Source organism: Accipiter gentilis, chromosome 9, assembly GCF_929443795.1.
Source record: "Accipiter gentilis chromosome 9, bAccGen1.1, whole genome shotgun sequence".
NCBI lineage: Eukaryota > Metazoa > Chordata > Aves > Accipitriformes > Accipitridae > Astur > Astur gentilis.
Genome location: NC_064888.1, coordinates 23220360 through 23364538, shown reverse-complemented (window position 1 = coordinate 23364538; position 144179 = coordinate 23220360). Strand labels below are relative to the sequence as shown.

Genomic DNA, 144179 nt, shown 5'->3' with positions numbered 1-144179 from the left:
TCGTTATTACTGCCCAACTTTTAACCTCACCTAACATAAGAAATCAGACAGCTCCCTGTAATTCAATCCCTACCAACTCTGAATGGATTGGAAAGGCCCTAGAATAGGAAAGTTGCATGCACTTTAGTGAAGCCTGTTGCCATGAGAAGATTTTGGAATCATAGACGAAAATAAAGCTTAATAGTACTTTTAAGGATAAAATTGTACAGTGTATTAGATAGCATATGATCTAACAACATAACAATAGACAAAGACAGCTGAAGTCTAGCTACCCATTTGTTTGCTTATCTAAGGCAGTGTACAACTATCTCTGAAATATTTTTATATTTCAACAAATAAAAAGGGAAGTTAAGACTAGGATGTTGTTGTGATAATTTGGTTACTGAATCTGATTTTCTTGTCTTTGAAATTTGCCATCACTTTAATTTGCCTAAAATGCAAGCAACTGGGGGGTGGGGCGTGGGGGGGAGCACTACTGCTGTGAAGATGGTGCCAGATGTGAACTCTAGGTTCCCACAGGCAAAACTCTGACCTTAATGAAATAATGCCTTTAAATATAGCTCACTCACACTGCAATGGGTGGCAGTGGACAGTCCCGCCCATTCATTAACCCTACCTTAAAAGAAGAAAAGCTCAATTCTCCTTAGAGCTATGAACTCAGCAAAGTTACTATTGATAGCACACTGTGGTAAAAGCCTAGTAACTGTTTCACTCAATATTCATTTTAAAAGCAATTTTTCTTTAGGACACTGGAAAGCGATAGCAAAAATGATTTCAAAGTTTCAAAATATTTCAATCACCACTGCAATCTAGAGGGGTCCAAAATAAATTTAAATAGGAATTACATTTACCAAATTCTGTTCTTAACAGCACTTACAGGCATCAGAAGTTGATTTTGTCAGTCTTAACTTCATTACACTCAGTTGACCTGACTATCATTTGACCCTATATAACAATGGAGTACTGTTGTATGACCAAAAATTTTGGCTTAATTCACAGCTTAAACTTTGATAAAAAAATTACAAAATAGACTGTTCTGTTGGTCTCTGTTCAACTTGAGCAGATTTTCTATGTTCCGGTGCTAGATGAATCCAAACATGCCCTGCCTATTCTGAGGTAATATACAATTTGACAAGATCCTGTAAAAAGAATTGCCTTAACAAATGTGGTTTAGAAAGGCAATATTGAAATATTAGATATAAGTGAGGAAAGCAAAATTATATGCACATAACACTTACCAGCAGTCTAGCCAGGCCAGGAAAACAACTGCAGTTATCAATTTAGTCATCTTTGAGACATTACCATTCCTTGTAACCCTGTATGTTTTTTAAAAAGACATGTTAGATATTGAAAGCATTACTATCACTTCTATTTTCCTGAAACTTACTACAAAGACAAATTTTCTTCTTTCAATTAGAACTTCAAAAAGATACCTATTTAACCCAACAAGCAGAAGGAACCACACTGAAGAGTATCAGTCATTCCTGGATGACCTCTGTAGCCAGTTATATTATTTGCTTATGCTCTCTGCCTGGCAAGACTTCTGCATTTTCAAAGGCTCATTTTTGTGAGCATTACTAATTTAAATTCCTCTTCACATTCTAATTCACTACACAAAATATGCATCTACACAAGGCAATCAATTATACAGCCTAGCTTCACTAAAAATCTGCATTTTCCAAAGGAATAAATTGTGAATGATTGTTTAACTCATACATAAACTTAAGTCAGTTATACATAAATCATTCTGTAAATATAAAATGTAAACAGTTAAAATACTTCTGTGAGGAGCAGCACCATTTTACATAACTATTTAGTAACTGTTCTATATATTTCAATATATCTTTTGTTTAAAAAGCGTATTGAAACCTGGAGCTTCAGTGTTGAAAACTACTGAATATTTATGACTTAAAATGAAGCATTATTAAGATTTCTGCTACACTGGTCTCATGGTGAAATGAAAGAGATAAATATTAATTTATACAGCACTACTTCTCCCTCCTTTGGATGGCATATATTGCTCACTTAATGCATTAGCTACAGAAATCCTGAGGTTCTCCTACCACTTAATGGTTTTTAGCAATCAGTTACTTTTGGTGGAGAAAGAATAGCTGAAGTTTTGCCCCTACTGCATTCATATCATTCCCTCTTCTACCCCAAAATCACTCACCTTAGTAGAGAAAACTAGTAAGAAACAAAACTCCCACAAATCACATATTACATGGAAGTATAGCTACAGCATATTAGTTTTCCCTCTCGGCAGTCTAGACATCCCGGATACACTTCGTTTTGTGTGTACAAAAACAGGCTACAAGCTAGAAGTAAACAGTTTATTTGCATTGCAATGTATTATTCATGAAGTATCCTCGTGTTTTATGGTGATCACAAGATTTGGCATGCCACAAGTCTGCAGAAAACATCACATTACTTTGTTAGGCTAGATATTTCTGCAGCTTTGAAGATATGCTTTGCTTTCTTAAGTTCATAAAACCATTCAGATGAGGTTACTTTGCAAAGGATTGTATACTGTTTCTCTAAAAAAATTCATAAATTGTTGCTTTTGCTGAAGTATTATAGGCAAGTGGCCAAAATAAAAGAGGATTTTGTTCACTGCCAGCACCACAACAGTATGCCCAAAACTACAGCTGGCTGCACTGAATTCTCTCCCCCTCCACCTGGACACAGACATATGACCAAGCATAAAACTTTGAAGGATATCATGAACAAAACATCTGGAATAAATTCTAATTAAAAAATTGAAAACCTATAAAATCTTAAATAATTCATTATATGGTAATGACCACAACATTAATATGTGCTTTGATAAAACAAATCTTACAAATTCAGTAAAAAAAGATCAGCAGCATAATAGTAAAGCAAATATGCAGATTTTAAAACCACAATAAAAATTATGAGGTTTAATATCTTACAGTTAATTACAGCAAAAAAAGTGGCTGCTTTTAACACAACTTACAGTTTAAAATTACAGCACTTTATGATGAATTCTACGATTATTTTTGAAAAAACACTCAAAAATACGACCAAATTTTAAAGGTGCCCTATTAATGACTAAAAGGACCCCCCTCCCACCCCCCAAAAGACCAAGTAGTCATCTACAGCAACCCAGAGGTCCAGCTGAGGTTTCTAGACTGCTGTCTGTATCAGAGGCCAATGTTGGATCTGTTGACATTGAAGACACATCATTGACAGATGACGATGAAGATGGATGTTGAGAGCCATTGATCATTGCTGCACCTGTGCTATGAGAAACAAAACAGCAAATCAGTTGCAGATACAGTTGCACGGTTCAGTACTTGCATTAGTCTGTCTCTTCCTAGTAGTCATTACTTTCCCCTGTTCCGGCAAGTTTGAAGAGATGCGTCTTAATCCATTGTCAAAGTAAATAAAACCCGCAAGTCTTTAATGTGGGGCTTAATGAATGGTATGTCAAGAACCACAGAACTGACATGGCATGACACCTGTCAAATTACAGTAAATGCCAATGGCTGAAGGTTAAAAATCACAAACAGAGATAGTACTGCGTAAAGCCAGAGCCAAGATACCCTACAAAATGTTGAGACCCAAAGCTAGAATATATCTATGTATTGTGATAAAGAAAGAAGAAGGGTTTTTTGCCCATCAGATCCCTGCTTCAAGCTGGGAAATAGCTGGTGTCCAGCCACATCACATACTTTCAATCTCAGATATGCAATGGTTTTTCAGAGTCTGGACTTCAGTGAACTCTGAGCAGAATCAGCAATGGCTGCCCAACTTTTGCCATCATTTTTCAACAGTGCAAATGGAGTCCTATCAACAGTCAGTTAACGGGCACATTTTGCTCCAAAATTCAGCAACAGTTTCTGAAAGCATTCTACAATTTTCCAACCTAGAAATCCTGTTTCATTACTTAATAGATGTAAGTAGTGGTTGTCGCTTTATTTGAAACTGTACCAGCTACACATCTAACCAGATTATGGCAACAGAGTACCAGTACATACCAAGGTGTTTCTTGAGGACTGTAATGAATGAAGCATCAGTTACATGGGGACAGTAATAGAGGAGTTTACCAGATTAATAAAAAAAGAGAGATGTCAACCCCATACATTTCATTCTAATAAGCAATATCTCAAAGAGAATTCAAGATGTTATTGGTCATTTAAGAGCCATATTTTTGAGTTAGGTTACTCTTGGATGTCTTGAACAGCTTTACTCCCTCCTGATCTACAACTTAATGCACTGTGCTTTTATTGTAACCAACCTAAAGGGGCTGGTTGTCCACGTATAACCCCATTCTTGGTTCTCTCCTCCAAGTCCATGACTTCCTTGTATATCAACTCTGAAAACACAGAGAAGGGAAGGCAAAAAATGAATTTGCAAACCCAAGACCGGATCGATAATATATCTCCTATTAAAATGTGCATTTAAATTTCATAGTCTTATTACTTTTCAGAATTAGTTTTGAACAATAGGTTGTAGGCTACAGAACAACTGGCAAGTGATATAAAAACATAAAATTCTTTCCTGTTTGACCTACAATGGCCTGGCACTCTCGAGAACACATTGACATTGCTCTAAGACTTTTGGTCCAGGCTGCTTGGGGATCTGAGGTTAAACCAAGTCTTAACGACCACTCATTTTTTATCAATGGCTTCTTTGGTACAGATAAAACTCAATCAGCAGTCTTCAAAGAAACAGGTAGGAACAAGCCCAAACAGCATTGCCATCCCCCCAACGCACATTTTGCCACTAAATTTCCTCAGCAACAACATATAAAGGTCCAGATCACCATGAAATGGAATACAATATTGGCATATAAGTAGCCACTTCAAATGAAAGCAGCAAATTAATCTTCCAGTTAAAGAAGTTCCTCATCCTTTAACAGGCCAGAAGTGCTTGTAACATGAATCAATCATATACCCTGTGTACTGGCCAGAAGGCTTCTAGGCTAATGGCACTTATTACCCAGAAAAGATTTCAGCTGTGTATCTACAGAAGTAACAATAGAAGAAGAGGACTAAACATGTTAAATGCAACTCATAAGAGCTGACTGTCAGAATACTACTTATCTGTCACTGGCAAACTAATGCACCATACAAACAGTTTGGAAGCAAAAAAACATTTAAAAATTATAATTTCAAGGAATGTGGGAGTATCAAAAGTAAACTCCATATTGTTTGAAATATCCTCAAGCACACCCGCTTCAAAAGGGAAGTAACTTTGCTTGGAAGGAGGATGGTAAGAGAATTTCCACAATTCTTCCTATCTCTGCCTGCACAATTAAAACACAAGTTTCTAATGGAAAGCGACTTAAAAGCATAGTAGTACTAGATTTTACAGACTTGTGTCCATTACCAGCCAACACAATGAACTGTCAATAATGATTCATGAAACATTTTCTGTGTTTTTTTCCCCTCGGGGGATAAAATTTATACAGGTATAATATCCCTTCCTAGACCTTTTCAATACAAAGTATTAGATTGCTCAATGCACTCAATTCTTGCTTAAATGCAACATTTATAGCCTGCAGAGCAATCCGGATCTGCATTTTTTCTTAGCACTAGAACCTCTGCAATAATACCACACCTTTTAGAAGCAATTTCAAAACAACGCCCAAGCTTTACAAGTAACAAAGATATTCCCCTTATACTTTATCATTTTGCACCACATATATGACCAGGAAATGTAGATACTAAACCAGTACTGAACACTAAAGATTATGCTCTTGAAGGTACAAGTCTTATGTCACACTACAGTCTGTCCCACACCTCAACCCCAGCTACTTTCTCAGGATGCCACAGCTGATAACCATCAGCATCTCCCACACCAGCTGTAACCTCACTATCTCACCCATTACTAACAATCCCTATGGCTTCTTCTTTTAAATCCTCTGCTTGATTTAGAAGAGTACAGTTACAGCTAATACCCTCTTCACTTGAAGACTAGTGCTTCTGCTTCAGACTTACATTGCTCAAACTCCTCCATCTTTATCAACTGTAGCAGTTTGTCCAGAAGAGATACCCTCCCTAAAAATGCTGCCTTACGGTTTGCAAAAGGTGACTGAAATGAACAGGTCTAAATCAGCACCTTTGCAGGAAAATTTTTAGTGTCCCAACAATTAAGATGTTGTGAAGCAATGATCTATTTCCTTGCCATTCCAAGCAGTTTAAGTAAATACTATTAAGTTGCTCAGAAGAACCTTAATAACAGTAATTGTTGGGGCCCAGCCTACTCCTAAAAGCCTTAATATACTTAAAATGCCCTTCTTACCTTTCCATTCTTCTATTGTGTGCTCCCTCTCATCTAACTGCTTATCTGGTATCTTTGGTGGAGGCTGAAAAACAAAACTAACTCATGATAAAGCAATCAAAGGGGATACAAAACCAGAATAAATGAAAAATTAAAGTAAGCATTCAATATGAACCTGATTTAACGAGACTGTATTTACACGGTCACATATTCTCTCATACTTGGACTTGGCCTACTTTCTAGATGCTGCTACGTGTTTTCAAGTTCTTCTGATTAACAGATTTGCTTACATTACTGTAATAATTAAAATAGAAACTGAACAGTCTGGTAAAAGAGCTCCTAAGTGAAGCAGTCTCCTCCCCAAGCAGCCCTTTTTATCTACTTACTGTTAACTACTAAGTTTTCCCTCTAGCTATTACAGATCAGCAGAATTCTAATTGCACCATTTACATCAAGCATCTTTTTCTATTCTTAGTGGGCCATCACCAACCACCTTTCGTTTAAAAAACTGACACTTCTCATAAGCTGAAACTGTCCCAAAATTAATTTTTTAAGAAAACTTTTCCATTAATCCCTATGTTCATTATTGTTAATAATTGAAAGCTCAAGGTCTTGTACTCAAGATTTTGGTGAAACACTTATTTTCTAGTTTAAGAGTACTATCAATTGCTACAACTAATGAAAATATTTCTCTTGCCCAGGAGTAAATACCTCAGAATCCTATCAAGGGCAATCAAACCACACTGAAACAACTGAAACTCAATAAATTAGAACCCCATAGAAAAGATTTTAGATACACTACTATATGTCCAGGAGATTACATGCAATTATATATGAACACACACATACACAGACATATAGTACTTCAGTTTGTGCCCCCTCCTAATACCGTTTCTAATAAATATGTCTATCAATGTCAATAAAAATGATTACGGCTCAGTTAAGCTTCTAGTGAAATATGTAGATCATGCAATAATCCTCTTTCAGCAGTTATATCAAGCATCACAACACATTTGCTTTAGTACAGTACCTTCCTAATCAGAGACCTAAACCAAGAACTTACAGCTTCTGCTTCTGATGGATCATACCAAACATTGATGTACGGGTGCTGCAAGGCTTCATCCACAGAAATTCTTTTAGAAGCATCTATAACCAGCATTTTTGATAACAAATCCCTTGCTTGACTGGCTGCAAAAGTGAAATTTTCCATTTAGACTAGTTCCATATATAGGGCACATAATACAGTATTTCAAAGCTCATAAGAAGAGAAGAGCTGGAGTAAACAAATTCCAGTTTAATATCTGTGCAATCCTCACATAATTTGGGGTTTAGGAAAGTGGTCCATTTGATGCGGGGGGGTGAAGGGGGCGGGAATTGAAGAGAGTTAACACAGGTGGGAAAGGGGTTGCACATATTTCACTATACATTTTTCAGCCCCTTGGTGTGACATCCTGATGTGACATATAACTCAGTTGGCAGTACAGCCTTGTCTGGAATAGCAGTGGGCAAACACCTACTACCCCCCCTCTTACAGTTTAGGGGGGAAAAACTGCCACAAACTGTTAGCCACAGAAAATATAAGTCTGCGACTTCACTGAGTAGGTGACACTTAGAACCAGTAAGTTACTCAGTAACTACAGGATATATATGTTTTATGAATATAAAACCTTCATTTTCACCCCTGGAGAAAGAAGATCTGCTCTGTCCACATAACTTCTATTCCACTGTCCCCCCACTCTTCTCTAAATCATGCTGGCATCTGTGATTGAGAGGTGTGTGTGTGTGTATATATATATATATATATATTTATTCACTTTTCTTTATAAAGATATCCCCAGAATAGGAGCAGTTTCAGAGAAGTGAGAAAGTGGAGGTAGGCACACACCAGCACGTTCATCCACTCCCATGATAGAAATACTGTAATACTTAAATCCTTAGTGGGATGATTTTATAGTGAACAAAACCAAGATACATTTCTGTTCAATATATCACAGTTTTAAAACTTTTAAAGTATACAGCACACAGAAGATAGACCTTACCTTTAAGCTTATTGTGTTCAGAGTCAGCTGGGAAAAGGACATCTGGAAAGAGTTTTTCAAAACTATATCCAGCATATTTAGGTCTGTTCTCCACATACGTTCGGACTGTAGGCTGTAATTTCTTCATAAATTCAGGGCATGGTGTTCCTAGCTGCTCTATAACTTTATTCCATTGATCAATATCTAAGGTTATGTAGCTAAGAAAAACACTGTGTCTAATTTTCAGCTAGAAATTTATGTTAAAACCACATGAAATAACCAACAGAGAGAAAACATAGAAAATATAATTAAATATCAAGTTCATCATTAATTCGGACTACCTTCTTAGAGAAAACAGTGAAACAAAGCAAGACTTTGATGATAGCATAGTCAAGGCAACACATATTTTACTCAAAATCATAATTAATTAGCAAAAGATATAATTCTGAGAAACAAGAGAAAGACTCACAAAATGTATTAAATGAATTTAAATAAAGGTATTGTTTGGGTTCTGGAGAAGAACTCGCTTCCTGATCTGAACACGTATTTCACAGTAGTCAAGCTACTACACATCACCAAGGCACTTGTGAGGATTACCCTGTGTAGGTGCTTTGTCCTTCGTTCTCATCTTGATACCTCAGCCCAGTCCCGGACCGTCCCAAGTTAGTGATCTCTCACTAACGACATGCAACACTGAGCACCAGTGGGCACACGCAGGATGAAATCTTAGCCCACACAGGTCAATGACAACTTTGTCAGAGACTTGAATGCAGAAGTTAAAGAGTTTCAAGGACACTTGAGAAACTTAAGGTTTACATAAGGTAAAGGGGAGATTGACCAATTCACAGCAGAATAATTTAGTACATTTTACTGAATAAAAAAAAGCAACGTTTGGCTCAGGAATTCCTAGCTGAAGATGGTTAGATACTAGGAGAGACCTCAGATAAAAAATTTTATATATGCTTATCTCATTCATGTATCCTCCCCAACTTTTTTTTTTCGGCTACCACCAAAGACTGGATACTGGGCTACCTAAACCTTCACTCAGATGTAGCAGGCCCCCTCTTATGTTCTTACAACTTAACAGCAGACCTCTATTTAAGGATTTGCAAGCTCTACAGTGCTTTAGTAGAGGCCTTGGAAAAAAAAGTATTTACACATATGGCACTGAGCCTAAATTGAAAAGCCATACTATCAAACCAGATGTATAAAGCTAAGCATGGCGCAGCTCATGCAATGACAGAGCTGCGTGAAAGTAAGGATGCCCTGGATCTCCTCACTGTGCCTCAAAATCTTCACCCAATCTGCACCCCTAAATGGTACTGTATCAATTATTAAACAGTTAACCTGCAGCAAAAGCAGGAAAGATTTCTGATGGCATCTAAAAAACCAGAGTGTAACTACTAGTAAAAGAAATAAGATGCCAAGCTCCAATTCGATCTACTAATTTCAGCAATGATCCAGAGGTTTCAGTTCTATTTGCATGGAGCAGACCCTTTGTCTAAAGTATTGCTCACAGGACAATCCATACAGATACCACTGAGCCATTCATGGAATAGAAAGACAGAAGTGCCAGATGTTTCTGAAAGCTGTTTGCAGGATCATTTCTGCATACAAAAATATAAAACCCCAGAGTGTAACTAATGAAGCCGGTTAGGAATTTTTTCTAAACATTTCCTACAAAACATAAAGACTAATAACTGCTAACATGCTCAGGTACTAAAAAAGATTAGTAAGTTATTATATAAAAATGATCTCCAAAGCAAAAATCAATGCATGTGAACCAGTAAAACACCATCTAAAGAAAACAAAACAAATCTGTCTTAAACGTGACAACATCCAAAAGCAATGGATAGACACTTTATTAAATTGGAAACAGAAAAAAGAGGAAAAAAAGGAAAAAGGAAAAAAGAAGCCTGTTTGCCCAAGTGGTATTTTGTTCATCTTGCTTAGTATTAATCTCTAGAGGCAGTCATACACATTAATGCTGTGTTGTGGTTTTGCTTTAAATGGTATAACTCTAGACATTTTTGCAGCTTCCTGGAACCAAAATAACGAACTTACAAATTGTATTTTGAAAAGGCAGTTTAAAACCAGTAGTTTAAAGATTAGAACCACCTTAATCTGGAACTATATTGCTGCAGTATCTTTTGACCTTTTACAACTACATCCTAGGCCAAAGGTAAGGATACGATCTGTACCAGGAAATAAAACACCACCTTTGATCATTTCTCCCATGATGCACCCAACTGACCAAATGTCAACTGAAAACAAAATGCAATGATATTAACATAAAAGATAGTTATTAAAATAAAGTAAATAAAAATATCTAGACACACACACACATGAAGTGACTATAAAAAGCGTGTGTAATGAAAATGAGTGAAGGTGAATGTGTGCTAACTACAGGACCAGCAGAGACTATGTCCTACTGCTAGGTGCAGCCTGAATATAAATGAAGTTCTTAATTTTTTTTTATCACAAGAAAAATCCATGTTCATTTAATAAAAAAAACCCAAACTTGTACAATATGCATTTGCATGACACAACATCAATAAAAAGGTTAATCACTTCCTAACTAATTCAACCTGCTGCAGCAGCACAAGGATACAGTCCCTTCCTGGAAAGAGGATTTTGTGGCAAACCATTTCGCCCATAATGCACCCCACAGACCATAAATCCACTATGTTTGTAGCACAAAAAGAAGGAAAAGCAAAGCAAACGGTCATTTAAAATTAAAAGAAGCATAACATGACTGCATCCTATAAACTGCAGAGACAGCACAGGAAGAAGAGCAAGTCTTTACAGTAATCAATGAAAACACTTTAAAATACACCGTATATAAGGATTAGCTTTTAACTGTCTCAAATACAAGGCAGAAAAACATCCTTTTGTTTAACAAAGGGCTAGAGCAAGAGCTAGAGCAGAGAGAGACACACGAATCAAGCAGAGTAAAGCCCTTCTGCAAGCTCTGAGGCTTGCAAAGCTACCTCTGGCAATAGACTAGATCAGAGCACCAAAGATCACTTTATTTCTTGAAAGTAATTCCATTGTAGTTGTAGGAATAACTTTAAAAGTAGCAAAATAAACTGACCTTTAAACAGATTGTGTATCTAAATAGTTTGCACTTTTAGGAGGAGAATTGGTTATTACATAGGAATTAAAATGTGCCATCAAGTATTTCTTATAAATCAGATTACCATGCATCTCTCTCTCGTTAAATAAAAAGCAAACACAATCAGTAGAAGATCACTTAGAATTTTAGAGGATCAGTTAATGACAATATCAGTATGCTCCTAAAAGATTTTCAGTTAAAATTATTTGTTTAAAAATATTTCTTCAGTTATGCTGAAATAACATCTCACACAGAAGAAAAACTCAAAAGCAAATTGTTTTTGTATGAAATACACATTTTCTACATAGCCTTAAAATAAATTGCTCAGAAGACGTACTCAAAGATGCACAAGTTTACTTTTTTTACAGGTATGCCGATTTCTTTAATGGTTGCTTACAGAGATACTGTTAACTCTGTCTGCAAAAGTTTTCTCGAAGTCATAATAATGTAACTGTATTATTATGAATACTTTTATGTCAAACATGACACTGGAATTTCAATTAAGCAGACAAGAAGTGGATTTAAATGAGAACAATTGCATACTAAAAATCACATGTAAAGGTTCTGAAGGAGCTCAACAATGTCAAGCAAACAATATTGCTGCTTACTGAAAATATTCCTTCCCCCTTATCTACAGGTTCCTCTAAAATAGTATCTAAATCATATGATAGGAGATCATAGTTGTACATATTAATAGGTCAAAATTAAGGGCCTGGTTCATTTAAAAAATGATTGTCAACATTTCATGATTAGTGGTGGTTTTTCTTTAAAAACTCTTTTTAAATACTTAAGAAAAGTATATATTCTTTGGCTTAAAGACCCAAAGATTTGAAGCCAAGTTTTGCATTTGACATTTAAAATAAAATTCTGAATGCTGACTTTTTTCACCTGCAAAACAATCTGCTGCCATCACAAACTAAAATATACCCAAATCTGTTGTAATTAGTTTGTGTCCAACATGATAAAAACGACACCTATAACTTGATGGAGAAGTCTGGGAATAGAAATAACACAAGTCAGTGACTTACCTTCACGCCTCAGCCGACAAATTACATCAGAGGCAAAGAAAAACATTGGAAACCATTCTCCTGGTCACCCTACAAAACCAAACTTGTGACTTTTGGGGGTGTTTTGGTTTGCTGCTTTCATTAATCAAACAAAACCTGTATTTTACAGGTCTCTAACTTTTTTATGAAGCTAGACTAACTTGTACACTGAGGACTGCTCCTGTGAATACTTCTATAGAAGCCTGAGTAAAATCTCATTGCAGATTTAAAAAAAAATCTTTTTAAAAATCTACTGCTTGTCATACAGAATGTATTTGATTCTCGAAAACCCCGTTTGGAGTGAACTTACTATTTTCCATAATTCTAAGAGAAAAAATACCAAGTGAAAATGAAGTTCAAACCCACTGTACATACTAGGAAAGTTAAAAGTAGTTTTTTCAGATGGTCTGGGGCTTTCCTTGCTTTTCAGTGCTTCCTTCCTGATAATCATGCACCTAACTGCACATAAATCTCAATATGTTAAGCTATGTGTGCACAAACAGTTTTGGTGTCCTTCAGTTCTGAGTTTGCAACACCTGGTTTCTTAATGTAGTATACTCAAATGTGCTTCATCTCCTTCCGTATTAAAACCTATGTAATAGTTAACTCTATAATCAGTTTGTCTGGGATCTTTGCTAGTTTAAAACAATTAAAGATTTCATATGTGCGTAGTATAGTACCAAAAGAATACTACTCTGCAGTACATATCTCAGTCATCAAAAGATATTGCAATCCTCCCACATTAAGTTCAGCAGGGCACCGAAATGACATAAAGCTGCCAGATGACTCTTCAATTAAAATAAATGTTGATGTTAACCATTAGTTAGCTGCCAATTTTCAATATTTAACTCAAAACTAAGTAAGGTAACTTTTAATTTAACTATGTGTTTAAAAGTCTAAAATAGGCATCAATGCTAACAAGGTGAGGATCCTAGACAGCCCATGGTTCTTACTGCAAGCACATTCTTGATAACTGCCTCCCCGTCAGGGGAGCTCCACAATGAAGAACTCATCAGGCAGTGATTGAGAAGAGTAACAGTTTATGTAAATAGCTTTTTAATGACAACAGTACATATGGAAATGCAAATTGTCTTCTGACCCAGCCCACAGATTTACTTTTACATTCTCCAGAAGTGTCATTTTCAACTCAATGACTATATATTTGACTTTGGGAAGACGCGATAGTTTTTCATATGAAAATAATTTTTTATTCATATTCTGCCGCACAACACAATTCATGCTTGCTTAAGGAACCGGATTGTCATTAGCACAACAGGGTGCTCTAGAACACAATCTATTTAACTCCAGTAATAACCTAAGCAACATTTTCGTGGAAAGAATGTTTCCCACTTCTGCAATTCAAAATTACTTAGTATTTAAGAGAAAAATGTAAACTGGGCAAGCAAAGTCAGAAAACTTGTGATTTCCATTGTATCAATTCCTTCTGTGAAGCAGCTGCACAACTAAGACTACAGCTTTAGGTTCCTTTATCTAGTGTCTCTTAACTGGCCAATGTAAAGTCTTGGGGAAAAAAAGAGAATGACAAACTTATATATATGCTTTCTACAAAACTTTAGCAATTAAAAAAAAATAACTTTAACCTTGCTCCACTCAATCTCTGACTTCTACGTTATGGGAAAAATAGCCAACCATGGAGGCCTTTTGAAGGAACGTACATCCTCTCATGTACAGTAATGATCCAAACAGAAATAAAAACCACAGCCTTGCAAAAAAGATCTATCCTCATTCCTTTGAGCGGGCTTCTTTCATTGTCAACACCGATAGAAGCTATTCTTCCCGGCTTGTATAAACGACAACAAAATCAACTCTCTTGAGTTCCTACCTTCACAGAACCTGAAGTCACTTGCTGTAATGGTATGCAGTTGCCAGGCAAGTTTGCAGACTATACTAAGAACCCTGAAAAGCAGAGCAAGCCCCAGTTGTGTCAGTAACCTGAGAAGCCATGCCTCACGCCACCAGGAGACAGCTACCAAAGCCTCAAGAATCACAGCATCTCATGGGCCTTACTGGAGGACTAATCAATAGAGGGTTCAAAACATCTTCAGCAAACGGTGACCTCTGTGCATTGTGCCTGCCTGAAGTGGAAACACCAAGTGAGCTGAACTGACCACTGCGACAGCGGATCAATGAAATGGCAGCAGAATTGGGGCCTCTACAATGAATTTCAGGAATGACATGTTACTGTGCTTTCCTAAAGGATACTAGCTGTTTCATTCAGAAGATGCAATGTACTTCATTGTGTTTCCTACAAATGCTGTATCCTTTCCTTTTCTTCTTGTAGAAGATACTGAGGGAATGGCCACAGAGCAAATATAAAAGAAGGGAAACGTATGCAAGCAGAGGGACAAAGTAAACAAATTTCCTTAGAATTCGTCATGAACCTCAAAGAATCTGTGATGCTTCCTGACAGTACTCTCTGCATTCTCGTCTCAAGTATATTGCTGAATTTTTCTTCAGCAACATTAATTAAGAACTTAGTGTGACAGGTTTAAAATAGGCTGGTTTTAATAAAAAGTAATGCCATGGTAGGTAGTTCTAGCTTGTTTGTTCCTCAGCAGCCTTTAAGTTCCCTGCAACCCGAAAGGCTATATTGAATAGTTATTTAAATATTAAATTTAGGACACACATTTACTGATGAATTACAATTTACATCCTCATCAGGAATAAAGTCAGGTGAAGGTATATCAAGGTACATACCACATATTAAGAAAACATATTTTCAGTTCTTCTGGAATGAAACTTAATCTACCAAGCAAGTTATTTAAATTTTTAAACAAACGAGGCCCCCAATTTCTTCTCCTATTAAATGCAAACATTTCTAATGGGTTGAGTTGAACAAACAAATTGGCGTATCCAGAATCTACATTTTGGTCACAAGGCTAATTTATAAAATTTTTACAGCTTGAAAAAAACCATTAACACGTAAAATGTGGTGTGCCAAACAAAAAAAAATAAAGCTATGCCAAAGAAAGACTATATTTGCTGACCGTTTTCTTTGTATCCCATCCCTAGGATGACCTCTGGTGCTCTGTAGTAACGAGTCACTACATAAGGCGTCATCATAAAACTAGTTCCTGCAGTTCTGGCCAGTCCAAAGTCAAGAATCTTCAAAGTGCAGTCTGATTTTACTACTATATTACTGGGCTTTAAATCCTTTAAAAAGAAACATCATATATGACTGCTAAGACAAGCACAAAGTACTCTGTGGTTCACATTTTTAAAAGAGAATACTGCTAACATTAATCCCCACATATACAACTAAGTTATGGCTATAACTGCAGTTTCTTTTCCCCTTGCATTAATTCATGTGCATTCAGCAGACTACAGAATTAATTTCCTTATTGTGCTCACAGATTTATATAGCAATTAAAGAAGGAAAACACAACCAGTGTTACAAGATATGATAGCAATGTCTGAAATAAATTGAGGTTAGTAAGAAATGTTAGCTCTGAGGAAAGGTCTAGAAACTACTCACTGGAACAATGGTTATTACTATGATGCAGAACACAAGTAACATGACAATTGCTGAAATAATTTGATGCAATAATCACCTTGATACAAGAATTATTAAAATTATAATATGAATGTAAAAAGTAAAAGATTTCTTTGCTAGTTGAGGGTGCATTACCTCTTTTGAACCAATGCAGATGTTTCCCTGAACAGGAAGGAAAGAAATCCCCTTGCTCACACAGATTTAGTTTCCCATTTGGATTTGGTTTTATACTGATTTTGGCGACCAAACCCAAGTGGGCACCACTTAAAAACTGCCAGAAATTAACATAATCATTAAATTGGAGTGAAAAATGCTCTGATACAGCTTCAGATCATCTTAGAAATATGGCAACTGTATTCTCTTCACTCGAACCCTAAAACCACATTGGCAGTACTGGCTTTACAACATCTATACGGACACTACACAGGCATACTTGGTCATTATCTCAGGAGGATCTTACACACCTCTGAATGTCACAGAGCAAATATTACAAACAGAGTAACTTCAGTATAACTTTGCCATCATAAAATGATTCATAGCAGACAGGCTGACATAGATAAGGCTTGGATCCTTTCTGCCTACAATCTACTAAGACGAGAGAAAAACCTGATATGTGGCAGAAGATGCCAGCACTGGAGCTGCAGGCATTTGATAAGTAGCCCTATCTTTCACTGTTTCATAAAGACTTAAAAGTGGCTATCTGCAAGATATATGTAGTTTTCATTAGTACTTGTATGGCTTTCAGGAAACTCTTCAGAAAGCTAAGAAAGCTGCCTTAAAGACAGAGAGGAAACCACAAAAACCAGTTCCAGAACAACAGAATTTTAATGGGTAATTAAAAGTCTTCATACTTAACATATTCACACATGCACTTCCAAATCACACACACAAAGACTACGCAGACAACTTTGGCTTAAAAGATTCTCAAATGCCATGAATGAATTCAAGTATTATAAGGCATTCCAGCTATTTAATATGCATGTTTCAGATTCTGCTACAATCCTGTTCATTATCAGCTTTATTTTTGCTCACTTCTATTATTTGGAGGATGTTCATTGCAGAATCCCAGGTGCATGCTCATAGTATTAACTATACTCATCCTCCACAAAGCTGCAGGATTAACACTGAAAATGTTAAGAGATCCTCCCTTTGCAAGAGAAAAATCACTACGAGGACAAAAAGCAAAAGCTTACAAAGTACTGTCCATCCTTAATTTCTGAATGTCATGTAGTTGTCATGAAGCCTAGGAATGTGTTGTAATTTGGAATACAGAACTGTCCTTCAAAATGATGGAGGCAAGAGTTGACTTACACTGCATTGAAATTTATGCAGAACCAATACCTGTTATGTATTAAATAAACATAAACATTAAAGGACTCAAAAGCTCCTATAAGAGTGATCAAGGTAGTTAGACTCTATATATTCAGAACCTATAGCAGAAGATATCTCACCTAGCCTTAAAAATGTAAAGTGTCAATGCCTAAAAATCAGAGATTATTCATGGCTGTCTCTCCATTAACCAGACAGGAAGAGAAGGGCATCTCTGGAGGATAATTCATGGCTTCTATGGGCTTTTCCCTTTCTAAAGAAAGATTTGTGTGATGGGCTTCCATAATTAGGCAACTTTGTTAAGTGCTCAAAATCAGGCAGAATACAATGTTTCATAACCTCCATGCAAGACTAATGAGACACTTTGTGTCCTTCAGCAAGTCAGTGAGGCACAACTCTGCAACACTGATCGTTCATCCTCCTCAGACTGTGAAATATAAATGAATATGTGATTGTGAAATATAAATGTATGTGTACTTCTACACTTGCTGCAAACTCCATTTCTGCAAAATGCTTTGAGCACAGTAATGTTCATTTGCCAACATCTGTTAGAGCCTGTGTAAAGCTATAGTCAGTTCTTTACCAGGATCAAATCTTTATTCACTGATGTGGCAGCTAAGCATGCACTCTACAGCTTCCAGGTGAAATTGTCTGAAACTCTGTGTGTTTGATCTCTGCCTTGTTCTGTGCCTCTAGTTTGCTATGAAAAACCCACTTATTTCTATGGCAGCTAGTATCCAGTGCTACAGGCACATTGTAATTTCAGTCATTCAGCAAGCTTTGAAAAAGTTACTGAGATGCTGACATTATCGCAGCTGTGTTAGAAGCTGAAGAACTTGGTTAAAAACCATGTTAAACTACCAACACCAAAAAAAGCTTAAAGCTCTAGAGGACACTAAAGAAGTACACTAGATTCATAGTGTGAATGCTTCACAGGCAGCCACAGTCATGCAGACTATATTTAAGGAGTAACTAATTTCAACAAAATAATTAGCTTTAGACATTAAGGACAATGGTGCTGAAAGCCCAGAACAGTTACTATTGTAGCCACATGGTCTATATGAAATAAGTCCCTTTTCAAGCATGCCATCCTTGTCTTCTGAGATTTTGTTTAACTTGTTCCACAGAGAAACAGGATTTTGATACTTTACACCTTGAAATATAAAGGCATAATGCATGCAGCAGGTAGGTAATGCAAATGTTTTGCCTGAACACACTTAATCTTCTAACAAGGTCTGAGAAGCTGTCAGCTGGAAATCTACCATGAAGACATGCAAGTGAAATGCATCTGCCCATGTCCTTCAAAAGCATTCATGCATACATATGTTACTATTTACATAGCAATTGTATCTATAGTCTCTTTGGAATAGGTTATCCCTGTACTTAATATTACTGCACAATATGAAGCATTTCAAAGACTTCACCATATTTACAGAGGCAGGAATTCTATCCTCAAAGCTGTCTTTACTCCTGCCCAACAACTATCCAAGTAGTTACTTTTTTTCTATAAATGTATGAATGTTTACATTTATCCATCACTTCTACGGGCTCAACTGTTTGATGCCTGCTTTATAGGAGTACAAACCACCCTTAAAGCAAGTGAAGTTTTAGAAGCTCCCTTCTGCCTGTGCTGACATCCACAGAATGAAATGCTTTTACATTACCTACTCTAGCACATCCATACAATATACACTTTTCCAAAAATATAAAAGACCTAGGAAAACCCACAGCATTAAACTTGCATACCTAAGTACTGAAAAGACCGGAAAATGTGAAGCTGCATACAAAACCATTATTTCAATCCCACAGGTGCATGCATTAGGACACAAATGGCTGCATAATATCAGTCATATGCAATGTAATACCACGACTGTGGTAAGTGAAGTAACCTAGTTTTGCCTAGCATTCCCAGAATAACACAAGAAGTCCCTCGACCTGTCTCAGTGCCCCCATACAGACCAAGAAGCACAGGGTGCAAGGTCTGGTTGCAGGCCATGCTTCTGCCTATCTTCCCTGACCCATCTCTTTCAAACACAGCAGTTCAGGGCAAACTGCATGCAAGAAGGAAGCCTTCACCTTCCCTCCCTGAGCTCCCCACTGGAATGACACAGCTGAGGAGTACTAGAACTAGCTGACCAAAAGGAAGCAGTGTTTGGCCATTCAAACCTATTCTCTAGTCAAACAATTGTCCCAGTTCCCTTGAGGGAAAAAACCCCAGCATACTGAACAGGAGTGTCATATTGCCAGATCCAGCTTGCAGGCCATTCAACACCCCAGTCACTATGAGGTGGATTACTGAACTGGACAAGCATCCTAACATAGAAATTCCTGCCATAGCACTCAGAATTGCCATTCGTGATTTGTTTTGCTGGGTACATCATCCGTAAGGAAGACTATGTACTAATGACTGAAAGTATCACACATGAATAATCATACCTTCTGCATCATTTCAGAAATGAAAACTTTTAAAACTCTCTAAAAAAAATTACAATGAAAAATGTAGCACTGTACAAGCTTACAATTTCCCAAAATAGCAGAGATTATATCTGAAAAGTTACAACTAGACAATCTCAAGCAATCTTTACGCTACATACAAATATACATATGTTATGTTCAACTTGAACAGGCAACCTTAAATTCTGAATTTCTTGACTAGACTGCAACACACATGCCATTTAAAAAGCAGTAGTCAGTTTTGCCTGTGGGCAGTCTGAGTGAATGCTTTGTGACACACAGGTGTATGAAAGTTCCACTTGCAGGTCTTTATCATCATCTGTTTATCTGGAGGCTTCAGGTATTTATTCATTACTCTTCTAGTAAAAGAGCAGAAATAAAATGGGCAGTTCTTTCAAAAGATGCGATTTCAGGTTTGGTTACCAAAACAATAAAGGCAGAGGCACTTTCAGATATTCTTTCCTGTCATGACTACTAAAGTAGAATATTAATAGAATTAGAGGAGGTAATGTAGCTCACTGCAGAAATCTTTATTTGGTCTGTGCAGATTATTATGAAATCATTCAAATATTGAAAAGATTCATTCCAGAATTACAGTGGGAAAAGGTAAGTGTGGTGATTTCCTTTCAGCTTTCTCTCTCTACCTGTGGGACAGAGGCTATGAATGACCCTTTGTGCTCCTATTTCTGAATTTTTTGTGTCTTTTAAATACTCAAGGCAAAACCAGGTGCAATGCAAAATATACACAGTGAAGTTCACTTACCCTATGTATAATTCCAGCTGAATGAAGATGTTTGATACCACACAGCATTTGATAAAGAAGATAGGACATTCGTTCATGGTCTAGCTCCATCTGAATCACTTGGCAGAGATTTGCATCCATAAGCTCCATCACTATGTAGCTTATGTGGAAAAAAAAAAGAATAATAATCAGATAATACTGCCATTTTATTGTATTCTTTCCCTTGTTCATCTTTCTGTGTGAGTATTTTTGAAATTAATTTTCAGCTTTAGTTCAAATCAGACTTACACATCTTGAAATTCTTCCAGGGATTTTTGTGGTGTGAACACATTCAGTAGGCCGATTATCTGTAGGAAGGGGGAGAGGAAGTATAATTGCACCACAGCAATAGCAAAGTTGCAAAGTCAACATTTCAAAACCAATGCCCAGTATTCTGATGCAAACCTCCTGGTGCACATTGAAGCTCAAGATGCTCAGTGGCTCAACCAGGCCTAACATAATGTAACAGATGCTAATGATATTAGGAGTAGTATTTTTCCTCCACAAATCACATAATCTAAAGACACACTGTGTGCATTAACAAGATAATATTCAAAGCCTAAAACCTAAGGCAGTTAATCAGTCTTCCCCTGCCTCCTACTTTCAGTTTGAAGAGAACTGGTAAGACTTTTATTGCATATGAGGAAAAATAAAATTAAAAACTGACAAAGACTACCTAAGAGATACCACTTTGCCATTGACAGAGGTAAAGCAACAATTCTGCCCAAAGAGAAAAACAGATTCTTGGAGCTGCTTTAGGACATTTCCCAGTTGCTAAGAATAGATGGGATGTGCAGAAATAGGTCAAGCTACTACTCATCAAGAGTCAGGCATGCTTGCAATAGTTTATCATCATACAAATTATGCTTAGGTAAAACATCCTTCAGAGACTCCACAGATAAACCATCTCTGTCTTAGAAAAAATACAAAATTTTCCCAAGTAGCTAAAAGACAGAGTAAGTCTTCTATGGTTCCCTTCTTCCCTAGCAGCCAGGGGGAATTTTATCTTGCTGAAGGGGGATTAAGAGGGAAAGTGAGGAAGACTGCACAAAGCTGTCTCTGAAGGAAGAAAATGGCCAATACCAGTCTTCTGTAGTTCAATGCTGATAAATTTATCACTTATTCTCTCCCCATTTCTGTGGTCTGGTCTACTCCACAGCTTCTTAAGCATCAGACAGTTCCTGTTGTCACAACACAAGATTCCTAACTCATTCATGCACCAGGAGAAGGAAAAAAAAAACCACAAAAAACCCCCAGCCTTTTTTCTCCTCTTTGTCTAGCAGTAGCAACAGAAACAAGGATGCACTTACCACTCGTGGCATTTTTATTTGCCAGCTGCTTGTAAAACATAGCAATGTAACACCAACTCCCTTCCTGAGTTTGAAAGGGGCATTTAAAGATTGGGCAGGTATTAAAACTAGTCAATAATAGCTCTTCTGAAAGATCCTTCTGTACTTATCACAGAGATACAACCATGCAATGAAAATCTTTATAATCTACAAAGGATGCCATCCTCTGAAGTCACTTTTAAGACTTTAAAAAAGAATAACCTTCTAGTTATTTCTTTAACATTTAAAGCAGGACACTGCACTCACATTTTTGTGATTAACGCACTTCATAAGAACAAGCTCTCTGTAGGCTCTTTTAGCATGGGTTTGGTTCTGAAACGGTCGGCTTAACTTCTTGATTGCAACATTTCGTTCAAGGATGGCATCATAAGCGGCACTGTAATTAAAAATAACATTATTACATCTCAGTGTCAAGGTCCTTTAATCTGTGGCAGTTGCCACCTTTTCCAAATACCTTGTATTATGTTTGCAGATAAACCAAATTTCCAGTACTATTCAGCTTTAGGGAGTGTAATAGCAAAATGCTCTGGTATGCCGAGCGATTCAAAATTTAATATGTTTCCCAGCTTCAAAGTATTAACACATGACAATCTCCACAAAATAATGCAGGATCTCTGCTTCCTAAAGTGTCTCACTAAAGATACTGACTTCTTGCCATTCATTGGCACTCAAGAACAGACTGCCTAAAAAGATCCAAAACACTTCAAACATAAAAAGCGTATCAATTTTATGTAAAATCTTCACACTGAAAGGTAGGGAGGAGAGAGCAAAAGTAGGTTATATAAAGGTCCCATGCTTTCACGTATCAGTTGCTTAATATCCTCATGACAATGAGAACATCAGTGTCAAGATAAAATGAAAAAAAAAGTTAGGAAAGCTTTAACAACTTGATGTCACTGGCTTTTACTTGGTAAAAAGAAAGAATAACATTTTGTTGCACGCTAATGCCAAGATTGTCATATGATTCAGTGACACAGGCTGTTTAACTGATGAAGACCGTTACTGGGGACAACTCCCATATCACATTTCCATGACAGGAAGGCACAGATTTTTTTTCCTGTAAGAGGTAATACAATAGCTGACTACCATGCAGACTTAGGAAACATTTATCAGTTACTAAGAAAGCCTCAGCATGGAAAATACTGTTTTCTTGTCTCTTATCAAGAATGGTACACAAACCTAATTAAGAACATCTGCCAGTAAATGGTCAGCACCTACTAAATCCAACTAGCTACTTTAAAAAGCATGTTGTCTGCATAGTATATAGGCTTGAACGATTAATTTTTTTTTACGTCATTAAAACCTCTAGTCACTATCGAAGAAAGAAAAAATGGGAACATCATCTACTGGTAACTTTCCTTGCTTTACACTTTCAACTATCTGGAATTTCCCCCACCTACTCCCAAGATAAGGAATATCTTATGAAAGAGCAGCAAAGAGGTGGCCAAGCAAGACTGCCAACTTGGGACTCCTGTACCAGTATTTAAACTTCGGCATCCCCAGTACATAATGGTAGCCTTAGAGTCTGTTGCAGTAAGAGATACGGTTGAGCCTTTAGGCCATCTACTTAATATTCCTCCAAATCAAGTTGGATCAGGTTTTTAAAAAACAAAACAAAACCAAAACAACAACAACAACAAAAAAAACCCCAAACCCCAACTCAAATCACAGGAATTACACCCCACCTCCTCCAGACATGGGCAAGATTTAACCATATGAGCACTCCAGTCCTCCTCAGGGTAACCAGAGCAGTTTAACTAAAAAGGTTTCAATTACCACTAGCAGCAATTACAGAATGACACTAGAGTAATTACATGGTCAGTTTTTTGATTTCAGCTCTAGAAGGGGCAGTAAATTTGGAAAACGGGCAGTAACATATGAGTGGAAATCAGAAGGACAATAATAACATCTAAAGCTTTTGCAGGCATTTGTGTAGCACGTAAACAAACTCTAGTCAAACAACTGTCTGTCCTCATTATATTAACACTCATGCAAACAAAATTCAGATTAGTTTTTCTGCTGCTGCTACTTACAGACCAAATAATCTTAATTCCAGACGTTACCGTTTCAAAAACAACTCTTTCTAGAGTACTGGCCTTCAAGATTTCATTTGCACTACGCACACTTTTTTATTACTAACCCAGCTAAAACACAAATATGAAACAAACCCAGACCCATACCACACATTCTCTAAACACTGATCAAGACAAGAGCAAGGTAGTAAAGAGGTTACAGGGAAAAGTACTTGAGAAGATTATGCTTTTCCCTACCTTTCTCTTCCTTGATGTTTCTTTTGTATTTTTATGCCCCTGGTTAGCCTCTTAAGAGTAACAATAAATTGGAAAACCTGCAAATTCCTGTGCTATCTACATCCTTCTCTTGAACATTCAAAAAACTCGCAGGAAGCGTATTTATCTTTGGGACAGCATCACTGCACAGGAAACAGTGCCTACAAGCTGCTAGTTGCCACCAATCTTAAATCGTTCAGACAATCTTCAGTCCACACAGCAGAGCTCTTATTCAAAGAAATATTTTCAAGTCATTTTCCTAAACTGCATCAGGTATTTACATTACAATGAGAGTCAGCACCACAAATGCTCACTAACCAGTATCAAGACTACTTAGATTATGAAACTAAGTAGAACAGGCCCCCAACAAACCATTTCAAGAAGTAAAAGCATTTACAAGCAGCAAATATTATATAGAGTATTTCTGGCTTTTGTTTCACTGTAAACAGTGTGGCTTAGGATTAGGATTAGTTTCTTTATCCAGGTTTTTTTCCCTCCATTAATTTATGGGACTCAGCACAGCTGGATGAATTTGCACAGAAGGGCATCAGTTCAGAAGCAGGAAAGGACACGGGTCAAAAAGCAACAGCTACAGCCCTGGCTGAGGAAAAACAGCCAACAATTACTATTGCTGTTTTGCACGTAACAGGTAGTTCTCCACACTCCTACTCAATAATATAAACCAGTTAAAGGACTCAGAAAATTCTATTAAAGGAACGTAAAAGTACATTTAAATTTTAAAGAAACTTTACCATACTATCCCTTGTGCTCCTGATCCTATCGGTTTTAAGTTTTGATACCGTTTCAATACAGTGAAAGTAGAGTCTCCAATTTCAACACTGTAGAAATTGTTGTCACGCTTGCTTCTACTCATGACGGCAGCTTAGTTAGATCGCTTCATCCAAATTTTACTTCTGGCCTGTAAAGAAATAAAATTTGAAAAACTAAGATTTTACAACTGTATGTAATTTGACAAAAGGCAAAATTCTTTGATACACAGAAGACACTTCCCAAGTAAGACCCATATGCAAATGTATGCTATTTTTAATGTCTACAGGAATGAGATGGCATGTGTCTGAAATGTTTTATTTTTAGGAATGTTCCTAAGATAGGATTCTAGAAGGGAAAAAATAATGGAAAAACAAAAATGAATGGATGGTAGGAAAAATCTTAAAACAGCAATGAGAGAAGATCAAAAGGCAGGAAGCTATATGTCATCCAGAAAGCTCCAAGAGTGCTGCCATCCCTTCACACACACACATGCAGCAAGGGAGCAGGGTTTGGACCAGACATTCTCCAGAGGTCCCTTCCAACCTAAGTTGTTGCACGACTCTGTAAATACAAGAGTGACAAAACATCAACAAGTCTTCCAGACATTGCAATCATCAAAGTACTCTTGGTCACAACAGCTAGGAATACCTGTCACTGATATGGAAAAATACAGTCAATCTAGGCGAGAAAAGGAAAACTGGCCTTGTCAGAGATCTCACATACTAGCTTCTATGAATAAAAGTAATTATCATGGAAATCGAGAATAAGAATAGGAAAAGAGTTTGTATATTCCACCAAACCCCCCCCTCATATTAAAAAAAGAAAGGCGCCATCTCAATGCACACGTCCACAGGAGAAAAAAAAAACCTGCATGGTGGCTTTTACTGTATCATTTCCTTTTTCTTTGATGTTAACTGTGCACTTTTGATTTTCTCTTTACATGGGTTTTGGGTGTAGCTGTAATAGATACCTAGTAGTGCAAATTCCTGTTTGACTAGAAGAAGGAATTCCTTAATTTCTTCAAGAGCAACAGCATGCTGTCTCCTTTGTTACTAACTTAAGGAATACATTCCCATATCATTATTCGACAGCCCCAAACAGATTCTTAGCTTCTGTACACCATGACACTATACATTTGTTAAATTTTAAACGAGCTTTGAAAATGCAGACAGTGCAAATGTAGCCTCCACAAATAATCACAAATGTTGTACAAGTAGAATTCTTTTTAAGAATCTGTAAATTTACCAAATTCCACTTTCAACTAGCTGACCTGTATTCATTCCAGCCACAATGGTGCAATAAAAAGCACTCTGAAGTTCTAAAAAGGATGGATATTTATATATTACAAATTTAAAACGCACTGCCTTAATTGGCATTTATCTCAAAAGAGATGTCTAATAAACAAGCCCCTTTTCCAAAACACTGTCAAAAAAATAAGTTTCTGTCACAAAGACTTAACTAAATACCAAAGGAACTTGTATCAGCGCATTAGCAGTATTGTTAAAGGCTTCCTTCGCCAGTTTATAAGGGAGTCATAAATGGACAAGAACTGTTGCTTAGCACAAGAAAAACTGTATACAAGCTGGGGATCCAGACTGTAAATGGTAGCTCTATGGGGTGGAGGTAGGCTTACTGGAGGGAGACGAAAAGCCCAACTTCGTCACAATACATGACACCATCCCCAGCTCTTTCTTCCCTATCCCTTTTATTACTACATCTTGGGACACTGCCTCTTTCTTGACACTTACTTCACAGATGTACTCACACAAAGTTTTGGGATAAAGATGCCCAAAAAATACATAATGGCACACACCCCCTCCCCGAAACAGGAGAGAGAAAATTTGTTGTGGAAGGTACGAAATCAGCCAAAAAAAATTTGAAAACGGAAAACAAAGAATGAAGACAGTAATTCACACAATCTTACATCTGTTCATCATCAGCTGAGAAAAAGGACTAATGAGTTTATCCACTAAAACTGTATTAAGATGTAGTGACATTGAAAAATGTAGGATTAGCCAGAACGGCTTAGTAGATAGAGCTCTGCTGTTTGGTATCAGCATCAAGATAATGAAAGTTTAATACTTCACTTTAGGTAATTCCTCAGAAACAAATGCAGGAAGGACTGCTACTTTCCAGGCAAGGTCTTCAGATGAATGTTGACACCTTCCCATTTAAAGGTCAATACTTTGAAGAGCCAAAGCTAAGTGTTTAATTGAATTTTCTTTCAATTTGGTAAACTTCATAGGATCAAAGGGTGAAACAAAGCAAGTACAGTTTAAGAAAAGGATCTGGAGAAACTATTCTCTCAGAAGAGAATTCCTTTATATTAACAGATTTTACATGTATACTGTACATGGTATTATTACCAAGCAAATTTTATTGCCTTAAAGCTTTTTCATTTGCTCCATGTTCAATACTGTAAAATGTGCTTGGCAATACGTACTGGGAAACTTGTATTTACTAAAAATTTTATAATTCATAGTAGTACTTTAGCACATATCAGCACATAAAAGAAATCCTTGCTTATTTTTACTAAGGTAAAAAAAAGAATTCTGTGTGTAATCGTTCTGTAATACAGCTTTCACTCCTTTCTGATTATATTAGCTTTGCATTCACCTAGGTACTGCCTATAACCAATCAGTCTACCCCTCTCTGCTCCAAAGATAACTGAAAAAAAATAAACCATTTGTACACTAAGTCTAAGCTTCATAATTGAAAAGCCCATACTCTGGACTATTAGAGTAGCTATGCTGATCCTAAAAAAAAAAAAAAAAAAATCAACTTTGTGATAAGGTTTGGTATGTAAATTCTGTCTTTCACTTTAGCCCGTGATTGTATCATGGATAGAGAAGATCACCATGAAACGTTATGCTCTCATGGTCTGTGCCCCTGCATTCTGCAAGGTATCTCCCAAAGCAAAGCCTCCAGGGAAGATGGGGAATCTATCCACTGGCCAAAGAGAAAGCACGAAGAATAGTTTTGCCTATACATGAGCATTGGTGCCAAAATATTTGGCTGATAGACAGCTTCGGTCTGGACTGCAACATGCAGGAGCCCAGCCTGGCATCAGCCCACCATCTCACTCATTCTAGGCTGAGTCTCCCCTCCTTCAACACTCTTTGGTTTTGCCACTTCCATTCTCTGCTGTGCACGAGGCACAGCAAGCTCACCTCTCTCAAAAAGCTGTGTCCTCACCTGGCTTTCCATACCCATAGAAAAAAATCAGGCTTATCCAAAGAAGATATACCTAACTAGGCTTTTTCAAGCCTCAGAGTAAGTACGTGATGGTTTTGTTCCCCTATCTTGAAATCAGTTAGATACAAAGTTTCTTTCATTTGACTGCCTAAATAAAGGAAACATCTATAACATCTACCTCAACAATAAAAAAAATTTACATTCAAAAATTAAAATATTTTAAATCCATTTAAGTAGCTATTAAAAAATTTTTGAAAGAGGAACTATTCCAACATAGATTCTTAAAGCAAAATACTGTAGATAAAATGCCCTGAATTGTGATACAATGTAAGAGTTACATTTAGAAAATTAAAAAAACCCCAAATCTGCTAAAGTTTCTAGTCCCAAGAATTATTACATTCCTATTTTAATTCCACACAAATTACAAACTCCTGCTGTCAATGGTTTAATTATAATCGGTTACTTAAAAAAGAATGAGCTAAGTATTTGAGGCTCATGATTCAGTGACAGTCTAATATAGGTAAACGTGCCTCTACCCTGTTGAAGAATTCACCAACTGATGTCAGCCATGACACTTAGAATTTTATATTAAAAAAAACAAAAACAAACCAAACAAAAGCCCCAATTAGTAAAGAATAAAGAAATAAAATGGAAAAACCCATAACTTTCTATAAAAGCACTATCAGATTACGATTTAAAAGGTTTTCCCTGCTACTGGAGTCTTCAAAATGTTGTTAAAAAACACACCATACATTGCATGAGAATAATACTGAACAGCCTACAATGCACTGTACCTTTCTACTGACAGTTGCAAAACCTCAGTCTTCTAGTTGCCAATGCATTGTTAACTCTTTACAAAATAAATTACCAGAAAGTTTCAGTGAATGCTTCCCCTTAGTCATGAAACTTGAGTAACTCCTCCTTATAACAGATGTGCTTTATAATAGCTGTGGGTAAGAGATCTGACCTACCTGAACCATGTCTCAAACACCCCACTGCTACCTTGACCCATACATATATCACTAGGCTTGCAAAACTGTGAAGACTGAAAGTTTCTCAGACCACTATTTGGCAATATTTCCAAGTCCTAGGAAATGAGTAAAGAGCAAGACTGAGGAGATGGGTTTTGCAGTACAAAGATTGCTTTCGTGGGAACTATTTACAGGAGGAAACGAGTAAAAACAGACAGCCCTGCTCTTCCATACATCAAAACCAAACTACTTCTGCACTTTCAGTAAGGCACTCTTTCAGGGAAGGGACTGCTTTCTGAAAAAATAGTTTAAAGAACTCCTGAGAAACTTCAAGTCAAGGTGTAAAACACAAGTAAAAGCAGTCAAAACACAGAAGAAAAACAAATACTGAGATACAACTGGGAAGTTTTCATACTTCAATATACATTTGCATACAGCATCTCTGGAGCACCACTCCAAATTCAATGTCATATTTTTAAAAGACTAATAGATGTAATGTCTTGCATCCCAGTGTGCACACCCCCCCCCCCCCCCAAAAAACAAGTCTATTTTAGATTAGGATATTCTTGTTTACTATTCCTCAGAGTATTTATTGACAGTTAGCACAGTTCAAGACATGAGAAGGATGAAGATACCAAACAGATTAGCTGAACACATACATTAGCCTGTTGCCCAACTGACTTAGAAACAAGCCTGAAAAATCTTCATGTAGCTAAACATATGCTCGAGCACATGCAACCAGAATCATAGTAGTTGGTTCCTTTCCCATTATCCATGAGGTTTGTTCCCATAAGCTTCACAGGAGATTGAAGTATAGGCTTATAATAATGGCTGAAGCGGAGAAAGAATTCAAAGCACCCCACACCGATGGATAGAATAGAGAAATGACATCAGTTAAACAGTGATAGCAAGAGAGAGGGGTTGAATAAATGAGGAAGGAGGGAGAGGTATCCTGGAGTGAGGAAGTAGGACTATCTCCACTTGCATCTAAATTATCATTCCTTTTTCTGCAGCCCCATGTGCTGTTCATCAAAAATTATCAGCCTCTACTGTGTTAGCAAGAGGTATAGTCTACCTCTTCATTTTTAAATGCATGCCCTTCTAGCATAAAACTGACTTATTCAGCTTGAGAAGAAATGGAGTCAATTCTCAGAAAAGCCATTTCTTGCACATTTTGTATGCCAAGCTATTGTGGGATGTAAATAAGCCACTTGGATGTAACGTGCTCAGATCAGCACAGATGACAGAGGTCTCAGAACTTACATACTCTTTGCCCTCGCCTCCAACTCTCCAGCATTTCATCCAGCCATTACAGCTTCCTCAGCCTGAACCAGCCCTGACATCCATCTCCTCTGGGCCCATCGCCTCAAAGTCTCTTATAACTTCCACACAGTTTTGTCCATCAACCGTGGAAAGTGTAAGCCTCTCATTTTACAAGTAAGTTTACTTCCACCCCATGTTTTGCACCCACTTGGCTCAGAACCCATTGTGCTCCCTGTCTCTTTACCTCTCACAAAAGCATCCTCAGAAGTGCCTGGTATTGCCCAGCTCTGTAAATACAGCTCCCAGAAGAAAGCCAAAGACTTCATTTTTTCCTATCTGCTAATTTACTGGTGACTAGTCTTATGAAGTCTAGCTTCAAAGATCCACAACACTAAAAGTCTTAAGTCTTTAAATATTAAACTAAGTCTAAATTCAGAAACCATCAGAGTTTCAAGATTCTTACACAATGTATGCCTGCAATGTCTTTCATTAAAATATGATTAAGCTATACGAGATAAACTTGCCCGCCTGAAATCTGACATTTTGTTCCATTTTCTAGAAATTCTGCAGAAACACATATGGGAAGAAAGGCAGGATGCAGACTCCAGATTTCTATTATTAATGAGGAAACTAATAATACATTTGTCCCATTAACTGTCAACTTGCTAGAACACTGTAAACTGTTGGCACGGGAAGAATCCTGCAGAACACTTCAGTTTCCTTTCACACATCAACTATTGTGCTTTTCCTTGAAAATACCTTGCCTATACACATTTCAATACATGGCAACCTTTTAGTGGCAGCCTGCAACTACTCAAGATAAGGATATTCCAAATCTGAACCCTAAAATGGTAAGGTTTGGTTTGGCATATTAACTTACTAATTCTTCAGATTGCTATAAGTAGTATTTACCCAAGGAAGCACAACAAAAATGTTGGAAATGGAAATAACCATAACCATGTATATCCATACAGTGAAAGTCCCCTAGGGAACCCCCAAGGCTGTGCATAAGTCTTAATCTGATTCCACTAAAAGCAACTAGAATTCAATAGTCCTGCAGGAGACTTAAGATGGTCAACAATTTCCACTCATCACTTCCTTTATATAGCCTGATAAAGTTTAAGTTGCAAAAGCTTGAACATGGATGCGTTGAACTTGTAGCTCCTTTAAAAGACAAGTAGCATATATCTATGAAAGTAAATATTATGGCTAACCTTAAGAAGTATGGACATTTATAAAAGTGTTTCACTGACACCCCATTCTCCTCCTCCTCCACAAGTGAATAATACTGATAATGAAGATTGACCAAATTTCTTCACCCAGCTTTAAAATAAGCACATTTAAAACAACAGTAAGATTTTAGAATGAAAGAAACTATGTATAGCAATGTTTATACACAAATACGCAAACATCTGCCATTTACTTCTGTTTAAAGAAAGGCATGGACATTAGCATTTCTCAAAAAGACTGTTCTATATAAACTTCAAGGTATCTGGAAGATAACATAATGCTGTATTTTAGTACTAATATCAAACCTTGTCTCTAATACAGAAAGCATTCTATTTATTAATCCAGGTGCAGGACAATGTATGTACAGCATACATTAAAATATTTTTGTACTACAGCCTAAATATATTGGAGAAACAGAAGGTTTGGGGATAGAAAGGTGAGGTGGGAAAGAGATGAGCTAATCCTTTGCTCACAAAGCTTTCACTTAAGAAGTCCTACTGCAGGTACATTAGAAACCTTAGAAATGGCCAGATGGACTTAGATATAGATAAAACAAAAAACTCGCAATGCAAAATCATATAAACAATAGCAATACATTTGGTAAACTTGCTTTTGCAGAGTGTGTAAACTGATTTCTTTAGAAGGCAGAGAGAGATGACTTGATGCTCATTCCAGACACCATTTTATTTAATGCTTTTTATGCCCATGATCTATACCACTGGACAGTGCTATAAAGGGGCCTCCAAAGTAACAGAGCTTCAACCCTAAACAGCATACTTCCAAACTGTAAATGAACTTAATGTGTTCAAACTAGAGCTGGCACCAGCGTGGCTCAGTCAAGGATTATGGCTATGTGGAGCTTATGGTACAGACAAGGTTATCAAACCTGTACCCACCATGTCATTATGGCTGGATTTGGGCAATCTCACATTTTGCTTTTAACATCAATCCAGGCTCAGCTGCGTGAGGACTCAGAGAAGTTTAGCTGAAACAGCAGGCAATTACAAGAATTTGTCCAGCTCACATGGGCCCTAAATGTTGTACACCTGAGTTAACCACAGCAAGTTTATGCATCCACAATTAGACTTTAATTGGAAAACCATGTGCTTTCAACTAGACATCTGAGTATTTACACCTTCAGCGCAGCACTACCATCAAGTAATATTTTCTTGGCTATCACACCTGCTAGCCTTCACATCAACTAGATACCAAGTCTATGCTTTTTAAATTAGAGATCGCTTCAAAAACAACACATAATTATGCATAATGTTACCTCTCTCACGCAGTGACCTGAATGCATGCATTCCAGGCATACAGAGGAACAGAAATGGAACAGGTTTTGTGGAAGAAAGGATCTCTCAGTTTACATTAGAGCACAAAATATTTTATGACCTCTTCTGCACTTTTCCCTCACTAGAGATAGTAACAATTAACAGGAAAGCTTCAAAGGTTGCATTGCAAACTGACAAAAAGCATACATTTGAGAGATGTCTCTTCTTTTCAGGCAAAGAAATGGAACCCAAGAGATAATTTTCCCACTAGGTACATGGAAATAGAATTGGCTAGAATACTACCAACTTAAAGGGTGGAGAAACATATGCTCCGTTCCGCTAAGTCTCTAAGACTGCTCGTTAATTGCTTTTTTCCTACCTTTACTAGACAACATGAAATGAAAATCCACGATTCATCCCATGCTACAGCGCACAATACCTTACCCTAAGTATCCTTTTATGTAAGAAATTATACATATTCAGTTTGTTCCTACTGCAGTGAAGAAGTAGAGCTGAGAAGGTATTTTCATACCCTAATAGCTAGAAATGTAATATAAGAAATGAGAAAAACCATAGGATGCAAGAACCATCATTAGTTACAAGTTTTGCGTGGAATCAGACTTGGGCTTCATGTTCATGGTTTCTAAAGCAATCCTTTCCTCAGAGCAAGCATAAATGGGCTTAGTCTTAGAAGAAAATTAGGATGCTAAGCCAGCAGTCTTTGGGGCAAGACATGCGTTAGGTGCAACACAAATACCAGCTAAGACAGCGATCTACCTACATGTGCTGAAGACTGGGGGCTCCTAGGCAAAACTGCTTTATAATTATGGAAGGAGATTACTACAGTAGCTGCTCAGAAGCAGGGTGACAAAAGACGAAAATCATGACAATTAAGAGATACAGAAATGGAAAAAGACAATTTTAAAATAAAACAATTGCATACATTAGCATATTAATTAGTAATACAATCACCATTACAATGACATAAGCTACCTATCAACGTCGATTCAGTAACTCCATTTAGAAGGGGATCTAACACTATTGAAATGAATATTCTATAGGAATCTGTGGTTGACCTAGAGAAAGCCAACAGTATTTCAAGTATATACCACATTGCTACTGAAAGCACAACTGCACAGTGTATATAAAGCTCTTGCAAGAATGAATTTTATTTAATTTCATTGTGAAAATACACAAAGCTGATTTGTATGCATCATGTCTGTGAATGCTTGTCTAATTTTCAGCTGTCATACTTAAAGGCTTCTGGACATCTGCTAAATGGATATTGCAAACAGAGCCCAGTTTTCAGATACTTAATAAAACAAATGCTTCAAAGGCTCAAATTTAGGAAATGAAAGAACAAAAACATTCTGTTTCTTGAAGTTACTTTAAGAACTATTCATATAACTATTATATAATATATAATAAATATATATAAAATATATACTATAATAACTATTCGTAATTATTCACAAAAGTAATCGTGGTTTCATTATGCTGTTACCTGCATAAACACAACAAGGGCACATTTAGATTTCTATGTTATGACTTGCCTACTGCTTTCAAGTTCAAACAGAGAAGGGTAAGTCACTTTGGTTTGCATAAAAACAAGAGATTTAAGATGCATTTGGTTTTTTTTAAACTTGAGGACTGTCATGTTTTCTTTTTAATACTCATTTTTTACAGAAAATTCAAAGCCAATTTCTTGATTTCCAAGAACCTGTTGAATATTTAACAATAAATAGACAGCTTTCTCCACTAAAGATGGTAATTTCAGAAAAGATGGCAGGTTTGGTATAGAAAAATAAACACTTTTGAGTATGTAACAGCAAAATGAAACTTAAGAGACTATAATATAGAATGTTTGTACCAAAGAATTACCTCAGTGGTTCAGCAAACATCATTGCCAGATTGATAAATCTCTTGGGAAGACTTAGAGCCCTTTCTGTTAAACTAACTCTGTTCTCGGTACATTGTACAGGAAACAGCTACGCAGAGTCCTAAATTAACAATGCATGAAATCCATTAATACTAATGCAATCTTTCCAGTGATTTAATGTTGCAGTTTACAAGTTCATATAGTGGCTCTAACCTCATGCTCCAGCCAGATCACATGATGACTTTTTCTAATCATCTAGAAAACTAGGTATAGCTTTCTTCATATTCCTGTCGTCTCATCTGAATATTAAGACAGTAACTGTAATCTGAGGAACCTACTAAGGGGAGGACAGGCAAGGAAGTAAACCACCCCCTTCTGCACTCCAGCAGCCTTTTCTTGGCCAATATTCACCTTATTACAGTTCCTATAAAAAGATCACCTAATTGAAGGCAATTGCAATGAAAACTTAATTCTGTATTCCAAAAATCACTTGAAGCCCCAGTCAGTATCAAGGAGCTGTCTACCACTTAAACAGCACAGGCTCGCACAACAGCACCCACACTCCATACTGAATTTCAATTCAAATCTGCACAGGGACCCATCTCCCATCTATAGAAAAGTAAAATAAAGACATTCATAAAATTAAAACGAACATTGGCTTTACTATTAAATACAACACAATCTATATGTGGGATGGTTGGGAGCAGAAAAGGCTCTAAGGAAAGGACGAAGCATGTCTTCCTTTTGACAAGGAAGATCAACAAATTACATTGCTTGCAAAAGAATATTTACATAAAAATAGTTTCGTAAGCTACTCATAAAATATCTAAAATTCAACTTTTTGTTCTAAGTTCTTAACATGGTAAATAAAAAGTCTATACTTATTTACCAGTTGTCAATAAAAATTCCCTTAGTAAAATCTAAAACTGCTAAATTCAACATTTCATGTTGTCTATACAAGAACATTCCAAGGACCTGCTATCACATCTGGAACAAGGCACTCACAAAACAAATCTGATTTTAATCTCCACAACTAATGTCTTTCCCCAAATCCCAGTTTTGTTTGGAACAGACAAATAATCCTAATACCTCGCATACAGGGAGCTTTCTTACAGCCACCAGCTCCAGATGTAAGTATAAAAGAAGTATAAAGGACCTCAAGAATCGTGAGGTGCTTTGAGTCTTCACCCAGATTAGTAGTGACTGAAGGTAGGAACTCAAACGGAGAAAACTAAGCATTTTTAAGACTTTACATGCTTAAGTACACACGGTCACTTCATTGTTCACAGAGAACCTTTTGCAGATGAGGTACTCTCAGATGCTCTAAATCAGGCCACCTTCTTGCAACACCTACATGTCTCCAGTCTTTGGGTTGCTTCTGCTCTCTAATCCCACACTTCTCTCCACAGACATAACAGCATGCACCATCCATTCCTTATTTCCTTTTCCGTCTCAAAAATACTCGCATCCTATACTCCAGCAAGTCCAGCTTTGGGGCCAACCTCCCCCATTTCCAGCTTCCAGCAGAGGCTTTCCTGTGCTTCCTTACAGCACAGGCAGCTCCTCAAATCCTCACAAACTCCAGACCTTGCACTTCACACTTAGGCAAGAAACCACATCCCCACTGTATCTCTTTAAAAATGTCAAGGCAGCCTGGACTACCCTGGAAACAGGCATCTTTCTCACTGCCAGTTACAACTCTGGATTATGGAAGAAACACTGCAGTTTTAAAAATCAAAACCAAAGCAATCAAAGCAGAAATATATATTTAAGATTGACTAAGGATAATATGAAGACAAACAGAACAACAAAGAGGAGCCTGAATTAACAGAAGAAGATTTGGCCGTTTTTTTCCCCATCTGTAAAATGCACAGTGAGGAAGAGGCAGGAGACCAGAAGCCAAGCATGCTGAGGATGAACTACTCTTCTAGGGGGACACCAGGGCTACCTCCAGAGCTGCTGCTAAATACTAGTTAACTTCTCAGTCATTCAGTGAAGTTCTTTAGCAGACACCCAGGCACAGCCCTCTATTCTTCCCTCTTGCAAAAATGAGTGAATTTTTATCTTTAATGCTATTATAGCAGAATTTGAGGGGCGGGAAAGGAGAAAACTTCTTCATAGAAACACAACCAGCAACTTTTTTTTTTTCCCTATTACTTTCAGTGAGCTTCCTGCAATTTAAATCTTTCCCAGCCTAATATTTACACTTTTTATTAACTGTAATGCCCAAGCCAGACATTGTGTTATCCATTGAATAAAAATAACTCCAGTGTGTTATGGAAGGGGGCAGAATGCTTCCATAAAATTTCACACCTACTGAAAGTCAGCTTCCAGCTTAGGGGCAGACTAGAAGTTTCTAAAAGAAAAAAAAAAAAAAAAGAAAAAAAATATATATACAAATAAGGATAGCAAATGCATGTTTCATTTTTTCATCTTAATTAAACTGACCTGCTCCTTCTTGTAGTCACTTCAGTTAGTGAACGACCCCCACAGAGGGGCCGTGACAGCAGCTGCAGCACAGGGGCAGAGAGCAGGTAAGCAGCCTAACCTACAAGTACCACTAACTCATGGGAGCTTCCTTGTTTGCTTTGGAGGGAGGAAAGGGAGAGGAGAATTACTACTGGCAGCCAGTCAAGGATTTCTCCAGGGAAGAGGAATATATACACTTCCTTCCCAAGCAGAGCTCTTCAGTAGCAGCTGCTAGCAAATCCAGCCCCTTGAGGTTTCCATTTCCGTGCTGTTCCTTGTCCTCTCTCGAACAACACGATTTCACCAAGGCTGAGGACACGTTCTGCAGTGTCACTGAAGCTAGGACCCCCTAGGGATTATATGTGCAGGATTAGTTATACAGGCAGGAACTTGAAGCTGGCATATTCTCTAGCACTGCTCCTGTCAGACTTATCTGATCAATACCATAGCATCTCAGCCAAAAGTAGATGTTTCCACAAAGCAGCATGTCCTTTTGGGAACCTCACCCCAAATGTTTCACAAGCCACGATAAAAGGTTAATAATAAAACCAGGAATGAGCTCAAACAGATCATGTTCAACACTATGTTTTATGCACCAGTGCTTGAATTCCCTGCATCAATTTATGTTCAAATACTAGGTAGCCAGAAATAGCAATTAGTCATAGGTTGCAGTCATCAGTGCCAAAATGTTAACAGCTGAATCTGAAACTGGGAAAACCTGAAGTTGGAGAAAGTGAGCAGCACTCAGTGATTTTTGTATTAGGCAACTGGAACTTAAGCTTTTCCACTTCCATGTTTCAAGTAACTTCAAACAGTCTGATATAATGTCAGAAGTAACTAACAATTCAGAGGCTGTTTAGCAGTAAGGAAAGACCTATGACTGGCAGCAACAAAATGAAGACTATAACTAGCACAACAGAGATATGGGCATTTGTCTAGAAACAGATAGTGTAAGATCACATCCAAACACGTAGAAAGCCACAAAACCAATTCCTGTTGTTAAACACTGCTCCAGCTGAACCATTTCCTAGCACTGCTTGGCCAGCTGGCATGGACAGAACCACCAAAGCTCCAACAGCAATTTCACACACTGCTCCCTTTGGAATGAAGGCAAGGCCAATGTGTCCACATCACATTTTCCTCAGAAACTCAAAGCGTGCATTTATGCAGACCAAGTATCAAAGAGCAATGTTTTCTAAAGCAGTTTAAGAAAATGCTACTCGTGAACGGGGGTCAACAGCACCAACTTCAAATGCTGAACCTGCATTCACAACTTTTGAGTAGCCTGTATATAAAAATCAGTATTAAACTGCTGCGCACATTTTTAAAGAGAATTCTCATATCGTGAAACATCTCTTAGAAAACATCCAAATAAGACAATCAATATAATTTCTGCTGCTTCTAAAACATTTGTTTTGTTTAATATCGAATCAAATTCAGCTGAGAAGTAAATTCTTGACAGTCAGATAAACACACCACATACCTCGCACAAGCAGGAAAATGAAGAACCAAGCAACAAATAGCACGCACACACACACACAGAGTAAGTTATTCACAACTGCCATAAGTTTTGCAGTGACTCTCTTTTCAAAACAGATGTTTTTCTGGTTTGTATCAATAAAGGTCTTATTGAGGGGATTTCACTTAATCCACCTTCTATTCTTGCACCTCAATTTCTCTACACTCTAAAATACTGTCACATGAAGCCAGTCCATAAACTGCAGCCCTTCCACTACAAAAAATACTAGCACATAGTAGTCCTCATTCATGAGGAGTTAAGGTACTGTTAACAGCACAAAGACAAAAAGAGATCGCCACAAAGCACAGGAAAAAACCCCACACAGGACTGCATGTTTCTGTTTATCTTCTACACACTCATATTACCTAAACCAGTCAGACAACCGACCTCACCTCCAGCACTTCTAGTGTTACTCAGTTTTATCTCCCATTTATGACAGTCACTAAAGCAGCTGGTCACCGAAGAAAACTGTCCACAGGCTGTTGGTTTAGGCCCTGCCTGGAAATTAGGTAAAACACATTATGGACACCAGCAGCTCTAACTTTGTAACATGGGAAGCTGAAGTAAAAAACAAAATTAAGATTCAGAAAACAGAAGACTGAGAAGTCAAAATACATAGCACAGTCTAAAAATCAGACTTCCAGTAGCCTGAAGGCAAGGAAAGAAAGAAGCATTAAGTGAATGCATGCTATCAGCTCCAAGAAAAGATGTGAGAATTTGTGCTTGCTTATCCACCATGCCTTCAGCCACCTCCCTCTCCTCTAAGGAAGCAGAGAAGTCTGCCAGTTTTCGGCAGGGCAGATGAAACCTGACACTACTCCATCATCTGTGAATATCAAACACTTGGTGCTATCCAGATTTCCTCCTTTCTGGAATATATTTTTAAAAAAGGTACATATTCTGAACACAAAGCAATCTCTACAGAGAGCCACCAATACAAACATTTAAAACATCCTGAAAACTGTACTAAGAGTTATGAAGTTTAAGATTCACCCAAAGTTTATCTGAGGCTTACAAGTAGATTTTGGTGATAGTCACATCAGCCCTGGTTATCCAAATCAGCAACAAGACAGCAGCACGTAGAACCTCCCAGCACTTCTCATGGTCAAGTCAGTTCCTGTAACACAACCAGTAAATCAACACAGCTGCTCTGCAATACCAGTGCACCCTCTCTGGAAAGTCCCCATCTGTGGCCAATAGCACTTAGTTAACATACCTATCCTCACCAAGTTATAAATCACTTCTGATTTAGTTTATTACAATGACACTCTGCTACTATATGGTATTCTGTACTGTAAGTTTTCCAGGGTTTTGTATTTTGTGGTAAGGGTATATATGACACTGACATCAACACATGAGGTTGCACAGTGAAATGATGTATTCGTAATGGAATATACTGCAGAGTTTCTCTATTCTTAACCATTCTTTTTTTAAGTGATTAGCCATTGGCAGATATTCTTTAAGATAAATATCTTCCTTCCTCTTTAAAATAGGTTTTAGATTCACAAGCCAGTAGGATGTAAATGAAGAGGCAGATAGGCTGCTGCACACACTATTAAACAGCCTGTAAACTGGCATTTCTAATGCTGAAGATTCTCATCCTACCTTTCCTCTCTTTTTTTTTTAATGGACTTCTGAACTGTGACTTTAATTAATCACGGAAAGATTTAATAGGTAGCATATTTCTAGAACAAGCGTTATCAGAATGAATAGTGCTACATCTACAAAAAAAATTATCATTCTGCAAACACTCTGCTGTGCTACATTTGATAGAAGAGATCTCTGCAGTTTCTTCAGTGTAATGTCACATGAAGTTCCACTACAGATGGTTCCATGATGAATCCTATTATCACAATATACGAAGTAACACTGCCAACTCTCTTTTGCAGGTCAGTTTTGCCACAGAAATCATAAACCAGAATGGCTCCATCAAAAGAAAACTTGTGTAATTCAACAGTTTGGCAAAGAAGCTGTTATGACAGCAGATTAAAAGACTATTCTTAGCAAAACACTCTTTTTCAGAAATAATAGGATAAGGCAAGGATCTTCCAATTCCTTAATCCTTTTTCAAATAAAAGATTATACAAAAGGACAGTAAATGGGGAGAAAATAAAGGGAAACATTTTTTAAAAGGCTTAAAATATTCAGGGTTATAGCAGGGCATTATTTGTCACTCCAGTTTTGTTTTGTTTTTTAAACAATGTTCTTAAAATCTGAAATCAGTGAAAATTCGGTGAAGCAAGACTTCAAAAAGCTGTCCCATTTTAAGTACTCAATTAAACTGTCTCAGAAATGCAATCTGAACGCATGCTGCTGGACCCAGAAAACAGGTTAAAAATCTCAGTTAAACCATAATCCTGCCAAATAACTGGGACTACTGCATTCAAGGCAATGCTATTCCATATTGCTTTATACACTTCCCTTTTGTGCAGAATCATATGTCATGCCCCATTCAACTTATTCAGGTACTTGAAAAAGCTTAACCATAATCTAACTTGAAATTCACGAGAAGAGAGTATTGGCACTATACTGTTTCAGCTAACTACCTAAGGGACTGTTAATGCTAACCATACCACAAAAGTTTGCCTGCATATGCTAGTCCTCCACCCATCCAATGACAGCTGGCAAAGCTGTAATATGGAATAAATAAGCAAAGTGTCAGCAAAGTAAATCAGTAAATATGACTCACAGTACTTGAGTGACATCTACGCAAGGTTAGAAGTGAAATCGCGTTCCAGGATTACTCTGGTGTAGGAGGAAATGATTGGTTTTTAACCTCTTCTTGTAGGGAAAGATGAAGCATATGGAAGCTAAATGTTTCAGCAGAAGAAACGGATCAAAAGATTCTTTAATTCTTTTAAAGGACACAAGCAAACAAAAGATACCAAGTGACCTAAAATACTCATTAAATATCAGTGATGAATAGGATAATAGCTGTAGACCATTAGAGGAAGCAAGGAGTTGCATAACAGCTGGGAGAAAAAGTTTTCAGAATGTTTTAAAAACTACATTTAAGAATCACATCAATAGTTCCACAAAACAAAATGCATAATTCTTAGAACATTTTAATGTTAAATCCTAGTTACAAAAACTTAAGAATCCAATTATGAATGTGCTACTTTCACCAATTCATGCATTTATCTGTTAAGTACGAGCAGATTAATGTGCTATGAAATTCTGTCTAAAGTATTTGGCATAAAGTACCTCAGTAATAACAGCTTTAGAATGGAACAAAAAACTCTAAAACATATTAGAACCTCAGCACTGACAATTCCTTCACAGATACCTCCTGTAACACAGTGCAGTACTTTGCACAATAATTTACTGAGAGTGGGGTGGGAAGGCAGGCAGTACATTTAAAATAAATGCTTTACTTTGTAGGAAACTACACCAATCTACAGGATTCATTACTAACAGCAACAGTTCTGTTGTCCCATTTCTCTTAGACTCCAGTAGTGCCTGGTGCTCTGCCCTAGCAAAAAAATTACTAAGACAGAAGTTCCCAAACTAGGAAGAGTTTGAGAATTCCCATTCTTTAAACAAGAACAAAAAAATCCTTCAGAAGCACTGCTGTGCACCGTACACTAGTGCTAGTGGCTATGCACATGAAGAGTTGTGATGAGAAACTTTCTGAAGAAAACTATGAAGAAAGAATTTCAAATAAACTAAAAAAGGGGAGAATAAAGCAGCTCTAGTCACATCAAGATTTTCTGATTTCCCCACAATGCCGTGCTAGTATTAATGAAATCCTTTTATGTGCAACATAATCTTATTAGAAACTGAACTGTTGGCTTTTTCCCCATCTCGACACATAAGTGGCACAACAATCTTGTAATGCTTCAATTTAAAAAACAGCCAAAGAAACCCCAGCTATTGTTCAACAAGGAGTTTTGCATTGCAGCAACCATGCAAATGAAAAGTCACTCGCTGTTGGAAGGCATCACTGCTCATTAAATGAACCACTGCCCTGCACAAGGACCCTCCTGTTACTGTGTGTCTCCTGAGTATTCACTTTGGGCACTAAATGAAACAAATGAACCTAGCCCATAGCTTTCTAATAAAGCTTTTTAGGATATCATGTTACTACCCTTCCTACTGTGAAGGTGACCAGGATGTTTCTCACCATCTAAAACATTCACACAACGAACAATCAAGAATTTATAAAGATTTACGCTGATCGGCACATCAACCATGGTATGCACTTTTACCATTTCCATAGTAAAACTTGAAATTAGGATTACATGCTCAAAAGTACATTTGTACTCTTATACCCCAGATCCTGCAAGTAAGCATCATAACTACTGTTAACCTTGCTCTGACATAATCTTAGGCATTAAAGCTATTAAAGAATATATCTAGGGCTTGCAAGGATGTGCCATCCCCAACACCAAATTTCCCAGACAACTCTTAGTCACACATGTGCAGCTAGCTGTATTCACGTATTTAACTACCTACAGGTTCAAACCCCAGGACAGCTGCTTTGCTAAGATACAAAACAGTCACTCTGGGTCGTAACTTTCTATTCTGCTCACCTCCCTTTCCTCAAGATTCCTGGTTAACTTTACTAAATAGACAAACACGTAAGGATTAACAGAAATAAATGAGCTGTCAGATGCTGTCTTCTCAAGGCAGCGCAACCATTAAGGACAACAGCACAGAAAAATGTATGGATCTGCCATGGTTCTTTTTCTTTCTCCCAGCTGCTATTAGTCCCACCACCTCTCTGCAGTTATTAAGTATTGTGATCAATTGGAAATCAGAGCTGGTTTGCTCCATGAAGCCACTTCCTGGAGCAATCACACTCCAGCTAAGCGTAAGGAACTGTCACCCACCCAGCAGAAGATCAAAGCCTTGCAGAGCAGCCGCCAACATGCTCCTCCACTACAGAAAGCGAGACCTGGACAAACTTCAGCTGGCTACCGTACTGCTTGCTGCAGGCTGTTCCTCTGGAGATAGGTTTTTTGGTTCATCACAGTGATCACAGGCACGACAGGTACCATACCCTTTTTTTGTCCTTTATGCTAGCCTGCAAGCGCTTTTGGCCTAGTCAGCTGGAAAGTTCAATGGAGGGTAGGAAAATGCCAGTATTGCCACCAGCAGACTTGAATGAAGATGCTTATCACATCTCGTTACTTCTCCATCCACAACTTCTAACACAGTTCTGAGCAGCCTTGCTTATCTACATCAACATGCCTTTGTTTTGCCAACTTCCTCAAGCTAATTTGAAAATAAAATTTCAAAAATCTATAAACAGTAGAATCATAATATGGCCTGAAAGCAACCTCTGGAGATCATCTACCTGCTCAAAACAGGTCGAACTTCGAACTTGTATTTACATCAGGCTACTCTCTACCTTGTCCAGTTGAAAGTCTCCATAGAGGGAGATTCTGTGGCCCCTCCAGGGTCTTGGTGCAGCACTCACCCACTCCCATGCATCAAGACATTCCCTTCACATGCTACCAAAATTTCTATTCTTATGCCTTGTGACCATTGACTCATCTTTTCACTGTTTACTTCTGAGGGGAAAGTGGCTCCATCATCTCTATAAGCCCTTGCTTAAAGATGGTTAACTACAGCAATTACATTCTCCCTTAGCCTTCTCTTCCTCAGGTTGCGAACCCATTCCCTCCTCCACCCTCAGGTGCTCCAACCCCCTATCATCTGAGCAACCCAGTGCTGGACTCCCTCCAGTTTGCCTCTCTCACACAGGGTGCATACATGTGTGACCTACTGGGCAGCACTGCAGCTGGAGCTTCACAGCCACCCCCCGGATGGGAACAGTTCCTTCCCTGTACCTGCTAGCCATGCTTTCTAATGCGGCCCAGTAAGTAATTAGCCTTGAGGGCTACAGGCGCACACTGCTGACTCGTGGTCAGCTTCTCATTCATCAGGAGTGCCGGGTCCTCTTCTGCAAGAGTTGCAACTGACAGCAGAAGAATCACTTTCATTTTATGCACCTACATGCATGCAGACACGCACTCTTACAGGGCTGGGCATTTCTATGACTTTGAGATCATAATGAGAAACATGATACCTAACATTCATTCTTCTTATTTCACAACAGTCAAAACACCAGACTAGAGACTGTCAGGTTTTGTTCAGCAGACTAAGGTACAAGGTAAATGTAGTCTGTGTCTCTTCAAACAATGATGGGACCACACATTTTAGCCAGTTTGTAGTTAAAAGAGTAAATATTGGGTTCAGACATTTTCCTGCATGCTTTTAAGATCTACAGTGGAAAAAAGAGCTTGGTATAATGCCAATAGAATTAACTAATGGGAAGTTGTCAGAGTTGGTTTTTTATTTGGTTTCTTTTTTTTTTTAAATACTCATAATCTATAATTACAGTGAATATACAGTGAATAGGCTTTCCAGCAGCACTGTAGAATTAATGTTTGCCCTTTTTGTTTAAGTGTACACACATGAGCACATATACAGTATTTGCTTTGTTTGCAACACAAATGACCACGCAGTTAAAGTATATTTTCTGCCAGTCACCATTTTAGCATTAGTCTACAATATCCAACTGAGTCATTAATAAGCATCCCGTCTGTTCACATATCAAGCAGCATTTATTCAACAATAAAAGTGACAATATGGGCAACAACTATCAGGTTTATTTTAGTATCAAGCTTACGGGCAATCAATTTGGACAGAAAAAGAACCAAGGATTAGTTTTTAATCACTTAAAGAAAAAAAAGCATCTAAAGTTAAGAAGAAATGTTTTGCTATTAGCTACAAGCTTGGTACTCCAAGATCATTATCTCATATCAAGAAAAATGCAGGCCTTAGAAAACCTTACAAAAATATTTTACAAAATAAATAACAGCCAAGGTAACAGTACTATATTAACAGCTGGTTGGGCAGTTCTCCACGCTGATCTGATCCAACATCAGTAACAGATCTTTCTCACAATTTGATGCAGTCAGCTCCAGTCTCTTGGAGGAGTTCTCACCCATAGGCTTTGTAAAAATCTATAGCAGAAGCAAACTGCTATCCACCGTTGGCTGTATGATAAGCTGGAGTGTTCCTTATGCTACACAGAATGAAAGGGTCTTCCAGCTCACAAAAGGAGGCCCACTACCATGTGCTTGGTGTGTTCCTTGAGCTCATACAAAGTTTACATCAAGGAAATCTTAAGTTACATTTTAAAAGTATCTAGCAATTCTAGTTGGTTTTGATTTTGCTTTCTGTGACTTAATTCTTCAAATTCAAGTATTAATTCCCCTTAAGTAAAGGTTATATCATGCATACCTACACTTACTGCTATTTACTTCCCAAAAATTACAAGTCAATGTACTGGCAACTTATTCCACCCATCACCATGTCATCATGAATTTCTCAACATCACCTTCAAATTCTTCTAAGACAACACATTTCTTAAAAATATCACCATTCAGTAAGAAGGCTACAGTTTTGCCACAGGACTAACTCATACAGATGAACAGAACTAATAAAATTCCACTAAGTATCTGGTAAATACAAACAACTTGGGAAGCTACTCGGTGACCTACATCTGCAGTCCCATATTTTGACTAAGAATTGGGACAGAAAAAGAGTAGGGTATTTCAAGCTCTTTCTTCTGAAGACTTCATGTATTACTGAGAAATAATAAGCTAGGAAAAGCTATAGTAAAGAAAGTTTTGAACACTGAATTAAAAGCTGCCCGTACCAAGCAAAATAACCTAAAAGATAAATGCTACGTATTTGTGAAGCGCCACAAGAGATAAACCAGCACTGGCATTCTTACATATAAAATGTAGTCTTAAAATAGTTAACATTTTCTTCTTCACAAACACAGTATTTAAAGAAAGTGGAAAACATAGTTAGCAGCACTGTGAGGATGCATCTTCTGCCTCACTGCCCTGACTCAGTCCAAAAGCTTCCAGAATGTTTCATTTAATGGCCACCATTGATACTACACATATGCTCTGAAATGATTAATACAGCTAGGTTTGGAAGAGGATGTCCATCCACACGAAGTTAGACTCAAAACTTCTACACCAACATTCATTAACAAATGGGTACTCATCCCCAATTCATTTTGGGCTCTACAGTGCATTCAAGAAACCAAACTAAACATCTTGTTCAGAATGCTTTTCAGTAACAGCAGCAGAAGACCAAGTCTGCAAACAGATTTTTAAACAAGCACTTCTCAAGATAAAAGAGGTCTGCCCACTTCCATCACTTTAGTCTTTCAGCAACCACTACTTGGTCTGTGGATACCTTTGTGCATATGCATGACTGATAGCAATCCCCACCTAAGCAGTCTCCTTGTCTTCCAACCTTGCAATGGCATAGCTGTTTGTTCAGACACAAGGGAATTAATCAGGCTGAAAAATAGTCCAAGAGGAAGATTTTCAGCTGGATCAGTTAGCTCCTTGATCTATTTTGCCACACAGCAACTGGCAAGAAGGAAAAGCAGGCAAGCAAGGTAGCCACTGAACACAAAACTATGGTGTGACATTACAGAAATATAAACTCAGTTGCCCTGAAAACTCAAGGACTTTATCAACCAAGTATCTCTCACTGACACTATAGTCACTGTCAAAAAGTACGTACGCAAATAAAAGCAACTATTGCTGTATTTTCATATAAATATACCTTGTAATGGAGCAATGAATGCCTCTTTAAATATAGCTCATCTTTTCATAAGGATAGCCAGAAAGGCCCTTTATCAAATTTAAAGACAATTTCCATCTCCATTTAAACACAGGGATTCCTGAAAGACTTGAAAACTAGATGCTCAGATTCTTAAAGTAAAAATTGGTTTTCAGAATCCATGTCCAAACTGTGGTGAATTTCACAGCAGGCAAACAACATAAAGTAGCCTCAACTAGATTTTTAAAGAGCCTTCAAAATCCAAGAGATCCTTCCATAACATAAACAGAAGCCTGTTTCTGCAGGTTTTGAATTAAGGACTAAGGGGTTTTATAAAGGAAACATTTACAGCAATAAAATACATTTAGCCTTTATTTAAATAATCTGACTTTGATCCCAGGTTGTCTAATTTCCAAAGTGATACAGCAATGAAAATTATATATATTAAAAATATATAGTAAAGCTATATACACACAGAGCACTTCCCCCCACCCCCCGCCAAGGCAGATGACTGGGAAGTTTAAGAAATAGCATACCATACTTTGCAGCAGACTACCAAGAAGGACATTTGTATTTGTCCAGAATACTGAATCAATCCTCAGAAATAAGGAGCTAAGCATGTACTTCCCATTCATCTTTTAAAAAATAAGCATTCAAACAATTTAGGCAGTTGAGGAAGGATGAAAAAGAAACTAAAAACATATACAGTGAACAAATAAACAGGTAGCATTATAAACTCAAATACTATCCCATTAGCTCATGGTTTAAAAAAAACAAACAAAACATGAAATACACACTTCAATTCATCTCGGGTAAGTAGAAGGCAGAAAATAAATTCTGTTGTTAAAATCTCCAAACACTTGCTTATTGCCTAATATTTGCACAACAATTCACCAATATAACAAGTTTACCTAAAGCCTTTGCAAAGGAGGTTATACCTACACATCTGTAAAGCCAGCAAAGGCCTTGGTCCCTAAAGAACAGGGTTAAAAGTTAAAACACAAAAAACACACACAAAAGGCAACTCTACTTCTGCCTAGAACAAGCAGTCCAAAACTACAGGACTCTGAACCATATTAGATCATCTTACTAACGTTTCCAACGTCTCCACAGAGTATATGGTAGCCCACAAGATTACCTTGAATACTCATACGAGACAATGGTCCAAAAAGCTTGTGAACTTCTGCACTCGAAGACACCGCCAAAATTCCTTTTTCAGGGTGATGACAAAGCTTCATATACCCTCTGCAACTCTGGATTAGTCTTGTTCAGCTGATGTTTCTCTCCCCCTTCTCCTATCATCCTTTTGCCCAGCTGGCCCTGAAAACTGTCAAGATCTGACAGGCAGTCTGCAATTTGTCCGGTCCCTGCACTGGCATCACACGTTCCACAGAACTCCATACCTGCATCGCACCCTCAAACTAGTCAATGTTACACATCTTTGAAACAAGTGGGGAAAAAAGACAAGATGGCTGCCCCCACAGACTGAGATCAAAGGAAGGGACGATTTGAAATTCAGTATCTATTTTTCTTAACTACTAGCAGAAGAATTAAGAGTTTACCTCCATTATATACAAGGAATGCTCAATTAAGTCAGTGAACTCACTTTGACAGTATCCTTAACTAAGGTTTGGCCCAGTTTCTCTTCATGTTAGAGTTTAAACCATCTCCAAGTTATTTAATATACTGATATACCTGCAAACACATAAAGATGCATGTCATATACCATTCTGCCCTAGAAGTGCATTTGTTGGCATCTCTAGAAGTGAGACCAGGTCTCATGTGACCTGCGAGACCATCACTGGTTAGAAGTCTCCACACCTGTAAGGAAAATCCAGCTGCAAGGAGTAAACTTGCTCAATTCCACATGCACATGCCCGAAGGCAAGTAATACTTTCCTTCCCCGAACGAGCATAACACCCTTTGTGTTTCTATTATCAGATAGGCCAAAGCGTGTAGGATTTTTCAATTGTCTGAAAGGCTTCAGCAAGTCTGTTCTGTACAACACTGAAATTCAAAAACACGCTATATGCTCAAAACCATTATTGGGGGGGGGGGGGGGGGGGGGGAGAATAACTAATCAAGTGGGATTTGTATTTGTAGGTTATTAGCAGTGCATCAGGTCAAAATTCACTGATGGAACCGCTCCAGACAGAAAGGCATAAAGAAACAGGCTTTGGGAGTAAAACTGGATGCTGTTAACGACACAGAGAAACCAAAGAGCCAAAGGAATTCTGCAAAGAGACAGCTCGCTCCTTTTTCAAGAAACATACGAATTAAAAGGCAAAAGAATCAAAGGCACTGCCGGGCTTCCCCAAGCCCCTAGATCTGGAGCAGTTGCACGATCCCAGAGGAGTACTGTTTGCTTTAAGAGGCATTTTTAAGAGCAAGGTCATGGAAGTTGACCACCCAGGCGGCTCGCTCGCTCGTTCCCGGGGCTGCATTCCCACCTCCTCGACCGCAGACCCTTCCTCCCCCGAAGGCCGAGCGGGAGCCCGGCCTGCCCCGGGTGCCCCCGCTCCCAGGAGGAGGAGGAGGAGCCCCGCGCCCAGCCTGCTGCCCCTCCTGCCACACCAACAAAGAGGCCCCCGCCATTATCCACCGAGACCCCCCCGGCGCCGAGCAGACACGGAAGGTCGCCGGACCGGAGAGCCCCGCACCGCCTCCGGGCAAGGGCAAGGGCACGGGCCGCCTCCGGCTCCCTCCCGGCCCGCTGCCCCGTCGAAACATAAACAAAGCGCCCGGGCAGGGGCCCGGCCCCCGCGGCGCGGCCGCTCGCCCGCGTAGCGCGCCGCGCCGTACCCCGCGCCGCGCCGTACCCCGCGCCGCTCGGCGCCGCTCCCCACTCCCCCCGCCGCCCGCCACTCCAGCGAGGCCGGGCCGGGGCCGGGGCCGGGGCCGCGGCCCCCGGGCGCCGCGCTCACCGCCTCCCGCCGCCGCCTCTTGCTCGGCCGCTGAGTAATGAGCCGGGGCCGGGCCGCGCACACGCACCGCGCTCCGCCCGCCGCGGCTGCGGCTGCCCGCCCCCGCCGCTCGCCCCGCCCCGGACCGGCCCCCGCGCCGCCGCTGCCCCGCCCGCTGCCCTCGGCCCCGCGCCAGCCCTGCCCTTCACCGCAGCCTGGCCTCTCGCCCGAGGGCCCCGGCGCCGCCGCCGTGGCGGGTCCCTCCCTGCCGGCCCCGACGCGGTCCCCGCCGAGGCTGCGGGGCCCCGGCTGCCGGCGGGCCCGCGCAGCCCCGCCTGGCAGCAGCAGCATCGCCCTGGCTCCTGCGCACCCCTTCCCCTGGAGCCGTTCCTTTCCTGAATTACGCCCCTCCGCTAGGCCTCCCTTCCTGCTGGGGCTTTCATGGAAAATTGGCATTTTTCAGGTCTGTGCCTTCGTGCTCTCCGCCGGTGCTTTGGCACCCAGCCGCCGCGCTCTGGCATCGGTTTTTCGGCTGCTTCCAGACGTCTTCCACGGCCTTGGCAGCTCCAGGCTTCCCGTTGCATGCCTGGCGTGGCAGCGCTTTATCTCATTATCGGGTGTCTGGAGTGTTGTAACGTTTTCTTCTTCGGTATCTATTCTGGCACCTGCGTTCCTCTAAATCCTCAGTGCCTCTTTGTGGGATTTCGAGTTGTTCATTACCGTTGCCTGTGGCTCTTGGCACCTGACATGAGTACTCTTTCCTTGATTTTTCAGTATTTTGTTTGGTATATCATTGTCTTTTTTAAATTTTTTTTCCCCCAGGAATGTCCCTGCGTAGAGACGAAAGGAGGTCCCTCAGCGCCTTGAAGCCATCATGTCAATATGGTTCAAGCAAGCCTTTGTATATTTTTACTACACAGTAGTAAAAAAAGGCCTTACGAGCAGTATTAAAAAATATTTAAAATCTGCCAGTTAGGCACGGGGCTCTATGAAAACGGACTTGTCACATTTAATTCATTGTCAAACATTTGCATGGCCTATGCCACATCTTTTAAGATGCCAAAGATTATATTGAGTTTCTTGCTGCTAGCAGCTTTTATCCATCTGTAGTAAGCATGGATTTTTACGTAGTAAAGGTGGTGTTTCAGAATATCCCAGTTTTGCCCACTACCTTGGTCTTTAAAGCTTCACTTCCATAAAGCTGTCCATATACTACTCATATGCCCATTTTAGTGAGATCTCTGCACTCTCTGCCCTTAAAATTCTCAATTTAAGCAAGCCCATTTTCAGTCCCTGTGTTAGAAGTGGTTCTTTTGCAGATCCCCACAGATGCTTCCTTTATATCTATGATGCTTCCTTTATATCTATACAAAAAAACCAAACCACAATTATTGCTCAGACTCCATCCCCAGTCCTCTTGAGATGCCACCGGGCTTTAGTGTATTTCTAAGACATACCTCCCACCTCACCTCTGATCGTTTCCATGGGACAGCCCCAGAACTGAATTAGCCAGTTTTTAGCTTTGAGGCTTTATCTTGCTGCAATATGTTACATTACAGCTAGATATTGCATTCCCTTCCATGTTTATGTATGCCAAAGGCAAAGCTCAGCTGGCAGAAGGGGTGATATGAATCCCCAAAATACACTGCAGGCAAAATTTAATCTGGGTAGGTCTTATTTATCTTCACCAGCAGATTAAACTAGCCCTGCTGATTTTGGCTGATGCACGTCATGGCACCTTCAGATGTTTCTACTGGCAAATAGGCCCCCAGTGTTAACCTCAGGTCTCCTCTGCACAGCAAGAAACAGGTGGGGTGACATCATGTTCAGCCAGTTCAGTTATTTGCAACAAGACCCGTGGCTTTACAGATCACTGATGTTACTCTTAAAACTTTTGAGGAGAGTTGTTGTTCCTGATCACCCCATTTGAAGTAAAACTGCACTGAGATTTGCAAGTGAAGAAGGACAACAGTCCCTTTAAAGTATAAAATGGTGTTTTGCTTAGGATCCAGATTTGTCACGTTTCTTTTTCAGGGCATAATCAAATTCTCATTAAAATTTTATAGTTTACAAAGTGGTCACTTTTAAACAAAGATGTATTTCAAAGTGACTTTTTAAAACTAGTCCTCACAACCTTGTATGCCATCAGCATCTATTGCCATCTTGCATGTTGACCAACAGATAAGCAACAGAAATAATGATGCAGAAATTACACAAAAAGATCAGATTGGTGGTGTTGCAAAGCATGATGAAGGGGCATTATATATTTTAACAGGGGCTCCAAAATACGTAAAGATTCTATAAAGGAAAACTGAAAGGAAGAAAAGAATTTCATACCATTACTTTGCTACTTACCAGTATAATGGTTTAAAAAACTAAAGATAATATGATAGATATGACGTAAAGTTCCTGTACACTATGCAAAATTTACAAGACATTGAAATAATACCTCTGTAAGTAAGGACAACGGTTTCTTTGACTGTGTGTATAATCAATTTTTCAAAACCAAGTGCTTATTTAAGAAAATAAAACTTTGAGAATGTCATTGAGCACCACTATAGTGTTGGTTTTGAAACTGCTTTGCAGAAGTATTTTCTTACAAGCATGACGGCTATACTCATATATTGCATATGTCCAGGTGGAAACTGTTTTTTGGATTGTCCTGACTGATATCCAAGAAAATACAAAACTAAAGTCCTGATATTCATGAAAGTCAACAGGTATTTTGCAACAAACTTCAGCAAAACCAGCATTTTTCTCTGGACCTCTTAAAAGATTAGAAGAATACAGTGGAGAGCAAGAGTATGGATGCATTACAACAGAACATATTGGCAAATATACAGGAGATTCATATTTGTTCATAGAGGATCAGTAGCAGAAGGGGAAAAAAGTTTTGCAGAACAATAAGAAGAGAGAAGAATGCACAAGGAAGCGTGGCTACCTGGCAGGGGCCAAGGTCTTTGCAGTAAGGGTTCTCAGAGTGTGGCCCTGCTGAGGCCACAGAACAACATAACTCAACAGGATTTTCGGTGACAGGTTTGACAATAAAGGTGCATGGTGGCCCATGAGAAAGTCTGAAAGCTGCTAAGGGTCTGTTTGGCAAAATAATGGGAATTACCAACCTCAGAACTTGAATTTTCCTCTCCAAAATAAACATGGAATTTTATACATAAGGAGAATCTGATTATCAGTTTTATTTAATAATAGAAGCTCCAAAATTAAGTTCATGAACAAGCTGGAGCATGAAAATCATCCTCTGCTTACGCATAATTGTTAATCATCATTCTCTTACCTCCTCAGTTTCAGTGTCCATGTAGCATTAGTCTTGGATTTGGACTGCTGCTTTAAAATAAGCAGTTGTTGAGTGTTTAATAAATATTTTGATTAAAAAGTGCCAGTAAAATCTGAATTATGTCAAAATACTGCAAGCTTTCTCACTCCCGTACATTGGTATACAAATATGTTTATGAGCATCACATTAAAACGTCTGCATTCAGCAGTCATGAAATTACACTAAAAATGTAGTTTTGTCATTTTTAATGTTTTCATCAAGTTCTTATCAATTACCACACTCTTGGTGGTAAACATGGTTTTAACATATTGATGTTTATAAACTGCAAAGCAAACCATTCAGGCTGAAATCTTTGGAGTCAAGGCAACAGATCTGAGTTTCTGACCCAAATTTTGATGCACAAAAATCAAAATGTCAAAAATTAGAAACTATAACATAAAATAACAGGCCCAAAGATATATGGAGTAGTCATTTTTGCCCACAAAACATCCACAGTAAAGAGTAATGATTTACTTTTGCACCGAAATGGATTAGCATAATACATATAGTAACTCAATACACTTCAGCTGGGTGGCACTGCAGTGAACAGATACAAGGTGGTAACTGCTTAAACCACAATAGCAGTTTTTCAAGTAAATATCTGATTATGCCTGCAGTCATTTTTAGACAAGCTGAAAATAGAAACAAGATATTCTAGGCATGTGTTGTAACTACAAGATATCAACATTTAGACAAACAAAGAACTGCGTGTACTGATTTTTTTAAAATCTTTTTAGTTATGTACTTAAAAATATTTCTTTGCAAGAATGGACCATCTTATCTTCCTTTCCTTAAGCAGTCTTAAATAGATTGCATTGCCAAAAATGGAATTTCATGGGACTTCTCAGGCTGAGCCACCTGTGCAAACATGCAGCCACTGGAACTCTATCACTTATTTATTTTAGATGTTTATGTATCATCATCACATAGGCACCTAGGTACCTTGCAGCAATGAAAGCCGCCTTCTGGAAATTAACCAAATTAACAAACCCTCTTCTCACCTCACTAATTATTTCATCAAGAAGAGATCATCAGGAATTGTACCCAGATTTTCCACACTAGAGCTTGATTAAGTCACAGCCAGGATCAACATCCACGTCCTCTTATGAAAACAGATTGATAAATATTGTTTGCTAAGGGAGATATATGTGGAAAGAAAACACAGGCTTTGAAACATTTTAGAAAATTCCAGAAGTAATATAAATGTTTATGTGAAATAAACAAAGCAGTTTGGTAATAATATTTTTTCTTAAACATTTTTTTACCATTGATTGTGGCACAGAAGCTGCATTTCACATAACAAAGTGAAATGAAAATTTGCTAGAAACTAATTACAACCAAAACCCAAATTAATTGACATGTTACAGCCTAAAAAAGTGTACAAAGAAAAATGAAACAAGAATCACACATTCTAATTGTTGATAAATGCATCTGATGTTAAAATGTTTCATTTTAATAATGAAATAGATAAAGAACTTAATAAAAGAAACATTGTAACAGCTAGGGGGGTTTATTTAATTATGTCTTGAAAAGCAGTATGAAACCAACTTCAAGTAACTAGCTGGAGGGACCTATATTCCCTCTTTGAATGGAACTAGAAACAGTCAGTAATTGCCAAATGTTTTGCACTTGCATTCTGACTATTAGCAAATAATCATGAAGTGGGGTAAAAATTTCTTTTAGTAGTAACAAAATGAACTGAGCACTTGCTGGCTTGAGCAAATGTAACAGAAGGCAAGCAGCCACCATGGGGCACCATGCGACAGGTTATAAATGTGAACATGAAGGTAGGCCCATGGTCATGGCTAAGGGATACTGAAGCTCGGTAAAAACGACATTTCTGTATGTGGAGTCAAGGAACTGTGTTGTCTGAAATGTCATTAATACAATTAACCCCTTCTTTGCTGATCCCACAAAGTTCTTTCTGAGCTGCCATAATTCCATGTACAGGCAATTTATATTAATAGGTATACTGAGTAATAGGCATCAAAGTATGTACAATCATTAGACATACTCAGCCAACTGAAAATTGTGAAAAGAAGTGTAGTTTAACTATTAGAAAACCATGTTTATGGTATCACATGCCTCATATTTCTATACACTGATATTAATACAGCATACGGTGTTCTTTATACTACTACTCAACTGAAATTTCGCATGGGCAAATTCAGGAAAAGTTCTTGGGGTTTGGCATTATCTGAGGACAACATTAGACGGTGGGTTCACTGGGCTGGATTGTGGCAATATAGTCTACCTAAGTTACAACCAAGTTGTTGTGGTTTCCTTACTGGGGAAAGATTGATTGTAAATGTGTGCAGCTTTTCAGCTGTGGGGTTTAGTTCAGCAGCCTGCCAAACATACTCCTAACTTATATCTGTACCACCCTCCTGTCTTTCTAAATTACATACTGATGAGCCTGATCTCCTTTCCTGCACCCTTATCAATGAAGACTTTGTATTTGGCTTTCTAAGAATAATTCCAGGGTAAAAGGCATTTCCAGGATTCAGAACAAGGCCATAGAGACTTTTATATCAGCTGTTTCTCCTTTGTCATTATAGGGTGTTCATAGTTGGAAAAGCCCTTGTATCATCCTCCGTTCATGGTTTCTGTTACATGGGACTATTCAAAGTTGACCAAAATTTAGTGACCTTGCACTTAACAATAGCACTGACAACTCTGGCGCTGAACTCAGGGGATACTGAAGGCAAACTTTCAATTACATTCTCTCCAGCCAATATTCAATGTTCTTCAGCCCTGAACTTGCTCAATGCATCTTTCTGGTTAAAAAAAAAAAAAAAAAGACTTATCAGAAGTGCATCAATTGTTGTCAGAGTTTTTTAATTTCAACTCTGAAGTGCTAACACCTCTCCCATGTTAGATAATGTCATACATTATCTCTGAAAAGAGCTAGAAAATGACTGCATTTCAAATGAAATTGGTCAACACCAATTATCTGACACCCTGTCTAAATGCTAGTTGCATCTAGCATTCCATATGATGATCCCAATTCAAAATGTAGTAACTTCTGAATGTAGTTTTGAAAAACAACTAAATGTGGGGACTGTGAGCTAAATGGCAAGTCAAGGAATATAGACAACTTAGCTTTATCTCTTCTGAGTCGGTATTTTATTATGAACTGACCCGAGCATTTTGAAGATAATAGTGTGTGTTGTGACTATACTGCACAATACCATGACTTAGCACTAAGCAAACTACACTAGGCAGAATAAGGAGGATAACTGCAATAGCAAATTATTCCCCTGGGGTGAAACTGTACCTCTTTGTGCTAGTTTGCTGCCTGCACACATCTCTGCATTGTGGAATAACTACCTTGTGACCACTTATGTACACTCCTTTTAGGGTTTTGAAATGAAGATATATTTTGATCACTTCACCTGTTGTAGAGAAAAATTATTTTTACTCCATAAGCAAAGTAATTAATCTGATATACACAAATAAATCTGAATGTATTCCGGTTTCATTGTGGTGGCCAAGAGCAAACCAAATATAAAATCTCTTTTCCAAGAGAGAAAAGAGATTTTTTTTGCTTATAACCCAACCCATTGTTGGGTAAAATGGCTATTTTTAATGAAACTATACATGGAGTGTACACATGGAATTCCATCACCATATTCCAGAAACCGTTAAAGAAGTTTCACTCTTTCTTTCTTAAGACTAATGGCCTGAAGTTACAATTCTTATTTAGAGAGTAACTCCATTATGTCTCAGAGCATTTGGCATTAAACAGTGCCAGTTTGTACCTTATATCATTAATTACTTGCTTCACACCTTCTCTTCCTGTGTCCTAGAAAGATGCATTGGAGGATGTATCATAGGAATACTGCCTCTCATTGAATTACTTATGGGATCAGCAGATCTGCAATCAGGTATCACAAACATGAGCTACTTGTCCCCTCATGTTTTATTGCCTCACATCACATCTCAAAAGCAGTGTAAGAAGCAAAAGCAAATTAAACAGATTGTATTAAAAATGGTATTTTAATTGGGTCTCACCCATTCATAGAACTTTCTAAAGATTTAGGAACTCCCAGGGGTTTGATCCAGCCTTTGCCATCTATTGTTCTTAAGGGAAACCGGTTACTGTCGTGAGTGGCAGGTAAGTTATGCTGCCTTCCTGCCCCCTTCAAACACAAACTTAAAAACAAGCCCCAAAACACCTGCACTCTCAGTTAGTTTGTTGGGTTTTCTTAATTAACTTAGGAATTATTGCTTAACAGGAAATAGGCTGTTCGGATATGTTTGTTCAGCTATTAATTTGAAATTAATTTCATTACATTGATCCTTTCTTTACATCTTGCTTACATATTGGCCTCTTCTCTTTTTCTTCAAAATTGAGATCAGGGCTATACAAATCAGATGTGATTCTCAAGAAGATAGTGCTGTGAAATACCCCTGACAGCAAAGACCAGAACAAGAGCATAGACTTATTACTTTGCTAAGCTAAATATAGATGACTGGACCAATTCCAATCTGCTTAGAAACCATTATGGAAATAAAACTTTAATTTGTGTGTATACTGGGCATAGCGATGATGCTTGGAAGTTGACTATCAGAAGTGTTTAGGTCCCGTTACATTACTTGAGCAGACCTCAAACAAAAAGGGAGATTCCCTGTTTTTTCTGAAAGCTCAAGCAATCTCCATTTAGCTCTGATAGCTCAAGCAGTTTATGATCCACTCCACAGGACTCTGAACTAAAAACATTTAAAAGTTAACAGAAGCACTGTGAGTCTTCTCCGTTTAACAGAAACCCCATGCCTGATATGTGGTTGTAGTCTTGACAGCCTGCTTGTACCACTCTCAGCTGAGAAGTAAATAGTAATCCTCACCTTTATGTAAACTTTAAGAGCTTCCCACACTTCAGCTCCTGTGGGATGAAAAGGCATTAATGTCAGAGAATAATTGGATTCTAACCATTGCCAGTTCTCAGAAAGCTGGACAGAACATAAGGGAGATCCTAAGCCTCCATCCAGCAGTTCCTTCACTGGGATAAATAGTCTTTCATCTTGTTAACCTTCATAGTGATCTAGTTACATAAACTTTTTGACAATTACAAACATGTCATCTGTACACGGGAAGGATTCAATAGGTGAATAGAACGAATGCAAGTGAAGCTCTTATACTGTCTGTTTTGAGTTTATGAGTCTAAAATGCTACTTCGGTTCAGACCAATATGATGTGAATAATTTTCTAAAGTGGCTGTTTTCAATGACTATTCAGAACAGAGAAAGAACCATGAGTGAGGATTTGATTTCACAAATCTGGAACCATTGCTTACACCAACAGAACTACCACAAGTTTGCATTGAGCCCGTGTGTTCATGAGAAGAATGATTGAGTCTTTTCTTAAAGCAATAGAGCATAAAGTATTTAGGAACTTTGATTAGTTAATCAAATCAACATTTCTACCTGATTTAATGGGAGCATATTCACACAACACATTATTTCTAGCAAAATGATTCAACAAGCCACACACCCTATTAACTCCACAAACTGCTTTATACACACATCTACTTAAATCAAATCTGGTAGCTACAAATGGACCACTATAAATAACTTCCTATCTCCTCCCCACTCATTACCTGGGGAAGGAACAGCCACAAACTTCTGTGTTGCGTTTCTCATGCTAGCATGACTGTATTGGACAATCAGGCTGAATACATCCCAAGGTGCATCAATGCTCAGATTTTCTTTTATCATCAACAGCCTTTTGCTGATCTGTTGGTATTTGGATCTGTGAATCCAAAAAATGAAGAGCAGTATCAGTCCCAGTGATCACAGACAAAGGGTCAACAAATAGTCTTTATTGCACAGTTGTTAAGATTTATCAGTAAATGGTTTGCTGATTCCAAAATGTTCTGTTTGAGACATCTCAGATGTGAGACTTTTCTACCTAATTTTATTCCTGCCTGCATTCCTGGCAGACTGCCCTTCAGATCAGATTTATGACTTCTTGGACCAAGGCCAAATTTAGAAAAAAATAGATTTATTTTGCTGCTATAAAGAAAAGGGACTGGAGAAGGGATACAAAAAGATAGGATATGTGCCCAATGTGAGAATTCAGCAAAATGGATGTTTTCAGTGACGTTTTGGATAAGGCAATATTGCATTTGTCAGTGTCAGAAGAGGGGGATTTGCAGCAATTGAGATCATGAAAGCCTGAATACATTTTGTTAAAAGATAGATAATGAAGGCCACAGCTTAAAAATTTTATTCAAAAGCACATGTCAAGATCCAGATACAGTGGAAGGGTTGACCTAGGAAGAAGACCAAACTGAATGTGAAACCCAGGTTATGGGCTAGGGATAACAGTGGCATCATTTGCAGTGACTAAGAAAGGAAAAAGGAGTGAGAAATATGGAAATAAGAGGGCTTTTGGGGGGCCATGTTGAACTTAAATGACTAGGTACATGAAGTTAGGGAAAGAGAGACAATCCAAGGTTTTCATTTGGACGTCAGGAAAGAAATCTACAATGGAGACATCTGTGAGGCATTGGCATAAAGATTGTAGCTGAAATTGTGTTTGCAAACCACATTGCTCAGGGACAAATTACAGGGAGAAAGAGTAAACAAATGCAGCTTTGTGGAATGCTTATACAAAGCTGGAGGGAGAAAGTGAAGGATCCTCCAACTGCTATCCAGAAGAGCACTTATGGAGGACAAGAATCAGGAGTGGAGACAGTCCTACATTACAAGGAAGGACAAGACATAAAGAAGAACATGGCGGAGTGTCAGCTGATAAATCAAACAGTATGAGGATCTAGAGTAATGACGATTTCAGCTTCTGATGGTAAAATAATCTTGACTTGTGTCTACCATAGACATGGACAGCAAGAGATGCTTGCCTGATGTAAATACTTTCTTCTAGCTTTTGGCCTTTTGTATGATACCATATTTTCTGTTGTGTCATCCAATTTTTGAGGGTCTTCCTTAAAAATAAAATTTTGTCTGCTCTCTCTGAATACTAACATTATCATAAAAGTGGATATTTGCCATTGCAATACATAACATACACTTTGATAATTTCTTCTGTTTGTTTTGTTGGGGTTTTTTTTAAACACTTGGAAGTGAATGAATTCAGACTTTTTTTGGAGGCAAAGGGACTTCTATTTAGCTCAAACCCAAAGAAAGCTGTTTTGAAGATAGAAGGAATAAAATAGAATGCCAAGAGAAACAGACCTGGGAATAATGGAGGAACAATTAATGTGAAGAGCTTATTGAATAAGTCCAATAGAACTTCCTTTTGTTTTGCTAAGGTGTTTTTTTTTCTTCACTTTCTTATGCTCAACTCACAGTTGCCCTACAGCATCCCATGAGCCCCCTTTGCTCTGAGCACAGCTACACCCTGCAATAATTAACGAGAATTTTTGAGATTGAGTAATATTAAAAAAAACCACAATCAAATTCCCTTCTTTCAGTTCTTTTTTCTTCCAGACAGACCCATCCAAATCTCATCCACACTGTTTATTGAGTCTGAAGAACTTTGCTGCTCATAAAAGACACACTCACTGCCTTAGACCATCAATCTCTGCTTTGGTGTACTGCTTCTCTCTGGATTGGCAGGGGGCTGAAAGTGACATCAGTCCACAGGGCTTTAGATCTAATGCTCCTGTGTGCGTCAGGTAATCCAATTGAGTTCTTATATGTCGACGGACCCAGAGATTTATATTGAGCCACTTCCTAAAAGCTGACTCTTATTACCTGGCAGGTGAACTAACCAAAAAAAAAAAAAAAAAAAGAAAAAAAAAAAAAAAAAGAAAAGGAAAAAAAAGAAAAGGAGGGAGAGTAAACAGCCTCAGCAGACATGACGTTGCCCTCAACTTCAAACCAGGGGCTGCTAGGCTTGGCTTGCAAGCAAGAGAAGGAACCTTACTGTTTACTTGCTTAGCCACTTGCCAGACCACACGGTGCTTAGTTACAAGACATAAACAAAGCAGTAGAAAGAGAGAAAGGAAGAAAGAGAAAGAAAGAGAGAAGACAGAAAGAAAGAGAGAAAAAACCAAGAAAGAGAAGTCCAAGCAAGTACTGAATATGTTTAATGTGACACTTACAACTATGATGATCTAAACAATCAGTACTGGGCAAAAATATAGAAGATTTCAGACTATTCTGGATGCAGCATCTGTCCAACGTGTACAGGTAGGTTCTTACGTATTTCTCTTAATCTCATTATCAATTAAATAAGTATTAAAGCATTCATCTTCCTGGCTTTGTACAGCAGTATCTAATATTTACCCTGGGGTTTTTTACATTAAAGCTCATTTCATTTCTCTCAAGTCATTAGCTAATCCTGATTAGAAGGCTGCCTTCTTCTGGAGTTAGAAACATTCACCTATGACAGAATTTCACACATAAAAATTCAGAGTACCTCAACCTATTTCTATTTTCTATTGAAGGCAAAGGAATAGAAGGCACTAAATTGCTACTGCTCTTGTGGCAGGGATAAGTCTTCATTGGTATAACACCATTCACATGATTCTGGAAAACATGTTTAAGTGCATTATTAATTCATGGATTTATACTGAGTACTATTATTTAGGAAACAGCACTGAACTCCAAACACCAGAAAGACATGTCTCTAGTGATTACAACCTGGGACTAAAGACTCTCAGTTAAGAAATTGGTTTCCTAATTTCTTCTCTACTGCTCTTTACTGTGTTTTTAGGCAAGTCCCTGCATTACAGTTTGCAGTTTCTAAAATAAAAGCAGCCCTACTTCATGGAAGTTTTGGCATATGCTTTGTAAGCATTAGTAATTTAGAAATTTTTAGATGGAAATTCCAGAGGAATAGAAATAATGGTAATTTATTATTTACATCTAAAGTGGATCACTGATGATAGCAAACCACATCACCCTCAGTGATGTGAAAGAAGGCACTGAGAACTCCTCAGGTGATAGAGCCAGTCAGCATCAGAATCAAGATTAGAAGCTTTGGATATCTTGCTACTGCAAACAAAGGTATAACCGTGACATTTTCAGGACTCAAAAACTCTAGCTTTACAGTACCTGTTTAACATATTAACAATAGGCAAACCACAGCAGCATTGACTACAGTAGGATTAGCTGCTTGAGAAGCTATGGAGAGGCTTCGGGAAGCCTGGGCAGTATAGGCTAAAACTTCATTTTTCTCTGGCACCTGAAGAAGCTACAGTAAAGCCTGCTCCGGTGCTTTTACATGCGTTGTGGTGCTAACTTTTAACCTCAGCATCAGCACATTGTTTGACTCTTCATTCCCAGCTCCTATATCTGGAATGAGGCTGCCTCATTGCAGAGAATTCATAATGCCTAAAAAAGGACATGAGCCAATCAAAATAAAAGAGAAATACTACTATGGTACTTGAGTTCTACTGTCCTACTATTTCTGGCACTGCAGCAGCAGACAGCATGTCTTTGAAGCTTCAATCTTTGAAGCACTGGAATGTAGATTATGTATTAGATGTATCAGATTCAGTTCTAGGCCAGCAGTCCGTTATGCTTTTTTATAGGATGAGCTTTTAATGACAGGTACATGAGAAAAATAAAAGAGTGGCAGTAGCTGTCTGTCATAGATAGATATTCTGTGAGGTCCTTAACGTTTGACATCAGCCAGGGTGGAGGTGATAGGGCATATAAACTTAGCAAGAACAAACATAGCACCACTTTCTTTTGAATGCAGTTACCCAGTGAGATGTTTTTATACATTTCTACTGAAAGAACATATATTTGCAAACTGACTGCAGACTGTAATGTTCTCCTCTGAAATTCACAGGTAGGTTCCCCTTGAAGTAAAGAGGAAATCGGAATTTAGCCCTGTAATTCTGATTCTGTAGGATGGTGTGTTCTTCTACATTTTCTTTTGGCCTCAATAACATTTTGTGTCTTTGAGGAACAATGTCCATAGATCTTGTAATAAAGCCGTACCTTTTAACAGACTTACCACTCAGTTCATGAAATTCACTACAGAGAGGCACATAACCACACTGCTCAGGAATCAGATTTCAACTCTCTCCTTCAAAGATTGGACTTTTTAAAGACTGGCCCAACCCATGAGAAGTTTATGATTTCCTAGCAATGAAATATGGCTCTCTTCAGCAATGAAATTTTATCCCCCTTGAGTTCTGAATACTTTGCAATAATCTGGTTAATTCTCCTATTGATTAAAGTGCATGTTTCCAGAAAGAAAATAAAATAATTTACATTAGAAGGTGGAAAAATACTGTATAATGAAGGCTGTATCATTACAGCTATAATTTCTCTGGCATAATCTTTCTAAGGAAAAGTCATGCTTTAGCAACAAGACAACTCCCTTATTGACTTGTCAGTGTTTACAGATTTGGCTCTGCCTGTCTACTTTATTTGAACAGAATTTTTTAACATCATTCTAAGTGTTTATTCAAATTATAAACCCATAAATTTCCACCCCATACTTCAGAGGGTTGAATTTCATACATAATGAGATTCATCTCTCTGCTATGAGGAATACAGCATATTCTCTCCAAAATTATAATAAGTGTACAATGAGTCAGAGTATGAAATTTATATATGGAATATATGTGAATAAATCAGGTTATGATTTAAATTAATTTTAAACTAGATCTTTCCAAAAAATGCTCTTTTCAGTCTCTTCCAACTTTTCATGTAGCTAAAATTTATTGGTATTTTATGGACAAGCAGCACTGAAATATAGTAGGTTGTACTTAAGCAAAGTAATTAGTAATTATCCAGCTTTTTATCCAGTTGTTACGCTTATATTTCCAGGTAAAAAAAAAATGTTGTCATGAATGATAGCATGTATCAAGAACTGACTTTAAAGGGTTACGATAGTGGCCCTAAGATACATTATATACACAAAGAAGCTCAGAGTTTAATTTAGACATTTTAAAAAGTCTAAAGTACATGGTGTGGGCACCTAATCTCCCCAGATACTTTCCTTTTTCGTTTCTCTAAAATATTCATACAGTTATGATTAAGATATTATATTACATTTATTTTCAATACAGTTTGTTCTGTATTCCCCCTAAGATTATCAGTAACAGTCATTAGTTTGGTGATAGCAACAACATTCACTTAATTCAATTTTAACTACATTTTAATATATTTTGAGAATTTACTGTTTGAGAATTTACTTGGGTTTTCAATTTTAAACATTATAGATGAATAGTGCCTATAAAGCCAATATATTTAGGTGTCATTTCTTAGTAAATAATTTCTATACTATATTTTTTATAAGCTTAATTTGTCTTATGGAAAGTACTGTTCTTCAAAAATAAAATAAAACCTGAAGTATTAAACCAGAACCGTCATCAACACAACAGATGCAGTCAGACCCTATCCAAAGCTCACAACTACTGACTGATCATCTTCTTTCCTCTGTAGCCAATTTCATGTTACAGTTTTGTGGATTGTTATGAATCAGATGCAAAACAAAACAGGTTTAGGGTTCTCACTGATGGACAGTTTGGTCCCAGCTTTCAGTGCTTCTTCAGTATCGCCCAACTACCTAGTCCTATGATTTTTTTTTTAAAGAAGCAAACAACATGCAGTGTTGAGCAACAAAAGATTGTGATCCTCATGTGAAAATTGTTCATTTAAGAATATTTAAGTGTAGACACTCTTCACTGAGGCAGAATTATTTCACTGATCCCAACCTGTCCATAGAGACCCAGAATCAGTTTAATACGTATCTACTATGCAATAATCTTGTGCCTCTATAAAAAGCAAGCCCTATCTTCCCATTTCAATTAAGAAAGGATTCTGTACATCAAATATTTAAACTGTATCCATACTAGGATAATTTTCATTTTCAAAATGTCTCTACATTCACATTTATAACTATATAATATTTAAGTGCATAAAGGAGATCAGTTAAGTATCTTCCTGGAGATACTGCCTGCAGAATACAGAGAGGTGATTCTGGCCCTGGTTCAGGGTAATGGCAACTGCTGTCCCTGCCACCATGGCTCAGGGAAGTCAGAGGCAGTGAGGTTGATGCTAGCTGCATCTGTTCCTCCTCCACCTGTGACTACAGAAAGTGTTCTGCCTTCATCATGTGACATCAATGTACTTCTATGTTTGGGACAGACTCTTTGTAAATTCTGTAAATTTACTTTGGAATTATCACTAATGATTTCAAAACTGTACCTCAGTCCAAAAGTTAATATGGGCCCTATTTTTAATCCCCCTAATTTTGTATTCCAAGTTTGATTTATTGCACAGCAAGTCCTGAGATACACTGCAAGAACTTTTCTTAGGGTATTTGGGATACTTGATATTAAAAAAAGCATTTGTCTTGCCTTTAGTCAGATATAATTTGTGTTTTAATTTACTCCTAGTCTTCAGTGAATTTTCAGTCCCTTTTGCTGAAGTTGCTGAACTTTTGTGTCAACATGATGTAAAGATACAAATTCATCACTGGGCTACTCTTAAACATAAAGGACTTCAAAGCAACATGTTACTGTATGTTATTAATCATTGATGGGTGCAGCCATGGGCGACAATCAAGAAATAGGATAGACAGACTGATTTTATCTAGGTCGAAGTCGTCACCTTGGTGTGTTCAGAAATTACATTACGTGGTATGTTAATTAACCCATTGTCCAGCACCTCATGTCAAGTAAAAGGATGCTGACAAAACTGACATTTTTCCAGCTGCTTTTCATTCTAAAAGATCTTTAAGAATTAAAAACTCTGTTTTGCTAATCTGTCTGCTATGGATCCCTTTTCAGCCCTTAAAATCAGTTTATTAGCCCTCCAAAACCCTAGGAAAATGTCCCTTCAACTTCCTATCTTTCCTGGCTCTTGATCAGATTAGATTTGAAAACAGACTGCTCAACATCTTGCAGAATAGCACCTGAGGTCGTCTGGCTAAGTCCCTTCTTCCAAAAGAGGGTTTTTTTCCCCCACTTCATCTTGCTGCCACTGATACAAGAAGTTTTGCCTTTGGCTATACTTAAGGAGGTTTGGGTACCCTTGGTTTTGGTCATTTATTTACAGGAGGTGCTTTTAGACTATCAGGCAGCACCTAAGGCCTAAAGGGGACTGTGAGACATAGCTAAGAAATTGGAGTACAACAGCTGAAAGGGATAGAAGGCTAAGAAAAATACTGTATCTAAAGAAAGTTAGCTAAAGACCATCTTTTTACAGACTTGTGTGTCGTTTTATTGCTGTGTCCTTCAATGCAGCACTAGAAGAAACAATTCCTGGTCTTAAATTTGCCCTTGAAAGTGATCGATGGAGATTCAGATACTTCCACACAGTGTAGTGGTTAAATTAAGCAAAATCAGTATTAGCCAACTTCATGTGCCTTCATGTGCAGTGGCTTTACACCAGCTTATATGTACTGTTATGAGTAGACAACTTTTTCTGGATATAGTGGTGCAAATGGAAAAGGTTACACTCCAAGCCCACCCTCACTTGCCTGCCAGTACAAGCCTACACTCATACTCTGCTAGTGAAGTTAGTGGCTGAGGTTAGCAACCTCTCAGATCTGTCAGAGGACCTACTTATGTTGCCTCTCTCTGATTTACTCATGTCAAAATCAATCCGTCATCTCTAGCAGAGGGGCTGTGATGGGCACTTATGTCCAAACCATAAAGAGGCAATACACCCTTCTCAGACACAACTGCTTACAAAATCTACATCTGTTTACACCCTTCAGCAATTCAAAAGCTGGTTAAGTTTCCAGCTAGGTATTTTGCAATATACAGATAGAGTAATGAAGCAGAACTGGATGTTCAATCAGAAGAAAGACAAGACCACTGCAAGAACAGCTTCCAGGCAGGAAAAATTGAAAGGCATTTCTGGTTTGACAGAAGCCTTTCCAGTTCACATAATGCTTGGTTCTTACCCAAGGTTAATCCTTTGTTGTTGTTGTTGTTATGTTTTTGAATACACTTCTTTTGCCAAAGTTCTCATTTCCAGTTGTTCTTCAGGATGCCCAAATGGGGCAAATCTGTTCTTGCTTCATGCCTTAAAAAGTTGACCAGAAACAAACTTGACACCATGTTTTCAAAACCTAAACATGGTTTCTCCTTCCTCACCATCTTATTCGCTGCTGTGTCCTGTGATCTCCCTTTTAATCTGTTTTTTTCACCATCATCCAGGCAATGGATTAAGACTGATGCTATAGAAACTGATTCTACAGCTGAACCAACTCCCCAGTAAACTCCCTCTAATAGGCTTGCATGAAAAGGGCTGTCATTTAGTTAGGAATCCAGATGCCCTGTTCCTCTTGAGGATTTTTAATTCACATGACTGTGTTTGATAAGGGAAGGTCAGTTTCCCTACAAAAGTAATAGGTTTTAGCTCTTTTGTTGTCTTCATACAGTCAACAAAGCAGAAAATTAAAGATGAAGGTTGACAAAAGCCAAGTTGCTCCCTTACATTTTACTAAATAAGACTGCCAAATCTAATAAATCCAAATTTCACGTAAAGTGACCCTGGCATATGAATTTACTATGCGTGGTTGTTATTAAGTGTTAAATTCAGATGCAAAGCTGTAGTTCATTACCTTTTACAATCTATTCAATTTCTTTCATTGACCCTAGATTTCAATGACTGTTCGGATGAAAGCTTGCACATATGATAAAACAAAATGTACCAAAATAGAATAAAATAATTTAGAAAGAAATGTGATAAATAGGTGGGTATTTGTGGCAAAATGATGGCTTATCCTCACCTCAGTGTACCTTTCATATCTATGCAAGAAGAGTAGATTAAATTCTTCCAGGGGAAAATCTATTGGCTTGAGACAGTCCACGTAATGAATGAACAAGTTGCAAAGGTAGAATGGGGAGGATATTTTAGGCTAATTTGCCTATTTGGATGGCACTATCTTCTTCCACAGAAGTCAGCAGATTTGTCTTTGACCTCAGAGCACGAATTGGCACTGAAAGCCCACTGCTACTTTTTCCAGGCACAAAAAGTTAACCTCTGTATCCTGGCCAAACTCCAAAGTGGGTGATTACATTCCGCTGCTCTAATTTTTCCCTGCAGGCTCAACTAGATCTAGCATAATTGTGTAGTGTTACTGCAAACAATCAAGTCCCTTTTTGCATGGTTATTGTTAACTTTCCTCCTTGCCTCCTAGTTCGTCTGCTTTGCCTTGTCAGTTATAGCTTGTTTGAAGGTCAGAACTGTTTGGTTCTGGATCACAGCTTTTATTAAATTGAAGGACCATGAATATGTGCAGTGCTACAAAGATAACAACACCTTTATATCACTTTTACTCTCATATCATATACATAGCATAGCCTGGCTATAAGAGGAAATGAAATGTATTTTTTCTCCCCAAGCACTCACAGTTGTATTTTTGTCAAATATCCTGTCATGTTGGTCTTGAAAATCAAAAGTCAAAAACACAGCCCAAAATTACAGAGCATTCTGAGTGTGTTTAAATCAATTGACAATTTGCTTGTAAATAACACATTGCTTAACTCTACATTGCATTAAAGCAATAATTTATTACACTTTACAGAGATTATGATTTCCATGGCCATACAATGTAATTATTTTGGGGAGAAGTTTGCACATCATTGCTAGCAGAATTCATTTAATTCATACTTAGTATTGATCTGAGACATTACTTTTACTCTTAGAAAAAACATTCACTACAAATGTTAAGCAGCTCTGGTGTAACTGCTGATTTCACTTTGGCTTTATAAAGTTGTAACACTTGCACTCTGGATAGTTGCTTATTGAGTAACTTAAGCTAGTCAGAAATGTCAGCACTGAAATCACTTGGTATAAGCACTTCTACCTAAAATAGAGGATGCAGTGCTCCTTCCTCCAGCACAGTCTCAAATAAAACAGCACTAAGTACAGTCTGGTGGATTACCCATATGGAGAAGTCACACAGATTCTAGCTCTGGGGATGTGAATTGATTGCTTAGTCCCAGTACCACAGGGTTAAGTGAAATGCTATCACAGTAACTTACTATTAAGAGAAATGGTGATGGCTTAGATTAAGAAGATTTGTCTGTCTCTTCTAATTAAGGTTAGGTTCTTAAGAAGCTTTACTATCCTTTGAAGCTACAGAGACTAAAATTAGGACTCTGGTTCTGTTTAAAATGTCACTAGGTTGGTCCATAATCCTGTAGGGATTGCAGCAAGGGATCATTCTTTCAATGTTGTGATTCCTTGTTTGGAAGCTACTGAGCCAGGACAAGACCCCATGAATCAAAGTCTGAGTAGTCTATTAATCAGCAACAAGTTGGGCCTGCAGAACATCATAATGCTCTTGCAGTGACCCCTTGAAGACTGCATAATAAACGGGAAGCTGGCAAAGAAATCAGCTGTAAGACACAGTAAATTCTATTGCAGGCAGAGAGCAAATGGTAGCAGTAAGTGGGTTGTGCACAGAGGGTGAAGAAATGATTAGGGGGAAAGATCTGTTTTCGGGCTGTAAGTGAAGTCATTTTACAGTGGTGTTTATAATCCTATACATGACAATAGCATCCTAGGGTCTAGTGTCCTCACTTGGTGGTCCACAGACAATGTCAAAACCTCAAAGCAATAGATGGATCACTTCCAACTTTTCTCATTATGCCCCTATTTACATGGCATACAATGAACCTATGGAGCTCATTGTTACAGGGTAGTAACAGCAAAAGTGTAAATTAAGTTCAAAAATTTTTAGAAAATTTTAAGCTTGGATTCAGTTTTCCTTACAGATGTGTAGACCTAGAGCAGCTCTGCCTAGATTAGCAAATTGCAGAAATGTAAAACTGGCGAAATAGAAAAATCAGACCCATTTATGAAGAACAAAACCTTCTTTGACAATATTTAGTATGATAAAATATTCAGAGAAAAAGAAACCTTGATACTTCAAGTCTCAAGTCAGTTTCTAGTTGGCTGGGATTAGGAAAATACTTTTCCAATAGGAAAAACATTAAATTATGATTCACTGCAGGATGCCTTTCTCTAAATGATCTGATGCTGCGCTGCAGCTGAGACAAAACAGGGAGTGTGTGGACCAACATTCTTCTGCAATATGCCAGGTCTTACATACCTGTCAGATAAGACAGTGTGCTGGGAGCCACTAAATTGCTATTCAGCAGCTCACAGAGGGAATCATCTTCTAATTTGGTTTAGTGAAACAAAGCAAGTTTATATGTATATTGGTATGGATGAACTGCAGGTTCTGAGTCTCAGGTATCTGACCAAGAAAAATCTCTCATCAATGAATCCAGTAAGAGTCTACAAAGCTTTTACTGATCAATCTGCTGAGCAATGAATGAAACTCAATTGATCTGTTGGACTGTGTTTATAAACCTTTCATGTTACAATGCATCTCTTTTGCTTTGCTGTTCTTTTTCTCTTAGATTAACTCTGTCATGGTTTTATAAAGAAGAGCATCCAATTAAGCAGCAAAATCAATGCTCTTACCATTTAGATAACCACTTACAAAGTCTGAACAGTACATATTAATGAAGAATCTCCTGAGTAAAAACTATTTGCCCCACAGAATCTTGTGATTGGTTTCGAAAGATGAGAAAAAGGGCTCAAAAATATTACAGGAAGTTGCTTAGTTCAGTCCCCTTTATTTACTCTTACTCAGATTAAGATAGGGATGAACGATACCTACCTTTTGTGAACAAAGAAGCAGGGTGGTTCATAAAATATTTCTTATTGTGAGAGAAGAGTACGATTGTAATCAGTATGGCTTGCTTTGTCAGTCTACTTTAGAGTGTCCAAAATCTGGTTTCTACTGCAGCAGGCATGAGCAGTTCTTGTGTGACACTGGCCGAGGTCCTGTGGGCAAAAGGAAGCCCTCTGGAGGAAGAAGAAATATGGGCACTATTGTACCTGGCCACAGTGCAGCTTCTGGAGGACCTTCACAAAGGTGAGGTGAAAAGTATCTTCTTATAGTCCTTACAGTTGGAAATTAAATCTTGAGTTATTTTAGCTCTTTTGAGGGTTTGGGGGGGGGGGGGGGTGTGTGAGACAAAAAGCACTAATGGCAATAATACCATATTGCTAATAAAAATGAGAAATCTTTCAGTGCTGCTGGGATTACGTGCAGACTGCTCTGCCTACATAAGAGATCTTCACATGGGGCTTTTTTTTTTTTTTTTCCAAATTACACATCAGATATTAATTTATCTAAGTACAACTATACATGGTGTAACAGGACAGAAATGTCCTTCCTAAAGTCTGAATAACATACACACAGAAAGTGCAGGGCCAGCTAGGATCATGTCCTTCATGTACTGACAGTGCAGGACAGGCAAATCCACATGGCTCCTCATTTAGCTAGTGAGAGACTTTTATCCTGGATGATAATAATGTGACTTATCATAATGGCTAGGCAAGTCATCATGATGAATGCTTGCCAAGCAGGCCAGCTGTACAACAGAGCACAGCTGAGCAACCTGTCACATTTTGAGAACTGTTTATGACAACAGATATTCCTTTTGAGGGGACAATGGATGAGATGTGTTCTTACCTCATGAGCATGTAGAATCAAAATACAAAATACTGAAAACAATTGATATATAACCTCCTATAGCTGGAGGGGTGAACTTTTACTACCAACTAGTTTTTAATGGACTGGAACACTATAGCAGGTTGACTATACCATCAGTTCCCTATTATCTAGTGTAACAAGAGGACAGAACAGCTCAGACAAGACAGGCACCAGGAATGTGCAAAGGAGTGCAGCACAGATATACACACCTGGATAGATTCAGCTCAGCTTAATTAACTCAGTGCCAGACACTAAGCTGACACTACGTTCTCCCGATCTCTTGTTTAAAAAGGGGGAAAAAAAAGAAAAAAAAAAGACAAGACTTGTTGGATGTCTGTTGAATTGAGATAATCAGCCTATATTCCCTATGCTGCACCAGATAAATTTACAGTTATTATGATCAGCAGATGAAGAGTAAAACAAGAGGAAGTAGGGATGTAGGACCAAGCTGATCTATAGGTCAAGTGCAAGGCTGCTCAAACATGTCTTTAGAGAGCTCAAGTCCGGAAGTGATGCCAAGTTGGACTCATGCTGAAGCTGAATCCCCAGTGCTCCAGTTTCTTAGAGGGCAGCAAAGGTGAACTGCCTCTGCATAGCATCATCCCAGTTGACTAAGACATATCTCTGGCTCCACATCTCTTAATTACTGCCGCGTTTGTGCTGCACTGTGCTGGATGTAATAAATACTGCTAGAACTGGTGATGGTCAGCACTACTTGCTATAGCAATATTTCCAATGTCTTTGTGCACTGACTAGTTAGGCAGGTATGCTCACTCATTGGCTGGCCAACATTACAGAAGGCCAGGTAATCTTGTCAAGGCTAAAGTACAAGCTGGCTACCTGTTTCTAAACCAGAAAAATTTCCAAGCATGTGATAGTTGTATTTGCTCACAATACTAAAGAAATGGAGAAGGAGCAAAAGAGAAGGCTAGCCGATAATTTTAAGACCTTTAATTTTGTAAAGAAGTAAATGCCACAACTGTTGCAAATACCAGTGAGTACTGATTCTCTGGGTCCTCTGGCTGTACCAACCTCCTAGGTGTATATGAGTTCCCAGCTTAACATTTTACCATCCATTTTCCTGAGGTAAAGGTCACCATGCGTAAGAACTAAGTAGCCATTTTTTAATATATAATTTTTAAATGCCAAAATACCAGAGCATTTAGAGCATGTTTCTGAGCTCTTCTCCTATGAAGATCTGAATGGTCTCTGTTCTCATGGTTTAGACTGAAGAGAGTGGTTCAGCAGCCAACACTTCTTTTTTTTTTAAATTACCTATATTTCCAGGAACCCTATGTCAAAATATTGCCATAGTTAATGCAGCTTTTCCTCTTTCTAAAGTAAACAGATTGATCTTAGATGCTTTTTGTCATGTCTTTTTAATGAATATTTTAATGAAATCACTTGGATGTCTTTGGTGAAATTCACTTAACATATGTATGCAAGTGCGGTGTGTTTGCAGAAGACTGCCCACCCTCATGCTTCCACTCCTGCTTCGGACCACTGGGACTGACCTCAGTGGATCTCTGCAGTGGTATTTTTTAAGAGTACCCAGCCCTTTACAAGGAGAATCCAGTCCATTACTGACATACCTTCAAATACAATTTTTCAGGGAACAGGAAGGGCAAGCTGTTCCCTAAGGGGCAGGGAGCCCAGATCCAAGCATGGTTACAAGGGTGGCAGGGCAGGGGCTGTGCCAGCCAGGGCCCTATCCCACAGTACCCAAGTAAGGCGAGTAGGGCAGGTCTGGGGTTGACAGCTGAGAATCCAGACCACCACACAAGTTTGCAGTGACAAGGCAGGTCTGAGGTGAAGCTGCATCAGAATCAGGTCTGGTGTGGGCAACCAGGGTCAGACAGCCTAGCAATCCCCAGCCAAGTCCAGCAGTGACAGGCTGGGAAGTCAGTTTGTGTGTCAGGATCAATGAGGTCCACAGTCAGGCAAGGCATGGCTGTGGCTGAGCTGGAGACAGGCACTCCTACACCATACATTAGGCAGGGACTCAAGGCCCCAGGCTGAGCTTAACTGGAGCCTGGGATTATGGCCAGAGGTAGGGGGTAGGTCCCAAGTGAAGCTGGTCAGGACCATTAAGGCCTAGTAGTGTCCTCAGGACCTTGTCAGGTTTAGGAGCCTACATTTATCATTTTAAACCACTTTTGTTTGAAATATCGCCTCTCTTTTAACAGAACTGACATGCAGATGGAAAGACTGAATGTGAATAATGCTAAAATATCATGGCTGTTCACATTACTGGTAGAATCTAGTCTAAGTTTTAGTTTGGATAGTCTTCATATTTGCATTCTGGTAAAAAAAAAACCCAAAGTTCAGGTTAGTTGGAAATGATGCTTCCACTTAAAAGCTTCGTAGGTTATAGCACTGGGACTTGGGAAGTTTGTTTCAACTGCTACCTCAGTTTCTGCTGACTGACACAGTGTAGTCATCAAAGCTGGGCTCTGCATCAGTTTCTTCATCTGTACAATGGAAATGAAAAGATACTGACTCCTGGAACTGACTTTCTGGTAAAGTAACTTGGCTTTGCTAGATGCAATACCAAGAAAGAGAGGTTACTAACATGCAAAGCTGACTGACCATAAGCAGCAGGCAGAACAAAAAAATACCGCCACAGAGAAGAGATTTGTACTATGGTCATGTAACTTAATGGAAGCTAACTTAAGGTCTTTTGCAAATGCCAGCTTCAAAGTATTCATGCTTTATTGGAAGGAGTGTTCTACTCTTCTGATGGTCTCTTGTGTTCTGCTTAAAAAGATCTACCAAAAATGTCAAGATCTCCAGAATCTGCACATGGTATGTAATGCTGCCTTTCCTTAGGCTTCCGAAATCCACTGAAATCAATATATTGTTCATATGTGTGAAGTGATGTGAGAGGGAAATCAAGTCTTTAACCGCCACTGAATTCCAGCTGACAAAATCAGCCAGGCATAAATGAGTATGATTCCACTGACTTCTGGGTACATCTCCAGGAAACTTCTGTGATGGGTTTGGCTATGCTGGTGAGATGCCAGCAATATGATTTTCTAAGCACAGTGATATCAACATTAAGAACACCATTATCTTCTTCAACATTTTTCAGACCCTGCCATCTGTATGATTTGTCCATGGTCAGTACTACTGTCTACTGAAGGAAATTTGTCCTTCCAAAACAATGCATCTCAGGTGGAAGCTGTCCCCTTCAGTGCACCAGAATTGCTCCACAGGCAAAGTAAAAACCAGCGCATTGGACTAACAAAGGTGAGATATATTACAAAATAAATCTAGACAGTACCTCACGAAGACAAGCTTGTGGGTTTTAATGCAGCATATCAGGTATCTACTGTCAAACTCCATTTCTAATAACACTAAACAAATTAGGCTACAGTTAGAAAGATTTACATGTATCTTGCAGCTTGCCATTAGATGAGCATGCATGTCAACATCAAAATCAGTTTTGAATATCAGTCCGCAAGGTCTGCAAAAATGTATTTTTGTGAAGGCCCACAGAAAGGAATAATATTTCTATGAACATGGTGTTTGACCAGATATGCTAATTGTAATCCCAGAAGCAGCAGAACTGCAGTATCTACACAATCAGAGAGCGGACGAACTCCCAGGAAATCAGAAATATGTTCAGCTTTGTTAACAATTTACTTTTCTTCTCCCTGCCAAATAAGTCTCTCCGGCAAGAGAGTAAGATACAACACTCAGGTACCTAAAAGTTTTAAATACCACCAGGACCACATCAGTACATACTTCCCTTAGATGCTATGCAGAAATATGAAGCCTTGGAATAGATGGCCCTTACTCCAGTAATCCTCTTCCTGGACGTGACTGCTAGTCAGTCCCACAGGCAGGGGAGACCTTTAATTGCCAATGGGAAAGCTTCAAAACTAAGAAAGGAGTTCAAATTTCTTTTCCTACTCATGGCATCATTGGATAGAGGGCAGTCTGGCTTGGCCCCTCAAGCTGAACAATACTCATTGCATGCCATCTAGTCAATAAGCCAAGAGTCACTATTGTATTTTTATATATGTTTCCTCTTGTCTAGTGACCTGTTTGGCTTCTGCCATTTTGTGTCCAAAGACACAAAAAGATGCTGTCTCTAGTATGAGGCTTTTCTGTATTTAATGTTGACTTCATAAAGGGCTTCCTTTTCTGTTTTGACAGATGTTGGTGTATTCCTTAGGAATGACCCTCTATTGGTCAGCAGACTACCAGGTTCCTCCAAACCAGGCCAGTTACAGAAACATTTTTCTTTTCTTTCATTCTGTCTTATATTGGTAGGTTCAAAGACAGAAAGGCATAATGTGAAGTCTCAGTAAGAGGGGCTTTATGTTTTGGACCACTAGAAAGAATTGGAAAGCTTGTGTCAAGGTCAAGACTTCACCAAAAATACCAGTTCATCCAAATCAGGAATTTAGTTAGGCCTCATCTTTACTTCCCTTTTTTCTTTTTCCTTTTTCTTCAAAACCCAGAATTGTTCCCATTAAGATAAATTGTACCTTGCTTTTAAGAGTGAAGATTATTTAATCCAAGACTGTAATAAGGAACAGGCTGCCCAGGGAAGGGGTTGAGTCACCATTCATGATGTGTAGATGTGGCACTTAGGGACATGGTTTAGTGGTGGACTTGGCAGTGTTACGTTTAAGGTTGGACTCCATGATCTTAAAGGTCTTTTCCAACCTAAATGATTGTATGATTCTATGATTCTAAGACATGAAGGGCTAAAAGAAAAACATCACGTCGACATGATCATGGTGCTGTGCACACTTATGTGCTTTTTCAAAGAATGGGATGCTGGAATAAAACTAAATGACTCTCCTTATTTTTGAGCAAATTCTACCAGCATCTCTGCTAGCTGAAATTTTGCATTTATTGCTTACACAGAATACTTTCAAAGATTTGTAGCACATGTTTTGCTTCATTTTTATATCCATGCTTTTGATTGCAAGTTTTTGGAGAGTACAAGCTTTTAGTAGATTTAACCCCCCTTTTGTGGGTATACATGGTCTAAGAGAAAAGGCTCTATAAGCTAAATGACTAAAATTTAAGTATCTGGTCTCTATGGCAACAGTTTTGGCTGGTATAACTCCTCACCTTTTTGAAGCTAATGCTGCCACGTGTCTTAGTTGCATGAATCTTTAAGATTCACAGTCTAATTAGCAAAGCTGTGGAGCAGATTGAGCCATTGTCTGTCACCAAGAAGCCCCTATACAGGCTGATGACCCTCCTTTAAGGGCCAGTTCCCTCCAAGGCTATCCTGGATCCCATTAGAGACTCTATTTAGTGCTGTTATGCTGCCTGTCTGGAATTTTCCTAAAGTCTAAAGGTATTTAGTGCCCATTTCTCACCCAGGGTGAATGGCTTACAGAAATTCCTGGTCCCAGTTTATACAGGATTTCAGACCTCTGGGAGATGTCATTTAACAGTACCTCCATTTTGACTCAGTCTCTCCAGCTGAGTGACCAACTACACATGCTCTTGCTGACACTGTGTGAAGATCTGCCACATAAAAGACTTTCTCCTGAATCAATTCTGGAAGCATGTGAGGCATATCAGAAGGAATCTGCTTCCTTACCAGCAGATGTCTACATAAAGAAAATGGTCCAGTTTGCTGTGGGAAGTGTCAGTGAGGTAGGTACTACTTTCATAGTCTAATCATCTCCTTTGGTGAGAGAGGGGAGCAGCAACATGGGATACAGGTAAGCAATTGCCTGAAATTAATGCTTGTATGAATTAAGGAAGTGAGATTTGGTTCTAGACTTCTAAGCAGGAAATTGAGTGGGCATGTGTACAAGCAAATGAGGCAATGAAGCCATCTCTCACACCACTCTTACACTTCTGGGAAATTATACAAACCCAGCTTTTGCACTTACAGTATCTTCATTTCTTTGGTTAATACTGAAAATTGTAACCTTTACAGAGACTTCATATTGGCCAAAGGAATGGACTTTACACAAAAGAAAAGATTTCCCCATTGCCACTCTGGTTTCAGACTTTCTTTGTGAAATTCAGAGAAATCACATTCACATCATATTGAGAATTTCATTCATTGTCCTTGAGTGGAACTGAACATTTGCTGTGCAATCAAGCCTGACCACGTGAAGTCTTTAATACATGAGCACCTGAGTCTTTTTCAAGATTTGAAATATCAACAAACATTTTTTGTTGACAAGCTGAATGAAACTGGAAGAAAACACACTGCAAATACTCTTTTTTCTGTTTTCAACCAGTATTCATCACCATTTTTAGATGACCTTTTCCCTTGCACCCTCTGTTATTCTATTTCCCACCACAACAGTGTCCCCCCTTAAACACTGCTAGCATGAGAGCATGAAGCCATCAAAACTCAATTCTGCTTTGTGTTAATCTGAGAAGATGAAGTTGCTTATACCAAGCAAATCAGCAGCCTCTGACAAGCAGAGGGCAAGGATCACTTCAGTATGAGAGTCTGAAGTCCACGTATCATATGACATTGACTTGTAGTACTACTGTCTTCTAGGCAGAGCGGGTAGTCACTGAAGACAGCACAGCCTCTCAGCTTAACAGAAGTCATGTGATAAGGAAAAGACTGCATGAGAAAATATCGGACACCTCACCGCTGTCCTCCCAGATGAATTTTCACCAAGGTAAAGAAAGACTTATAATCTGAACTACCTCATAAGGATACAGCCAGCCTTTTCTGAGTCTTTCCCAAGCTAAGTGAATTGTTTAATTTCATGCTGTAGTGATTACATGTAGTGTTGGATAGGATATTTAGTGCTTTACATATAAATGACCTCATAATGGAAAGACTCAGGCAAGTCAGGAAGGTTTCTGTTCCTTATTTCCTCAAAGGACAGTAGTCTGAGGGCTGTGAAGCAATGATAACAAATCAGCTTGCACAGATTTGACTCTTCAACCACTTTGCATAAAACCTGTGCATAAAAAAAACCAAAAAACTTTCAAAACTGCTTTTGTACTTTGTATACTCCAGTGTATTTTTGAAGGTAAAGAGTGGGATTCGGTGAAGTTATCCTCTTGCCATTAAGGAATATATATTCATCCTTCCTATTTGATTACTCAAGCAAAGATTTGTGGTTTCTTTTTTATTTTAGTTCTGTTTTTCTATTCAAGAGATGTTTTATAAATTCACACATGGATTGCTGGAGTGATTTCAAGACACAAGGCCAAATCTTGCTCACTATATAAATAAACCAGCATACACTAATTTCACATTTCATTTGACTAAGATCAAGAATTTATTATCCCTCAGAGTAATTGTCTGACTGTAAGTAAGTGTGGATTTCAGGTTCAGATAGTTCTTTTGTCTAGTCTCTTTATTGTACTGTTCACTTCAACAGAAATCTATGATTTTGGGTCAAGGGGAAGTTTGGCCCAAGCTATGCAGGGTTTTTTTGAATATGCTCAACATTAGGAATATGAACAATCCAATTCCTATTCAGCAAATCACATATACCTTCCATTAACTTCAGCTAGAATTTAACACATGCTTAAATACCTGTGGAATATTTCTATTAGGTATTACTGGTCGTAAGAAAAGGAGATTCTTTTGAAAACATACAGACAAACCACACCTCAAATTGTATTGGCTCACTCATTCAAAAACTGAGTTTATAGATTCACACTTGCATAATCTGGTGAAAACTATGCTGCTGCCAAAAGGGATGGTCCCATCTTCAACCCCCTATTAGCCGCAAATTCCTGCCATTTCCCTTCTACTGGATCTAGTGATTATGTATGTGGGGTGATCTCTGTGTTTTCTAGGGATTCAGGTCACATGGCTTACACTTGCTGAAGGACTTCAATGAAACAGGGTGTTGATTACATTAAGAAAATGTGAGCCACAATTTTCAAGGCAGCATTTCATTTCTTTCCTTTTTTTTTAATTAAAAACAATCACCTTCAAAGCCTCTGGAAAAAGACAAGAGGCAATGCAACCAAAGTAAAGTTAGGGTGCAACAGAAATATGTACTTCCTAATGACTTAGGATAACCCCTTAATGGAATTTCTACAGCTGAGTCCAGCAGTGGATTGTGGCTGGGTACTGTCCACCCTGCACACAGAAAGAATACTTTACAGCTGAAGGTTTTGGGCCTCAGAATATAAGGAAGGAGAACTTTGCAGGTTATCCACACTTTGCAAGCTTTCAGTTAAACATGTAGAATAGAATTAATATATTAGATTTGGCTTATTTGGAATGGTTGTGGACAACTATGAAAACTATTTTGGGTCAGAATAAGATTATGAAATTAATAGAATGAAGTTACCAAGCTTTCCTTGGTCCTTAAGGAATCAAAGTCAGGGTTAGAAGACAGACAGACATGAACTATATAAAAAATAGTCAAGCCAAATGGTATTTACGTTATCATGCAGATACAATGATTTATAATTGAAGTATGTGATTCAACATGTTTCCTTTCTGTTTTCAGACAAAGGGTCCAGATTAATGAATTATAGTCGGTCAACAGAAGATTACAGACAACTCTCTGTGGACTACAGTGACTCTAATAGTATTTCTGAAAGTACGTCTTTGATACTGTCTAACAGAGGACACAGGAGAGGTAAGATTTTCCTGAAAGATTATGTTTATGAATTATGAGACTACCCATGTAGGTCAGGTGATAGGTGCTCCCATGCACTTCTGGTTACATGACTAGGGAGGTATAGTTGTGCTAAGCTGCAGAGAAGAAAGATCCTTTTATACTTGATTCCTTTTTACTTGTGTCCTACTGTAAAGCTATATATTCCTTGGTTACCATGCAGCAGCATCACCTCTTTCTTTATGCCCCTTTTGCCAGGTGAACCTGTTCAGCAGATCACAGACAAAGCCTGACAGCAAGTTTCTGGCACATGGGGTCTTGAAATAGATGAGAAACAGCGGAGCTACCCCACAGATGCATATGATAGGCAGTGTCAATATGACAGTACTGAAATCAGTTGAATCTATGAATAATACCTAAGAGTTGAATGGTGGGGATTCATGTTTCTTCACGCCCATTCAAAAACAAAGGGACTAATTTTAAAATGTAGAGGGAAAAAACAACCAAACAACCCTTTGTTTTCTTTTCATTTTTGTCCTAAAGCCATTGTGCATTTCCTGCTCAGTGTGTTGTTTTTGTTGTGCTAAATTCCAGGTTGCAATGCTGCTCTTCTGATTTACTGCAGATACCAGAGTTGGAATTTTAGCTCCACTTTCAATCCTTCTATGGCAGGAACAGCATGAAAGAAACTGTTTGGGAGAGGGCTGATTCAGTGAAGACACTCTGGTAGACATCAGTCAGGGTCCCTCCCAAGCCACTTAAATCACAGTGTAGGGGGATACTATGAAGCAAAGATGGGAATTCAGCAGGAAGAGGAGTACTGCTCTGCATATGTATCTTCCTGTTCAAAGTGGAATCTGAGCTAGAGACACCTAGGCAGGATGTTCACACTGCCTAAGAGCAAAAAGTTCCTGTTGCCAAATGTCATCAACATCTCCTAAAAAACCAAGCTTACCATGCCAGCTCCTTATTCTCAGACCCCTGCTCATTTCTATTCTCCATTCCACAGTTACCCACCCTCCCACCTGCTTTCAACTTTTTTTTCCATCCTGCCTGGGGCACTTCTCCTGAGCTTCCAGACCCAGAGGTGGAAGTTTACTTCTGTACTTCAAAGTTTACTTCCTCCCTCTATAAGCCTGTGATGGGTTGACCCTGGCTGGACTCCAGGTGCCCACCAAAGCCGTTCTATCACTCCCCCATCCTCAGCTGGACAGGGGAGAGAAAAATATAACAAAAAGCTTGCAGGTCGAGATAAGGACAGGAGAGATCATTCACTAATTACCGTCATGGGCAAAACAGACTCAGCTTGGGGAAAATTAACTCAATTTATTACAAATCAGCCAGAGTAAGGTAATGAGAAATAAAACCAAATCTCAGAACACCTTCCCTCCACCCCTCACTTCTTTCCGGGCACAACTTCACTCCCAGATTCCTTCACCAAGCCGCCCCAGCGGCACAAGGGGGATGGGGATGGGGTTTATGGTCATCACATGTTATTTTCTGCCGCTTCATCCTCCTCAGGGGGAGGTCTGATCACACTCTTCCCTTGCTCCAGCATGGGGTCCCACCCACAGGAGACAGTCCTCCACAAACTTCTCCAATGTGGGCCATTCCCACGGGCTGCAGTTCTTCATGAACTGCTCCAGCATGGGTCCTTTCCACGGTGTGCAGTCCTTTAGGAGCACACTGCTCCAGCGCGGGTCCCCCATTGGGTCACAAGTCCTGCCAGAAAACCTGCTCCGTGGGCTCCTCTCCACAGATCCACAGGTCCTGCTAGGAGCCTGCTCCAGCGCGGGGTTCCTTTGGGGTCACAGCCTCCTTCGGGAACCCACCTGCTCTGGCATGGGGTCCTCCATGGGCTGCAGGTGGAGATCTGCTCCACCGTAGACCTTCCTGGACTGCAGGGGGACAGCCTGCCTCACCAGGGTCTTCCCCACAGGCTGCAGGGGAATCTTCGCTCTGGCGCCTGGAGCATCTCCTCCCCTCCTTCTTCACTGACCTTGGTGTCTGCAGGCTTGTTTCTCTTACATGTTCTCACTCCTCACTCCGGCGGCTGTTTCTCCGCATCCCAACTTTTTTCCCTTCTTAAAAATGTTATCACAGAGGCATTACCACTATCACCGATTGGCTCGGCCTTGGCCAGCGGCGGGTCTGTCTTAGAGCCGGCTGGTTTGGGCTCTCTCTCAAACACAGGGGAAGCTTCCAGCAGCTTCTTACAGAAGCCACCCCTGTAACCCTCCCCACCCCCCACCCCCAGCTACCAAAACCTTGCCACACAAAACCAATACAAAGCCTCAATGAGAAATGAAGTACTAGGTCCTCCCATGGCATGGATTCAAATGTGCTCTGTAAGCATTTGTGGGGTTTTTATCCCAGAAATTTCTACCCTAAGGCAATAACCCTAGCATCCACTACATCTGTTAGGATGCAACAAGGTATGCACGCCAACTAGTTAGATCACTGATGCCATATATAACAGAAAACTGCTGAGTAGTCCTTGCTTTTTTTCACCAGGGAGCATTAATTTGGGTTTATGATATCCAGCTGCTGACTGTCATGAAATTCATAGGAACATATTATCCACACTCTTCCAAATTTGAAAGGTTGAAAATTTACTAGGCAAAAATAGAAGGCATAGAGCATGATCTCAAGGGACTAATTTCCCTAGGAAGAATGGCAAAAAAAAAAAAAGGTGCCCACTGCATTATCACAAGTCTGCCAAGAGATAATTCACAGAGAGAAAGCGAATGTATCCTGGGAAAAAAACCCAAACATATAATAGCCTCTCAGCCCCAAGCCTTAGCCCCAAAGATGAGGAAGGCGAGGTTTCTCATACAACTGCTGTTGATACTCTACTCCTGAAAGGCGCTTTTCTGAAGCTCCGGACTTGCAATCAGTATCAGCAGCAATAAAAACCTGAGATTGCAGCTGCTCCCTATGTGACACATAGGTGTCAGTCACATACCTAGTGGCACATAGTGAAGTTAAACTCAGGAGCCTATTTTGTAAACAATTTTTAAAAAAATTTTGGTCATAAACTTGACAAAGGCTCATTCCAGTGAATTTGTGCATGTCTCAGTCTCCACTGAAACATTGGTAGCTGTTCGTACACAGCATTTTGTAAGACAATACTCTAAAAATACAGGAGAAAACACAGAATGTGAGAGCTTGTTTGCTGCAGACATTCTTTCATGATATAATGCATTAGAAAAATGCATTCTCTGAAAAGAAATACTACCATCTAGTAGAACACAATTATCAAGGGAGATCCAGTCTCTACTTTAGAAGCTCATTTAACATATAATAAATTAATCATCTACAGGATCAACTTCTTTGAAGGCCACATGTTACTTAAACATCAGGAATGTGTTGGATTTGTGATCAAAGCATGGCAGTCTGGCCACTGAAACTAGCCGACTTGTCCCACTGCCATAACAGCTGACACAGAAAAACTAAGGGGAATTTTCTGTGCTTGCCCAAGTATATTTATACAATTATGTGAAACCTATAGTGTAAGCAGAGAATTTTGCAAGGCTTTCTCATTAAAAAGCATGTCATTTCAGAACACAGGACTGAATTTCTAGTAACTAGCCCTGAGTATTTGGCTTATCTCAAATCTCACAATTTTTCACTACCATCTGCAGCTTGAAAAAATAAGTTTATGCATATTTTAGCAATGTGACTGTAGATTTTGTAGTTTTTAAAATTTCAGTTGGTGGTTGGTACACTAGAATTCAATTTCATGTTTTCATGTTGGAATTCAGAGTGAGGTCTCAGGTTGTAGTTCGTGGATATTTTATCTGGAGAAAAAGCTGACCTAAACGATTGCTTCCACATAGTTCAGCTTATCACCTTTATCATTCTGCCTATGTAATAGTTTGATATGCAATTCTTCAAATAAGATCAATGAAATGATCCAAGTGAAGAAAAATGTAACCTTCCCACCCTTCCCTAAAGGATTTAAAACATTCTGAGAAGAAATGTTTATGGAACTACAAACTTCATAACCCTTTCTGGTTCTATCTCTAAATTTCAACCTTCATATATTTGGACAAAGCAATGCCTATCATTTCTGTAGCAGCAAAGATGACTGAAGGTGAAAAATTGTACAAATCTTATTTGCTAATGACTCACAAACCATCCTATAGTCCCACCAGATTTTTATGATGTAAAAACATTCACAATATATTCAATGTAGCAAATAACCAGTGGAATATTTACAAACGGTTTTAATTTCAGTGATGTTTTTTTTATCCTACTCTGATTAAGCCAGAGAAGTTTCATGGCTCCTCCCCCCCCCCCCCCCCCCCCCCAATTTTATGCCTGGAAATAGAAGAACAAAGAATAATAGAGGTAATTTCTGAAGAGCAAAAGCCATTTCACAAATTACCCCCATACATATGGAAATAATAGCCATTGTACCTACACAGCTATTTTCCAAATTACATTCACGTGAAGGGTTATGAAGAAGAAGTAACAATAACTAGAGAACTGGGAAAACTACTGGTGTGGTATACACTTAGCCTTATCAAATAGCCATTTATCATGCCCAAGCAAGGACACAGGAGACGAAGTAGCCAATCTAAATTTCTTGTTGTAGTTGTCCCAAGATCTGATGCTGAGAGCTGCTACAGTTGCTTCAATTGTGAAATTTCCTTTATTCATTTCAGGGAGAGTTCCACAAACACACAGGTCATGGGACCCCACCCTTAGTGGGTCAAGGACACAAAGTAGCTACAAGCTCTTCATAAACAGGTAATCAAAATTCATATTCCTAAAAGATGGAACCTGTTTTATTGCCAAGTGAAGCAGACAACTAGTGTGGCAATGTCATTATCAGAGAGTGCCTGGATCACCATCTGAACCTGTTTTGGTAATAGATACTGTTTATGTAGAATTAAAGTGCACCTAGACTTGGTTTGGCTCCAAGGGAAACAGTCCAAATACTCTAGTGAAATGGAGCTTGGGTCCTGAACAATCCATACAATACAAGCACATTGAAGTTTTCCACCTTCACTCTTTACCACTGTGTCCTGCCAGATGTCACTGGCCTCCTGGAACAGCTGCCTCTAGTGTGTCTCCATCAGAATCAGACAGGTAAGCAGAAGCAGCAATACCTCACTGTGACTGAAACAACTGGGAAGCAGCTCCACAGAGAGTGTAGAAGGGGAAAACCTGTTGAGAAGGTATGAACAGTCATTGCTTTTACTGGCAATGCATTCTGCAGAGTCTGTATTTGTCTACATTCAGATTTGGATCTGGTCTGGCCTTGCTGTCACACTAGCAGAGGCCTGATGTGTTCTGGAGTGGTTATGACAGACCATGTACATGATCCATCATTTTCAGTGGATTATTTGCATTTCCATCTCAGTTCTTACAGGCTGATTTGTCTCACTTGTGTCAGCCATATCCAGCCTTGCACTGCCACTTTACTGAAGAGTCATAGGTAACCCAGGGACACAACACAAGCAGTAAAGATCTCTGCTCTGTCATGAGGATTAGCCTCATTTCAGCCATGGCACGTACAGCAGCCCTGTAGACATAGACAAGGAAAGCTGCGAATTGTACAACTGATACTAACTCCTTTTCAAAAGCTAGGGAAACACCACTGCTGCCAAACAAAATTTTTCTGGACTGGGTGTTAGCATAGTGGAGCTGTAATCATGGCTGTTTCCAAATGAAGAAGAGATCTAAGTACTGTTAGCCTCTAGGCACCACAAGGACCAGAATCCCATACTTAAGCACCATGTAATCCCTACAGACATCCCATTTAAATTGAGTTCTTGACCCAGTTAAACAGGAGTTTCTTCTTTTAACCATGACATGAGCAATTCAGGCCCACAGGAAATGCTGCATTTAGATCAACTTCCAATTAAATGTATCCCAAGTAAACAGTTTGAACTTCCTGGTAAACCAGCCATGATAATCTGAGCGATGTGATATACCCCAGTACACTTCTAAACCTGCAGTAAGACAGAACTACAAACAGGTTGCAGGATAGTGGCAGCTTTTGTGAAGAAAGAAGTCTCTGTCTACCTGTCTAACTACGCATACATATATATGCGTGTGTATATATATATATATATATGCATCACACACCTGGCAATGATACCAGTAACAGAATATTTATTTCCTGAGTATTTTGAAAAAATTGCCACACCTCTGACCACCAACCTGGGTATCATCTTGATATCCTTGATCTAAAATCATGCTGCCAAGAAACCATTCCCCTCCTTCGCTGAAAGATGACTCTCTTCTCCAGATTTCCAGCAAGCTGTTTCCCATTGAACTTCAGGACTGTAAACCCCACTTTTGGTTGTAAGCATCTGCAACTAAATTTCTACCAAGGTTACCATCCTATTATAAGTACCATGAAAACCGTGGAGTTGGAAATAATTATTTTGGAAACCACCAATTTCCCATATAGGAGGACAACCAACACAAAACTTAGTGATGGGTTTACTATCTATAAAGCTTACTAATATAATCATGCTTACTTCTGTAAGCAGTCCAACTGACATAATTTACATCTCATAAAGTTAAGCTTGTAAGTATATGCAGGGCTATGGCCTACATGTAAAGAAGACACAGCTGTCAAGTCTGACATCTCTCACCTCGCAGGACTAAAAAGAGGAAGTGTTTTCCACAGGAAAAGAAAGTCTTCTTAATACAGCATCTTGGGTTTTGAGATAGTGGTATTTTTATATCCACAAAAGTAATTTCAAGTAATTTTTAGGCATATTTCTTAGTTAAATGTTGATCTTTATGAGGCTGCATTGATAGAAACAAAAATATCCGGATATCTTTAGAGACAGAGCAATGTAAACTAGGATAGAATACAATAGAATAAAATAAAATAAAATAGAACAGAACAGAACAGAATAGTTCAGTTGGAAGAGACCTGCAACAATCGTCTAGTCCAACTGCCTGACTACTTCAGGGCTGACCAAAAGTTAAAGCATGTTATTGAGGGCATGTCCAAATGCCTCTTAAACACTGACAGGCTTGGGGCATCGACCACCTCTCTAGGGAGACTGTTCCAGTCTTTGGTCACCCTCTCAGTAAAGAAATGCTTCCTAATTTCAAGTCTGAACCTCCCCAACACAGCTTTGAACCATTCCCACGTCGACACTGGATACCGAGAACAAGAGATCAGCAACTACTCCAGTAACATTGTTAAAAACCTTTTGAAACTCCCTGAATAGTTCCCTGAAGCAACTCTGCAAGATGCAAAAGAAAAGGATAAAACTTTGGGATAACAAAAAAGCTTCCGTGTCACTTTGGCATTTGTTAAAAATGTAATTAACAAATATCCACCTCAACAAAACCTTTCCTTCTGTACCACATAATAATTTTTTCCTCATTGATAAGAGTATGTATTATATTTTAAGTTTATTCTAAGCATACATGTTTCTTCTTGTGTGGAAAACACCCTTACTTTATGGGTTAAAAGTATAGTATAAAGAGAGCTTTCTGATCTGAGATTTCACACATCTTTCTCTTAATTAAATTCAAAATTCCCTCAGTTCCCCAAGACATTAAATTATTTAAATAATTTAGTTCCCATTCCTGGAAAATTCTGAATAATGTAACAACAAATGCTTTTTTGCTTCAGAAAGTAAGAAATGAGGAGTTGACTTCATCCTGTAGAATTCCCAGAAAGGCATGGGGCTATATTCTTTGCCTGTTGGCTTCACCAGACATAATCAGCTAGATCTGGCTCACCAAATAAAAAAAAAAAAAAGAAAAGATTGGTATTGAATTAAAGCAGAGTTTAGATTTATTTATAAAGGGCTTCAGTAATATCATCCCTGTTGAATTGTTTTTCTTTTTCTGTAAAGAAACATATAATAACTGATAACTGACATTGCCCTGGATTTCATAATATTCTGCCAGTCAATGTACCTTAAGCTCTTTGTCCTCGAGTCTGTGTTGGTTTGATTGCATGCTGTATCTATTGCTCGCCATGACATTTTCTTTGAAGGTCAGTCAGCGCTGTAGAAGAAATCCCTGGTGGAACTCAGAAGAACAGCAGACAGAACCTGCTAAGTTTAGGTTCCACCTTCTCTGTGTCTACAAAGGACTACACAGCAGCTGCTGCATCACAGAAATGTTTGTTCCACAGGAAGGAAAAGGTGACTAATGAAAAACATATAAGCTGATTTCAAAATGTAAATGTCACTAAAAAGAAACCTTGCATCCAGTTGTCGTTCACCAGTGACACGCATATTAGCTACTGAGTCATCTCATTAGATGAGTATTCTAAATTGACAGACTCCAAATTAGGCATGATCCAGTGTGAAAACTCAGAACTGAAGGCAGTGAAAGCTCTTGTCCATAAAGACTAAGCAAAAGCTTATAACAAAACCCTCTCTGACCTACATGTGTGATTTCTGCAAGCATCAAACACCACATAGACGGTTTTCATCAACCACTTTGTCAGGAGTTTCAGAACAGCAAAAACATTTTCAGAGACACTGAACCCAAAGACATGCTGGTCAACGGTGCTCAAAGGACTTAGTTAATTTTTTTTTTTTACAGTGTATACCTGGACAGAAAGCATAGGTTAGCAGCGAGTGTGCCAAACCAATAGTTCACCTAAGGGTCTATTTCTAGTTGCTGATTTGTTGTAGGATTCTCTTAAATGGGAAGGATAATGGTTTTTTTGGCAGTTGGATCACAAAATAATATCCAGAAATAACTGAATCACAGAAAACTCCACAATGCTGCTGCTCATGGAGCTTTCTGTTGTGGAAGTAGAAGGGACAGGTTTCAGGCTGGTGGGTCCTTTCACCTGTTCCCAGTTCAAAAGCTCAAGACTGACCAGTTGCAGAAGTTCAATCAAGAGTTTTAGTTAGATACTTCAGAAAATTATCTTTTTATATATAAATTGAGTTTTAAATTTTGTTAATATGATTTTTGCTGGGATAATAATTAAGTTCCTCAGAAAGACTCCAGCAACTATTACAACAAAGTGCTAGTCCCTCTTTATATGTGATACAAAACCGCATTGTCTGTTGGCAGGACAATACTAGTATTATGAAAAAACCCATAAATTTTCTCAAAAAAAAGATCTAAATGGGTCAAGGTACTAAGTCATGGAGAATGATTGGCAGGATCCACATCTTACCACTTGCAAACATTTAGTTATTTCTGTCTGCTTCAAGGATCTAAAAGCATAGGTGAATCTGGAAAAAAAACAACAAACAATATGCAAAATTTTTTGAGGTGGATGCTCAGCAAGAAGAAAAGCATCTTGTGTTGTTAAAGGTTGTTGAAGTTAAAGCAAAAGAATACAATGTCTGCTAATAAGAAATATTAGTCAACCTTCATTACAAGGAAGAAAGCAGCTCTGCATTTTAGTCTGGTTCCCTATGGAAGCTAGGCTTATGAAATCACAGTGGTGTGTATGTATGTGTGTACATGTCTGTGACTGTCCTCATAGTAATTTGGGAATCAAATGGGAAAAGGTCTCAGAAGAAATTAAGTTTCTGTAAGTGTTATGAAAATAGGTGCCTTGCAAAGGATATGGATCTTGGTTAAGTGCCTTTACAGAAGAAAAGACTTCAGCATGAACTTACCCCTAATTAGACCCCAGAGAGTCCACACAGGAGAGACCCCAAACAGAAAGAAGTCTTCAATCAGCATTTGCACCTTGTTAGACATTGAAGTCAATTAGCTACAGCATACAGATCACCAGAAATGGGTTTCATTGGTACTGGTGTTTGAGATCTTCATTACTTTAAGGAGATATTTATTAAATTTCTAAATTGCCTCCTTACAGTTTTCAGGTCCAGAATTTATTATTTTGTCTAGTGAACCACCAGTGACCTTACAGCTGCCTGGATCAATTGTGGTAAGTATGAACATATAGAAATTAGAACTAATCTAGTGACCTTTTAGTTGGGGCTCTTTGTAAATTACATCTGAGTCCCAACCCAGTATTCTTGCCATGTCTTCCTCCCAGGTTAAGTTAGGGTTCCTGCAGAGGTATTGAGACTTGAAAGGAGATCATTTAATTCTCAGTCCTATGTAGTTATTTCTGTTGGTGTGAAAATAGCTTAATTTATCCTTGTCAGCTAAGAATGCTCACTTTAGCACAAGACTTTTGAGACAAAGATTATACAGCAAATATGCAATGTGACATCTAGTGCCAATGTCTTGGACTCCTCCAGTTTACAGGCACATCCTCTACCTTTCATTAAGATAAGGTAAAAGGCTGACAGCATACAGCAGTAAAAATGAGGGCAAAGAAAATTTGGAATTACCCTCAAATCTAGAATAACCCTGGTGATTGTAGAGTCTGAGTATGCTTAGCTGTTTTGTTGGGATTCCCTGGGGTTTTTAAAAATTAGAAATGTTTGGGATATTAATTTATGAGAAGGGAGGCAGCATAGTCTTGTGACCAATTCTATCAGGTTATGCAGAGACAGGAGAGTAGGGGGCCTCAGTAATAAACTGCTGTGGAACTTGCATTGCTTGTATTTGACACTCATTCTTCATTCTTTTTTTACATGTTCTTAGACTAAAAAAGGGAAATCCTATTTGTCCCAAAGGGATCTCAATGTGATTCTACTCAACGGGCAGTGCCTTGAGGTACAATGTGACATCAAGTCCAAGGCAAGAGATGTTTTCAATACCGTGGTGGCGTATGCAAACTTGGTGGAACATTTCTACTTTGGCTTGGCTTACCTGAAAGGTAATGAGACACAGCTAACTACAATAACAGTTGTCTCCCTCAGTGCCTCCATAGTCAGTTTATTAATGAATTCCAGTAAGCTCCTTTAAGATCCTGAGAGGAAAGCACAGCCAAAGCTTAAGCAAAAGTAAGGTACATTGGTTTAAACTGTACTGCACTGATGTAAAGCATATCTACCCTAGGACTGTGCATCAGCACAGCCATACTGTTACTGGCTGATATTCCTATGCAGAAAAGGCTGTATCCCAGCCTTGCACTGGAATAATACTGAGCCATGTAGCTCCAGCAGAAATTCCAGGAACCACTGTACTGAGGAAGGCTGACTGCCTTTGTTCCTAGATATAAGTTGGAGTACAGGTTTAGCTATTTTGTCTACAAGACCCATTTCTCCCTAGCCCATTTCTGATGGCAAGCATGGCTGAAGCACTAGGAAGAAGCATACCTTGTGTGTAGAGCGTGAGGATTACAATGGGGTGCAGAACCTGAATTCTGAGCAGAATGCAAGCCCCATCAATTCTTAAGGGATTCCACAGATACCACACCAATCCAGCATCTAACAATTGTACTCCCAAATTACACACTAAGTATTATCCTAAGTTCTCCATCAAAGAAGCAATACGTTAAACCATGACACAGAGAAGTAGATCTCAACTGACATCCATGATCCATTTTTTTTTTTATGGCTAGTGATGCACTGAATGAAGACAGCAGAGCTTTGAGCCACTGAACTATCTCCAGACTTATCACAGAACCACAAATTCTCATTTCAGGTAAAGAATTCTTCTTTTTGGATGAGGAGACCAAACTCTACAAAGTAGCCCCAGATGGCTGGAATGACCAACCCAAGAAGAAAACCTCCATCATTAATTTCACACTCTTTCTAAGGATAAAATTCTTCGTCAACCACTTTAATGTTATCCAGTAAGTACATGGTTCTGCTGACAGCAGGAAAACAAGTAGCATTTAGGGTGACTGTTCAAGGCTCCTCCTGTGTTCCTAAACCCTTTTGTGTTCCAGGCATGGCTTGACAAGGCATCAGTTTTACCTGCAGCTTCGTAAAGATATTCTGGAGGAGCGATTATATTGCAATGATGAGACCGCCCTGAAACTCGGCGCTTTGGCTTTACAGGCAGAGTTTGGCAATTATGTTTCTGAGGTGTGGATAAATAATACAATATTTCTCAGAGGTCTCTCTCAACAGCTTTTGCAGCTTTTGTTTGTCACAGAGTTTAATAAAGAAATGTGAATAGCACATAATAGCACATAGCTTCAGTAATCACATTTCAGTTATAATTTAAAAAATTACAAAATTTGCCTGATTAATGAGTAGTAATAAGCCAGATGAATTTGGCAGGAAATATGGCAGAGTGATGAAAGACTCCTGGTCTTTCATAATTGATAACACAGCCCAGAAACTCCAGAAAATCTGTAGAAAATTTCCAACATAGGCAGAGCTTGGATGTGCAGAGGGGCTTAAAGAGATTAGAAAACATGGAAGAGAAAAATAAATACACACTCCAGAATTCACAGCTATTTTGCGTGTAGGCTCAGATCCACAAGCTGCAAAGACAGGATGGTTGCTGATGATATAGCTGAACTAGTTACCCTAGTTTTGAAGTGTACAGAAAATACCCATTTATGTTCTCTGCCATATATTCAGTTACATAAGTCAGTAGCTCCATCAATTGAACTCTGAGCAGTCTGATCCATCTCGTCGGATCCATCCTGGCACTGGGTCCCCCAACGTAGGTTGTACTGATGCAGCTGTAGCTGTCACCTCTATGTGTAAGACTTCAGGAATGCCTGTAGGCCCAGCTCTTTTCTCCTCTCTGCACAGAGAAGTAGTGTGTGCTTTGAGCACCTGGCTGAGCATAGGTGCAAGAAGCACATTTGGCTGTCAGGACACTACCTGCTCTTCCCCATCTTCTTTTAGGAAATGGCAACAGGGTGACTTCAGCATACGGGTCACCCTGAAAATGGAAATGCACCAAATAAGAAAAGTCAAGAAAGAACAAAAGGCTCCTCTCTTGTTTTTTCAATTTTTTTCTCCTAAAGATGCATGGAAAGAGCTATTTTCGTGTTGAAGACTACATTCCAGCAAGCCGAATAGAGAAAATGACCCTCACGTATGTACAGCGAGAGCTTGCTAAATTACATCGTATGAATCGTTCCCTGTTTGAGGATGAAGCTGAACTAGAATTTTTAAAGGTAACTTGCCATAGCCCAAACATTATTTATTTATTTTGAGATAGAAAGCCTCTCTCCGTTTACCATTGTCTATTATTTCCCTCTTGTCTGATACAGTGGATTTTATATATGGTGAACAAATGTGAATAGTCAACAAAAACCTCAGAATTTCATTCTGCTATAGATACTGTCACTCTAAATAACTTACACGACATATACATGGTAAGTTTCCTTTTACTGATAGTTTATAAAGGGTTAACGCACATTTCAGGGTATTTTCAACATCCTAAGGGTTGATGCAAATTTTCAGCAAGCTACCAGCATGGCTGGGTTCCAGATGATTATAAATACACCTATTGAATGTATCAGAGATTATTATAAAACATAGGAATAAGCACTTTCTTGATTTCTGAAACTAAAGCATCTGTTCAGCCAGTTTCTAGACATGTAGTCATTATTTGTTTAAAAGTACCTGTGAACCCTGGAAGTGAGGAAGGAGTTATCTGATATATTTTTTTCACATGACACTTTCTCTAGGGCTCTAGAGTGTCATGATGATGTGAGATTTATTTTTTTTCTTTCCCCTAATTTCTCCTTCTCCCCCAAACTTCTCTGCTTTCCATCAAATGAAAAATACCAGGGATTAGATAATGGATAAATATCACTAGCCATTTTGCTGCAGTGCCACATGCTTTTATTTATAGCATCATTTTAGTTCAGCTGCTGTTTAATTATGTTAGTTCCTCATCTAACACCGTCAGTGGAATTGAAGAAATAGATTGAAGCTTAGCCTTAATGACAGTCCCATCATGCATGGCAAATCCAATGAAGAAAAGCAGCTTTGTTAGTATCTGTTTCAATGAATAAATCTGTAGAAGGAGCCAACACATCATACAAAGTGAGAAAGATAGCCCCCATGGCAAGAACATGCAAATTCCAAATATGAAAGGGATTAAAAATTAAAACCCAGATTCAGCTAGTGATTATAGATGCCCCAGTTTTCAGGACCTGAACATTTGTGCTCTGGATACTTTCTGAAAAACAGATCTTCTTAAAGTGTTTTATTTTGGTCACTGAAAATCTCCATTCATGTTTGAAAAGTCATTTGGGGATTCTACATTAGCTTCCCAGGGAAAAAAAAAGTTTTAGAATAAACTTATATTGATCTGCAGATCACAAAAGAGGACAGAAACCCTTCCTCATATTCCATAGTTCTGTAAAGGGTTTGAGTCACATTTTAACATTTTGCAGCCAAGTGCAGGAGGTAGAAAGACAAGCAACAACACCCAGAACCTCTGGGTGAGTTTCTCAGAGTATCCTCTGCACAGTTAGATGGCAGGGGCAGAAGCTGGCTCCTCAGTCCTTTGAAGTATAATCGTATTTAACTTTTCACCCAGCAATGAGCACTGTGCAAGAAAGAAGAGACACTGAAGATCTGTTACTATAAAGTCTGACACTGAAGGGAATTCTGGGACAGTGGAATTCCCTCAAAAGTCACCACTATATTTAGGTGAGAGACTCTGAGGTGCAATTTAGCAAACCCTGTAACTTAATATTCTTGGCAATGGGAATTTATAATGTCTGTTCTTAAAAGATGATAGCCATGAAGGAACGGGTGTATGTACCTGAGTGAGTTCATTGCAGGCTGGGAGCTGTGGTGTCACTGCAGGTAATATTTCCAATTGGTCATCACTATTGTAGAAAAGAAACCACACAAGCCCATAACAATGTCAGAGTAGCCCTGGCACCAAAGTATTAGCAGTTTTACTAAGATCATCATATTTGCTGTACCTTGTGTTTTCTGGGTTTGCTCAAGGAAACAAAGACACAGAAAAGAAAATGGAAAGAAACAAGGTTTAACAGTAGTCAAGGAGCATTAATCCAGCATGGATTTCTATTCAGAAATGCACACAAGTGCCAGGTAGCAGTACTGTTGAGTACCTCAGTGCCACTGTAATGTTTAGATTATTGTGCAGAAAGCTACATAATCCTCCTACCTCCTCAAATGAGGTATGTGGGAAAGTGTTATTTCAACTTTACACATGGGAAATTAATGCATATATGGCTCTATGACACACCAAAGGAAGGTGATGATTCTGTGAGGCAGTAGGTATGAAAATTTGGTAAGGGTTTTCAAAGCTTTCTTGACAGAGTGAAAGAATATTCAGTAGACTCAAAACCATTTCCTCCCCCATCTACCTACCTTTTCTTCCTATGCTCTTTTTGAATAATGCATGGTAAATGCACTTTTTCTCTACAAGGTGACTCAGCAACTTCCTGAATATGGAGTGTTATTCTACCGTGTGTCCCAAGAGAAGAAAGGAGCAGGAGGGGACATCATCCTGGGAATTTGTGCCAAAGGCATCATTGTGTATGAGGTCAAAAATCACACAAGAATTGCCAGTTTAAGATTCCAGTGGCGTGAAACAGAGAGAATTTCAGCTCATGTGAGTTGGAACCAAGTGAACCTCTTCTCCACTCTACTACTTTATTCCCCTTCTGCCTGTACTTTGATAAATCTATTGCATTCAGAGCCAGAATTAGACTCATTCTGTACAGAGAAGTCCTTTTCAAAACAGTCTAAAATCAAGGCTGGATCTGGATGTGGATACCAAGATACTCCGTTCTTAGTGAGGTTTAGTTCTGGAGTTTTTTTGCCAAGGCTGGAGTCAGATTACTATAAAACTGAATAATCTGGTGTTGACTTTTACAGAGGCTATGTCAAACCTCTTTATGGCATATTCCATGTCCATTCCTCTCTCATCTTTTCTTCTCTCTCTTTTCTTTTGTTTTCCTACCCACATTAGGTCATGGGATCATGTTTCCCTCTTTCCAGATCTCATTACTCCCATCCTCATCTCTTAGTATATTGATGTGTGTTAACAAACCAGTACTGGTGACAAGTCTATGACCCCTTCTAAATGGTATCCTGCCATCAGAGGTATATCAATCTACCATCATACAGTGTAGGTGTCAACCTGTATCAGACATTTCCCAGTCTGTTTGCTCTCCCAAAATGGCCCTTCTGCCCCTTGAAGATGTTTTCGTTTTCACATTAAATTGGTTTAATACTTTTAACATGTGTAGGGCCAAATTTTGCTAGTTCTATCAACCTGCTCTCAATGCAGTCAATGTCCAAAGGCTCTTGACTTTTGACACAGGGCAGTTATGATCCCAATGGCAGACATCTCACTAACAACTGTTGAATTTAAGATATACATTTACCATAGGCATTTACTGCACTCAGAAGGCATGCAGCCAGGCATAAATACAACTAGACAAACCAACAAGATTAAATAAATGAACTTTCAGTGCCTCAGTGTAATGGCTGACATATGAAGCATGCTGTGGGTTTTTTTCCCTTTAGAGGAAAAAATTCATGATTGAAAGCAGCTTCAGTGGCAAGAAACACACCTTCATTACTGATACAGCGAAGACATGTAAATATCTACTGGACCTCTGTTCTGCCCAGCACAAATTCAATGCACAGATGAATTCTAGGCAACTTCGGCAAACTTCATCAGGTGAGGTATAAATGCACTTTTGTTGTTCAGGCCATAGGACAAGGTTAGGTTTTAGGAAAGGTGCATTCAGTGAAGCTGAGACTCAGAACCTGCCACATCAGTTTCACTGTGCTTCAGTTCCTCATTTGCAGACTAGAAAATAACGTCTCCTACTTCACTGGAAGTTAGAGGTGTGTAAGTCTAATTTAGCATGTGTATGTAAGTGGGCACGTGCAGGGGGTGGAAAGGGGTTCTCTGATGATAACAACTGTGTAGCTAAACCCAGATTTAAAAAAAACAACCCATGATTAGACTTCCCTTCAGGAAGCCTGCTGAGAATTCTGAAGAAATGTATCAGACTTATCCCAAATGTAACCTGAGAAATGTTCCACACAAAGAGTAACTACAGTAGTGCCTAGATATGCTGGAGCTGAATTTAGTTAACTGGTTATCTTTACATAAGACAGGGGTTCAACCCTACAGTTCAGTTCCAAGACAAAACCACTAAAACAAAGGCACATCAGTTATATCCACTCAACTATGTAGCTGCTAGCTGCTGTCATCTTAGACTTTGCCATGTCTGTGGAAGATACAACTAATACCTCCTTAGACTTCAGATTTTCCATAGTTTCTAAGACAAGGTTCTGCTCAAACCAGGGCAGTTACATAGCACTTCTCACCCACAGTTCTCAGCATGCTCTGTAAAGATAGATGAGGATCATTATGGGGAAAATGAGGCACATTAGAAATAACAGCCTAAGCTGATGACTGTCATCACTCTTGACTTCACAGTGGAGCAACATGAGTTTTTGCTAGCTCATCCATCACCTTGAACAGAATCATGACCACTTACAACCACTGAGTATTTGACCCAGTAAGTCATAGCAGGAGAATCAAGTGTCATGCCTTATCTGCTGGGATACTCCTTTCTCTAGTAAAACTGTTAGTGTGTTGGCAACAAATTATATCATAGGATATAACAGGATGATTGATATATTGCTTCTTTCCCACTAAAATTATTTCATGAAAGGTGAAATTCCACCTGCACAAATTTTTTACATGGAAAAAGGTGCTAGGATGACATTTAGGTTCAAGGCAACTTTTGTGGCTTGGGCTCCTGTAGCTTCAAACATAACTTGGTGGGACTGTGATTTGTGGCATACAAATGAGTCCTAATAGTGAATCTTAAAGTTTCCTGTGTCACATTTGCTTGCGTTAATATATTTTAATAAAAATTACTATATTCCATATCTACAAGAACAAAAAGATCGAGAGCTAAGAAAATTATAACCCAAGTCCTGATTACAAGCACCCCAAATCACTGAAACAAGCCAGACTTACACAAACCATGTGACTGCAGGTTCTGAGGTTCGGTGTGTGCTTGCTGTCCCAGAAAAAAGGCTTTGTGAAGGCAATGACCTAAAGTAGTTCAAAATTCTGCCTTTGCCACCACAATGAGGCTGTAAGAGATTATAAGGCTCTTTCTGCATGAGGGAAACTCTTGCTTCTGCTACACTGTTCAGATGTATAAGTCACCATCTCTTCAAAACTTGCTAGCAACCCCCTACTTTGAAATCACCATGGCAACTCTTAGACAGTGCTAATACTGTAGACACTTAAGTCTTCTGATACCTTAAAAGCCCCTGATCAAAGTCATTGAGGAAAGAGGACCCTAGGTTTAATGCTGCAGAGTAGTTTCTAGAAAGTTGCATTCAGGCTACTATTTGTTAGGAAAAAACATGGGACATCAGCTGTCACGTACAAACAGAATTAAAGCCCATATTTGTGCTAGCCTGTACCAAGCAGAGTTCTTGTTTCACTTTCCAAGGTGTCTCCAGTTGCCTGCAGTCCCTCTCTCCTTCAAATCCCCTCTCCAGCCCACCAGTTGAGAACCTAAATAAATTAACAATGCCTCCTCCAGCACTCTCTTGTTTCAGGGAAATCAAAATTTTTGAAAGGATAGACTCATATATAGCAGAGCCTAGATGTCATTAAGCAAGTAGTAGATTTTACACAGAAGTGGAAAATTGGATAGCTAGCATTGCCACCAAGACGGTCCCCTATTCAACTTCACTTGTGCAAATCACTCAAAGCAAACAGCCAGCTCCTTGGCCTCTCTCTGAACTTAAGAGATCATGTGTTAGCAGAGCTCCTGTCTTCTTAGATATATGTATATTGGAGTGGTGGGCCTGTGAAGGATGGAAAACCACCAGCCTGGCTAATTCAGTCTCTGACAGACAGATATTTCTCATACACCAAACGCTTACAAAATATACTTTACAGAGATACTCAGGTTTAAATTATACATAATTGTACATTTCATGGAATTGTACACGTCTTTGTGGAAAGTGAATTTGCAGTATAATTCAGAGAAATTAAATCTAAATACAGTGTATGCTTTCTATGAAAGAAATGGATTGGAAACCCTTTCCACTCACTCCAAGGCCTAGATATCCTCAAGGATACCAGAACAAATGTATCTGTGATGTCAACCTTTTTTGCTGGCATGTTCAAAAGATTAGACAGAAAGCACCTCTGAGCTTAAAAAGATGGGATAATATCAGTGGATTTATCTTTCCTTCCTCCCCTCTTTCCCTTCTTATTCAGAGGAAAGTAAATTTGTGGAAATAGACAAATCAAACGCTGCATATGCAGCTCAGCGTGAACACCTTGCCCTGATTCAGAGACTGTCTCGTTCAGAGAATGTGCTCTATGGAGCAAACCTGGAAAACCTTTCTGCTGGGATGATGAGCAAATCTTGTGATAACCTCAGTGTGGAAACCAACAACAGGACTAGAGACAAAAGCAATCTTGGCAGGTACGTTTAAATGTGTGTAAGAGTACTCAGTCATAGACTATATCCTTGAAAACCTCTATGGTAAACTGTGAGGCAGACTTTTTGTTTTTTCAGTCTTTATTGGCCTGGGGGCTGCACGGTGCCAGCAGTAGTGCAAATACAGGCAGGAAGCTAACAGTCTAACAGATAAGAACTTGAAAAAGAATGACATTTAAATTTGTACCAGACTCGGGAATGAACCACTTACTGGGTTATGGAGAAGGATAAAAATAACTGAGAATAAAAGTAAAATCTTTAATGTCTGTGTATCTTCTCTGGAAATGGCACTATGTGAACTGAATGCACAGTGGAAGCCGGTTTTGAGCAGGTCTTACCTAATTGATTCCTCCACGTCTAAAGGAGCGAATCATAGAGAACAGTGTAAGAACTTTTCCCTTTTCATTTGCATTGGTACATTCACCAGTGTAGGTGGTTACTATAGCTGCATGCAGTCTCAAGGCCTTTGACGAATTCTAGTGCCTTTTAGAATACCAAGAGTTAGAATAGAGCCAAGAGGAACATGAACTACCAGAGAAACTTTCAGATGTGGTTTTGTCTAAAAGGACAGTAGGGCTAAATGAATCATGCTGAGGCTATGCTGTGTTTTCCTGATGCCTGCACTTAGCTCAGAGAAAAACACAGGGGGAAATCAGTCATGCTGTGAGTGGTCTAATGGCAGCTGTTATTTGGAAGCAAATGCTGGCAAGGATAAGCTACCTCTCCCCTGCAATGAAATGTAGACCAGAAATCAAAATACTCATTGAAAGGCTACAAACATGTGCATTCCCAACTTAGCTCTGACAGACTAATGACAATGAAGAGTGCTAAATACCATTGGTGATGCGTTATTGTAATGCAGTCTTCATTTCCTCCCATGCAGATCCACATCAGGGCTATCCCAGTCAGAAATGCACATCAATTTGAATGGAAAGCAAAGGAGTTATGACTACCTCTCTATCCACTCAACTCAGAACACAATCAGTGGTGAGTATAATAATCATAGAGAGAGACAGTACCCTTCCATATTTATTGTTTCAATAGCAGGAGACCAAAACATATTCTACTTACAGATTAAAGAATATCCTTTTGTACGTCTAGTCCTGGGAATTAACCCAAAGTTTAGCAAGACAAGCTGTTTTCTTCCCTTTCACTCATGCTTTCCATCAGGACCAGTAGTAAGGGACTTCATGATAAAATTATTCTATCAATGGTGCCTAATGCTCTTTGGAGACATAGTTCAGTGCACCCAGGACTCTCCTATGGGGCAATATACCTATGTTCTGAGGTCATAATTTGGTTTGCAACTGAGATCTACAACTCAATAAATAATGAACGAGACAACATAGGCTCCAGGTCCTTCCTCTATTCTTGGATTTGCATGACACTAACTGGAATAAGAACTGGACACCTAATTTTCTAACAGAAGCCATATTGCATGCACACAGTGAGCAGATCTATAGAACATGAAGCTATGATTATTTAGTTAGTCCATTTTAAAATTAGAACTGTACTTTAAACACACGGTGGCACTTGCACAACGTTAAGTAGTGTTAATATTACAGAAGTCACCATCACAATCAGTGCTGATGGGACTGCACCTACAGAGCCAAAAGGGCCCACAGGGACGAAGGCTAAAGTTTCCAAAGGAACCCATAGGAGATTTTGTGTCCAAATCGCTCTCACATACAATGGGCACTACATACCTGACACTTTACATACCCTGATCTTAAAAAAGTTGCAGATAAATGCATAGTCTCCCAGAAAAGAACATTATAGGAAGAGCTTACACAGCTACTGTACATATATTTTTCCAAAGAATGCAAAATTCTAAACACTTGTTTGAGCTTCCTTCCTGAATTATATTGATTCAGAAGCAATGGTAATGTTGAAAACAAGGACAAAATATATTTCTAAGTTTTGAAGCCCCAGTTTTGCATACTATATGAATCTATTGTCTCCCTGCATTAATCTGCATTTATTCTAGCTGTTTTGTTTTCGCAGCACCTGCATCACCAGCCATCCAAAAGGAAGTTTTGCTAAGTGGTCTAGAAAGAGAAATCATTTGTGTCAGCCTAAAACGTGATGCTAAGAATGGATTTGGTAAGTAAGGAACATGAATGTTATGTTTGTTACTGGGACTATCAGATCCTGGTGCAAACACTGATACTTGCTGACTCAAGCTGCGCAAGACTGTAACCTTCTTCACCTCATTTATTCTTATTATGGAATAAAACTACTGATATTTGTGAAGGACTTCGAATTTCTGAGACTGAAAAGGACTGAGCACATAAATCAAGACCACAGTTTTTTCAGAAGATTAACTAAGGCCACAGAGGTCAAGGGGACCAAGTACTAAAAGTAGAATGAAAGGAACAAGGATTTAGTTTTGTATCTGAAATACATGCGCAGTGATTTTATTTATCTTAGACCTTACACAGACCAAGATGAAGTTCTGCAAACCTTTCAGGTATTGCCTGTGGGGGTGCAAAATGTTTCCTGACCTCTGGATTCCTATTTCGATAACATTTTTGTTATATAATACACTATTGCACTGTATCCTGTTCTTGTGGGTGAGTTCAGAGGACTATCAGGTTTCACTGCTGATCATTAATACAATTAAACATCAGATTTCTAAATGGTGCAGGTCTGTGTGGAATATCCTGATCCCAAACTCAACTATTCTACCAGTGAGAACAATATATTCTGCAATAGGCAGAATATTCTAAACTAGGATAGTGAAATTGAACTACTTGACAATAGATTTAATTTTCTTAGATATCTCTTCCATATCCATTAGAAGTTTGCATGGCGCACATCAGGGGCCCTAGACTGCATGATGTAGAACAATGTTTGAATTTATCTAATGACCTTTTATACCATTTTCCTCCTGCAGGTGTTAAATACTAAGGTCCACATAGTTTATGACTCTTGTAAGAAAGTAGTCGGACTCTTTAAAAGTCCCAAGCCAGGAAAGTATTCTTATTGAGAAATTATATTTAAATAGCCACCAAAGTCACCAGCACACTTTAATTATAACGTGACTTTAAATTTCTCCCAAATCAAGACCTTGATGCCACGTAAATCAGAGCTCCCTATTCTCCAGACCACATATAAAACTTATGCCATTGGAGTAAGAGCCTTTTGTGCTCCTAAAGTTCATCTTTTCTAATACTGCCAGTGTCTCTGCATTCTCATACTATCTCATTTTTGCAGGTTTTGTAATTATTGGAGGAGAAAATGTAGGAAAATTAGACCTCGGTATCTTTATCGCTTCAATTATCCCTGGGGGACCTGCAGACAGAGCTGGAAATATCAAACCAGGTCACCATCCTTAGTTTTTAATTAGACTTAAGATACTTTCATACTTTAAAGTTAGCTACTCTGGATTTATTTCCTTACTTAGATGTGCTTTGTCTTGTTTTTATCCTTTATTTTTTAAGGAGGACGACTCATCTCTGTGAATAATATTAGTCTTGAGGGCGTTTCATTTAATACTGCAGTTAAAATCATACAGAATTCTCCTGATGAAGTGGAGCTCATCATCTCTCAACCCAAAGGTATAAAGGCAAATGCCTTTGCTGGCTATGAAATGCTAATAGTTAACTCAGGACACTGGTATTTATTAGGCACTGGAATGTAGTAGTACTTTCTTGCTACTCAGTGCCAGTTATAATAACCATAGGTTAGCAGGGAAAGTAGTCAACTTCTAGTAGGTATCATATGATTTCTGTTCTACAGTCAGTGTGAAAAAAATCTATTAAGTGCTGTACTGCTGAACACCAGGGGAATTTTGGCATTTCTTTCTCTGATAGAGAGTCATAGTCCTCTGCAGTGATGAAGCAAACATATTTCTCCACACTTATAATAGCAGAGCTCCATTTTACAATGACTGACTCATTTTATAGATCTGATTTCACAACCAGTTGATTTAGGAAGTTACTTTGTCTTCCTGTGCTGAGGTATAACAATATTTGCCTTCAAGTTCACTTACTGTTTGCATTCAGCAATGTTTTATTTTGGTATGGCTTTACAGACATGTATGAAGAAGGATTAAATGAAGAAAAGAATCTATCAAGAGGAAACAGCACTAGTGGATCTGAGATCTCTTGTGTAGACAGTGGGAGAAAAAAGATTCAGGATTGTCATACAGCTCTCCCCAAAGAACAGGACATAAATGTAGATGAACTTGAGAAGGCTCTTTCCTGGAATTTAGCACCAAAATTGGGCCCTAGGATTCCAGTTCCTTCAGCTGAGAGCCTGGATGTGGAGGTAACTGAGATTTTGATGCTGTTCAGTAATATTATGCCCAGCATGTATGTGTCTTAAAAACATGCCAGCTATATTAAGAATGGAAAGTAACCAAGAAATTAAAAAAATAGGAAAGGAGAAAGAAAACCTTGGAAGATGTTGCTTGTTAAATTACATTGGAAAGGTCAAAATGACAGACGTGTCTAGAATATATCTAGAAAAATGGGGAAACTGTTCCACAAAACGTTATTAAAAATTCTTCTCCCTTTTCCAGTGGAGGTACAAAATTTTGATTATTTTCTTGCAGTCTCTTAAGTTTTCAACTAGACACAGAACAGCAACATTTTGTGTCTAATTTCCTACTATTAGAGAGCGTTCTTATCTATACTCAGCCTATGCACATTTAGACAGATTATATTTTGAGTAACATTAGTGTAAACTTGAAATAATGTCAGGGATATAAATGGTACCACTCCAGGCTTACAGTGACAGCAGGCTCAAATCCTTTATATCTTCTGGAAACTCTCTCTTCTTTTTTTATCCTTCCCCCCCCCCCCCTCCCCCCCTCCGCCTTTTTTACTGAGATGCTGTAATCTCATTACTGTTCATATTTTTGAGACAGGAAGCGGATTCTTCGCATTTACCATCTCTATCTGAAACCAACTCAAAGGAAATCTATACCGTGGAGCTTGTTAAAGAAGAAGGGACTTTTGGAATCAGTGTGACTGCAAGTGTTACTGTTAATCTTTCAGTGTGTCTGTCGAACTGTTACATGACCAAGAAAGACATAGGGAAGTGTATTTATGTGGAACAAAGATAAAAGGTTGATAATAAAAACTGTTAGCATGGCACGTTTCAAACCTAAGCGTCTGATGGATTGACAGAGAAAGCATGAAGTACTGGCTCTGTTCATTCCCCAGCTCTTGCCCGCAGAATCTGTGAAAGAAGTGTGCCAGCATAAAGCACTTGGCAGTACAAGCCCTCTTCATCCTTACTCAATTTGAGAACAAGACCTACATTGAAAGTAGAGTTTGGTCAGGGAGGGATATAGACAGAGCCTCTAGAAAATGCAGCAACACAAATAATTCTCCAAGTCATGACTGGTTTTGCTGCTCCCCTGGAGCTCCTGGAACTCAAAGGCTGTGTCCGCACAAGCAGATTGCACAGGACCGTGGCATGGGCTCAAGCAGTGGCCCACAGGCACTGTGTAGGTGTTGACAGCCCTCGATACGGCTTTGGCCTGTGCCTCAACAAGCAGTGTAACAGAAGCCATCCCATGCTGGGGGGGCTGAAAGTTTAGCTGTGTGGACTCAAGATATGCCATGCTTCTTACTCAGAAGGCCAGACAAAGGGCCCTAGCCAATTTTATTTCCTAATATAAGGAAATACAGTTCTCCATATATTTAGAGGACCAGAGAAGGAAGCAGTGAAAACTATCTATCTGCCACATTTGAATAATAATTCCTTGTCCTGGCTATCAAAGTTGAACTTACCCTCCAGGCTGAGATGTCTTTACAGTCTTTGCTGAAACAGAGTGGGAAGCAACCACCATTTCATTGCCTGCAGAAGAAATTGAGGGCTGCTCTTTCATTTTAATTTGGCCAGGGGATGTAGATGGACAGAACATGATTTTTAGGCTAATCTGGAATTCCTCTGAGCTGTAGGCTCTCAAGTGGCTGCACAAGTTCAGGTCCGTGCTTTATATATTGTCCAAAAGGTTAATAATTGCTGAATGGTTATTGCATAGTTTGGAAGCTGGGCTAGAGACTGAGTGAAAGATGCAACCCCATCTTTATGTTAGCATAGGGAAAAATTTATGAACATTTACTAAATGTTTTTATATAGCCACATAGAAATGCATTGCATTTTCCTGAGAAAATAAAACAAGATTACTACCTAGGGAAGTATATTACAACTCATATAATAGGGACTTTGGAGTAACATCCTCTTTCATTTTTTTCCTTTTTTTTTTTTTTTTAAAAAATGTAATTCCTGAGAAGCAGTTGCTTTGCAATGCATGTGTAAGTTGCTTTGATTTTTACCACAGGAAGAACATGTGAAGACTCCACTCTAATTTATGGGCATATGTTTTGCAGGGTGGAATTAACACTAGTGTGCGTCACGGTGGGATATATGTGAAGTCAATTATTCCCAGGGGACCAGCAGATAAGGACGGACAAATAAAGATAGGTAACATGTCTGGCAATAAAACTCTGGGCTGCAGAACTCAATGTTAGTGTGGAATGCTTGCCACAGGGACAATGAAACACATTTGGGATTGGACGTCATGCAACTGTGAAATATAATATGCAGTCCATCATTCCTCAGCCTGTCACTGTACTATGTGCAGATATCCCACTGAAAACCCAGGAGTCTCACACTAACATTGTACAGTTACTCTCTGTAGCTGCACATCAGGCTAGTGACTCTGACATCTACTTTCAGTGTTGCTATGATAACCAGATATTATCACTGCAGATAACCAGATATTATCACTGCATTTACTTACAGAATACCCTGGTATGTTTTAAGTGCTAGTTATAGAATGCTGTACAACGAGCAGTATTGCTTTCATATATGATGTAGTATAATTTGACACATGTAAGCATGAAGATCTATTGCAACCTGGGCAGCCTCAAGGTTTATACCTATTGAACTTGAACATCAAAGCAACTTGACCCTTTTTTGTTTGTTTGCCTGTTTTCTTTTGCCTCAGGTGATCGTCTGCTGGAAGTAGATGGCATCAGCCTCTGTGGCATCACCCACAAACAGGCTGTGGAACACCTTAAGAAATCTTGCCAGGTTTGTACAACAGCAGAGCTCAATAAGATACCCAGTAGAATAAACTGCACTTAGTATGAAGTAGAGTAGCAAAGCTGGGCCAAAAGAAACTTTCCCCTCCCACAGCACATCCAACCCCATTCTCCTAAAAAGAAAAGTAGAAAGACTTAGGGGTCGCTGAGTACTGTGTAACTGGAACCTGTTCACCATTGTTTTAGATTGCCAAGCTGGTTCTAGAAAGGGGAAACTACCAATTGGCAGAGCCATGCCTGACTGCTAATGACAGGAAGGAGGACCAATGTGCAGTTGTTTCTGTGGCAACACCCTTCACAGATGGTACCAAGGACTACTGCTTTTTGACAGATGGTGAGCGATATAAAAGGAACTCAGGGTGACTTCTTACAATGTGCAAGAAGGGAATGAATGAAAATAATTCTATGAAATTTCTGTGGGTTGGAAGGAAAACTGCATACGTAATAAAAATATAATGTGCAATATTAATGGCATTATAAAAAATCAATTCTGAACAAAATAGTCCTGATGTACTTAGACTTACAGTTGCTAGATATAGTCGATTTATCCTAGACATAAATACTGTATCTCCCAGCCTTCATGAGTTGGGGCTGGCAGCAGACACTCCTGTCTGTACTCTGTAGCAGTCTCAGGCAGGAAGCAGCTGAGTTGACGTTGCCAGTCTGTTACCCAAAGAGAGTGCTGCCAGCACAACTGCTGATGCTGTGTCAGGGATGAGGGGTAAACTGCTGCCCCAGGGCCAGGACTGGAGACTGCCTCACTTCATTTCTTAAAAGCAGAAGATTCAGAGATCACTTTCACTGAATTCAGCCAACAAATAAATGCTGTATCTTGTACTGTAAGGCTGCCTCACAAACACTAAGTCTGAATCATACTTTCCCATGGGGCAGTTACTCCTCTACGTTGTCCCTAGCAGAATAGGGTGCAGCTGCAAGTATGGCATTTGGGAAAGGGTTGGTCTCTTGTTCACATCCGGAAAGAGCAGTAGATCTGATTCTAGTTTATGCTTGTTAGTGCAGGACCCAAACTAACATCAGGCAGCTACAGAATATTAAGATCTACCCAATGCTTACAGAAGAATGTCAGAAAAAGATAGCATTTGGACCTTCTTATGTTGGTACAAAAGGCTTCTTCCTTTATGGGCTTGTACCAGATGGCATAAAGTCTGTGAACACACAGTGGAATAGAATCCAGTTCTCCACATTCTGCCTGTGCGATTTCAAGGGCTCACGTAAGTTAAAGGAACACGAAACCCTTCTTTTGCCATTCGTATCAGTAGATCTACCTCTGTAGCACACAGGGAAAACTTCTGCTGAGGGTATAATTTACATTAGCTCCTTAATGGGTACATATGTCACGGCTCCCACTCTTTTTCCAATCCTTGCTTTGAACAGATAATACCTTTGAAGTCAAATTGACAAAGAATTCTGGAGGCCTCGGCTTTAGTGTTCTACAGATGGAAGGACATGATTGCAAACACCTTGGAGGAGCTATTGTCAGGATCAAAAGACTGTTTCCAGGGCAGCCAGCTGAAGAGAATGGTGAAATTGAAGTTGGAGACATCATTTTAGCTGTGAATGGGAAACCTATTCAAGGGCTCTTGTATCAGGTACCAGGCAGTACTATCACTGGGGCTTGGGATGGGTAACATTAATAAAGACAACTGGATGAAATTGCATTTAAACTTAATTATCACCAGAGGGAGTCAGAATTTGAATACAACAAATCTGATTTCTATGTAGGATTCTTCTCTAGAATTCTTATGGAGAATTTCCTTCCTAACAGAATTCTTACAGAGAATTTCTTCCACTATTTAATTTATAAATTTCTACTACTGATGCACAAAGTCTGTTGTTAGATGCACACCAGTTGTTAATTAGTTGGAATCTTTGTTGCTGTTATGAGTAATTGGAATATTTTTTCCCTGTGGTCATTTGTGCTTTGTAATGTCATGCTAAATACCATGATTCAAATGCTAAATACCCCAGATTCAAGCCTCTACCAGGTGAGGTAAATCCAGTGTAACTTTTTTACCTAGAATGAGAAATTCTATACTCACATGAAGAAATTAAATTGTAAAATAGTACTACATGTGGATTTATTTTTTTCATCATAATCTTTTCACTTTATGAAAAATCCCTGAGTTTTGTATATGAGTATGCATTGAATAGATAAGATTGGTAACAAACAGAAATGATGAAATCATGCCATTTTCCCACTGACAGGTCATTCGTATCATTAGATAGCTAGGGCAAAAGACAAGGTGCTGTAAGTCCTAGACACCTGGGGGGTGCTGTAATTCTACTAGATTTTTTTTTCTGACCTGGAGTTTGTCCTTTTCCAGCACTGTCTTGCTCTCTGACTTACAGCCTTTTTACTGAGTTTGTGCAGAGGGGCAGACAGGGTGTTTTGGCCTACAGCATTTCTCCTCCCCCCCTCCAGATTATTTCATCTCCCACTGTAGCTGAAAACTGAATGCCGCTGAATAGATGTTGTGTCAAGGAGGGGCTTGAGAAAGTCTGCCTTTGGTTATGTCAATATGGCAGTCTGTGGAGCTGTGTTGATATAATTGACTGAAGATGTGTCACTGCCACATGCATTTTGAATGAATATGTCTGAAAATCCTGTTTTCTTCAAGAAAAGAAAAAGAATTAATTTAAACCTATGTGTCTGTTGGTGGAACAAAAGTTTGTAAACAGAATTGACTTTATTTTAGATACACATTCACATAAAAAATATGGCCCACTTATATGACAATCATACAGTAGTGAATTTTGGCCCCCGGACACTGCTGAGAGGCACAAATACCAGGGATTTGGCATTCACAATAAAAATTGTCTGCATCCCAGTCAGTAAAATTATATGCGCTACAGACCATGCTCCATAAGAAATCTAATATTCCTTCTTCCTGCTTAGGATGTCCTGCACTTGTTAAGAGGAGCTCCTCCGGAAGTCACGCTACTACTTTGCAGACCACCGAAAGGTGTTCTTCCAGAAATAGAGCAGAGTGCTCTGGTAAGGCAAACCTTCTGTGAGTAAACTTGCTTCTGTAAACCTGGAAAAATGCTACTATGTTTTCTATCCAGTCTTGAACAAGGTAACCTTCCCTTTTCTCCAAGGCCCTCTATTCCATTTCTTTCCCTTCTCAACCCCTAGAGTTCAACTGATTCTTCCTGAGCAACCAAAATAATAGAAAACTGACAGATGTTTATCCCAATCAAAAAACTTTTGAATTGCAGTACTGTCATTGGAGTGAAATAGCACATACTCAAGCAGATCTTCTAGTGATGCTTCTAAAAATTCTCTACGAGATCCTCAGCCACAAACTGCAGATATTCTCAACTGCAGCTATTATAACTCATAAATAAAGAACTTTTCCTATCCAGGCTAGCTCTTAATAAACTTAACTAAATGAAATAATGGTTTAAACTGGCTATTCATCTTCTTATTGATAGTTACCAGAATCTGCAGGGGAAAAACAAACAAACAAACAAACAACAAAAAAAAAAAACCAGTAGAGACTGCAGAGACTAAACCAGTGCTATTAGGTGTGCTAGCGTTATTATTGCTGCTTCCTGAACACAGCTCATGGACACATACATAAGCACTCTTACAATGAACATGCATTTGCATTACTCTTGTCCACTCATGGTTCCTGTCCCTATAAGAGCTGTCCATGGGCAGACAGAAATGACTGTCAGGATCATCTCCGGATAACAAACTGGCTCCTGTTCCTCTCCTGCAATGCGCCCTTTGCTGATTTCTATGGTCAGTCACACAGTAGTCAGATCTGGAAGCCACTTCTACACAATGAAGAGAATATAGACACAAAGGTGAGGCTTGATATGAAATGAAATAAAAAGGGGCCACCTTTAGCAAAGAATTCATTGGGAAAAGTGAAATTGTGTAGTAGTTCCCTGGCTGGAACTCCTGAAGAATGTGGAAGATAAGCATAAAGACAAATCAGTTATTTAGTGAAAGAGTACCTCCCTTTATTTGTTCCCTCCCTTCCAGCTACCATCTGATATTTTCACATTGAGATGCTTATTGATATTGCATCTTCAAATTATTTTGTTCTTCAAGGAAAGAAGATGGGAGATAAAAGGAGTTACACTAACATTTCTGTTATTTTGATAGACGCCAGCACCATCTCCAGTTAAGGAGTTTGTGGCAGAAATACCAGGCAGTACAGAAGTAGGAAATAGTATGGACCAGTCTACCAGCGATGGAGGTAGCACCTCTCCAGACCTCGAAGACTGCTTGGATTCTCCAGTGGCAGCAGATTTCAGTGAGCCTCCTGAAGAGGACAGCTCAACTTATGAAGAGCAGGAAGCTGAGTTTCAAGAGAAGCCCACACAGAAACTTATGACTCCCAGGGAAAGTTTCTATAAGCGTCTTTGGAAGTTTCATCAAGAAGCTGCCAGTTCTGAAGTCTTCCACTCCCTAGAGGAAGAAATGAAGCAGAACTCCTACTCATCATGTGAATTTGGATGGGCCAAAAGGTAGGAAATACTGAAACCTGCTCTGCAGCCTTTCCTTCGGCTTTTACAATTTTGAGAGTAAATTGCTTAGGTTTAAGTACAGGGCTATCTGCTTCTAATCACTGCTGATTACTGATGATTTTGTTTTATCATCTTATTCTGACTGTCCTAATCTGCTGTCTCTATTTACTCTCATCTTATTAGAATTTTGCATGTCTACATTACGAGACCCATGTATCAGTGCCACACTACTGCAATCATTTATGCTGTTCAGCTGAAGCTGACTGCAGTTTGAAAACACTGGATAGGCTCTTGTTGGCTTAAATATGAACCACCTCCTTATTTATTACATGATCTTTTAACTTCAATTTTCTCAGAGTTGACTTAAATAGGCACCAAAATTTTCTTTCTTATTGTATGATTTTTAATTTCAAATTTTTGCAGAGAAAATAAAAACAACTCAGAAGACAAACTGTGATCAAGGAGAAAAAAATATATATGTTATTTTCCAGTCTTCAGAAGCCAACAGAAGCCCCAAGCCAGAGGAGTTATACAATAAAATACAGTGCAAACGGACTCAGCCTCCTTTTACTCTCTTTGGGATATACCAGACACTGGCACATAGAAGATGATCCATTTCATTTTAGTCATCTTTCCCAGTGCAAAAGAATATAAATTATCAGAACAGAAACAATTGATGGAAAGACAAGTTAAAGGTCTCCTAGAGACCTTTAACTTACAGCTTTAGTAATTTTATCTAGAAACTAATTTCTATTTTTCCACACAGTGACTTGAAATCCTTTTGTTACTCTTGACATTCATCAAGCACAGAACCAGACAGTCAGAGATTCCAGTCTCTGGGGAGTCACAGCACTAGCTGACTGAAAGTGAAGTGGGGTCATAATGGCAATTCATACTTTTAGCTCCTCTCTCTTGAGAGAAGAAGCTTCACTCACATTCATAAGTGAAGCTCCTGCTTACACACATGCTTTTCTACTGCTGAGAATAAAATAAGCAGAAATATGTAGCAAACATTTGCCAAGAGATTCAGTTTCAACAAAACTAAGTTTATTGCGGGAAAATATCAATTTCAAGAAAAGTTTTGGAATCTTTCCAAGAAGAAAGTTCTGAAATAAGTGTTTTTGTTTTGTACATTCTCAGTATCATTTAAGACAGCATGCATTTCAAACAATATTTTAAAAGTAATCTTAGTTTAAATGATCCTTCCAGCTAAAAACATACAAAAGCCCCCAGAAGCAAATAGGCATTAATGAAAGAATTCCTTTTGATTAATGAAGAAATTTCTTTTCTTCAGATTGCTCAAAACTTTTAATGCAAATGTAGAAAACTTCTGATATGAATTTTAAAAGTTCCCTGGTCAGGGTTTCATATGGAAAAATCCTTTCACTCTTCTTATCACCGCCAATAAGAACCTTTGAAAAAGCTGCTTTGAAAAACTTTAACCCATAGTTTTCACCTGTAATGTCCAGGTGCAGGGATCACGAGACTCCAAAAGAAAGTCAAGCATTTCAGTGGAGGTCATGTATGTGCCTGCAGGACCAAGACTCAAGTTATTTCCCATGGTGATGTGGAGATGGGCTAGAAGCTGTGCTATGATTAAGCCACTGCTGGCTCATTGCCTTAAGCTTGTGTAGCTCTGCCAAACACCTTTCACACCCTTTGAAGGTCAGTCAGCACTCCACTAGCACGTGACAGCTTCTACGATGCCCACATTAACCAATATCCATTGAACTTACTCTTTTCTTTCCTGTCTGCAAAAGAAAGGAACAGACTGCATTTGCTGTTATCCTTAAACATTCCTTTTAATTATTCCAGTCTTCTTCCACAGTATTTTAAGTATCTTTGTCCAGCTATTAAAGCACAAACTGTCAGATTCATTCTCAGCTTTGCTGGGATACTGGAGATGGCCAGGTTCTCATTTCCTCCCTGCACAGATATAAACTAACAGACTAGATTGCTGCCCTCACTGAGGGCACACAGCACGAGCCTACAGTTTTCTTATTTTTCATCAATATTTCAAAAATAACATTGAAGGCTATTAGGTATATCCAATCAAAATGTCTGGTTTGCTACTGTGCTTTCTATTTTCCCTTCTGACTACAGACATATTTTGAAACAAGACCTTAACACTGGGGATCTTCTGTGATTTCATAGAAGACACAATTTGTGTGACTTTTAGTTGTGTATGTTTGCTTGGGAGATGGTAGACACAGTTCAGTTCTATCAGAGAGTGAAAGATCCTAGGCAACTGTTACATATGAAATGATATGTGAAGCATTAATAAAAGCATGCCATTTTAAATGTTTTTAAGATGAATGAGGTTTAGCAATATTTCAATAAAGATTGATAGGAAGAACACATGTATTTTAGAAAAAAAACCAGTGTTTCAAGCATTTCTATTAGCTTTAATGGTAAATTTAATAGAAGACACTGCTATAGTACTCTATTAGAGTTCATTAATAACAGCCAAAACAATATTAAAGACGACACATATGATTACAGTCCAGACTTGAACATCAAAAGTGCTCAATACTGTGTCTCAAATATAGTGGAATAAAATCAATAATAATTTTAATTCAAGTAATTGAACAAATCCATTGATTTCTGTAGGACAATTCTTACGCTTCAAGGCAAGCATAAGAATAAAATCAAGCTTACAAAAGACAAGACAAGACTTGTACTTTTTATGGAGAGACAGGAATAATTTTGTATTTCATGTTTCTGGCCTGTGCTCTAGTTACCAGGGAAAGACCTGTAAGAGCCAGGAATGTGGCTGGCATTCCTTTTTCAAGAAAAATGCAAATATGAAAATTGTAGTAGTATTGTAATGTGCATACTACTTACCAGGGAAGTTAACTGAATTATGGCAGATGAAATAATTAATGTTCTAGGAATTGTCCGATTAGCCTTTTCAAGAAGCAACCAAAGTACTAATTAATGCCTTAAAAAAAAGAGTGCAAGATTTTGCCAAGGCTGTTTTCAAATTCTGAAAGCTTTTTAATTTTTTAACTAGCATTGCAAAATATTGATTACTTATTTATTTTTATAGTAACACTGGAGGACCCAGACAGAAATTTAATACCATAACTAGTACTTCAGTTAAAATTAAAATAAGGTCATGTATAAGCAGTAGACTTTTCAGTGGCCACCTAATAAAGCATATGGAGGAAAACCCCAGCACTGCAATCTTTTTATTTTCCAGCTACGTATTTAATAAGAGTGATGATGACCTATCGAACACAAAATGTATGCCTGAAACTCTTTCTCTAACCCCTATTGATGAAGAGTATCTCACTACCAGCTCAATGTCTGTGACCTCACTCTCACGGGGAGGAAGCTCCGAGACACTCTCTACAACTATGGTGACCCCAGAACCACGTGTTTGTGGTCCCTTCTCATCATCCCAGCCTGCTAGAGAGACACATGACAGTGACAATGAATGGGAAGACTTGGAGGAAATAGAGGAAGAGAAGGAAGAAAAGGAAGATTACACTAGGGTATGTGATAGGCACCAGATTATTAACAGGTAGAATATGACAAGGGGAAAGAAACAACATTAAGAACGCAACATTCTTAAATGTTAATTTTAACTCATTACCTATGCTATTTCTGTATGGCTTTTTTTACTTTCCTGAATGTCCACAATCTTCAAGTAAAGCAGACCTTCCGCTAGTCCTAGCTCTCCAGAATTCTTTACCATTTGCCTTAAGGCCAGCTCCTTGCTCTTGCCATCTTACTATTTCTTCAACTTTCCGGCATTCTGCAGTATTATTCCCAATATACAAAGGCCTAAAAGCCCTCTACTAGCCTCTAAAATTAATTAGAGCCAGCTACTTGGTTTTTTTCTGTCATGTTTTAGACCCACGTGGAAAATTACTTTGTTACAGTGATACTACTGCAATGTCCTGATAAGAAAGTATGATACTTGTGCTAATTACTCTGCAAAATATAAGGCTCAGTCCTGCCAAATGCTGAACATCTTGCATTCCTGCTGACGCTAATGAGCTCTGAATTCCTACTAATTTGAGAGCACTGAGGACAAAATTTAGCTCCAGCCATTTCCTTCAGTGGGACAGTAATAGCAATAACAACAATAAACTCTGCACCCTGCTATTGTAATGCTTGTCAGCTCAGAGGACTCCAGGCCTTTCTTTACACATTTCAGATGTCAAAACTCCAGTCCCCAGTGGCATTCTCTGCCTTAGTAGGCCCTATCAATCAATCACCATGAATCTCCACTAGGTAAAAAGAAGTAAAACTAATTCTGGAATAAGGCAGTGAAAGATCAGAGAAACCCCTGTGCATGCTCTTATTTATGCCATCTGAGGATCTGATTCCTATCTGCATATAAAACATAATGGAAGGTGTTAATGAAGCAATGGAAAAGCCTACATCAAACATATCTTGTGCTTATTTTAATAGGAAATAGAGATCTTTGTGACTTTGACAAAGTCAGAGAACAACGGTTATGGATTCTCCGTTGTTCTTAACAAAGTGGACACCTGCCTGTATGTTGATGAAATCTTGAATGAGCCTGCCCTGTCTGATGGAAGACTAAGAAGGGGAGACAGAATCATTATGGTACAGTAATTCTCTGAGTTTATACAGAGGAGAAAATATTTGCAGAGCAATGTCATTTAGCTTCAGCATTCTTCCTTTCATAGGGTCCAGTTTATCACATATTTAGGCATGCAAGTGCAAATGAATCATACAATAAATGCAATTCTGCTGACTTCAGTAGGACAAATTTCAGACTGAATAGATTGTGTGACCAGGCAAATAACATGAATCATCTAGCAGCAATGCAAGACAACTGAGACATTAAATGCCTTCCCAATTAAATGACATAAACTGAATTAACTTAATAAGATAGGTGACATACAAGGGATGCAGAAGTGACCTTTGTAATGCATGACTAAAGCCTGTTTTCAGCCTGGTTCATCTTCAATTTGTTGCGTTAGTCTGTCCTCCTTGGTTTTTGCTACAAGACCTTGAGTTTCAAGAAAATAAGAACTATTTTTCTGAAAGCTCTGCTTTCAGAAAAGTGAAAATTCAAAGAAGAAATCTTACTGCAATCTTAACTGTTGCATTCACTGACATTAAATACCACAGCAAAGCAGTAACATGAAAGTGAAAACTAACTTAAGTTCATATGCAAAATTCAGAGTGGAGGGAGAAGTACATGATGGTCAATGAGATCTATGACATCATTTTACTGGTTTGTCATTTAGGTGAATGGAATTGATGTCACATCTTTACCATGCAATGAAGCCCTGACTTTACTGCAAAGCTCTCCTCCTGATCTGCACCTTGTGGTTGGTCGTGCTGACAGTGATCCGCATCCCTCTATTAGGCCAGATGAGATTCCTGAAATTACTCTCACAAAAGGTGCCAATGGACAGCTAGGTGTGTAGTAAATACTATGCATGCTGGTTTGGAAAGGGATCACAGCAATCGTAAGATAATCATAAGCAACTGTTGTCTTAGATCAATATGATCCTGAGTGACTTTGACACCTTTATGCTCTCCTCCATCACCCATGACCAAGGAATGGAGAGCTTTATTTTGGGCAAGGCCTTAAAGGGAGGACTAATATCTCTTATAAGACCAATGAAGACACCTGGAAAAAATTATCTTTGTATTATCACCCAATCAGCTGAAGCTTCTGGCAGATCTCCAGTCTCATATTTTTATGTTACTGATATATGGAAGTTGATGGTAGTTAGATAATAATATCTACTACCTGCTGAGATACATAAAGATCTATTTGGAGGGAAAGAAAAAAAGAAAAAAAAAGGGGGGGGGGGGGGGGGAAGGCAAAGTTTGAGAAGGATGAGCCACTGTTTAGGGTAATAGTTTGCTATTCAAAAAATCTCCACTCAAATCCTTGATTCACCAGAGACACAAGGCTTTATCTAAATTGTGCAATGAAAGTGAGAAAAGAAATCCCCACAGTGTGAATATCTTGGTATTTCTGCAGAACATGGTGAGTATTGCACATAGATAAAACAGTAGACTTAGGAAACAGTATAGCTATATTTGCTCAGGTACAGCATCCTGTTTCCAGTTCAGAAACTGGGTTGTTTGGAGATTGCTTGAATATCGTTTTACAATTCAGTTTTGTACTTTATAGGTATCTCTTTAGCCGTTGTATGCTTCCATTCCCTATGGCATTCTAAAGATTGCAACGCGCTTAAGCACTTTGGTAACGAGGGAGTTACTGCTATGCAGCTAAGTGTCTTATTCAAACGTCTATTCAACATCAGATGAAATAAAGCACCATGGAATAGCTGAAACGTAGAGATGGACAATACCATTTAAGTTTTTTCCATACTTTTTTAACATCTAATTGCATTTCACTCTCCCATTCCAGCTCTTACACGCCTTCTAACTGGGCAAGACTGTTATTTATAATGTCGGTGATTTGTTCAGCCTATCTTTCAATGACCCACATCTATTCCATTAGGCTGTATGTCACTGACAGTGAAATTCAAAACATGCTGCCACAAAAGATGCTTTCTCTGCATTATTCTAGGCTTGAAGCTGACAGGAGGAGCTGGAAGCAAGTTACAAGGTATTTACGTGCTAGAGATAGTGCCTGGCTCTCCTGCCAGTGTGGAAGGCAGTCTGCAGCCACGAGATCAGATTGTTTACATCTGTGGACTGTGGACTGAGGGCATTAGCCTGGATGATGCAGTGAGAGTGTGTGAAGCTGCCACCCAGAATGTCCAAATCAAAGCCACAAGGTAAATCTGAACACACTCGATCTCAATCCTAGTGTTGAAGCAGGTTTCTAAATTTTACATCCACAAGTCAAACAATAAAAACAAGACAAACTGCAAGGAAAATGCTTTACCTCAAAGGTCTGAATGTTGCATCCCGATACATAATATCCATAAGATATCTTAACTCCTTGTAATTACAACTAACACAGTGAGTACAAGTAGACTCATACAACACAAATGAGAACCCTTCAAACCTCTTCAAACTTCATAGTCCAAACACAAATGTGAATCCTTTAACTGTGAGGCTGGCCATCATTTTCAGATATCCTGTTCTCTAGGGAAAATCTTTGTATTTCCACCACTAGTGCCAACCTTCTCCATACGTTCACAACTACAGGCAAGAAACTACCTCTGATGGGAAACTGTGAGTTACTTCCAACAGCCAAACATTTTAGAAAGGTATTAAAAATGCAGCATTTAATCTGCAGCATGTAACAAAAAGTCATCCCAGGTTTGATCAATAACCTGCAGTTAAGAATTTCCCTCATCAGTTCTTGGCTGCACTTTGGATTTATCTTGTTCTACAGTCTGATATAGTACCAGTAGAGGTCCTGGACTGATACAGAAATAGCTTCCAAAGATCTCAGAGGAGCAGTCAAATAGTAACCAAAAAGTATGTGAATAATTAAGTTACACAATCAGAGTGAGTCATAGTATGTCTGTTGCAGCTATCTTAATGTAGTTCAAACTTTTATCAATGTTTTATTAACTTGCACTGGTCTAGCAGATGAAGAAAGTGCAGCCTCATTATACTTCTTGCTGTACAAGCAGTTAATAGGCAACGGACCCTGACTGTAAGAATTTACAGTCTAAGGAAACAAACAGAAATAGGGTAAAGGAACTTACAAAAGATCATTCCCACTTTATAGAGAGGGAACTGAAACTGAATTCAAAATGTACCACAAAGCAGTTCTGTATTGGGTCAGATAGTTTAACATGTTCTTTCTTTCCCCATTTAAATAAAATGTTTCACTGTTAAATACAGTCAAATATTTTATATACTGATATAAATGCTCTTTAGGAAAGCACCATTAATAAAATCATAGAAGTACAACTACAATTTAGAGAACTGACTTTCTAAAAATATTTTTCATATGTGCTTTACAAAGCATGCAGGTCTTAATGGCTCACATATTTCACTTTTTCTGCCCCCAGAAATGGCAATCCAGTGGTTCCTATAGAGCACGAAAATAGTAAGTAAGGCTAATATTTTGGGGTTTTGTCTCAAAACTTGCTTCTGATTTTGGACATAAGCATAAGGTATTGATTCATTGCATTTAAAAAGTTATTAACATATTGTAACTTGGCATTCAGTATTTCTGTATGGCCATTCTAAGGGTCTGAAGAAAATTTGGTAGCTCTTTAAAGATAGAAATAAAATTTATAGTTCTCTGTAAAATTTATTTATTGCATTTTGCATAGTCAGTTTCTATGTTTTTAATTTGTTGTTATTAAATGGGAATTTTATGTGGTCATATTTTAACATCTGTTTTGATTGAAACTATTCTCTAAGGGCTTTTCCAGCACTTTTTGAGCCACTATTTAATACGACCGACTACTTCATCATCTAGACCAACTTTTTAAACTGTTGTCAATAAATCTATAGAAAATCAGATACAGGCAGCACGAATATCCCTTAGTTAATACAAGAGCATTCCTATCCGGGGATGATATTTAATACGATAACTGACACAAAACTTCAGTGATCATCTGCCCTACAAAGACATGACCAGAATTGCTCTAGCAGTAGAAGTATCAGCAAGCAGAGGTTGCATCTGCACCATCAGGTGGAAGGATAGGCATCATGTCTACATCACTGCATAGAAAGTGTGTTAGCTATGCAAGTAATGCTTTTCAGTGTACGTTTGGCTGGAGTGTTAAGTCAGGCCTAACCCACAGTTTCATTTATCTGACTGGATATCCAAATCTTTTTTTAATCATGCAAAGATGACCTGAAAATGTAACCCCAGACCAGAATTGCTCATATGTCTACAGTCATCTGAATACTGGCACATGGCTACCTGAAGAAATTATTCCAAGTCAAGCTAGTTACAGAGTTCCTCCTCTACAACAGCTAGACATGTGTTTGTTTTATATCACTTACTGGAGAACAAGCTTCTTTGAATTTACAACAAGACCAGATAAAGTTATGTGTACTCTCAGTTACTGTGATATAACTAAAGCATGGTAAATGCATATCCTGGTAGGACCTTGCTTACGCATCCTTGTTCGATGAGCTTTGCAGATTCCAAGATTTCTCAAGACACATTCAAAATAGGTTACCAGATCTGATCCACCTCTGATACAGATTTATGAACTCTACAGTGGTACAGTTACCTGCCTCTCTTATAAAACAAGATTCTTCCCTTTTATAAGGCACTTAAAAAAACTATAGAAATTTAGTATTTGGTGTTCTGTTTGCTATTATCTCTGAGAGATTTATAGATAAATCTATAATAATTTCCTATTAAGGAATCAAGCCTTCATTTTATAGACTCTCTTAGTTACAAAAATGCATACTAAAACTGCAAATGCAGCAGGGAGGTTTTCGGTTTTGTTTTGGTTAGTTGGTTGGTTTTTTAAACCAACAGAACACTCATCACTTTCTATAATTCATACATTAAGAGTACTTTCGGAAGACAACTAAGATCACGAAGATATGATAAAGCAAAACCCCAAACTGGGGGCGGATGGGCAGAAGTGGGACCGTCAAGAAATGCACATTGTCTTCTTACATACCCATCTCTGCAGACACTAACACACCCTGCTTCTTTCTCTGCCTAATCATTGGCACATGTCTAGAATTACTCAGTCTGATCTCTGATTGTTGTTACAATTTTAAAAACAGCAATGACTGAGAGGCAGTATCTCTGCAATTCATGACAGAATTATTTATATCACTGTGCAAACTGGCAAACTTAATCATGCAGTAGCATCTCAAACTGCCTCATATAGTATCAATATTGGATATTGATGCTTTGTTTAATAATCTAAGCACAGAGTTTACATTCCCATGTGTATATGAAGGTTAGCAGGGAGGCCTGTCAGAACAAACCTACATGTATGCTTTTAGGGCCACCTGCTGAGACAGAGAAAGCCAGTATTTCTTTCTCAAATAGAAACCTGAATTCCCAAGAACAGCATCTGCTGCATCAACATGGTAAGGAACTTGTATTATTCATTAGAATTTGTAAAATTTTGTGCTTTCTCTTTGAAAGAAAATAAGTTTGTAGGTGGTACTGGCAGGATCTTGGAAAGATTAGTTCTTCATAAACAAAACTGCCTCCCTCAGAGTTTCTGAGAACATTTATACATTACCTGTTGTCTGTCTGGTGTCTCTGACCCTGTAACTTTGGAACCTGCTCTGGGAGGTAAAAAGTCTACAGGGATAATGTGCAGAAGGCTCAGTTTACAGTTTACAGGAGTGTAAGGCCACATAAGTCCACAAGAATTTTTTTTCTATTTTACATGTCAAATATAAAATGTTTTATTATGTCTCTGAATACAATCTTTAGTTTTATACTATAGAACATTTTACCACTACAACTGTATAAAAATTGTTGCTGCTTTTTCACAGAGAAACATTTGGAGGAAACAAACTGTGGTGCCCAGCAAAACACTCCTGTTTCTCCAGAATGTAAGGTAAATGACAATTTTATCAAGTGTGACATGATCCATCAAGTGAAGTTAGTTATATGGAGTGAGATTTTTTTCAACAGTGGTATTTAATGTATTTGTTTCCTCTCCAGTTTCTTTGAAAATGTGAATATAATGCATTTGGAGAGTGTTCCATGAAGTGTTGAATTGCTTCAGCATTCATGGACTAGAATGCGCTGAGCATTTCCTGGGGTCCGATTCTTCTACTGCTGTTTTTCAATGTATAATATCACTATTTTACCAGTGTGGTAATACAAGTGTGACTCATATGATATAGTCCCTCCATTAGGTTTTCATAGTACTCTTAGCAGCTTACAAGATCAACCCTTAGCTTAGAAAGAAAGTAGCACAGGAAAAAGATACAGAAAGTCACAGCATGAGATTTTGGGGAAAATAAGTGTAATTGTAATTGTGAAGCATTGACATAAACCATAATGGTTTGAATTTGGCAAGAATAATGCCATTTTTGAAATTATGAATCCTTAAAATACACAGGTATGTTCTTTGAAAAAAAGAAGTAATTTCCATGCTTAACATACAATGCTTCAAAATTCTTGCAAGTGCAAACATCACTTCTGTTTGTGCAAACATGCGGAAAATAATGTTACTTGGAATTGAAATTACCCACATGGGGACTGATATTTTATGGGAGTAGATTTACTAGATTTCTCTCGAGTGTGGTTTGCAAAAAAGGGCTGTCTCTTGTTAAAATTAGGCCTCCAACCTGGCAGAAAAATTGGAACAATTTTCTCACTTTTGATTAAGTCATCACTATTACTGCTTGTTCCGTACCATTTAATCCATGATGGTTTATCTGTTCAACTTGCTAAAATAATTTCTGAGGATGATATTTGCAACATTGGAACTAGTCATGCTGCAAGTCATAAACATTTCTAGGTTGCTGCTATTTCTGACATAATACTTGACCCTAAAAAAGCAGCTGATTTTAAAACTGAATGAAGTGCTAAGGCTAAGCATATGGGTATGTTGGAGTTGCAAGGTTAAGATTTTTATTATAGAACAATAAAAGAATGGAGTATGTACTGCATTACTGTCATGCTGGAGATAAGTGACTTGTTTGTTAATGAAGGTGATATATTTGATATATTATTAAAGGATTACAAAAGTACATGTTTCCTTTCTCTTAAGAGGTTATTTTTCCCTCCAGCAATTATTAAAAAAGATTATGGAAACAAGTATGTACTATTTTTCCTTCTGATACATACATGCAGCTGCTATGTTAATCACTGGAAGCTCTATACACCTATTCAAGAGAAGGATATATCCCTTAATCTGCATCAGCCAGTGAGGACTGTGAAGCATAATGGGATTCTTTGGTATTAAAAAATGCAAACAAAACACAGCCCTGAATAAACTACACTTTAGAATGTATGCTTTTCTATTGCAGGACTTCATTATTAAGATTGAGCTGGAAAAAGCAGAAAATGGAAGCCTAGGATTTGCACTGGTAGGTGGAAGAAATGGCAGGGCTATCCTAATAAAAGCCATCAGCCCAGACAGCATTGCAGATTTAGATGGGAGGCTTCAAGTTGGTGACATCCTACTTAAGGTAATGCATGTTCTTCATTATTTTGGCCTACATTTTCTCTAGTTACTTTATAATGAGCATTCTGTTCAGTATAAAGGTTGTGCAGATTGGAAACCTGAGGCTGCTTGGCACAGTAACTAACATGTAAAAGATGGTGTCGCTCAGCTCCTGGGGGTGAGAGGGCTGTTCTGGGCCTGCCCACCTCTTGCCTAGAGTTCAGCTTCCTGTGGGACTGGGCCTCTCTACAGCTGGAGGTGTCATGAAAAAAAATCAGGGAAATGACAGTTAACTGACCAAGTGTGCATATAACAGCTCACCAGGATACTGGGTGGAACCTATCATCAGTGTCAGTTAGGTATTATCAAGACAAGCAAAAAGCACTGGAATTAGAGCTTTTGAATCTTTATTTAAAATCTTACTATCTTAGTACTATTTTAACATAAATAATCTTTTTCTTCTTTTTTTTACCCCAAATTATTTTTTCTTCCCCCCTCTAGGAGTTTCAATATTTTTGTTTGCTTTTCTATTTTTCATTTACATCCATCTCTCCTCCATCTTCCATCTGAAGAGTGGGGGAAACAATGCCCTCTTAGTGTCTCGGAAGAGATGCAGACTGTACTTTTTGTGGTATACTGCTGGCAATCATGGTATAAAGAAGTAGAGAGGAAAGGATCAAGCAAGTTACTAAAATGGGGGGGGATGAGGACACATGAAGTGCAAAGAAGTTATATAAAGATTGCTTAGTGCTGGGGTATGCAATTAAAAAAAGCTTTCTGTCACAGGAATCTGGAAGTACATATCATTGTATTTTTCAGGTGAATGAGACTTTCGTGTCTGGACTGCCACGCCAAGCAGTAATAGATTTGCTACGCAAGGCTCAAGGCACTGTCCAACTCACTGTCTGCCGAAGCATGGCTTTGCATTGGGCTTATTCAGGCAATCAGAGCAATGGTATACCTTCCCCTCCAAACACAAAAGCAGAGCCTGGTAAGCAGCTACATCTGCTCAGTATATGATAAAGGTGGGATTATGTGTTGCCTGAATTCAATTTTCCTATTAGCAAAACAACTCAATATTACTAACTTTACAGTTAGCCCTGATTCATAGCTGTAGATCTGCAGCTCTGGCTAAGCTACTCAAGACATGGGACCACAGGGAAGAAATGCCTAAGTGTGATTTTAAGTCTAGGAATAGTAGAAGCAAAGCTGCAAGACCCCCAAAGATCCTTTAACTCAGCTTATGTTTTTAAGTCATGAAGGTTCTTAGTCTGATTTTACCCAATTTTATACAACTCACAGATGGAATCACAGCCAATTATTGACCCTGCTGCTAAAATACATTTCCCACAAATTTCATATCCCAGCACTCCTGCCTTATCTCTTGGAAGCACTACACCTCCTATTCTGCCTAGCATACAGCTCCTCTCCCTTCTGTGCTTGTTTGTGTTCAAATCCAGAAGCCTCTAGTCCCAGGTTGATTGCTATTAATTTGAGAGCACACCCACCTCCATAGGGCAGTACTCAGAGAGATGACTAACTCTAATGGAAGAAACTTGTGCTGTGGGCTCTGCTCTACTGAATGCCCAAAATTTAAATAATAATTAAAGCTGGGAGTGGAAGCAAGGGTATACTATTACCAATAGATTATGGGTTTATATTCCTCAACTTTCTATTTCTTTAAACACTGAAATGTTTCCTATAATGTGGAGAAACTTCAATAGGAATAATATAGAATACTTCCTTAATATACCTTCTGGCCTGCTGGTTACAAATTGGAGGCTTTGTTTCAAATCTTCTCAGGCAAGAAAGCCACTGTCATTGCTATTTGCTTTCTCCCCAGCTGACTAGGAAGAGATGCAGAGCTGACTGTGGATTTTGGACATATTTTACAGCAAACATTTATGCATCTAGTCAGCTTTACTGATGCAAACTTACCTGCATAGATAATTTAGGCAATTCTGCTGTTAGGCAGCAGCTGCCTCTAGGGTTCAAGGATCTCAATTTTTTTCAATATCTATTAGATTGAACGTAATGCTCTTGAACTCCTAGCATGTATCACAAGCTCTGGACACTCCTTCACTTACTGGAAGCTACCCTGTGTGTTTCAAGAGCAAAGGTCTTCCATAAGGATGAGAAAGCTACGCTCAGCACTGGCCTGAAAGAAGGGTGTTCACTGTCCCATCTCTATTCTAGTTTAATTTAGCAGTTAATGATGCAAAAAAAATGGAAGGACAGACAGTTGTAAAAAGGCTGATTGAAGCTCTTGCTCTATTAAGGGCTGTGGAAATATTCCCATTCACGTCAGTGACAGTAGCCTTTTCTCCAGCCCTTCAAATTCAAGGAACTAGCTGTAGGGACATTTATTTGCATCTCACATGAATTACACAGTTGCTGGAAAGTTTAAACTGTTTTCCTGGACCAGCAAAACCCAATGGTATTATAGAAGCACTGGCATCAAAGTTAATCTATGGTATTTGTCCTGTAGCACTGCAAAGGAATGGGCTGGGTTAGGGAGGGCAGATTTAAATTCTGTTTCAGGTTTTTTATAACTGCTATTGATACAGGGGTCTACTTCACTGTATCTTCTGGCAACCTGAATTATGCTGGCTTCTTCAGTGGTGATATATGGCATTTGTGGTGTACTAACCCTCTCAGAGCATCCATGAAAGGGATATTCCATGCCAGTTTCTGGCAATGTATCTCAATGCTTCTTCCAAGATCATATTCCCCTGGTGTGGGTGGCACAGAAGAAATAGAACGATATTTTCATGCTTTATAGGCCTTTTACTTTGATTTTGTTTTCTGGTATTCAGACAGTGCTGAGGGAAGCCTGCGAGCTCAGACTGTTTTCACTTTCAAGGAAGAAGAAGAATTCAACCAGATGTGCACCAAGGTAAATCTGAATCAGGCTTCCAGAAGTTATCAGGCAATGTACTCATGTTTGTTTACAAAATGGGTTTGCTGCAATGCAGGCAAGAACCACACCTTCTTAATGAAAAAAGATTAATGTGAGGGAAGTGTGCTACAATGACTGGAACTGCTAACATTTGAATGAGTCATGGGATTCCACTGAGATAAGACCATATGTTTCATATAATACATATGCTAAAAGGGTGGGGGGAAGGAAGGTTGCATATGCAAGTCTAGTTCTGGTCCTTTATAATATTGGAATGAATGGTTTATTAATTTTACCCTCCCTTCAGTATTTTAAAACAATATACTTTAACAGATTTCTATTCAACTGTCTTCCATTAATATTTATAACTCCAAGGCACCCAAACTTCTTCAAACATGGTTATGTTTTTGAATCTTAGTAAGTCCTGCAAGACATTCCACAGCAAATTTTACAACATCTATTATTTCTAAGTTTACAACTGTAAAACATCTCCTCTGAAAATGTGAGAAATACAGGTCTTCTTATCCTCCAGAACAAATCAAAAACCAAAACCCTTCCTCAACCAATATAATCAAACTAGAAAAAGACAAGTGGAGGAAATTCTTGATGTGAGTAAGCTGAGAAAATCTTGAAGAGGAATTTATTTGAGGAAGTTTTAAGTACACTGTTGGAATGGGTGTTGGAACTAAAGTGTTAGAGATCAGTGAAATGTAGTATCAAAACAAGGTCATGTCTATGATCTGACAAAGAAGTACACCCAAGAAATAATATCAATGCGAAGTAGGAGATAGAACTAAGGCTACAGGTTCCTTATTAGATCCCCGAGTTAGCAAAGTATTAAGCCATAGATTTAGTTTTAAGCATGTGGTTAAGTCTATCTAGTTCAGCACAGCACATGCCTAACTTTAAGCACATGCTAAATTTTTTTTTTCTGAATTGGTTCCACTAACTCTCTCTTCTTATTTCCAGCTTGCCTTTAGCTGTCTCCTATGAATAAAAACTATTTATGCTTTACTTTATAGAGCACAGCTGCTGTCTACTCCAAAGATGTAGACTTTGAAAATGACAAGCTACTGAAAAAAAGATGCAAAAAGGCAGCAGTAAAATACCTTCCCTTGGCAAACAGAAATCAAAAATCCATGTAGCATTCTCCAATCAATCAGTGTAGTCAGTAAGTGCCAAAACTGGCTAAATGAATTCGTGGTTAAATAGGCAGCCATGAATTCCCCTATTATAATAGGGAAATATAAGCATAAAAGTAAGAAAATAAGGTATAAGTGGCAGCTCCCATTAAGATTCTGTGGGACATAGTATAGACTGTGTAACATGCCAGGGTGGTTTCTGAGTTCATCTGGAATATTAAGCAGGGAAAGAAGAAGAAACACCACTCTCAACTAAAATTTAAATAATTATCTATTAAGTATTACAACTGAGAAGGAGCCATTTCCACATACTAATGGCAGATGTCCTGCATCATTATTTAAATGCAGGACGCAGTTTTCATTCTCCAGGACAGAAAAACAGACACCAATACTATTGCTTCTACTGCATATGGAGGATGATCAAGGGTCTGCCTTCTCTGTTAGTTGAGTGCTTCTTCAGTAGAACAGCTGCACCCTGTTTCTGACAGCTGATATCATTGTGTCTGAGATAAAAAAAGGAAATTATTACCAACAGTTCCATCTCAGACACTGGTGCTTTCTGCTGCCAAGAGCTGGGAGGTGAAGAGTGTAGTGTGAATCATGATTCCTGTGATTGCATTTTCTTTATGAGATCAGAGAGAATATAACTAACATGAACCTTTTCAAAGTTGTCATGCATGCTAAGTTGTAGAGATGTCTGAAGACTGTATTGTTATGAAACTCACAAATACAGCTGATGTGGCTTTTTACTCCTAGTAGATACTGCAATGCTGAATCAAAGTTACGTACCTTCTTCTGAAAGTGGAAACTATTCTATTTTTCCTTTCCTTCTTGAGTGAAGGACACATTTTCTCAGATATAAGAAAGAATGTTGCTGAAAGTAACTATATTCTTGATGTTTCTGTGTACTGATTTTTCACAGACCTTTCTTATTTTAAATCTGCAGGATCACGAAAATACACACAATTCCTCTCTGCAAGGTCAGACAAAACTGGCTGGACAAGACTGTAAGGATATCATCAGTAACATTTCAGACAGGTAAGTCTTTCAAATGCAGTAAAAACTATTAAAATAAATAGTATGGATAATTTATTCTTATATTTCCAGACCTGTCCTAATATGGTATGCAAATGCACTCATGTGTCCCAAATCAGAGAAATACAGTTCTATTGGAATGCAGCTCCATCTGCAGTAAGAGTTGCTAAACAGCTTCCACACAACAATGACAAATAAACCAGAAGCTTCTACATGTAACAGCTCATGCAGGCATGCATAAGCTAGCTTTAGCCTTTCTAGCTGAGGAGGAGGGAGAACAGTGGTAGTACTGTCAAGTTGGTGTGGGCAGGGTGCCCACGGGTTTTACTAAGTGTTCCAAGCAGGTCTTGCAGCCTGGGCTGGACCCTGTGCTATGGCTGTATCAATGGGAATCAAGAGAATCTGAGGATGTTACTCCAAAGAAAGTACATAGTACAAGAAGAGAAGAATTTTACCTCAAATTTTAAATCTACAGTACAACGGGAAAACAAAGAATAATGGAGTGTTGATAATGTATGTAGTATGGCTAATACAAAGTTATCATATATAGGGATAACAAGTATCTTTTCTGGTCATTTTGCAAATAAGATGGTTTTCTGGCCCCTGTCCTGTAATCTGAATCTTTTTACTGCCAGTATTTTTTGGTATTTCTACTTCCTACTTGCAAAAGCTTTGTGTAACTTGAACATGCACAGCCTGCAATGGTTACTGATATTTGCAAAACTGCTACTTATTATCTTATTTTCCCTCTTAAGTGTACCTTTTACTATTTCTAACATGTATTATGATCATACATAGGATAGGATAATGTAAGACTGTGATATGCTTAAGCCTACTAACATAGCTAAGTGTTAGGTCTGAGGGTATCAGAGTTAGCCAGAAGAGGAATATTTAAGCCATTCTGCATGCATTATAGTTGTATTCTGGATTGCAGGCTTATCTTCTATCTAAAACATATTTAAGTAAGTGCTCTAAAATTTTCTAAATACTTTAGGAAACAGTAACAAGCAAAGCCTATTTAGCTATGATTGCCTAACAACTGAAAAATGTCATACATTAAAAACTGTCTATGACTGTGACAAACCTTACTTCCAATCAATTTTTGGGCAGCTTTTTTATACAAAGTATGTTCTTATCTCCTTGAAAAATTAAAGTACCACATACAGATGAAAGTCTTTTTCACTAGCTATATTTGCAAACACTACTCCAGACAAAATGCTACTATTATTCCTTCAGTTTATGTTCTTCAGAGTTCACACTAATTCTTGAAAATAGTTGCTCAAAAAGTTAAAAGTGATCAAAAATAGATTAAAATCAAAACCTTTGTACAGTTCATATTATCAAAGCTTCTGCCACTTCCATAAGACCATTTAACTAATGCTGTTTTACAGGTCACAGAAATATGCAGAATATGAAGGCTGCAGAAGAGAGAATCAGCAGTCTGAGTCAGACAGCTGGAACAATGAAGATGATGATATGCCCCACAGGATTTCCATTCTACCTAGAAGTAACCATGCAAAAACTTCTCTTTTTTCTTTAACATTATAGGCCAGCTCCCCTGTACAGTGAGAACAACACCAATCCCTTGTATACAAGCTAAGGATTTGCTCTTTGTGTCCCAAAGACCAGGGCACTCAGGACACAATTTTTACCATTGCTATATATGAAGGCCATCAAACCTTTGCAACATCCACAAGAAGAAAGTCTACATCAGGAGCTCTCCAACTCTTTTGGAGAACTGCTAGAAGGAAGGAACGGGAGTCTGAATGTAGTTAACTGAACCCAGGGATGGCAGCTCTGCTGGCCATCACCCACTCACCACTGCTCTGAGCACCTCTGCTTTGGAACTCCAGTTTCAAAAGGATGAGCAACTTTTTATTTTTATTTTTTGTGTCTTTTGTTTTGGCTTTTGGTTGGGATTTTTTGTTTGTTTGTAATGTTATATATTATGTCCTTCCCCAAAGGAAAATCTCTGAATACCTTGATTATAATCAATTAGGTGTACAAACTGATCAAATAAGTTGAAAAGAAAGTTGTTGAATTAATTTGAGCAACATCATGACATTTGTTCAAATCATCCAGTATTGGATGGTGCAAAGAAATGACACATTGGCTCAGTGGCTGAACAAAAAAAATGAACATTGCAATTTGGGTCAGAAGCAAATTTGTGGGAACTTCCCAGTGCATAATTAAAAAACTGAAATTCTTAGTTTGTCCCAAAATGAATAAAATAAAAGCAGATGGATTATCTTACAAGAGATACAGTAAACAGACTGGATGTAGTAGATGGCCTTTTTCACATATGAAAAGCAATGACAAACAAGGCTTTGAGAATTAATGGAACAAATTCTAGGAACATACCACAAAATGTACTTGATATCACTGGATGCAATAGGTTTTTTACATCATTCTCCTCTCTCCCACACTGTTCCTATACACCCTCTCAAAAAAAGTTATTGAAGCGCTTACACAAAAATGTAGAATGAAGGGTCAAATTCTATCTCAAGACTTTGTTCCCAGAAACACTGAATTTCACTTCATATAATAACTTCATTAAAACCTCTGGAATTGATGTGCTTAAACACATACTGAAGCACTTCCACAGCTCAGGTGCTAAGCCTCTCTGATACCAGATGACAGGTTATAGAAAGAATCTGCCTTGTTGTTCCTATAGGAAATTAAGCTGCTTCTGCCCCAAACAAGAATAATTTGTGAAAGGAATCATACTGAGGATGCTGCAGTATCCCATAGAATCTCAAATACAGGTCTCTCCCTGCCTCTTCTTGCCCTGTGGCAGCAATGAATTGCTGACGGCTCTTAACAGAAGTAAACCACAGTTATCTCCCTCATGCTACCACGCTGTGCTGGCTAGCAAACAGAAAATTATAACCAATCTATCCTCTACTGCCTGCTCAAATTATGGGGTTTTTATTCCATTTGATCTGGAGTAAAAGAGAGGTATATGGGAAATAGCATGCTCTGTCTGGAGAGGGATCTGTCTTCACTGGCACTCTCAACCAGTTAATAGAAACACCCTTGCATCTGTGAGGGTTAGAGAACAGAAAGTGAACAGAAAGTGTCTTAGAACCTCAAGCAAGGCAGGTGCAAGTTGCAGCCCAGACGAACGCATAGCAAGCACAACACTTTGTTAACAGCGATTAGTTAGGAGTAGCAATAACATTTACAAGAGGAAAACAGAGCATTGCTCCTTGTCTTCAGCCTACAACAAACCTGTGGAATAGATCACCAGGTTTTCTTTGAGACAGCTGGCATGTTATTCCTTGCCAACAGTAGCCTATGACTAAAAGGACAAATTGCATAATTTCTCTGCCTCAAACCACTATTTTTTATGGAACAAACTGCTGTTTTTACTCTACATGGTAGCAAAAGTTTTTCAATTGCTCCAGTAGAGTAGTGATATTTCTGGAGATATAAATGTTTATCCATCTTCTTAATCTGTCAAGTTTTGAATCAGAACACATAACTTAAGGATCAGCTAATAAGTAAAACTGAATTCTGATTTTGGTGCATCAGATACTTCACATCTTGTTCTTGAAGGGGACTGTGAGGTAAGATGAAAAGAACAGAATATATTTTCTTACTTCAGCGATGAAGAATATGCAGTGATTATTCCTAGCAGTGGGGTGTGGCAATACTAATTTTCAGGAGAGCATTGGAAACGTGAAGATGATTCCCTGTGAAGATGTGGCCAGAGTCTCCTATACCAATATATATAGCATTAAGTTCACAATTCTGCACGAACAGTTTATTTAGAACAGACTGTATTCAGAAACTGTATGAGGCAATAAGTTGCAATAGTTGGATCTTCTTCCAAATTACATGAAATGTGGTGCTGGTTATATCCATAGTACTGACTTATTCTTCCTTCTGCTGTGAACATAAGTAAGCCAAAAATATTTTTTCACATTTCACTTCCACAGTATAAGCATCAAAATGTACTTAAGTACTGCAGCCCCTTACTTTTTAAAGCCAAGACTTTGCACTATGAACAACAATAATCAAAAACTCCTTTGTCTTTTTGTGGATATATAGGCAGAACCTTTGCTTCTGGAGATGAACTGACTCAGTTAATTAACTTTAAACCATCACTGACTGGAGTAGGTCCAAGGACTGGCATCACAGGTCTTATTCGAGGCCTTCAGTTGCGGATTGAAAATCAAGAGGTGTTAAAGGAGTTTATGGTAAAGTGTGATTCCTTTTTAAGATCTGAGTGTTAGCAGAGCTAAGAAAGTGACTTGTAGCAGCCTTCTGCATACTGTATGGGAGATCTACTTGTATATGTTTACTGACTCCACTTCCTCAGAGAATTATTCCAGCCAGAATGGAGCTTCTACTCCGCTGTTTGGGTGATGCTACAGTATTTGGACCTCTCTCTTTCCACGCAGGTCAGGCTTACACTGTTAGCTGTCCAAAGATACTGCCTACATGGAATGAAAAATAAATCATACACAAAAGTAGAGTATGAATCACTTTTACCTAAACTGACTTCTTCCTATTACCCCATCAGCTCTGCTGAACATCTGCTTAAGAACTATTCTAGAGGCTGCACTAAAGCAAGAAATCCATGCTGCTAGGGATCCATGCTGCTAGGGATTCACTAGTGTTGAAACACTTAGCTGGTGAAAGGAAAATGTTTCACACAGTGCTCCAGTGATACGTGGAACTCACTGCCACAAGATGTTATTAATGTCAGGAACTTTGTGAAATTAAAAAGTAATGTACCTCCGTAGATTATGAAAACACATAATTACATCTGATGGCATATAAATCACGAAAAAGTGTAAAATTAGGAAGGCATATAAAAACTCTTGTTTCAGTATATAAATCGAGTACTCAGTTATCAGCAAATTCCCAAAGAACAGATTATTTCATAACTCTTCAACACAGTACTGGAATTTCCTTTAAAGCATGTACTCATCACCAGTGAGGCAGATTGCTACCACTTTTCCATAGTATCTACAGTGTTATCAGTTTCTTTCACTTGCCTTTATATCTCTGACTTTCTGGGTACAAAATCCCACAGGCTCGAGTATGTAGGATTTGCTGACTTTCCCTGAAGGCTCAAGGGCATGTATTAATTTCCATTCATTCCATTCTGTTAGTGATGTAGGCATAACACACTATGACCTGAGTGAAGCATCTGCACAGAAAACATAAAGATCTAATAAGGAAAGCACTGGTTACCAAAGCCATTGGATATTTTATCTGATTAAAAGCTGTAGTAACTCATTAAGATGTTAAAGAACCGAACGAGTATTTTCAGTCCATATACACTGTATAGTGGCAAACATCTTTTTTACAGCAATATACAACAGGGATTTGTAATGACAGGGGCTGGGGATGTGGGTTGGATATCTTACTTGAAAATCCCAGAAATTTTGTTCAGGCTGAAGAAAATACAAAGCAATTTGAATTTCTTGCCAAGAAGTTTAGAGAATGATGTACTGATTCTCTTCTGTAAGAAGTCTATTTGCCAGTCTTGGGTCACATATAGCAGTAAAGTTTGCTCACACCGACTCTGTAAAGCTTGTCTATAAAGGATGTGAACAACATGGATTGACTATTTCTCTTTGATCTAGGCTTTAGAATGTGTGAAACCAATAGATGACTGCACAACTGGCAAAGCACCAGAAAACCAGGATAAAAACAGATACCGAGATATTCTTCCGTGTAAGTATGCACACGAATGAGAACATACATTCAGTGAACAAAGACATCAGAAAACAGAAAAACAGTTATAACACTGAGATGTAGGAGGTGCAAATCCCACCACATTCTTAGTCACAGAGATCTCCAGCAATAATGAAATGTGTTGAGATTTTCTCAAAAGAGGTAGAGTTCACGTACTGCCTTGCACAGTATGTAATTTTCTGAAGTATTTTCTTCCACAAGGCAGGATTTGGTCTGGTAGGGGGCCAGCTGTCTTGGTGTTTCCTTCCCTCTTTCTCAGAGATATTGATCTACATTTTTGTGGGCAAGTGTAACTTGAACTATAATAGCAGTTCTTTAAATCTATTTAAATGTACAGGTATGTCTACTGCTTGTGACGCAGCATAATATCCAACCAGAGCATTCAGCTGCTCAGCTCTGATCTGAGTCAAAAACAAGTTTCATTGCTGATGAGAAGTCATTTTAGGAGGAAGATCTGAGTCCAGGAGTTGAATGACTGCAGTTAACAAGGACTTCCAAAAACTAATGTACTGCCCAATGATTCTCTGAGAGGTATCACAACAGAAGGAGAACACTTTCTGGACCCTCAATGTCTTGTTTAAACTGCAGCAGCAGGACAGCACATGCAAAATTTGTAGCACAGTTACCTCTCTATATTATTGATACAGTTTACATTCTCAGAAGTTTCCTGTTTTATAACACAAATATCCAGTGACAATGTTCCTGTGCCATACATTAAAAGCAGTGTTTGATACACTATTTTGAATTGCAAGTATCTTAAGAGAAATAAAACTGCAGCAAACCATACAATTTATCTGTGGGAAATCCTATTAGCAGTGATTAATATTAGTGTTAACTAGCCAAATGTATTCTAAAATCCAGAGGCATACTTTACTGCTAGAGGCTGAGGTTCCCCAACACCTGAGGGCTAGAGATGGTAGAACTCTGTTTCAGATCTACAGCTGAAATAGCAACTTTCTGTTTCTGTACAGATGATAAGACACGAGTTCCTCTGGGAGAAAAGAATGGCTACATTAATGCAAGTTACATTACAATGAAAGTTGGAGAAGAGGAACATTTCTATATTATAACCCAAGGGCCTCTGCCATCCACTATGGCTGATTTCTGGCAAATGGTCTGGGAGAGTGAATCAGATCTGATTGCCATGATGACAAAAGAAGTGGAGCTAGGGCAAGTCCAATGTCATCGATACTGGCCTGAACCTCCCCATGACGCTATAGACCTGGCTAATTTCCATCTCAGGCTAGACAATTACCAGATTGTGGAATACTTCATAATTAGAATAATAGAAATGATCAACAAGCAGGTAAGTTGAGTAGGCTTAATGCTTTCATGTATGATGAAACTGATTAGATATTTTACATGAGTAAATACTAGTATTATTGTTTGCTTCTTCTTAATGTTTGCTCAGTATTTTTTAGGAACAGAAAAATCTGAATAACAGGCATAAAATTAGGGTTAATGAGATGATGCTTCTTTGTTCATTGCACAAGCAATGGATCCAACATTACATAGATTTGGATAAGAATGTCCAAAAATTAGTCCTTTAATAGTCACAGAGTTGGTGTTTTCAGTGGTTTGCAGTATTGCTTAGTGCTCTCATCAAATCAAATCAGTAAGGGCTGCCAGAATGGATTTATATTCTGTAATGGTGGCTGGAAGGAAGGAGGGGAAGAAGGTGGTTTTCATCCTAGAATTTAGAACAAATGATACTTCTTTCATTGATGAAAATACATGAATACACATGAAACTACAGATCTAGCAGCAAATTTTTAGAAAGCTAACAAATACAGAATCCAGGTGTAAGAACATGGAAATTGGGGCAAATTCACAAAAATTTCTGCAAGACTTATTAATTAATTGCAAAAATTTCTGCAGGACATATTAATTAATGGAATAATTAAAAGATTAATACTTGTGCCAGACTAACTTGGTGTCTTTTTCCATCAAGAAAACAATTTCTCTATAGGAAGAAAACACAATTCACCTTATGTCACTGAGTGTGAAGCATAGTAATGCATTTGATATGAGTCTTCCCAAAAGATTATTAAGATGGGAAGATGGGACATTATATGGGATTGTTTCAATGAACATGTTATGTTTGCTATGTTTTTCTTGGACCAGTATCAAATTAATACAGAAAGCCACAGGTTTACTTTAGCAGAAATCCATTCAAATTCTTAGGATGGTAAAAATCTAGGTAGTTCTTTTGCATTCAACTTAATGTGTTTTGGCAAGCTGGCAACAAGAAGTATTGTCCCAGGACCATTCAATTAATAATACTTTTTATTTTATCTACATTATGATTATTCTTGTAATCATTGTTTTAGTTGATTTGGTTTGTATGGTAGGGTATCTAATCACAAATTGTTCTTTTATATCTGATAGCCAGAACATCATTTACGATCTCACTATTGTGGCTATCATATTACGACTCTTCTATTAGCATTGCTTAGTTCAGTTACAGAAACAATTTTAGTAAACAGTACCAGAATGTTCTAATTTAACAAATGTTTTGTTTTTCCTTTCTAACCAACAAAGACAACTACATCCTCTTGGGGCAACAGAGTAACTTCAGTCTCTTATCAAAATTATATAAAGTAAATTTCCTAAGCCTCTGTCTTCTCAAAGCATTTCTGAAAACCTAAAAGAAACTTTAATAGGGTCAAGTATGAAAAGCTGAAGAATTGTATGTTAGACAAACAATTGACTAAGAATGAGGGTGAAGGAAAAATTATCAGAGGAAATCCTTGAAAATCAGTCTTAGGACTGATCATTTTTAACATTTCTGGTCTTTCTCTTCCAGACAGAAGAGAAGCGCACTATAAGTCATTTGCAGTTTACCACTTGGCCAGACCACAATATTCCCAAACTGGCTGAGCAGCTTGTAAAATTTATTTGTTACATGAGAAAAGTTCACAGTACAGGACCTATTGTTGCTCACTGCAGCACTGGCATTGGAAGAAGTGGAGTTTTGCTGTGTATTGAAGTTCTGCTCAGCTATATAGAAAAAGATTTACGTGTAAGTATCAAACAGATCATTGTTAAGTATTACAAACCGGTATGGATGTCAACAACATGTGGGGGTATCTTAGACCAGAGTAATTCCTGGTAGAATTCATCCTAACAAAATGGAATAAACCCAGCTTTTGTTGTTTTAAACAACAAAGATAATAACTACAAATATACTATTTGTAGAAGAACTGAGTCACAGCTTCCCCATCTGAACATGCTTAAATCTTTCTTTATAACTTGCATGTCAACAAAATAAAAACTGTTCTCTTCTGATAGTTCAGCATCAAGCAGATAGTGAGAGATTTGAGAAATCAGCGTTTTGGCATGATCCAAACTAAGGTAAGTTCTCAATATTCAACTAGATTATGATTTTTAAAAGCCTCAATTAGTGGTACATATCCATATGCTTTGATAAATCTGGGGCTTAATGCATAATTTTAGCCCTCTCATTTGAGGAAAATAACAGCCTTCCAGGCAAGTGGTGTCTAGATTTAAATATGAAAGGTCTGTGTCTTACTAACTAATTGAAATAAAAGCAAAACACCAATATAGTACAGATACCAGACACCCCCCTGCCTCCTTTTTTTCAAGCAAAAAGAAAAGCAGGTATACCAACAAAACCAGTGAGATAACATAAACCTTACCCTGCAAAATTCTGGCTTTCAGCTGAATTTTTGCTATTGCTGTTATCATCACCTCAGTAAACCCATCTACTACTGAGTTAAACCTACCCCTGAAAAGAGTTTTCACACAGGAAAAGACAAGATGCAGCTAACTCAATTTATAGCACACAGGTGGTGGGAAGAAAAGCAAGACAAGACTAGGAAAAATTCTTCCTATAGGCAAATATTTTAGCACATGCTTTGATATATTTTTCTTCAGGATAATGATTGAGCATGTGACTAAACTTAAGCAAACAGATAACCTTCACTGACTTAAATGAGACTTGAGCACATGCTTACAGGTACTGCATTGAATAAGAAGGCATTCCTGAACTTTTACAAAAAAGAACAAGAATGCTCTTAAATATCTAAGTTTTTGTATCCATGTTACAAAGATGCTGATGTTATAAACAGCACTTCAGCCAGTCCATCCTTCTTTCTCTAGAATTTATGTTGAATGTAACCAGGTGTTTCACATTGGTGTCTCTGCATACAGGATGAGTATTTATTCTGTTATGAAGTTGTGCTGGAAGTCCTTCAGAACCTTCAAGCAATGCATTCCTACTGACTGCAGTATGACTCTTCCCTGTTGCTATTCCCTTTGGACTCCAGGGACCACTCAGCAATTGCTTTAAAGAGATGTCAAGCCAGCACCAACAAGTGTTATATTACATGCTTTGTTAGATTACTCTGATTTCCAAGGCATTTCAAAACCTTGCTTAACATGTCCTGGGTAAGTCATTTAAATCTTGGCTCACAGTTTGGAGAAACAGCCAGCCAGCACTGCGACACTGCTGTTAAATTGCCATGGACAACTTGCGTGTTCTGTGTAATAACATATTAATTGTTAGGAAAATATTTTGGGAGTGTGACAAGGAGATAGCAGCCTTTGGAATTAACTTTACTTTCCAGAGGGCAACTATAAAGATCTAAGATTCTGCTGGTTTTGGTGGAAGATTAGTTATGCTTTTGTGTGGAAGGACTCTGTTTACCCTTGGTTGCTTGAACAATGTAGAACCATTTCAAGTCATCACTCCAGCCCTGGAATTTATGCCACCATCACTAGACATCTTAAATCAAGAAACTGACAGAAAAATAGGATGCCTTTGAATCCTAGCTGGTTCTCTTCAAAGCAGGAAGAGTGTTGTGTAATAATTGGATGGAATATTAATTTTTCCCAGCGATATGAACAGCTGTAGATAGCATCAGTATTCTTTCATTCTGCATCCATGTAAAAAGGAATGCAATACTAAGCCAGATGAAATGACTGTGTGTGCATTGTGACATGCATATACATTTCATCTTCCCCCGATCCTTTCCATTGATTAACTATCTTGTAATTCTTATCTAGAATCTGAACCAATCTATGGGAAGTCCCACTGGTTTTAGTAGGGGCTGAATCAGATCTTTAAATTAGAGTAAATAACTCTCTGTACAGTTTATTTCTCTTGTTAGAAGTGTTTCTGTTAGTGTGAGTTTGAGTGGATTTGAGCAGAAATCTGCTGTTCAAGTTTGTCAAATTGTACTTCTTTCTATAGTACTACTTCTAAGTCCTTTACCTAGAAGGTGATATATATGGAAGTGAAGTTATTAGATGTGCATTGGAAGAGTAACTTTTAAACATAGGAAATTATAACAGCAGTTATTTAACTGAATTGTACATATTTTTAAAACTTCTTTGATTTCAGGGAAAGAGAAAATATTAAGAGGCATTTGAATATAAGACTGCAGTAGATACAAGAAAATAAAATAGCTGTTTATTTTCATTATGAATGAGATGTTTATGGTTCAGAAAGAATGTGGGATTAAATACAAATTAAAATTATGACTTGTAGAAAAAGCCACTGTAATACAATCATAATTAAAGTCAAGGGCCATTTTTTCTTTCTGCCCTCAGCTAGTCTGCTGGAAGTCAGGAAAAGATAGAAATGGAATTTATGATGTAAGCCAGATGCTAATTTCAAAAATATTGATAGAGATCCAGAGTAATGCTAAATTAGTGGAGTAACCCTGGACTTATACTGGTATAAACATAAACAGAATTCAATGTTTGGTCTTAAAGTCATTGAATTTGAGCCTTCCCAGAAGCATTACTCTCCATACTTTCTGCATTTACTATCTTTATGTTGCATATAAAGCACTATTTGCACAGTTTTGTCAAATGTCATTGACCAAATTTTTGTTCATAACTTTGTCACTTTCATTTGGTATTTGGCCTTTCACTTTGATTTTAATTACTACACATGTACTACTATGCAATGAATGCACTACACTACACACAAATGCAGAAATCACTTTTTGTACCACAACAACTTTGAAAAGCTTCTCAGTGAAAATATTCCTGTACTTTATGCAAAGGTGTTTTTTCTGTGGTTTAGAACAAGCATTTTGGATTTAGAAGACAATCTTCATTATTTGTTCCTCCACATTTGTGCATCATCTTTGCAGCTGTTCAACAGAAGTGTTTGCTGTTTGACAGAAGTTTTTCCTTGTTTTACAGGGATATTAAAAAGATTCTGAAAACACTGCATTTCATTTTAATTTCTTTTAATGAAAAACCAGCTGTGATACTTAACTACTAACCTGTAAGAGCTCTATGGAAAATAATCTTTTATTAATTGGGGCTTATATTTAAACTTCCTCTAAAGGCAGATTTTGTCATGACGGTACCTTTCGTACGTTCCCCTAGAGCAGGTATTACTGACCTGTGAGACATTCTGCCATATCCCATATTCTTATCCTTTAGGAATATAATAATTAAACGCTTTTAAACAGATACTATAGTTATGATCCCCATAACGACATCCTCACTCAGCCTGAACTTTGTTTTGGATGAGATATACACTTTTACACAGATCTAGTCCTCTAAGACTGCTAGCAGAGTAAGATAAAACAGAAATGTCCTTCTAGATATTTCATAATCTGTTATATAACAAAGAAACTTTCACCCACAGAAAATATCAAGAGCCTCTCAAACCAACTTTGAGCAGAGCCAGATAGATGCAATTTACCACATGCTGGGTGACAGGCCCTCCATCTGTTACAGTCCTGAAGTGATCCTACAGAGCAAGTCTCTTGACTCACAGCCTGAAAACATTTTAAGAAAACTGCAGACTTGCAAAGGTTCTGCACATGTTTGAAGCTAAAGCCTGGTCACCTCAGTAGTAGTACCGCTCATGAGCTCCACTGCTGACAGTCAGCCTAGACAGCAGATAAATTTTGAGGAGGGAAGCACTGGAATGATAGACACAGCTTCTTCCTACAATAGACACCGTTTGGAGAAATAAACAATGAGTCAGCACCAGAAAGTGCTTAGCAGATGTGGTTGCTGTATATGCTGTCTTGGAAATGCTAAGGAACCATCTGTTCTCAGCTTGCCCTTTAAAGGTAGGATTCAGGGATTCAACTTCCAGCTCTGCTGCAGACCCTAAATAAGCCAAACTACTTAAACAGGATTGTCTCTGTGCCTTGCAGGTTTCTTCTTTTACACTGCACTACTGGGGTACACTAATATCCTTTATAGATGGGGCCACTGACCTCGAAGTGTAGATAAACTGAGAACAGTTAGAAGACTGTTAAGAAGCTTTTAAGTATAGCGGAATCTGGCTACATCCAGCAGCTCATACACCATTTTCCCCTGTACATAGCACAAATGAGTCCCACTTCTGTGCTCTTCATTCATGCAAAACTCCCATGGACATCAAGGCTCATTGATATGCATTCATTTGGAACAAGAGATAACGCACTCCTTAAAGAGCTCGTGGTACTTGACAAGTCAGGCTAAACTGGAAGGGAAGGAAGATCTACTGTCTCATTTTGGTCACAGGGAAGTGAGGCAAGGGTTGGTGATTTGTCCAAGGTCTACGGAGTTTTTGGAAAACTTGGGAACTAAACCCAGATGACATAAGCTCTGATTCTGTGCCTACACACAGAAGCATCTTTCCTCAGTCAGAAAATAGGATCATACTGATCTGGCCCATTTCTGATGAGATATTACTTAGCATATAAAGTGGTCTGACTGGAACTTGCATGCATCCTCGCAGGCAAGAGATGTATTATGGTACAGAACCTCAAGCTGTGCCTGTGGTCACACTGCTTACTTGAGAAGTAGCACCAAGATCACTATTTGTATTTCTAAATCACGTTACCCTACCACCTAGTAACCAGGACAAGCTGCAGTACAAATGCAAACAAAAAAGACACATTTATTGGAAGCAGTGCCTGCCATAACAAGCACTAAAAACAAGTAAACATCTGCTAGTCCTCAGATTCATACTGTAGCACAAAACATTGTCAGTGATACTCTATGTTCAGACAGTAGCTCTGTCCACAGAACAGCACGTCTTGTCATCTTACTCTGGGGAAGTGACTGTTTTACTGCCATTGAGACTCCTGCAAAGTTTTCTACATCTACCATTTTATCTCAATTTAAAAGCAAGTATAGCAAGGAGAACCATCTCATAGTTATTAAGTTACAAAATCACGTGAGTAGGGGAAAAACAGTATCCCCGCTCTTTCCTTTAACATCTTCACTGAGTTCCATGGACTCAAGACTACATCATGCTGACGGCTCCGTGTACTCTAATACCCCACTTGCAATGGCAAGATACCTTAAAATATCCACACATGCAGAAATAGGTGCTATTGGCAACAAGAACATTGTCAGATTTGAATAACTGACTTTAAAAAGTACCAACTTGTATTTTTACAACTTGCACTAACATAATCAGGCTTCCTTTTAATTTTCTTAGAAAGCCTGAGACATGTGTCAGTATTTTTTCTCTACCTGTCTTTTCGGTTGGAGTTTATGGCCTTACTGAACAACAGAATCTTCTGTGATGGAACAAATAAGAGTAAAAGCAAATACCGCCATTATTGCAAAAGAACAGCAAATACTGCCATCTATGGGCAAATCGGTACTGCGACAGCATTAATCGCAATTAGTCACTCGTGCCGTTGGCAAAGAACCACTCCATGAGCTTTCACTGAGGTTCACTCAAAAGCGTTACCACGACGGGCTTGGCAGGATGCAGCGCTCTCGCTCCAGCCCGGCTCTCAGGCTCCAGCCTGGCCAGGCAGGTGCTGCATGTTGCTGACAACTATATAGCCTTACTGCTGGTGGTCCTATAGATCCTAAAGTAATGATAATGAAGTACTTGGTCAGCCTCAGGAAGGGGTATCTAGAAATCTGACAGGATCTGTCCAAATCTGATGAGAGCCTAACTTATGAATAAACTTGCTCTTGACCTTAAAGCAGGGGTGCTTTTGGAATGAAGCTCTTTCTTCATTTACTGAAAATTATGAGTAATGGGAAATCCTCCTGGAGTTTTACAAGAACTGGTTTTATGAAACACTGTGAGCAGCTGAATTTAATTGGATTGGGGTATATTTGGGGTAAGATAATCCCTGTAAATTGGTTTCTTTTGTCAAGTATGTTGCAAATTCATCTGCAGAAGGACGACTGGAGATAGCGTCACATATCTCTGTGTAATGATCCTGATCATTGCACATCAAGGAATGTGATCCACAAAACAGTTAACCTGAGTAGGCCCAAGCCTGTGCTGTGCTGTGCTGCACATACAGCTTAGCCTTCAGGCCTGTGTTGTGCTGTAAATATCTCTTAGCTACAGAACAAACATAGCCAGCTAATTGCAAAAGAGAGCCTGTAGGCAGCTCCCACTTTCTACTGGTGATTATGCCACCTTCAAGTTCTTGCCTTTACATAAAAGTGCAGCAAAAAGTTCTCATGTGAACCTTCTTTCTGTTGGACAATAGAAATGCTGAATGGAGTTGTTTTCTTGTGAGAAAATCATATAATAGTTCAAATGACCAAAACAGGGCAACTTTTCCATGGACAAAGTCTGCCAGCTGAGATGTCTACACTGAAAAGAGATGTCACCCTTGCAGTCTAAGTAGACTGGGGGTGACAGTCCACTATGAGATTGATCTTTTAAATGTCCAGCAATGTGTGTGATGGAAGGGCACGGCACTTATAAAGATATGTGCAACAGTAAAGTGTGATTTGCACATAACCTTGCACTGATGTAGCTCCGTAGGTTTAAAAATAAGCTTGTGAAACCAGAAGAGTGTTCTGTAGTGCCATTCAGGTACCATTTTTCTTGTCTCAGTCAATTACTTAAGGCACACCAGGAATAACAGAACCTCATATTTCATTCATGTTTCTCCAGGCCCAATAGCATGGAACAATTAACACTGAACCACAGAACCACAAAACCACAAAATAGTTGAGATTGGAAGGAACATCTGCAGAGCATCTAGTCTAAACTCCCCAACTCAGAGCAGTATCATCTAGAGCTCAGGACTGTGTTCAGCTGAGTTTTTAATATCTCCAAGAATGGAGACCCCTTGACCTGCCGAGGCAACCTGTTCTGATA

The 144179-nt window shown here is 38.5% G+C and overlaps 3 protein-coding genes across 16 annotated transcripts; 2 read left to right on the top strand and 1 right to left on the bottom strand.

The window, feature by feature from the left end:
* Nucleotides 1–447: 447 nt before the first annotated feature.
* MAPK8 (mitogen-activated protein kinase 8) lies at nucleotides 448–50337 on the bottom strand. Of its 7 annotated transcripts, none has more exons than XM_049810063.1 (12): nucleotides 50234–50337; nucleotides 24893–25059; nucleotides 22099–22228; nucleotides 20753–20811; nucleotides 20486–20624; nucleotides 15434–15599; nucleotides 10876–10947; nucleotides 8286–8468; nucleotides 7310–7434; nucleotides 6268–6331; nucleotides 4259–4336; nucleotides 448–3255 (listed from the first exon to the last, which is right to left on the bottom strand). In XM_049810063.1, the coding sequence occupies exons 2-12, from the start codon at nucleotides 25012–25014 to the stop codon at nucleotides 3110–3112; spliced, it is 1284 nt and encodes a 427-aa protein (XP_049666020.1). In that variant the 5' UTR covers nucleotides 25015–25059; nucleotides 50234–50337; the 3' UTR covers nucleotides 448–3109. The 7 variants fall into 7 exon arrangements, with proteins under 7 accessions (XP_049666020.1, XP_049666023.1, XP_049666024.1 ...); XM_049810066.1 differs by lacking the exon at nucleotides 10876–10947 and adding an exon at nucleotides 10457–10528; XM_049810067.1 differs by lacking the exon at nucleotides 10876–10947 and adding an exon at nucleotides 10457–10528 and having other exon boundaries at nucleotides 24941–25059.
* A 10961-nt stretch (nucleotides 50338–61298) lies between these two features.
* LOC126042947 (FERM and PDZ domain-containing protein 2-like) lies at nucleotides 61299–76284 on the top strand. Its single transcript, XM_049810717.1, has 4 exons — nucleotides 61299–61700; nucleotides 71257–71382; nucleotides 75098–75255; nucleotides 76168–76284. The coding sequence occupies exons 2-4, from the start codon at nucleotides 71259–71261 to the stop codon at nucleotides 76282–76284; spliced, it is 399 nt and encodes a 132-aa protein (XP_049666674.1). The 5' UTR covers nucleotides 61299–61700; nucleotides 71257–71258.
* Nucleotides 76285–77400: 1116 nt separating this feature from the next.
* On the top strand, nucleotides 77401–140300 carry LOC126042819 (FERM and PDZ domain-containing protein 2-like). Of its 8 annotated transcripts, none has more exons than XM_049810506.1 (43): nucleotides 77401–77634; nucleotides 78503–78629; nucleotides 80433–80564; nucleotides 85214–85298; nucleotides 88528–88678; nucleotides 90328–90399; nucleotides 91068–91242; nucleotides 92013–92163; nucleotides 92260–92398; nucleotides 93298–93450; nucleotides 95691–95876; nucleotides 96797–96953; nucleotides 99540–99750; nucleotides 100649–100752; nucleotides 101770–101868; nucleotides 102982–103089; nucleotides 103209–103325; nucleotides 103802–104037; nucleotides 104639–104743; nucleotides 106113–106206; nucleotides 106733–106818; nucleotides 107016–107163; nucleotides 108225–108439; nucleotides 109747–109845; nucleotides 110968–111332; nucleotides 114535–114829; nucleotides 115755–115913; nucleotides 116564–116738; nucleotides 117868–118078; nucleotides 119273–119310; nucleotides 121191–121277; nucleotides 121695–121759; nucleotides 123183–123344; nucleotides 124139–124310; nucleotides 126136–126215; nucleotides 128307–128398; nucleotides 129787–129902; nucleotides 132449–132597; nucleotides 133996–134086; nucleotides 135079–135413; nucleotides 136914–137129; nucleotides 137399–137461; nucleotides 138281–140300. In XM_049810506.1, the coding sequence occupies exons 1-43, from the start codon at nucleotides 77416–77418 to the stop codon at nucleotides 138350–138352; spliced, it is 6312 nt and encodes a 2103-aa protein (XP_049666463.1). In that variant the 5' UTR covers nucleotides 77401–77415; the 3' UTR covers nucleotides 138353–140300. The 8 variants fall into 8 exon arrangements, with proteins under 8 accessions (XP_049666463.1, XP_049666468.1, XP_049666469.1 ...); XM_049810511.1 differs by having other exon boundaries at nucleotides 137404–137461; nucleotides 138281–138382; XM_049810512.1 differs by having other exon boundaries at nucleotides 137404–137461; nucleotides 138230–138370.
* Nucleotides 140301–144179: the final 3879 nt, after the last annotated feature.

Coding starts and splice junctions, on each gene's coding strand:
- LOC126042819 (XM_049810505.1), top strand. CDS start 77,416: ATGTCATTTAACAGTACCTCCATTTTGACTCAGTCTCTCCAGCTGAGT. Junction 100,753..101,769: donor AACTCAGAACACAATCAGTG/GTGAGTATAATA, acceptor TTGTTTTCGCAG/CACCTGCATCACCAGCCATC. Junction 124,311..126,135: donor AAACACAAAAGCAGAGCCTG/GTAAGCAGCTAC, acceptor TCTGGTATTCAG/ACAGTGCTGAGGGAAGCCTG.
- MAPK8 (XM_049810063.1), bottom strand. CDS start 25,014: ATGAGTAGAAGCAAGCGTGACAACAATTTCTACAGTGTTGAAATTGGA. Junction 20,812..22,098: donor AGTGCGTTAATCACAAAAAT/GTGAGTGCAGTG, acceptor CCCTTCCTACAG/ATAATCGGCCTACTGAATGT. Junction 7,435..8,285: donor TGAACACAATAAGCTTAAAG/GTAAGGTCTATC, acceptor TCACTTTTGCAG/CCAGTCAAGCAAGGGATTTG.
- LOC126042947 (XM_049810717.1), top strand. CDS start 71,259: ATGAGCAGTTCTTGTGTGACACTGGCCGAGGTCCTGTGGGCAAAAGGA. Junction 71,383..75,097: donor TCTGGAGGACCTTCACAAAG/GTGAGGTGAAAA, acceptor AACATTTTTCAG/ACCCTGCCATCTGTATGATT. Junction 75,256..76,167: donor AGCGCATTGGACTAACAAAG/GTGAGATATATT, acceptor CTGTTTTGACAG/ATGTTGGTGTATTCCTTAGG.